Source organism: Etheostoma cragini, chromosome 4, assembly GCF_013103735.1.
Source record: "Etheostoma cragini isolate CJK2018 chromosome 4, CSU_Ecrag_1.0, whole genome shotgun sequence".
NCBI lineage: Eukaryota > Metazoa > Chordata > Actinopteri > Perciformes > Percidae > Etheostoma > Etheostoma cragini.
In genome coordinates this window covers 19,116,006-19,247,997 of record NC_048410.1, presented here as the reverse complement: position 1 = coordinate 19,247,997, position 131,992 = coordinate 19,116,006, and the positions used below count along the sequence as shown (strand labels likewise).

Here is a 131,992-nt window from a genome sequence, read left to right as displayed (position 1 = left end):
GGGGATAGACAGTCACAGTGGAGCGCTGTGAAATCCAGACTTTGGTTAATGAAGAGAGGAGCACTGCCAAGTCACTGGGCTGAGTTCACCTCGTCTCATAATTACCTCTTATTTTTCTCCAAACTAATGTCTCCGTCTATGTATTCATCTCCTTTTGGCCCTGTCCTTATGTTCCTCTATCTTCTTTTTCCTCCTTTTTGCATCTATTTGCTTACATCATGCATGCCCTGCTCATCCTCATGCCCTGTATTTTCTCTTCTTTCTTCCTCTCTTTAATCTGCATGCCCTGACTCTCCCACATTTGCAGCCTGTGGGACAAGAAGAACAACCCAGAGCCCTGGAACAGGCTCGACCCAACCTACCAGTACAAGGTTACTATTCCCTCGTCACACACTGTATGACCACATGCCTGCTCACACCAATCAGAACTGCCAGGAAACTAATCTAGAGAAGAATGGCATTGTTCCTTGAGTCACCGTTAATCTCAAATTCATCATCAACAGCCAAAAAACTTACCAAAATAGATCTGGACTAACCAATGCTGGCAAAATAATGTCAGATCAACATGTCTGCTCATGACTACTCTATGCATGGCTTTCTTAACATTTGTTCAAACAAAGTGGCTTTCAAAAACAAATTAAGGCAGATGGAACCGGGAGCTTTAAGTGGTCGGTAATAATTTGCCTTACCTCTTTAACAAGGCCAGAGTCTCAGACAAACTAATGAAAATATGATTAACGCTGACCCAAAATAGAGCAGAAAAACAACAAACTGACAAGTCCCAGAAGAGGAACTCTGGCTGATGTGTTTTTCAAAGAAAAGAGTGTTTTCGGAGTGTTTCAAGGCTGCGCTGCTTGCCAGCGGAATGAAAGTCACTGCAGACAAAAGGTCAGGACATGGCATGTTTAATTCTAGATAGCAAGGCAAAGGTCTCCCATCGAAATTCCAGTGACGTCCAAACAATGATCGTAATGAGGAGGGGGATGTGGTAAAGAGGGGAAGATGGAGTGGGTGCAAAAATGTGATGTACACATGCAGTCACACACACATGTATGTATGTATGTATGTATGTATGTATGTATGTATGTATGTATGTATGCATGTATGGGTTCAGAAATATGCAAACTGTTGTCCTAAAAAGGTTTAGTATGACAAAATTCTGGAAAATAAATGATTTAGAAAGCATCCTGGTAAATAAGTGAGTGTACTGCTGTCTATATTTGCAGTAGAAAAATGTTCACCCCTGCCTCTTCCTCCCGCCCGAGTGCCCCTAAAGACAGCACTGATGAATTTAATTTAAGCAAAACAGATTTTAATGTATTCCTCCTGCCGTACACAGTTTGTGGCGGTCAACACGGACTACAAGAACCTGAAGAAAGATGGCCCTGACTTCTAAAGGTCCTCCAGGCAACTCCAGGGGCACCAAGTTTGGCAGGACCTCCTGCTGTCGCCTCAGTGGTGTGAAACGTCATCCTGAATATTTCCTCAGTCTCACCTCCACGGCAACAGCTCTGAATTAACACTGTAACCCTGTGGGTAAACTATTAAAGATAACATGAGACAGAGGTGCGTTCTTCAGTGTGTGACATGGTTGTATGCTAGTATTTGCATTATTTGTATACATGTATTCATCAAAAAATTGTTAACTTTGGGTGGATATTGAAGATTATCAACTGCTGAATAGCAAGTTTAAAACTGTTAAAGCTGTTTTGATCAAACTTATTGGCAGAGTTTCACATGACTATGTTTATGTGAAAGGGGTTGCTCGTAGTGATGAACCCTGCAAGAAGGCATGTTCTTGTAAAGCAAAACAACAGCAACCAGCAGCTAGTACTGTTTAAACGCTGTGCCATTTACATTGTTAAAAAGACCCAAGACATTTTTTTTTGTAGAAAAGCAGTTTGGGGTATATCTTGACAAATAAGTCACACATTCTGGATATAAACTTGCAGATGAAAAGGACCAAAATAGAAATCAATCATAAGAGACAAGTATCCGTGTGGGTCAAAGAGCTCCTTCAAACCAGTTTTTAGTCCCAGGCAGATGCAGTCCAAGGAGATTCATCACTGAACTGTTTGATCACTGCTCCTCAAAAACCAAAACATTGGTTTCACTTACGTATGGTGCAGAAAAATGACAGTCTCAGAATCAGCAGTTTCTCAAAACATTCCTCCAGCTGGCATAATTGTCCCACATTGGAGAGTTAATTGAATGAGTCATTTTTGTGTCTGTGTACAGTCTTTTATATATATATATATATATATATATATATATATATATATATATATATATATATATATATATTTACACACACACACACACACACACACACATACACATACATATACATACATACATATATACAAATACATACATACATACACATATATATACATACATATATATATATATATATATATATATATACTGCTCTGCCTTTGAGAAAATGAAAGGTCAGACGGGCCGCACTGGAATCTTGCCCCTTATGACCGTTACCTCCCCTTTTTCTGCTTTGCCCCCCCACAGAATTTGGCCCACCCATGAGAGAGACATATCTTTCAAACGAGCAAAGTGGCATTTGTTCAAGGCCACACCCCCAGCCTCCTTCCCCCCATGATAATGATGATAATGTACGTTACTCACATAGACTGTTTACATAATGATTAATAATAACGGTCTGTGGTTACTCAGCAACAGGTGAAAATAGGGGCATACTATATGATTTTAAAAAATGGTAGGGAAAACACTCAAACCAATTTCTATTTCCACAAAATTTGCATGACTAATAGTAATGGTATACTGTACATGCCCCGTGTGTGTGTGTGTGTGTGTGTGTGTGTGTTCAGACACAAATGAATGTGTGGAACAAGTAGGCTTGTGTAATTTAGAAAAAACAGCAGCAAAAGGCTTTTTTTCTAATATAGTTGAAGGGCAGATTTTGATATTTCATCATGGAAAAAATGGTTGACTTGAAACTCCAGAAGAACAGCATGAAGAGAGGCAGAAAAACCAAAAGGGTTGGCAAAAAGAGGATGTATATTTGATCATTTATCCGAATCAGATCATTCATTATATAAAATGTCTTCATAACGTTAAGATATAATAGATTATCAGAGTGTTTTTTGCATGGTTGGCTTGTGCCTCTCGGAAATAATCTGCACAATTGCTCAACATAGGCGCGAGATATCGCTTCAGCGGCCTGGTGAAAGATTAACTACTCGGGTAACAAAAAGAAGTAGGCCTACACGTTATGAAGAAAGAGAGAAATAATCTTTAAAACCAAACCATCTGAAAGTATTGCTAGGAAACAAGGCCAGTAAGACTTGTATTTCTAAGGCACTTTCTGTTTCCAGAGGAAACTAATTGTTTGTAGAGCAGCAACAGTAATGTACTGACAACAGCCTACTCACTATAAAAACTCACACAGGGAAGTTAAGAAGGAATGAAGATTTAAGAGATTTATTTGTCACAGACATCAGTCAGCGTTAGTCATTCATCCTGTCCATCTGTTGAGGTCTGATGACATCACTGATGTGCTAAATGATTAGCCATGTGGATTTACCGCTGAAAGAGGTAGGAGGGGCTGGTTCGTCACATTTTGCGACCATTCTTAGAGACCGTGCGAGTACTCGTTACAACAGCTTGCACATGTGCAACCTGCAAATTTGATGCAATTATTTTTCTCTATTTTTTCATGTTGAAAAAGGAGGAGAGCCCTTTGTGAGAGGAAGAAGGTCAGTGAGTGAGCTTAGCATCACACATAAACAGTTAAAGAAATGGACTAACCGACCTCTTAGCTCCGGACAGAGACAAGTGAAGGATATTAGAAGCACTTTCCGATGAGTGCTGAGCGTTACTGCGCAGCCTCCAACTGAGCGTGACGACGTAGATGTGACGTGGGCAACCTGTCAGAAAGCTGTAAGTCTTCTGAAAGCTGTGCCAAGAGAAATCTCAATCATTCCTGATCTTGCAGAGACGAAGGGTGTAGTTATAGGTAAAGAGATAACATTGGCACAGACTAATTATTGCTAACTAAAATGCTTGTAAAACATAGGTAATTAAACCTAAACCGCTAATGTAAGTCAAAAATGTCTGCCAGCTTCTCCTAACAATAAGGTGATTTGTTGACTATGCAACATCAAGTCGCTCGGTTATGACACAACCATTATACGAGGTAATGGAGCCTCTTATACATTGCCGTGTTTCTTTAAAAAACAATGGACAACTAAAGTTTTTAAATGCATCAGATGTAAAAGTTATTTGCTGTCAAAGTGGCACCAAAATGAATTTCACTCTAAAGGCAGGTGAGGGCTTGGTAGCATTAAAACGGCGCCACATGAGCTACTGTGTTGATTGACCTCCACAGTGCTGTAGTTTTCGGTCTTGTCACAAAGTCAACCTCCTTTTTACTTCACGTTGTCTCAGTTCCAGACAGGAGTTCATTTCACATGGGTGAGAGAAGTACAAATGTGAAAGCGGAGACCATCTCTTTAAAAAAAAGAAAAATACATACAGGCCGCTAAATATATGACTATTTGCCTTGTAACTTTTAAATAGTGCTTGTGTGAGTGTTGTGAGCTCCACTCTCTCTGGCCCCCTCATAACTCAATATTTCCCACACAGGGTGTTATATACTTTTTTTTTTATATACTTATTTCTTGGTTAGATACTCCCCTTTCCTTAGAAGTTTAATCACTGAAAATATGATTGTTGTTTTATAGTAAACAAAAAAAAGAGTAGGGAGGGAGAGCCTGTATGAGGGAGAGGCAATAATACAGTACATTGACAATAATACTTTGTTTACATTTCATAAGGGAAAATGTTTTTGAACATTAAACTATGTTCTTGTAGGAAACCAAAATTCAGATATGTACCTGAAAATAAGGCAATGCAAATGCAACACTGCAACGCTGTGCAAAGCTGCTTAGGTTGTATAACAACTGTCCCCTCTCTTTCTGCTTTCTGTGTGTGTGTGTGTGTGTGTGTGTGTGTGTGTGTGTGTGTGTGTGTGTGTGTGTGTGTGTGTGTGCGTGTGTTTGAGACCTTGTGATTATGTCCCAGTGTGATTCTTTAGCCTGGCTGATTACCTGTCAGCAGGTTTTGTGCAACACACACATACTGTACACACACTGATCACCACCCAACAACAGACAATACCCACTGGGCAGGTCAACACACTGTTGCAGGAAGCATATTGCTGTTTAAAAGGCGCACACACACACACACACGGACCCATGCGGGGTCTGGAACATAGATTGTCTATTAAGGAGTGTATTAGGAAAACCCAGGGATCTGGCATTGACACAGTTTGTGTGCCATTAGAGAGGGATTCTATGTTGTTTTGTGTCTAGACCTCAGACATTTTTTCTCCCCCCACTTAAAATCAATCTGCAGATGACAAAGAAATCTTTAACTTTATCTCTCACACACACACACACACACACACACACACACACACACACACACACACATTGATTCAAGCTCTACCGATTCAAAATCGATCAACAGAATTCCAAAAATGTATTCCTGTTTTCTTTTACTTATTTATTATAAACTTATTTTTGTATTGAAAGTTTTGTAATAACGTGTTTACTATCACATGGGAAAAGTAATTACATTCACATACTGTAAATTGTTTTATTAAATTAAGAATAATCTTATAATCATAAAAAAAAAGATTTCTAAATCGAATCTTGAGCCTAAAAATCGATGTTGAATTGTGACATTTTCTTACGTAGAATATAGTGAGATTAAATTTATGATGCAGATTTTTTTTTTGCCATTTACATTCTCCTAAAATATTTTTCAAGTCTCTAATATGACTGTTTTCTAAAATACACCCCATCACTTCTCGTCTGTTTCAAGCCTTTTATGTAAAAGCATGCTTTGCTTGTCTGCCTTTTAGTCATTTTCCCAACTCATACCAACGATAAAATAGGACAATAGCGCTAAAGAACTACATTTATATGACAGTTAGCGTCTGTGTCAACAAACCCCCCACAGTCCTTTTCCAAAAACAGCAAACATTAAAGCAGACATGCAATCAGGCCTCAGTAGGAAACAAAGTATGGCAGCGTGTGATTAAGACCTCAGTTTTACAAACGCATGGTTGTTTGTCATTTACGTCAGAAGATGAAGTGAGAGCACTTTCTCAGACAACTTGAGCACTTGTCAGTGAGAAGGAGGGAGCTTGATTACGTCCTCTCTGACAAGCAAGAGTAGATATTTTTACATGACGATTAATTTTAATGGGTGAGATAATGAGTTGTGTGTTGAGGAGGGACGAATAAATAAGTAAATAGGACATGCTGCAAAACAGGAGGCAGCGGTGGCAGCATCGTGGTTGTGTGGCTGTTGTTGCGAGGCCCTGGGCAGATCTACTGATCCAGTGGAGATAGCGAGGCCTTTCATCCTCTAATGTTTTCTCCCAGAGGTGGAACATCAAAATCAAAGAGCAAACCAGTGTTTGTCCAGAACTCCAAATGGAGAGACCTCTCATGTGTAAGTTAGATTTTGTTTACTTTCCAACAAAATATTCCATCTAAGAGGACAAGGTCCTACTGATTACTAGGGAGGGCATTATCAAATAATTAACTTTAGTAGTCATCAGCTACTCCCCAGATGTTATACTGTATATATGCAACCCCGCCATAAAACATGAATGTCCACAGATTACATGCAGTCACTGTCATAATGATATAGATTAGTATAACATATTTTCCCCAGATGGTAAGTGTAAACAGCGAATAGGCTATAAACAAACTTTCAAAACTTAGCCTAGTCATCACAATGAAACGTCATAGGTCATAATGAAAGAGCAAAACTCAAAAATATCCAACATCTGTGTGGCCCTGATAAACTGACTGTTATTCACCGTGGCTACGGTCCTCATTTATTATCCTCATTTTGCACGTCTGGTTAGCGTTCAAGAAAGAAAAGATGCTACAACAGTTCTAAAAGTCATAAATAAATACTTGGTGTAGCATGTTTTGGAGTTTAAAAACCTAAAGTAAAGTAGTATTATCAAAAATGTGTATAGTATGCTGAGCTGACCAATACAGAGCACCACAACGCAAGCAAGCCACTTGTGAACACAGCTGCAGAGAGAAAACAGCACATCACTATCACTATAAATACAACAATGTACAAGGTATCATCCTGCCTATATGAATTTCTAAATGCGCCAGCGGCATGGTTATAATATACAGCATGAGAATAGCTTGCGTTGTTTGAAAAGCAGGACAGAGAATTATGCTGCATTGGCAGTCTTGTTCTTGGAATCCCTCATTGCTTCAGGAGCGAAGAGAGTTTCCATAAAGTTCGAGGTAGGAATTATTGGCTCCCTGCTGCGGGTTTACTGCAGGTGTTACAAATGTTTCTTTACTTAAAAAGGTAAAAGAAAGAAAAGAGTATAAAATGGATATAACTGGCTCTTCCAGACACACATGCACAATCTCTCTGCCAACCTAAACACGCAGAATGCCCGACCTGGTTTCCCTGAAAGTAAAAAGATGTCCTTGTCCTCCTACAGTACGTGTTATTAATCCAGCAATAGTGGGGACACACTTAACCTTTGTATCAATGATGTCAGTTTTCTGTAATTATTAATGACCAAAAATAAACCACAATATTCTACAAAGTGAAGCAAAAATGTGCAACAATTTTATTAATTTAATTTAAAAGAAGAGCAAAATGGGCTTTTTTTAACAGCAGGAATTTTGACTCTTTATAGTTAGGAAAGTACAGGGTGTCAATACTGACGGATTAACAATGGCTCCATGCTTTTCAAGTTCCCCAGTAAGCCAAGACAGTGACAGGGAGCCAGCATGCGCAACATAGGACACAAAGGGAGTTCACAGAGTTTGGCAACCGAAATTATTTGGCAGAAAACAGCACTAAGTGTAAAGGCCGAATAACTTTTTCGGAACAATGAAGTTTTCTATGACGCGGTCATGCGCATGCTTTATAAAGCAGCAATGGGAAAGCACTGTCAAAAATGGCAATGTTAAACAATTCAACAGTTAAAACAGTCTGGTAAAATCAGAAAATCACTTTACCGTAATGCAGTAATCGATTCCTTTATTTGTGGTATTTCTTACTTTGCAGCATTTGTCTGTGTTACAGTAGATACAGCAAATATGTAGATGTTTTATTGCTGTCATTAGCAGTGGTAGCAACAGCAGGTGCAGTAGTAAAGAAGGATTAGGACGGGGTTTAGGATTATTGTACAGACAACACTCGCAAACACTGAAGTGATGCCTCCAAAACTACCAGGAACACTCATGTTTCATTACGGGATAATTACAGCGCATTAGTGTAGCTTGGATGTCTAAATATGACCCCGAGAACATCATGACATCCATTCCAGACTGCTCTTTCCGTCTGTATTGATATATCTTTTTACTATCAAATCAACCTCTTCTTCTTCCAGGTTTAATTATGGAAGGACAGGTACTGAAGTGACACAGGTACAAGCATGCATACCATATATTACCCCCCCCCACACACACACACACACCTCATTAAACAGACATGATTTACTAACAGATCAGCTACCAAGAGAACTGAATTTTAGCGCAGAGGGGAGTTTTAAGGCTTTGATATATGACCAACATTATGAGGAAATGTACCAGATGGGTAATACTGTGTACAATTATGACAATTACAACTGAAGAGTACTTTTTCATCACACTTTTTCTTGCGCGTGAACCTATTCATTTTACAGAATGATTTTACGATCCGTTCTGCTGCTAAAAGATATCGCTCATCTGTATTGCTTTGATGGAATAGAGAAATGTGGTCAACTTACTCGCAGGGGAAAGTGAAGGCTCCATTATATGTTATACATAATATATAGGCCTACTGTATATATTATATAAAATTACTATCAAAGCACTGCAAGGGGTATTCAAATTCCTACACCAAAGTACATTTTAACACAGTCTGTGAATGTCGGTTGCATGGTCAATTTTTTGTATGTAGAGTAGCAAAATGTTGATACCGCCAAACCTCCTCCCCATTTTACCGCGGTGTACGGTATACATGACTAATAAAATGATGCGTGACCAAACTGTTGGCTTGTGCATACACCGTTGAGAAACTGAATACCTAACACTAATACTGAAACACCTGTCCATTCTCATTAGGTCCATGCTGTTATGTGGAATATACTACTACTACTTGTAGGCTTACTTACCTGCCGCACCAATAATACCATTCCCCAACATAGACCAGTCAAGTTGATGTGGAAATCCCTAATCACTATGCTGATTTGAATCGTACTGTTCAGTTCAAAGATTAATAAATCACTGAATATGAAATTTGTTCAAGTAAACTGGTCGTAGGTCGTTCTCCCTGTTCTGGCCGTCAGTTCAGCAGCACGTTCAGGCTCTAATCCAAGCTGTCCAATACAAAAACAAGCCTATAGTACAGCTACACACACTTTACACAAAATTACTGACAATGAATGCAGCTGCAGCAGCAATGTAAACCCACAAGTATGACACAATTAACAGTAAGCGGTCATTTAAACACACTGTTTCAACCCATACATCCATGGTTTCAGCTTTACTGTCACGTGAAGGAAAGGGCTGTGTGTAAGGCACAGCTAAGTCAAGTTTACAATTTCTTTCATTATTATACATTGAGTCAATAGTAAACAAACAATGTAAGTCAGAAGCATTCATCAAGCCAACACCAAGACATAACTTGAAGAAGGGAAACGGCATTCAGGACAGAGCCAAGACTACTTCTCCTGACATTGATTTAAAGCACAGGTTAAAAAAACACTTACTTGGTGAAGCAGTGGTCGCTGGTACTTAGCAGATGGAAAATCCTTTGAGTTGCAATGGCATCGCAACTGTAACTTTATCAAGTGTAGCTAACCTTAATATTTACTATCAATGAGTGTAACGTTAGCTTTAACCGCCTGAAGTAGCTAGGTTAGAGGTTTCGATAGTGAGTAACGGTCGTCGAACAGAGAAGCTAGCAGCAGCTAACAGTTATCTAGCATCCGTACAAACATCTCCTTCACAAAGCCATTATCTTGCTACATTAAGCTATATTATCTGTTGGTAGGTTAGCTTCATAATAAAATGCTACATGGGAAGCAAAAGCAGAAGTAGTGGTAGTTGTGGTGGTGTGTTTAGACGTGACGGCAGTTAACAGGTGGGTTATTAAGCTTCAGGTGACCAGGACCAAAAATTGGCAGGACAAATAGCCCGCCCCAGCATAAAGGGTGCGTTGGATTTGTGGTGCAGCGTGTAGAGATTGTCATGTGATGTGATTGAAGAGGCATCTACAAGAAATAGTTATGAAGAACGCAGGCTTTACCATTTGTCTTACTGACAATGTAGAGTGGTGTGTGGGGTGTGTAGAACTATCATTTACCCAATGTTCACTTGGGGAAAAAACATGACTTTTCCCTTTGAAATTGAAAGAATATAAAATTGAAAATTGTACACAACATGTATCCCACTAACAGATTTGTTTCAAGATTTGTGACAAATGTGAATTTTGTCAAATTCAAGATTACTATACATTTATTCTGGGAAGTTCAGTATGTTGTAATTCATTGTAATATAATGTAACATTGTAATTCTGGAGAAAAAAAAGAACTTCTTTCACAATGGATACCAATCCAATATCAATAACTAAATCCGAAACGTGTTCATATACTGTTGTTGATGTGCTACAAGATTTTTAGAAAACTTTAACATTGCTTACCTTTCAGTTCGGTTGCTTTTTTATTTATCATATATCATGCATTATAGGAAAGTATTGCCCTTTTGAGAGTGAATACAGGACGTTTTACAATGTTATGCTGTCCTTATTTGTTTTTGTCACAAGTTGTATAATGCAAACAACTTGTGACAAAAACATTAAGAACAGCCTAAAATTTATACAAAAAAAGTTAATAAAAATATAAACAAGTCAATTACAACAAAAAATATGTTTGCCTTATTGGATTTTATTAGGACTTATCCAATACTAAATTAATGTAATGTTAAAACTGTTCAAACGTACAAAGGCTGGCAACATATCACAGACAAACAGTAGATTTATGAGCAATGTTGTAACATACTTATTGGTTTATTTTGGCAAATCTATCGGTTGTCAAAAACTTCTGATGTAAATAATTCATTTGATTTTGTTCACTTTTAAAGCTGTGTTTTGTACAAAGTAAGAAAGTAACCACACTTTTTCTAACACTCCTTTCTGTTTTGTGCTATATGATCATTTCACAAACGGAAATCTTGCTTCCTCACTGATGCAGTGAGAATGACAGTTCCAATCTGTAAGCTCCATAAAACAAAAAACAAAAATAGTTTTATTTCTCAAATCACGCCCCTTCACAGTTTCTATCACAGAATACCATGGTGAAATAAATGAGACTGAAATCAGGCAGACTGCACTACAGCATTATCTAGTACAACAAATCGGCTGGTATTAGAAACCTTAAGATATACCTATGTTAAACAATAGCTGTTAAATAGTTAATTATTTTTTAACTAATACATAGAAAAGTATATACTCTTTGTAAACACACCTTAAGTATATAAAAAAAAAATATCCAGAATGACATTTGTTATTTTTTTCATTTGGTTATTTATCTGTCATAACAAAATATGTAGCAATTCAAATCTGACATCTGATATCAGTGATATGCTGGAAGAAAAAAACATGATGCAAGCACAACAGCGTCAAAAGAATATAAACTCTATCCTCGGATAGAGGTTGAAATCCTTTTTGCAGTGTAATCTAATACAAATTCCCATTAAATTCTACTTTGAGGCTTATATTTGATTTGTTTCAAAAAATATCACAGTGTAACATTATTTTGAACACAGGTTGTAGTGTTGCTTTAGGACTTTATTGACTATAGTATATTAAAAGATGTTAAAACTATTTAGTCCATTTCCTGTATAATCAGATTTTTAAAGTTTTACAAATCAATAAATTGAAAGGCTAACTTTCATAAATTACAATTTGACAACATTTTGGGGTTAATGTCTGATCTTCAAAACTTGCCCCACAGATATTAAAAGGCCGACAACATTGTATGACAGAACAACCCTCCACTTCATTAAGCCTCCTTGAGTACCTGATTTCATCTTATTTCAGCAGAAAATAAAGCTACCATGCACACATCTCTTTATGAATATGATCATCTTAATTAGACATTAGTTATGACTCTTACAGAATTAAGACGTCTCAGTGTATCTCATTATAAAAACATAATTATACACAAACCAAGATACAGAGTTGGACAAAGAGAGCCGTTTGAAGTTTGATTTGATATTTTTTTTCCTCCCACACACACACACACACACACACACACACCAAGAAATGGCAACTGAGAAAGATTTGTCCACATACAATAGAAAATAAGTTATTCGGCTCTACAAAATCTGTCAAATTTGAATGTTTCTTTACCTCAAGTTTTTACATGAATGGATTGATGGATTACTGCAAAGTAGTATTAAAAAAAGTGGTTTCCCATGTGTGATTGGAAAAAGGGAAGTCATGCGGATTCTCAGGCCCTAACCACATTTTACTACCGTGATATTTTCCCTCTCTTTGTACAGTTTTGCCCAACCAGCTTTCTGCCACCTGGCCGTTATTGCCCCACAAACTCTATTGCTTGGTTTAATGGTCGTGGAAGCCTGGCATGGGAAAGGGCCTGGCAAAAGCTTCAACGCGGTGGCGCAGGTTGGCCATGCGAGCCATGGTCTCTGGGTCCTGAAGAAGGAAGTTTTTGAAGTCCTGGAGTTTTCCTTAAGGAGAGAAGAATAAAAAAGGAAAAGGCTTAGCTTTCCTGTATCGGCCTTTCCTTCCTTAGTTTAATCACCACTGGGCTTTTTGTTTGCACTTATGGTTCAGTATCCAACAATTTAATATAACAGACAGCATACAGGCATTTTACTTTTGTTGCATTTCTAATAACAGTTTGATAAATCAAATAGCCCCAAAAAAAGGAGGCATACGTTTTTTGCCGAATACGAGGCTACGTTGTAATCTGTCTCGCCTCTCACAGTAGGCTAACCTGTCTTTTTCTTGACGTCCAAGGCGATCTTGAAGCCCTCGTCCATGAACTCGACAACTTGCACAAAGTCTGCTTCTTTGAACTGTCTGGATGTCAAGGCTGGAGCACCTGGGATGGAAAAGGACACAAAATGAAATTTGCTGGAAATTCAAAGTTTTGACTGGTAATCACTTCCTTTTGCTTTACAGCTCTTCCATTGCTTTTAAACTGACTAATGTCGGTTTTATTTTATAAGGCACTGTAAGGTCTTTGGGGGTTAGAAAACAGAACCGTGGAGCTTCCTGAAATGCCAGTAATGAATCTACACAGATTCAAGATGTGTCAAACCAACACTGATGCTGATGGATAATGACGCATTGACTGTCCAAGGGAAGTCAAACCCTCTTGATCACCCCCTGGTGGCTGGCTGCAGTACACATCATGAATCTTTCCTCCTGCATGTTAGCAGATGGGACATGGTCAAACTCTTGGTACACCTTTAACCATTTATTTACAAAGATTGTTTCTATCCTTTTAGGTAAATTTAAATGTGCTGTATTTATATAGCGCTTTTCTAGTCTCAACGACTACTCAGAGCGCTTTTACATCATACAGGATACATTCACCATTCCCACACATTCATACACTGTGGCCGAGGCTGCCGTACAAGGGGCCACCTGCTCATCAGATAAACATTCACAGTGTGAATGTTCAGCGTCTTGCCCAAGGACACTTTGACATGGGACTGCAGGGCCAGGGATTGAACCGCCAACCTTCCGATTGTCAGGCAACCACCCCCCCCCCCCCCCCCCCCCCCCCCCCCCCCCGGTAATTTTGATCATGCTGAGGTTTGTTCAAATGTTAATTTCTCTTCCTGATAGTTTGTTTTTAAATTACTTATTTGATGCTTTTAAATGGGGTGCAACGTTGTGAATGACAACTGTGATTGACTCGATATTGGTTGGGCAGGTATGTGGGCGGGACTTCGATACTGCAGCTCAACCGCCCGATCACTACAGTGCAGACTGACTCCAAAAATTACAATATGGTGGTGCCCGTATCTGGGATGTTTTGGCTTTACTTTTGTACAGTGGAAGGAAGCGGAGACGCCTTGTTTTTTAGAGTCTATAGTTGGTTGCTACGGTGCAGTCCAAATTTCAATCAAGTAAACAACTGAGAAGGCAAAAAGTGCAGTGCATTGTGCTGTAGGTGAAGTTTCTCGCCTTAAGACAATGCTGAGAATGTGGCAGTGTAGATGTGGAGCTCTTGAACTTCCTGGCAGATGATTAAACACCCAAACATACTTAATTAATCATGATGTGCTCAGTGCATGCGGCTTAATTGGTGGCTGACTAATTTCCATATGCAAAAGTCCTTTTTGAAAACGTGAATGAAACAGATTAAGTGAGGAGGATGATAAGTGCAGAGTAAATTTGACCAACAATAAAATCCTCACCTTGTAATTAAATATGGAACACAAAATGCTGAACAGCTGACCAGCATATCAAGACTTTGTCTTGACAAAGTTAAAAAGGTGTTTTAAGGTTTTAAAGTTTTTGAATAGACAAATCAGCACCATTTTCTTTATGTGGTTAGGGATAATATCCTTAATAAGTATCACAAAACCTTGTCTGAGTCAAGCTAAATGTAGTGCAACGTGAAGCGGTTCCTTACCTAGCCTGAGGCCACCAGGAGTCAGGGCGCTCTTGTCCCCGGGGCAGGTGTTCTTATTGGCAGTAATTGACACGAGCTCCAGCACCCTCTCGGCCCGAGCCCCGTCAATGCCCTTAGGCCGCAAGTCAACCAGGACCAGGTGGTTGTCAGTCCCGCCTGAAATACAAAGCATTCTTAGCAAAAACCTTTGAAGGCGAGTAAAGTCGTAGGCTCACTTTTAAGCCTTTGATCAGACCACCTCAACTTTAGTTTAGCATGGATGAGGTCATTTGTTAGCTGTAGGATATGAAACTGAATGCGGTTAATGATGAAGCTAAATTACTGGTGTGTATAGCTTTGTCAGGGCCTACCAATGCTTCATGTCTTCACTTTTCTCTTGCGGTTGTCTGCATATCTGCTTTGTTTATCTGAGCACGGCATTTATGTTATATGTACTTATACAGAATATGTACAAGTTTTACTTCTTTCTGAGACCATGAGCTGAAGGGGCCTGCTCCTCTTGCTCAATAATCTCTCTGTGAAGGTGACAAGTGTACCTAGCATTAAATCTATATAGGAAACAATGTTATCACTAAAATTGACTACCATCATGGTTCATCATTACCCTAGGCAACTAAAGAAGGATATTCACTAACAGGATTTTTTTTTAAAGTTAAAACTATGCTCATTTGTATTTTTATAATGTATGCTTAGTAACAGCTCTAAATAAAAACTCAGTTTTCAGTTTATTAGGTTCACCTAGCTAAAAGTAAAGCAGTCTAACATTTGAGGCTGCAGTTTACGGTGATTTTGAACTGCGTTGCATTTTACAGAGAGGTGTTTCTGTTATTTTGTCCACCCTTTTATGTCAATAGAGTAGGCTACATCAAACAGAAACCACATCTTCCAAAATGATCACACAGATAATCAACCCCTCTCTAAGATGAACACTTCAACCTTCATGAAGGTGGGGTTTATTGCACGAGTGTTGTATTAGACTACATTAGTTATTGCTAGATGTAATAAACTGGAAACTGAGTGCATATTATAACGCTATACATTTTTCCTTTAGCTAATATAGGCAACTTACTAAGTACTCACTCCTTTTAACAAGTTTCCTATTGGCTGTTAAGGCCAGTCCACACCAAGAACAATAATAACTATAAAGATGGGAGCATCCACACTGCTGAACGATGATGTTTTGCAAACATTGGTGTTGAGCACGCACTGCACGCACCGGCAGCTAAAAATACATGCAGCAGTTGTTGCAACGTACGATTACCAAAATGTCTGTAAGAATATGTACAAATCTCTGCGTACGGTCTCTCCGTCATGTCATGTTGTAAATTCAGATGGATTTTGGATTGACTGTTAGTGCTTCGATTGTTATTCAAAATCGCTCTGAAAGCATCCCAACAATATTGTTCATTATAGTTGTGATGTGGACTTCACCACCCAGTTAAGTTAGAACAATTTTAAAAACTATCGTTCTTGGGGTAGACAGCCCTTTACAATATCTTTTTCCTTTTTTACATCTAGAAATAGGATTTAAAAAACAGAGCATGCACACAATGCAGTGTAAGCACAGAACAAGACTGTATTTTTTAGGGTATCAATTGAAGGCTATACATCAAAATAAAGCTGAGGCCAGCAAATTAAATGCAGGACAAAATTCAAGCATTCACTCACCACAAGAAAGTGACCCCTTTCATCTGGTGGTATTTCCTTGACTGACAGTACAGCTACACTGACATTAGCCTATTAACACATCATGAATTAAAATGCCTTTCTACGTTTTTTTCTGCCGCGCAATTTGCATTTTGTGACAGGACATTTCTCTTTATTGACTGCGTTGTGTGTTTTTCTATGTTTCTTTCTTCTTTTTTGCTGAGACAGAATCTCACTGTGAAATTACAAAAAAAAAATTGCTTAAAGTCCCAGTGAAACAGAAGTTGGAGCGTATAGCTTGTGTAGTGTGTTACATTTTGTAGTTGGCCACCAGTTGGCTGGCTGGCTCGTTTTCTGTGTCCAGTGTAGCATTAAAGCATGGTGGAATTAGCAAACTAGCTAGCTTACTAGCCACCAGTCCCTGAAAAACTGTAAATTGAATTAAAAACTGGGATGCCCACTCCAAATTGATCAATTAGAGTGGTCAATCTCAAAATCGATTGACAGGTGGCTGTCATGACATAATTTTGATGTTATCTGAAAGGGTTAAGAAGCATTTTTCATTTCATCTTGACTTTAAACACAATAAAGATTACCTGATACAAGGGTGTAGCCTTTGTTGAGAAGAGCTGTAGCCATAGACTTGGCATTTCTTAGTACCTGGTCGATATACTCCTTAAACATAGGAGACTGAGCCTGGGCACGCACAACAACACACGCACACACACAAACACAATAACAAAGGGTTGAGCTAGATAGAAGTACTGAAGTTAGAGTTGGTTCTTTTCAGTTGGATGTCAAAAAATGATTCATGAGATATCGAGAAGACAATTTTTTACTATATAAAAACATGTTGGTACAAGTAAGAGATATCACCATTCCATTCTCTTTAATAGAGATTAGGGCTGTGAACGAATTTCCGACAGTTGAATATAATTCGATATATAAAACGTTAGCAAATCTCCCCCTTCTCATGTCACGCCTGATGAACAAAAAGTTACGGGAGTGAGAAACCAGGCTAACGGTACGTATCGAGTAACGTAGGGGGAGTGACAGCAGTGGTGGTGATGGCGCAGTGGACATGACACATGCCTTTGGTGTGGGAGTTCTGGGTTTGATTCCAACTGCAATACATCAACCAATGTGTTCCTGAGCAACTTAACCCTAGTTGCTTTTAGAGGTTCCAATTGTAAGTCGAATTGGATAAAAGCGACAGCTAAATGACACGTAATTTAAATGTAAAATGTAATGACAGGCTGCGGCTGAAAAATGAGTTTAGCTCGTTCTGGTTTCCTAACTGCGTTGCGAGTTTTAAGAGATTTGCTGGGAGCTTAATGGAGACAGCTAAAGTTAATGTTAGCTATCCTACAGCTGTCAAAATTAGCTTTGACTTTATATATACTGTACATTAACTTTTTACAGCTGTATTCTCAGTAACGAGACAATCTGCAAGAAACAGGTTGCTTTTAAATCACTATAATAGTAGTAACAGCACTACTATTCAAATATTGAAAAAAATAAATGAAATTAAAATATTATTATAGAAGAAGGGTGACAGCTCTAATAGAGATTAATAGAGTCTAATAGCTGTCTAGCACAGCATTAAGTTTAGCTTAGGGAACAAGTTTCTGAGTCAACTTTCACCAACTTAGGCATCTCAGTGTTAAGATTGTTTTTCACTGTAAAATGTGATTCACCAGTTATAAACTTCTTATGAGAAAAAAGCAGACCAAGGCAATACAGCGTTACGTCAATACAAATAAAGTTACTTTTGCATTGAAATTGTGTGGTTGTGTGTTGTGCTGACCTGTCTGAGTGCCACAGCCACACCAGCAATGGCATGGTTATGAGGTCCGCCCTGCAGGGAGGGGAACACGGAGAAGTTCACCTTGTCCTCCAGGTCATACAGGATCTCTTTCCCCTTCTTGTCCACTGAGCGAACACCTTTACGATAGAAGATGAGGCCAGCCCTGGACAAAATAGACTAATTGACTGACAAAGCCTTTTTACAATTATATTTTTCTCTAAAACCACACAAGGTTTCATCTTTGGTATGATTTGATTTTTCACACCCATGGAACAAAGTACTGCCATTAATAAAAATAACTCCCAATTTTCATGATGCTAGGTGACATTTCTCCTGTTCTTACCTGGCTCCTCGGAGGGATTTGTGTGTGGTGGACGTGACCAGATCAGCATGTTCAAAGGGAGAGGGGATGGCTTTAGCAGCCACCAGTCCACTGATATGGGCCATGTCTGCTAGCATGTAGGCCTTAATGTCGGTACACAGCTGAGGGTGACAAGGGTGGAAAAGAGGGAACAAACACAAAATTAGGACTGAAAGTTATTCATGGAGCAGTACATTTGAGATAAAATTATGTTTAAATTTCTAAAATTTTAGGTACAAGACCACAAAACATGTCATGAAACCATTGCATTCAATAAGTCTACAACCTCACACCAACTGTGGCGTGCATTTTATTTGACTGTGCTTTGGACATTTTGAAATGTGAGATTAAAAAAAAATGAAGAGATACAGATACCAACCCATATCTTTTGGCAAAAATAAATTTACATTTTCACCTACAGTTAAGAATTGACTAACTCTACATCTGTAAGCAGTACCTATCTTCTCAAAGGGCAGATATATCAAATCGAAGGTGGTATTATTAAATTCCTTGGCAGTCTTCAGAGGCCCGAAATATTACAACATAATTCTATAAATCCTTGCTGTCTCTTGCCAGCATTTATTGAAAAAGGCACAAACAATAAATAGCTTGCTAACATGCAAATAACTTGCTGGCAAATGATCAGAGCAGTAAACAATCTTTTTAGTGCTCCTATTAATATTCATTATCATGACAATCTCCCTTCCTCTCATATCTAAACTGGATCAGCACATGTTTATTAGATTAAAAGGCAGGAAAGAAGGCAGGGTTACTGGAGGGGAGAAAGAACAAGAGGGTGATGCTGATGAACACCGATAGTGAAAGATTTGAGATTTTAAAAAAGCAGAAGCTTGCGCCAATCTAGGTAACAACACTGAAAATCCGGAGAGGAGCTCAGCGGATTCTGCCATAAAACAGTTCCAGTTCCACAGAAACATTCCAGGGGGAAATATGGCCCCACTTCAGGCCTAGTGGCAAAGTAGTTATGGTGCTTAATAAAAACACAGCTCTGTAATGGTGGGGCACTCCATCTGATGGTACTAGCTAAAGTGGGGCTCTGCAACAAAGGGAAGCAGTCATGGAGTGAATGAAGTGAATCAGCGGGGGGGTATAACAAAGCGGATAAAGGGGCCCCTTGTGCACTGCCAAAGAGAGCAGTGAAGTGTGCAGTTAAAAGTTGCTGCGGAGCATGTGCGAGACAGTGTAGTATCCATGTTCAGTTTGGATGAGTAGGCAAGAGAAAGCATCTATATTGTTGAGTGTAAGAGTGAAAGACCCTAAACATTGATTTGCACGTGGATATGTTAAGTCTGGAAGCGAATGCTCAGTATTTAGAGCAGACAGTGGAATAGAAATTAGTGACGATATGGTCGGTAGTGATTCTGGATGGGTCTAACCTATCAGAGAGAGAGAGAGAGAGAGAGAGAGAGAGAGAGAGAGAGAGAGAGAGAGAGAGAGAGAGAGAGAGAGAGAGAGAGAGAGAGAGAGAGAGAGAGTCACACACACGATGGGTGAGTTTTGAATAAAGTGAGTTCTCCATGCACCTTCTTGATTCGGGCGTAGTCAATGAGGCGGGCATAGGCACTGGTGCCAGCGATGATGAGCTTGGGCCGGAACAGCTTGGCCGTCATCTCCATCTGGTCATAGTCTATGAGTCCTGTTGCAGTCTGCAAGTTGAGGTTGAGGAGAGAAAAAAAGAGGCAGAGGGGAAGGAAGGAAGGAAGGAAGGAAGGAAGGAAGGAAGGAAAGGAAAAAAAAGTTACATTAGAGGATGAAAAAAAAAAGTCCTATATCTTGAGGATCAAGAGCAAGCAAACATCGAAAAGAGGTTTATTCCACTTGAAGCTCATTTGAAGCACTTTTGCTACCTTAAAAAAAGGGAAGGAATTTATCAAAGAGAGACATTTCACCTAAAATCATGTCAACGAAGAAGATGGAGCAATTGCAGTAATGCACCCCTACTTATCCTAATTCAACCTTTCAGGGATCTACTCAACTGGTATGATGAGGCAGAACAGATCAGAGGTTGGTTTGGAGACTTTAGCAGCTCTTTTCATTGACATCAGCAATTTTGAGATGTATGAGATATATAGAGTTTGGACACGCTTTTCCATTCAAGGGAATGAGAAAATGTGTCTAAACTTTTGACTGATTATTCAAGTTGTGTGTTAGACAATCCATTGTTCAGGGGATGTCATTCTGAGTCACATGAAATGGAGTCAGACTGCAACAGTCAATAACCAGTGTGTCTTGTGCCTTAACCTCCAGTTTCACCCCTGTATCCCAAAGCATCAGAGAAGAGAGACAATACAGGAGAAAGAAAGAGAGCAGGATGGAGCAGAAAAAACAAAGTGAGAGACAGAAAGGATGGAAAATAAAGGGAGACACAGACAAGAAAAAGAATAGAGAAAAGGAGAAGGGAAAGCTTTATTTAGACAACCTGATAATCTCTCCCATCTCCAGAGCACATCTATGGATGCCCCCTCACTCCATCACGCTGCTGATTGTGAAGACAGAGCCAGTGGTGCTGGCCAGCCTGTCGATTTCCCATTATCTCTCTCGCAGAGGGGTCCTGCCTACCCATACATCAGCAGGTCTGGACATGCAGACTCTCATGGCCATCCATCAGCTGCTACCAACACCAGCACACAACTATGACCCCAGGAATAAAATGCTATACACTAATATACAATGCACCCACATATGAGGGACCCTGGTTTCACAGAACTGAAATGCTGGTAGAAAAAAAAAAGCACATTAAATGTAGGGCCGGCGATATAGAGAAAATCAAATACCACGATATTCTTGACCAAATATCTCAATGTCCATATAGCGACGACATTGTACGGTTGACTATTGGTGCTTTAACAAAATGTTAGTTACATAATGACATTTTTGATAAATATTCTTCAGAAATGATTAAATGACATAGTGGGTAATGGTAAAAAATAGAACAGCTAGAACAGTTTGGTGAGAAAAGGACATCACTTTACTGTGATGCAGCCTGTAAAACCAGATACCATATTACAATTTATCCAAAATCTATGACATTATCTAGTCTCATATTGCAATATCGATACAACATCAATACATTGCCCAGCCCTAATTAAATGTTTTACGCATTATACTTAACAAATAGGACTGTATGGTTGCATTGTGAGTGAAGAGGCCATATATCAACACATGCCGGCAAGCAATTGTTGGGCTGAAGTTTCTTGAGCTAGATACTGATTCCCTACCCATACTGCCCTGTGTCATCCCGGTGTGGGCACGTAAGCAAACAAGATTTCCCTAAAAACACAGCTTTTCCATAAATGTTCCCCTTCTTACAGTATATATCTTTTTTTTTTTTTAAAGAAAAGCAAAACCTAAAATATCTAGCATACAATTAGATATTTGTGCTTGCAATTTCTTGTTCTTTCTTCTTATTCTTGTCATTTAAGTCAATGTTGTTTTTAACAGAAGTAGTTTAAAAAAAATGCACTAACAATGTGGCTCATACTCATGCCATTTTGGGAATGTCAAGCAACTGAAGTAATGTGTTGTGCAATATTTAGGTAAACTAACACAGGAAAATATAGCAACACCAAGACTGATTTGTCATCAAAGTTCCATTAGCACCAATCACACGGAAATGGTGCAAAGAGGACCCCCCTACTCTAAGACACTGACTGGACATTGTTGACGAGTTATATTTCACCGAAGAAATACAGCAATTCATGAAAAATGGGAAAAGTCATGACTAAGACTATATAAAGGTAAGTTGCACCAAATGTTATGCAATTGAATAACATGCATCTATATGCTTGTTCTGCATTAACAAAATGAAAAGCAGTAAAAGTAATTAAGGTGCTTATAGTATGCTTTTTGGCTTTTTGTTTATGTTGTAGGTTTACAAAGTTAAAAAAGCCCCAAGTCCACCTCAAAAGGGACTTATCAACAGAGAAACACCGTTTTCACAAACCGCTCCAAACAGCTCTATTATAATATTATTATAATATGATCACTTAAAAAAAAAGAGAAACCTCTCATAATGTGCTTGGTTTGTGTGTTTCTCCAAGTTTCACATTTGATAACTGCTGATGAGGCGCACTAAAATCCTTGGGTAATATATTGCCAACCTAATAACGAGATAAAAAAAAAAGGGGTATGGTTTATTGTTAGCAGCACAATTGCCACATGTACTGGTGGTATAGCTTCACATAGTGGTCATAGTGCAATACATTCTACGGCCTTTACACTCAGTCACTATTGGAGTCAATTGCAAGGAAAATGCTTTAGACCTTATAAACAACATACTGTACAACATGTTCAGTGGACAACATTTACACAAAGTCTTAGTGTAGTTTGTCTATAAATAATTTACTGGTAAAACTCTTCCTCATCATTACCAAAGTAATGAAATGTCATTCACTAGTTTAAGACAGTCCACAACTGTTGTTGTTGATAAACAGTTTTTAGATGATATAAGTGGAAGGCGTCTCTACTTACATTTAGCTTGTAAGGCATGGACTCAAAATAGATTGAGGTTGCGGAGATCCTCTTCACATCGGACATGTAGCCATGGGTCAGACTGGGGGGGAAAAGAGGAACATGTAAACAGCAGCAAAAAACATTTATGTTAATTTACATCGTACAACAACGTGATTTTTCAAGTGCAAATGACACACTTGTAAAGACAACAAAAGAAACTTACTTACTACCTCAGAGAAGAGTAAGGGTAAAAAATAAATAAATAAGGTCAAGTTAGGGGAAAAAAAGCAGTGAATACTCACTGTCCTCCATCGGGCAGGTCCAGGCCCATAATGCGGTCATGGGGGTTGAGCACGGCGGTGTAGACAGCAAAGTTAGCGGGTGAGCCAGAGTACGGCTGGACGTTAACACCCCACAGAGCTGGGTCCAAGTCAAAGGCCTCCAAGGCTCGTTTCTGACACAGAAGCTCAATTTGGTCGACCACTTCTGCTCCACCATAGTATCTGAGAGCGTGGACGAAAGAAAAAAACAGAAATCAGTGCATTTCATAAATTATGGATTCCCGTCTGAGAAAAGCCAAACTAGCTAGCATCACATAACTGTAGAAGTAACATAAGTTTTAGATGTAAAGTTAGGAGGATGTACTTTTTCTTGAAATGATGAGCAGCTTTTGGTGAGTTTAATGGGTATTTCTGCATTCTAGTGAAATTGTTTTACTAGCTATTACTGCATGCTTTAGATGTTTGCTGCTGGTGTTTGGTTTGAGCAGTGTCAGTGGCTGCTGTACCTTTGTGTGTGCGTGTTGTCGAGCCCCAGAAGCTTGGCTGGGATTTTTGGAGAAGCCTGTTGACCGCTGATTGTGTTAATTTTGTTCTGATTGCTTTGTGGTTGTCGTATGAGTAGATGTGATCGGTTTTTTTTTCTTTGGTAAATACATTAGTTTGGATTATTTTTGATGCAGCATCCTGCCATACTGCGTAAAAGTGATAGCTTCAGTCACGGTGTATTCATGTCTCTGCAATAGTGTATTGAAACTCTCTAGGTGTTGAGCCTTGTGTTAAATCACTTTATTCCACACGATAATGTCCTAGTGTCATGATGAGGTTATTGAAAAGTGGTTTAGTTGCTCTAGGATAGTACTGAAGGCCCAGGTGTAAAATATACGGCCCACCGCTGCTGTTACCAGTCATACAATTGCCACAAATGGCGCTGTTGGTCACAAACATATAGAGCAACATAGACCAGCGTTAACCCCAAACTCCCCCAGCAGATCTAGGACATATCAGGTAAAAATGCTCATCAAACCTTTTCAGTAGAATTACAGATGAAGGAGCAACAGATGGCTACTGTACTAAACCCTCACTCAATGAGATCATCCCTTTGTTTCATTACATTAAAGTGCAAACAGCAGATGAGTAGGATGCGGGGTAAAAATGTTTTAAATTAAAAACACATTCAGTGGGAGGGAGCTTTATGGTAGGCTTGTATTCCAGGAATCAAAAGGTATCAAATAAGAAGTATTTCAAAACAGGTCAGCTCTCTGTTTGCTGCTGATAAATGTGAATCATCTAAGGGAATAATAGAAAAAAAATGGAAATCAAAAACATTCAACTAACAGCATGGGCACTGATTTCTTCCAGTGTATTCCCCCAGGTATCCTTACAGCAAAAGCTGTGGATTAATTGCTGTGTGGTTGACATGTACTATTACAGGGCAAGCTATAGAACAGAGTATACATCAGTGTGTCTGTGTGTTTATGTGTGCATGTCTTAATAAATATCCTAAAGCGGAGAATATCAACAGTATTAATAAGCTGGGGTGTGGCTGAATAAACACACTCACCTTCTCCCTGGGTAGCCTTCAGAGTATTTGTTGTTCAGACAGGAGCCCTGAGCTTCCAGAGCTGCTCGACTGCAGAAATTCTATGGTGAGAACACACACAAGCAAACACACACTCAGATCAATGGTGCGAGTGGACAGAAGGGACAAGGACGGCAAATTAAAGTCTGTTAAGTGATAGTGAGAAATCCCCCTCCAGCTAAAGGCAATCATTAAATTATTGAGCATCTGGACTTCCATTGACTAACATTCTGCACTTCACAATGCTCATCGCCTCGCCGCTGAAAAAGAAAGGTTTATTACATTATCTTGTATCCCCTACAAGATAATGTAATAAACTTTTCTGCACGTGCTGAGATACATTGGTGTGGCCTTTAATTAAAAAAATCATTTTGCAATGCATTTTCCAAGAAAAACAAATTTTGGTGAGTATGAATTGCTGCATAGGAGTATAATTATCCCCCAAAAGTTTTACTTTATATCTTCTCTGTGTGCTGGAAGTTAAGACAGACGTGTTAAATATACAATCTCAGTAACTGATATTGGACTCATTCACTGACACACTAATAATCTGTAGATTGATCAATGATGAAAATAATCGTATGTTGCAGCCCAAATTCCTACTAACTGTTACAACTTCCTGTTAATCTTATAACTGACATTTCCCACCAAAGCTTTACATAACTCTTTGAATTTCTTCTCTATTTCTTTTTTGAGTGTTGCTGGTGGGTACCTAAGTATTTTGTTCATGCTGCATTCTCTCTGCAAACCTTCCCGCCACAAGAGATCCACGCACCACTTCTCTTCTCACCCCAGAGATATTATACAAACATTTACAATACGGCACATTTTAAAACATTAAGGAAAAGCATAAACAATTCCATCCAATCATTCCATAGTAATCCTACTGTATGCAGCTATTTTACGTGAAAACAGTTCATTAAAATAGGATTTGAAAAAAAATAAGAGTACCATGTTAAATAAATGAGACTGAAATTGAGCGCACACAAAAGAAAAATGGTATTGAGACATGCGTATTTGCTTTGTAAATTCCATTGAAACATTGTACATGATACTTAACTATAAGCATAAGCTACAAGTGATTACCTGTTACGTATACTTCCCAAATGCATCCCTGAATGTGTAACTAACTATAGATACTGTACTGCCTTTGGTATGGCCTGTAACAATACTACATTGTACACCATGTATAGTATCACATTGGGCAGAAATAAACAAAAAACATATACAAAAAACAGAAGTACAGTTATTCTCCACACTCTCTCCCTAGTTGAGGTGTGCGTGTGTGTGTGTGTGTGTGTGTGTGGTTATGCTAATGCTTCACCTAGAAGCCAAGAGGAGATCAAGGGAGATAACAGCTCCAGTGAAAGCTGTCTCCTCTTTCATTACGACAACGTGCATATATTACAAAAGCAAATTCATTTGCTTCAGTGTTAGTGTAGTGTGTGTGTGTGTGTTAAAATGTATGTCTTTTATTCAAGGAATGCCAGTGCTGTGATGTGGCTTGCAGAGTGAGAGGGAGGAGGCGGAATGAAGACATCAGCTTCATCTCACACTAGAGCGGTCAGGCTTTGTGTGCAGAGGGGGCCGATATACTCTACTGAACAACTACTAAGGCGAAAAAGAGGAGAAAGAACAATACAAGATAAAACCTCTTTGGCTTTTTGAATAGTAAAAGTTTCCATTACACACCATTCAGCCTTGGAATGAAAACAGAGAAAGACAAATGTTTCTGTAACAACTGAGCTATTCTTGCTTAAGGAAAATACTGTTTTCTGTGAACGTTTTCATGTTTAGCCAAGTTTGAATAGCTTAATATGAATTTGTTGTCAGAGTTCATGATATCGGTTTTAGTATTTGTAAGTTTGAGCCAGAAGGTCACAGTTTCGTTGGCCTAGCAAGCAACTAAAAACTGAAAATTTGGAAGCCAGTTTTTAACTGAACATTCAAGAGGCTGCACACCAAGTTATCCTGACATCCTACAAAGGTTTATAAATAGGTTTCAGAACTTTTTATGTCGACCCCCTTCCTTTGCAACCCATTCTTCCCATCCCTCTGTAAATCGTTAAATTAAGTAAAATAAGACTTGGTATACTTAAACAGTCAAAAACCAAAAAAAAAAAAAAAAAAAACATCAATGAAAGATATTTTACCTCAGATGCAATGAGCTCCAAGCCGCGGCACTGCCTGTCCTTCTCCTTTAGCAGCAGATCCCACATCTCAGGGTCGTCCTGAGCCAGGCTCTCCTGGCCCGTCCACGGACGATCTTCATCCACTGTCTGGTTGGCAGCGTGGGACTGCTGGCCACGTACACCGAGACGAACTGAGGCTCGCTGGCACAGTGGCTGTGAGCAGAAAAGAAGTTGCCGTGTTGGAGGGTATGATAAGGGGGAGGAAAACAGGATTGTTTAGTTTTGTACAGATATAGTTTGCCTAAACCCATTTTCTAATACTGGATCAGGGCACTAAAATGGATCTCGTGAGGACTGAGTGACATAAAGTTCTTGGTTTGGGCAGATTTTATTTTTCATCCTACAGATTTAGCTATTTGGCAAAAATCTTAGTAATGCACTGCAATTTGCCATAGCTTTGATTTAAGTACCAGTTAAAGAATAGAACTACAGTATATGTTGCGGCTGCAAGATTTTTGATTGGATTTTAGCAAGAGGAAAAATATTAAGTGTGGGTGTGTAGAAGACGAAAAACATGGGATATGGGAAAAATGGGACATTTCAAGTCCCCTCCTCTGTTCCTCATGCACTCTAATTCGTAGCCCAGAATAATTAGAAGCTAGTGTGTTTGCACGATATCAATAATCGGCATGGTTGTTCAATTATGCCTCTATCAGCACTTCTACAAACTGAGGGACTGACTTTTACAGCCTCAGTGTACCAAAGCAGGCATATAGAGAACAGATTCAGCACTTCCTGCTTATCTAATCTTGACTGGGGGAATAGCGAGTTCTACGGCTGCTGCAATGCGTGATCATGCGAGTGTGCAGAGTGCATACAATTCTCACTGTCTCAGTCTGTTTTTAAGTTAAATATGAATCCTAGACTGGCTTAAATCTTTGTACTATGCACTATGCTTTCCCTTTTTAATCCCCAATCAACAGGGAGGGCACTGTGTGGAAGAACCCTCAGAAAATAAAAGATAAAAATCCCTGACAGGCTGATTGCATTCGGAACAAATTGGCTCTCTCCCATCATTTAATCAACAATATGATGATGACTCGGTGTTGAGATCAATCCCACCACTGCCAACCTATAGTTATAATTTGTACAGGTGTGCTGGGCTATTAGGGACAACCCTCTTTAATAGCGCCATTAAAAAGTAATTAACACAGTGCTCAGGACTCGTTAAGGACACCCATATGAAGAAAAAAAACAATTTATGCCTTTTCCATGTGGTGTAAAAAATATTTGTATAGTTCATCTTTTGCAATCTTTATTTCACTATAAATCTAGCAAAGAAACTGAACTCTGAGAAGCTTTTGACACATTTTAGGTTAAAATTTAATGATGTTAATGTTGGGCAGAAATATTTTTTTATAGTTTTGTAATTAAACATCCTTTGTAAAATCAAATAAAATGTTAATAAGAGCACTTCATCCTGAGGAACAGCTTGCAGATAAGTTTATCTACTCCATCGCTCTTAGGCCCCGCTCTACTCCGCCTCTTCATCTGCTCCCCAGGGCGGCAGAGGGGGCAGTGGTGACACACCAGGGGAGCCAACTGGCACATTAATGGCTGATTTCCAACAGTCTCTACTTTGGCCTTCTGTCACCGATGGCAGTGCTGGTGGTGAAAAAAAAAGCGCTTTGGAGAAGCTTAGAGCCTGGGGAGACAGGTCGGACTGCCCCTGAGGACAAGTTTCTCACTGAAAAATCACATGGGTCATTAAATCTTGACGGGAACTGTCCTTCGCTGTCTGCGCTTTTGCTGGGACACACCAAGGCCAAGGAAAGCAGTGGCAGGAAAAACCTAACACAAGCCATGTTTATAGCACTACTGACGACTGCAAAAAAGACAAGAGTGCCTCCCCCATTGCTGCTTTGCTTTTCCCACCCTCGTCCTGTACCTGTCTTGTCACCTTACGCTGATAAGCACGCTCCCCCAAGTAGCACTCATGGGGCGTTTTTATTAGTTCAGCTTGTCATCTATGTCCCTTCCATGGCATCCAAACAGGCCAGCACTGGCCTTAAACAAACCACACAGGCCAGTCCCTGTGGTCTGCCCCTGCGCTTTCCTGCTTCATTTCCCAGTCCTGGTCATTATGGGAGATTAATTAATAAAGACAAGATAAACTGATCCAAGAAAAATGTGAGCCAAGATGCAAGCACCGAATATGTCACAGTGGGACTATTTTTAGGTGACAGATGATGGTGTTGTTTGAAGGTGAACTTAATGAAAACTGTGCTGTAAGGAAAAGGGCGGGATAGGCCACACCAACCTCGGTGCCAAGCATGAGAGGGATTACATTACACAAATAAAAATTGATTGATTGAGATAATGGCAGAATCACAGATGCACTGCATGAAAATGATAAGGTAACTGTTGGCAGATGAACCTTTCCTGTCAAACATCTGTGCCCAAAGACGAATGGCAGACAAGAAAAAGGGAGGAAGAAAATCATTTCATTAATCAAAGTTCTGTATTATTTTTGCCCATTTCCTGAAGCAGCTCCTGAGGCGAGCCAATTTTACAGATGACTGCTGTCCCTCAGTGGCTATACCAAACAACAATCAGCCAGGTAACAGAAGCAAAACAGATGGGACAACAGAGGAGGAACAGTGAAGAAAGAAAAAAAAAAGAAGATATGTAAGGTTAGAGAGAAGTGTCAACAGGGCAGCAGCATCCGTCAGTCTGACACATAGTTGCCTCTTTCCCTGTCACTAACTAATAGCAGGGCTGTCCGTTACAAATTGCCCTGTGATTCAGTCTAGATAACACTAGACTGAGAAATTTGGATGGGGTGAAGAGGCGTGAAGAGACGGAGGCTGAGTCCAGGGCGACTCCACTCTATTTGGGTCAAAGGAGTTTTCAGGGTGGCAATCAGAGGCTTAAGCGATGTCACCAACAAAGCCAATCTTCAGGAGGTGTAGGCGGTGAAACGATACATTTATGCTGTAATCTTTCCACAACACTTCTTATGGTGATAGTGACGATAGTGAAAGAGTTCTACACTGGGCTTCCTGGTGCCTCAGAGAGTCTAGATGCATGCTGTGGATTGTAGTCTTGTTATAGTCCTGGTATTATTTCCCATAGCCAAATGTGACCTTTCCCATAGTTAAATATTCGATTTAAGATATGATGAATCATTTTAGTTTGGTTTAGTTTGGTTAACATACATGAAAGAAACTCCCCCCACTCCCCCCCCCGCAATTTCCCACCATAGCTGAAAAAGGAATAGGCTGATGCCAAGGCTTATTTTTGCCTATCCTATAATCCCCATAGAATCACCAGAAATCCCAATATGAAAAGCTGCACATCCTTAACATTTAGGAAGTCTGTACCAGAATGTGTTAGGAATTGTTTTAAGTACAATTATGGTTTATTTAATGCAGTTATCCTTTGAAAAACTTACTACACAACTGTACACACTGTATTTGGATGCAGAAGATTTGTGGTTTTTGTATTCATTAAGATGAAAGCAAACAAAATCAAAAAGGCTTAAAACACGCACGACGTCCTTGCACAAGTGTAAGGTATCCCCAAGACACGGACCGATGTTCATTTGTTCGATGTGTGTTTTACATGAGTAACACTTGATTTTCTTTAGGGAAGTGGCAGTCATCTTTAATTGAATCAGAGTAGCTCCAGGAAACTTATAAACATTGCTGTTGAAACATATTGATGAAGCCATGAAACTGGGCAGAAGAATATGTGCTTCTGTTAAAATAATAAAATAAATCCAAAGAGATAAAGAAAAACTAAGCCGGGTCAGTGTTGTCAAAATCTGATTTGTATAAAAGCATTATATTGGACTTGTAGTGGTTTTGGTGTGGGGGGTGATGAAGCCAGACAGGCTGTGTTTAAGGTGTCACTGCAAACTATTTCGGAGCCAATTTAAAAAAAAGTTTAAAAAAAAAACATCCATGTGTATTGTTGGGTAAAACTGAAGGAACCAATACTACTCTAATTGTTCATGTTAGCAACGGATAAAAAAAATGTTTTTGCCCCTTTTCCAACTGAGTCAACCTCTGTTGACTCTAACTTTTAAGAAAAGTTGGAAAAGCAGCAGTAAATCTTTTCCTCAGAACTCCAAACAAAAGCATGATAAGTAGGAGTTATGAACCAAAGGGCTGCAGGACTTCTCATCAACAAAAGAAAAAACCTGCAAAACAAAGCTGCAACTTTCCAAATCAGCCTAACATTGTAAATTGATCCAAGTTTCTTAGTTACATCATAGGCATGGGAACTTACCTACCTGTCTAGTTGCAGCAGGCCTAGATTTAGGTCAAACCAGTAAATCATTATCAAGCAGTAGCAGCAGACTAACAAAGAGCAACAAGAAATATCTACACTGGGACTGGTCTTTCTTTCACATACACATATCATGTGAGGACACTGCACGCCTAAACCAAAAAGAAATTAAAGTCTTGTGAGTCCTTTGGAAACTCAATAAAGATACACACTTAACCAATTACCACCAATAGAAATAGCATGAAGGCATGTGAATCAGTCAAGTTTAATAGGTAACTTCAAAACACACCGACAGTGACTAATAAAACTAGGTCTGAATACATGCCACAAGATTTTGGCACAAAGTTGCCATAGCCTAGTTGTTTCTGAGAAACTACATGAAATCAACACCATCTCAAAATGGGTCATTTCATAAAGTTCAAAATCAGGATATTAATAGTCCTCAACCAACTTTTTCGTTTCCCCCCATAACACCGCTGTCGTCCCAATTTCTCAACTAATCAAACAACTTATTTGAATAAAAAAGCTGTCAAATAACAAAACGTTGTCTCTTAAAATTAAATCACTGGGCAACAATTAACAGGAAGAAAATAATAATAAGTTACCAAAATAATAGAATCCACTATACATTGTAATGTAGTCCTGTACTTAAGCATGTCTTTGTGAAGCATACAGCCTAAGGTTAAATTAAAAATGATTAACACTACATATTAAAACAAAAGGAAATATTTATAAACCTGCAATAAATACATCTGAGATTATAAAGTTCAGATTTAGTTGGATCTGTTTAGAGAAGAGTTCTTTTAACTTGGTCATTTTGCTAGCTGCTGTTGAATTGTAATGGATTATACTGAAAGGTGTCTCAAATGCTATTCCCAAACCCATTGGTATGAATGAAAGTAGATTGAGCATTAGAGTTTGATCATTAGTTTAAGATAAACTGTACTTGACTTAGAGTAAAAGGTGAGGGGACCTTTGAGCTTTGATTCTCCATATCAAATAATATTAAATCCATATCAGGAAAATTAAGCTTACATTATCCTTGTTGCTACCCTAAAGTAATAAATACTAATTTATACTTAACATTCAAGAATCTGCTGACAATGCTGAAACAATGACTTGTTTTGAATAAATCAGTTACATAATTATCTCAAGGCAGAAAGTTAATATTTTCTCTGTACTGCTGCAGTATTTATCCAGCCTGCCTACCAGACTCTGGTATAGTTCATTTGTACAAAGAGTCTGGCCACTCTCCATTGACAGGTGTTAACTTCCTTAAAGGCGGGTACTGTTGGTTTAAAACTATTGGATCTGCCATAACCAATCATAAATGTTTGGTCGTGACGTTGGCTTTGCATCACCAACGTTAGCCTTCGCTAACTCCTCCACCACCGACGGAGCAAGCTAGAAAATCTAACTTTTCCCGACCTTGGTGGGGAGGAGGGCCACAACCTCATGGCCACAAACAAAACTTAAGAAAGATTGTTCTTGGCTAGGGCTTTAACTTCTGGATATTCTGCAGCGTTGTCACGACGGACCGCATGGCTTTGCTCGCATCTTTCTCCGCCACTATTAGTACAAAACTCACTGAAAGTTACCAAACCTCAACGTCATAGTTCCTCTGTTTGATGATTGGACCGGTAAATATGTGGCCAGAGAAAACCCGCGAATATACCGCAAACCCAGACAGAGTACTGAAGGAAAATTAAAATTGAGAGGAAGTACGTAGGAAGGGTCAGGGGGCAGCAGCTCCAGTAGGGGACCCCAACTTCCCTTTCCCGAGCCACATCAACCAGCTCCGACTGGGGGATCCCGAGGCGTTCCCAGGCCAGGTTGGAGATTTAACCTCTCCACCTTGTCCTGGGTCTTCCCCGAGGCCTCCTCCCAGCTGGACGTGCCTGGAACACCTCCCTAGGGATAAGCGGTCAAAGATGGATGGAGTGCGTAGGAAGGCGGAGCCATGCTAGTATAAATCAGCCTCAATATATTAACTTAAAAAACAAAAATGATTTTAAGGTCCATTTATTGGTATATAAAGCTCTTATGGTCATGTCTATGCTAAAGATTTTTCAAATTTGCTTTTAGCCTGTGAACACTCTTGAACCCTCAGGTTGTGTGGTGGTGGCCTTTCAATTATCCCTAAAGTTAAAACAAAAACCTACGGCAAGCCATCTTTTTGTTACTGTAGCTAGTCTTTCTGAGGAGCTTTAAAAGGAAACTAAATCCCTATTTTATACTCTGACTGTAAATTGAGCTTTATTTATCCATCTATTTATTTATTTATATGTCCATGTATCTACCGGTATGCATTTAAGACTGATGGACTTCCCGGTGTATGTTAGTGTCATAGAAATGGTATACCAAGTTGGAAGTTGTATCTATTTCTCATCCTGCCTCTGATGTTAAATGTTTGACAGCGTTTTCTCAGCTCCTGTTTTTATTGTGTGAATAATGTTACTTTTGAGGTTTTTTTTTTCTTATTATTATTATTATTACAAAGCCACTTATTTCTTTGTGTGGATTCTGTGAAGAACTTTGTTTAACATTTTATATGTAGACTACTGTGTGTAAAGTGCTTTTCACTTGACTTCATAAATACCCTTTTTAGGTAAAAAACTAAAAAGCGTGTGTACTGTTAAATAACAATGAAATATTACAATTAGATGAATGTACTGTAGCGAGCTACGTGGAAGAAGTCAGAGAGCCAGAGATACTAAATCCAAGTTCATTCACGTTCAACGCACACTCGATACACAGAGGTAATTAATCAACCAATCCCATAACCGTTATATCCCCATAATGACTAAAAACCAGGGTACATTTGCATAACGACAACACTAACAGAACATCGTTTTCACACTTAAACTAGGACAGGAACCGTTAATAACATCCCATGATACTTTGCCCTCCAGCGCAAAACAGTCGACACAACGGCATCCTGTCGGTCAATGCCTTAACCAAACAGTCAAAGACAGGTTACATTGAAAGTTTCCATTCTTTGTGGTTGATGATGAAACAGAGCAGTCGCTGTTGCATCATTACGTGGGCACAGTTGCAGCCATGTAACCTGCACTGAGCCTGCTAGCTTATCAGCTAACTAACAACCACCGAGATGTGAAAAAAGCAATATGAACAGGACAGAAAAATATAGTTAGCGGTTAAACTGCCGGAAATATTCTTCAACTTGATGATAATTTCTCAAGCACACGTGTGCAATATAGCTAATCCTCACGACTTTTGGTAACGTCACTGACGTTAAGCTAGCTAACAGTTTGGCCGTACAGATGCGCTAACTCATACCGTCACGGAATTAATGACATATTAATTGTACTTTATAACTCACGTACCCGTGTGAGTTGTCTCAGGGCGAAGGACAGCATGTTTCCAGTTCTCAGGCCAAAGGAAGATGCACTACCTGGCGACACACCGCTGACAGGCTCCGAATGTGCTGTTTGAAGTTGTTGGCAACGGCTGGTTACGACATTCCTGCCGAAAGGGTTGAAGGGAATTGTAGGCCGTTGTGAGGAACTATCAAGATTTACTTTAGTGGTGGAAGGAGGCTAGTCCACTCAAATTATTACTTAGCTAAGTAAATACCTCAGTGTAGAAAATGCATTCAAAATTTAGTACTAGGCTACTTTAGTATGAAAATATACTTAATTTAATCGAAAGCAAGTAGGCCTAGGCCTACTCATTATGAAGAATGGCCAAATTCAGAATAATGTAGACTTATATTATTTATTTGATTCTAATTCTTGATGCTTTAATGTGTACATCACTTTAATGTTGTAGCTGATGAAGTTAGGGATAATTTAAACTACTTTATACAATGTTGTGTAGCTTGTTAAAAATATGACTTTGACTCAAGTCTGAGTCTCAAGTTTGTCAAGTCTCTTCTGAGATTAGTTTCAAGTGCATGGCGTTTTATGTCGTCTTCCTAACTAATGCTGAGAAAGGCACCACGTCCTCTTGCCCCACAATAGAAAAACGCGGAATACCTCAGTGACCTTGGGGTTAAGGTGTCATGCCAACCATGAATGGCAATGTCCCAGGTTTGACTCCAGCTGGGGACCTTTGTTACATGTTTCTCACCTCTCTCCTCCCCTAATTTCCTGTCCTTCACCTACTGTCAACCCTCCAATTATGGCTTTAAAACATAGCAAATTAAAACTAAAAATGAATAATATGGCAGAGACAATTGATTAATTAAACATTAGAACATTTTGGGGAAGCATGAAACATTTAGCAACATAGTATTTGCATGAAAGGTTTCTGTAATTAACATTTTATTTATGTTTGGTGTAGATACTCTCCCATAAAAGAAGTTACACGTTTTATTTGTATCACCATGGACGTGTCAACTATTGTGTGCTATTAGTGTCCAAAATCTCAGTGAATTTACATGTTGGGGTTTGAAAAAAATCATGCAGCAATCAGACGTCATCGTCACATGTCCAGACTATCCAGAGCAATGTGTGTAAGATTGATGGACCACCATGGACCTCCATCTCAATGTCATTGATCAAAAGCAGAATAGGGTATTGAGTGAGAGTGAGATGAGGATTCAATTAGCACAGACTGCGTTTTCTAATGAAATTCTGAGTACCCTTATCACATCAGAAGTGTCGAGAGCAAAGAACCAACTGCGTGTTTGTTTAATTTAATCAAGGATGAAGTGGGTGAGTAGATTTATGCTTTTAGTTTTATCCTCTAATTTTGGTATTATAATATATATATACTGTATACATAACTATTTTGGCAATGGTGGTACTATCCTGCTTAATTTTTCCATAATCTTATATTTTTAGCCAAAAGAAAATTATTGTGAAGTAAGGATTTTTAAGTAGCTAAGATTATGACATTGGCACCAGTGATACAATAAATTGTGAGGAAGCCACCTGGAGATTTAGGTGCAACTGAAAAAGGCTTCCTAAAATATACTTCCTTTGGTTGCACGATCAAACAAACAATCTGTCAGTCATATTACCTCCAATACAATATTACAATATTTTACTTTTCAGTTTCTGGGGAAATGTAATTAAAAATTATATCAGATACCTCCCTCGGATTCAATTACTGTATACCAACTCCCTCAAAAGGAGTCAAACATTATCATCATCTTAAGAATGTTTCACGGTTGGTTTTCATGTTGAAATGTAATCCTTCCCTTCAATATGTTTCAGAAAATTAAAAATTACGTATCTTCACAGAAAGCTTGAGCATAAATTCCCAATCAGAGTGAAATGTAACTTCATTCATAATAGTGTCCTTGCTGAGATAGATAACATGAATATACTGTGCCCTGCAAATGTGCTTGTAGCACTGAACAGAGACCCAGTAAAAGACAGACAGTTTAAGAGATTTTAATGTGCTTATTCATACAGTATATTGTATGCATATCCAGCATAGCATTTCTCATACATATAACTTTCTTACATCCAGGGAAACGTGGAGCTGAGAGGATGATTAACAGTCAGTCTACCATAACATTACGTCCGCCATACTGTGATGGCACAGCACAGCCGCCTCAGAGGCTCCCTTGGTACTTGGAGGGCATACTACTGATTCCAGCTGTTTTTACCGAATTCTCCAACTGCAAAAAGTAATAACACTGAGAAACAAATTTCTAAAAACAATAATTGTGCTGAGTTTGAGTACATTATTTACAGAAAAAAGCTAATATAACAGAAAAACAAATACTAAGTTGGAAAATATTCAGAGAAATCAGCCATATCCTAACCATCCATACCTCTGATTATACTTGATTTTAACCCCCATTCAAGTTTAAGAGGCAAAAAACTGTCCCCTGCTTCTTCATCGTAATCAATATGACTATGATTTCCATCATTATCATTATAGTTATCATTGTTGTCATTAACATTGTCTTTTTTTCTCTCTCTTTGCACTTCAGTCTCACTTACTTAACCCAAGTAAGGGTGCTCACTTTGGAAGTTGTAGTCCGGACACACTTTTTGAACGAGCTTGTAATCAATGCTGAAGAACGAGATGAAGATGCAGATCACCTTGAAGGGCTTGGCACAGAGCCAGGCAGCGTGAGACTGGGTGTGCTCTGTGAAGCAGGTCTGAGAAGGATCGTACAGGCAGGGTTTGGGCTTCTTGGATCTGTTGGTTTTCTCATACTCCACCCGACAGTTAAAGGTCTTTGTCTCTTTAGGGTCCATGGTGGACTGCTGGGTCTCCTGGATCTGGACATCCTGCTGAGTGTGAGGGTGCAGATGCTGCTGCTGGAGGACCTCAAACTCCACCACTTTGGTCGGCGGCACGATACTGACCGACACGTTCCCCAGGCTGGACGAGTTGTGGCGGAAGTACACAGTGAACGTCCCATTGATGTGGTCCACAATCTTCCCTGTCACCAACAAGCTGAACTTAAGGGTCTTGACGTTGAAGTAGAAGTCTCCCCAGCCAAAGATCTTCTTGGTCTTCATGGCTGTCTTTAGTGAGGGTTTGCGCTTAGAGCGGTATCCTGTCTGGTCAAGGAGCAGGGACTGGTTCCGGGCCGAGTCGTATGGGTTGAAGAAACTGTAGGTGGGTGGCTTGGATTTCATGGGTGTCTGGTCGATGGAAGTGGAGAAGATACGTGTTTGGTACGGAGGCTTAACAACCCCCCCTGTTGTTCCTCCCACTGTGCCTCCACCCATGCCATATGGTAGAGTCTTCATCACAGACCCCACTGGGCGCAGGTCTGAGAACTCCACCTGCTTCTCCAACCCTTGGACCTGAAGAAGAAAAAAACAGAGAAGAAGAAAACTTTATTTAAAGGCCAAAGGCTGTTGAATGAGAATGTTTACATATCCTCCATACAACTCTTATACTGTTAGCAAGCTGTCTATAGATTTTAAATGGATATTTGACAGAAGCCATGTAGGAAATCAAATTGGAGACGTGGTCAAACTGTAAAACAGCTGACCAAAATCAGATGTTCAAAAGCCAGATCGGTGAATGTTTGGGAAATTGATCAGCTGTCGGGACGAAAAAATTAACGTCAAACAACAACTGACCTGGCTGGAATTTAGTCCGGTTGGTTACCCGGTTGAGGGTAACCAATTTGGGATTCAAATCTGTCTTAATTGTTACAATGTCTACCCAGCATTAGCCACAGTGCAGTAAGAGAGCAGTTAAAGGGTTCTGCGCCTTGCTCAACGGCTATTTACATAAAATAGTGGGAATCATACAGTAGATGCTCTCAGTCCTGGGAGTTGAACCAGCAACCTGCAACCTCTTAGCCACGCTGACGAGGTCACAGAAGCTGAATTATTCAGGAATTTTACATTCCATTATCATAAAAGATTCCATTATGTCCCATTTCATTTTTCACACATTATCATAATCTGAAGTGTTGTATAGGTCACTTCTCTGCAGAGATCTTTTTACCTCACATGATTTTATATTTCCTCGAGCATCCAAGTTGCTAGATGTTGCTTTGTTTCATCTCATGAATTCAAGAAAACAAAAACATCTATTTTTGTTAACACACTTCAATTTTGTTGTCATTGTTGCTACGGAGAGAAAAACAACTCTGCACGTGAGGTAATGGATGTGAGCCTTTGTTAGTTCAGACAGCTTTCTGCCTTTAATCCACAGCCTAGGTGGTTATTTACTGAGCTGATTGACTGGAAATCTTCCACTGCTCTCTTTCATGTCTCATCAATCACATCACTGCCACGCTCCACATCCATATATGCATATATGTGCACACTTTAAAACACACACACTGGAGCACACAGACACATTCGCACGCATGCAAACTTCAAGCTCAGAGCTGTCATGAAGTGACAGCGAGAAGTACTACAACTATTTGGAGGGGTTACATGTGCTTCCCCTGGGGATGCATTTGGATAGAGTTTTAAAATGTTGTAGTGGATAAACAAACCAAAGCATTAATAAAAAAAAAAAAACAGCATTTTAAAAGACATACAGCGTAGTTATGTCTTCTCATGCAAGGGCAGTTTCCCTCTTCCTTCATTTCTATCCAGCGCAGTGGAGCCGACAGGTTTGTGCCAAAACGCTCCTCATTTTTCATCAATCACTGAACCTAATAATAACTCCATATTGCTAGTCACTGAGGCAACAGTGCAGCACTCAATACAGCCCCTAATGTATTCAGTCATTCAATTAATGTATCTATGTCTGTTGGCCATTTATTAACATGCCCGCAGAGCTGATTTCTAAGTAGATTGATTGAGGGGGAAATTACTGAAAGTTTATTGACCACTGCAGGAATGAATATCCAAAAACAGACAGGTGTTGATAAATGACCAGTGACTGGGATAATAGTCTTGCATTGCCAGATCTCCACAGCGCTGCGGAGGAGGGTCCGGCTAGTTTACACAGCATTCTGGGATGGGAGAAAAACATGCTCTGGTTTATCGGCATTTGTTTAAACCAATCACATATGTAATGGGCGGCGCTAAACGCCGGAAAATGGCCTCAAGAAGGAACTTTTTTTGGTGGAACGTGTACGTTCAAAAGTTGTTTTAGTTGTGCAACAGAAAACTCAGATTGGACAGATAGTCTAGCTAGCTGTCCGGATTTACCCTGCAGAGATCTAAGGAGCTTAAAATTCCACCACATAGAAAGTGGAAGGTAACGGACAGATGGACATCCAGCGGAGTTTCCCGGCAGCACCGGAGCAATCCTGTAAGTGGAGCGTTGTGTATATAGACTAATGGGATAATGACCCAGTGAAGATTTTTAACAGACCCCAACTATCTTTGGTGCCATCACAGGAGGCCTATGCAGTAGTCTTGAAATTTTAAGCCGGTGAATTGGCGATGTGAGCCAACTTTTACCCTGACAGGTAGGAATAAGTTACAGTTGATGGCAGAAAAACACCAGCATACATACAGCAACAAACAGTGTGTACAGTGCATGCGAGATGGGGACTTCCTGTGAATGCGCTGTCAGCAGTGCTGTCAGCTAGCTCCATGTGTTGCCATCTGTCAGGCTAACGCTCTGCTGGTGCAGGCCTAATAATTTCTCTTGCTGATGGCACCAACCTTGAACTAGCATCATCATCATAATCCTTAACCATCTTCAGCCGCAACCTCACGCTAGGAACCTGAACCTAACCTTCAGTGTCAACTGTATAAAGCTCAAAAATGATTTTATGATGGGGAGGTCGGTGCGGGTCTTTCTGAGGAGGGGAAAGAAACTGTACACGGTCAGCAACTTTACCAAACATCGATTGAGCGGAAGAAGATGAGTGTAGAGAGAGGCCTTTTTCGTCTGTGGCACGAAAAAGTAATACAATTCCAACAGAAACCAATGAATGGATGGACTTTGTATTAGCATAAATATGATTTTTTTTGTGTTGGACAGTAAATCTATTTAAAGGGTGAGGATTTGTTAGAAGAAATATCAGATATTTTCTCTTGACATGAAATCCATAAACTATAGACTTTTTGCAAAACCGCGTATGTTTGCTATAAGGTCACATCATGCTGCGGCAACCAGAGAGAGATTGACGGTTTGAAAATGCAGCTTTACGCTTTCCTTTCTCCTCAGCCTCTTTTCAGTTGGGTTACAATGACTGAGAAGTAACTTTTAGAATAATAAGGATGCTGCTGGGATGATGAAGAGATGTTGAAGCTAAATACACACAGACAGACAGAAATTACAGACAGACTGTGTAATTTCAGGGTTAGTGCCAGAGTCCCAAAGGTCACTGTTACATATAGAGGCTTGTAAACACAGGGTTTGCAATGATAACCATATGGGAGATGTGTATCACGTTTTTTTCAATTGTAAGTATGCAATAATAATATGTATTAGGAAAAAAGTATATCTTTCCGACTATAGTAAAGTATATTTTGTAATTACAGTGATATGAACCCAAATGTATGTGTTTTTTAAGAATGTTTTGCCTAGGCTAAGGTCAGCATGCTAACAGGCTCACAATGACAATGTTAAAATCCTTATGTCTAGCAGGTACGATGTTTACCATGTTTATCATCTTTGTTTTGCATGTTAGCAACCCCAGTATTTGCTAAGTGGCACTAAACACAAGTACAGCTGAGGCTGATAACAATGTCGTTAGGTTTGCAGGTTATAAACCAAATTATTGGGTGAAAAGAAGATCATGATGACTCTATATAAAAAGTCAGGGGGTCACAGAAGTTATTACAACTCATACCAAGGGAAACTAAAATGTTCGTAACAAATACCATAGTATTGTTTTTGACACTTTACTCAAAACCACAAAGGTGACCTCATGGTTTTGCTAGAGGAAGGGTCAGGGGATCATGAAAGTAATTAGGATTCATCCTCTGAATTCATCCATGAATGACATTGCCATCACTAGGCTAATCTTAAAGCATGCAAAATGCAACCTAGGGTATTTTTTTTAATGTACCTGAGTCAAACCTTCGTTTAAAAGCATACTTAGGACGGAAGCCCCACTTTAAGATTAACCGTATTCTCGTTTTTTGGTCAAATGGCCTTTTGAATGTGAGAGCTAGGGGCACTTTTATAATAGCCTCAAAATCTCTATTTTTATAACACTAAGAAGGCAAGACACAACATGAAACTTTGCTCAAAGTATCACCAGGGGCTCTACACATGAACTTGAGCATTAGGAACATTGTTTGTGTTCATAGAGTTTACTAAAGAGAAAGGTTTTGAACAACTCACTGTGGCTGTTGTATTTCCGGTCAACGTTCATCTCGCCAGTCAAAAATAGTGGCGGAAGGAGAGTAAAGATGGAAAGCTCCTAAAGCTTAGTTTCATATCAATGCACGGATAATCTGTTGTGTTGTTGTTAGTGAAACACAACTTGTAGTTGAAAAAGGAGCCTCATGTAAGAATGACATTTTCTCCTATGGCGTCCGTTCATCCGCATTCAGAGATCACCTATTTTTGACCGGGAGAATGTCGGATAGCGTAAACAACTGCTGACTTGAGCTTCTTTCTTTCTTTTTAGTAAACCCTGTGTACACAAACAATGTTCTCAATGCTCGAGTTCATGTGTAGAGCCCCTGGTGATACTTTGAGCAAAGTTTCATGTTGTGTTGAGCCTTCTTAGTGTTTTAAAAAATAGTTATTTTGAGGCTAGCATAAAAGCTAGCTCTCCCATTTAAAAGGCCATTTGACTGAAAAAAAAAGAATACGGGAAATCCTAAAAGTGGCGCTTCCGACCTAAATATCATTTTGAACAAAAGTTTTACTCGGGTACATTCACATAAAGACCCTAGGTTGCATTTATGCTCTAATATAATAGGGAAAATGTGCTCTAAGAATGAGAAGTTGATGGTTAAAATGAGCTTCATAGTGTACTTTACAGCAAACGTACATGTAACTGTCATGCTCCACAAAAGAAGCTACACAATGTGAGGCTTTCCTTTCCCACCATGGGAATTGTGTGTGAATGTCTAACTTTTAACCTATTCAGCCCACTAGAAATTATTTTAAAGTAATGAGCTGAGAAAGCTAGACTTAGGTGTGATGTTATGGGTTCCCTGCAAAGTTCCCCATATAGTGAAGCTTTACACACGTCAACATGGCATTAGTGTTTCCTCCATTTAGGAATGAGATTCCTGTTTGGTAGGATGCTGGGGGAAACCATAGCAGAAGATGGAATAAGTATTGTGGTAGACTTATACATATGTATGATACAGGCAACTCAATAACAGCACAATCATAGGAAGAACAATCAAATTACAGAGCTTGGGGGATAGAGGGAGATAGTGAAGAAAATGATATTAGCGGAGAAGTGAGATGAGGAGAGGAGAGAGTAAGGAGATCTTTTACATTTTCTAAGAATGGGGAACATTAATCATCTATAACTTCATTTGGAGGTTCATATAAGCAAAAAAAAGCCAGTTTAGTTGTGACTTACACAAGAGGCCTATAACCTACCTGCAAGTAATGTACATGCAAGAATGAAATGTAGGAATTGTTCAATAAGGAGATTATGAGTGTAGCTCACATTGAGTGACAGAAAAAAAGACACACATGCTGGCAGATAGAGAAGGGATTTAAAAGAGAATGTGAAGGATAGACTGCGCAGTAAAGGGCTTCACACTAAGTTATTATGTAAGGAATAGGTGAGATGAGCTGATATATCACAAGCCACCACAATTAAGATCTCTTTTCTTCATTAAGAAAGGATCAATGGTATCATATCTGCTCTCCCCTTCTTTCCCACTCTCTCTGTCGGGTATCTGATCCTCTGCAGGCAGTTCGTTCTCTCTCGCTTCATCCATAACTTCCACACCTCCTTGATAGTGAGAGTATTCAGAGGAAATGGACCTCGCTCACCAGCTCCCCAAGCCCACATCTGACTCCCTCTCCTGCCTCCCACCCTTCCCCCAAAGGACAGATGAGAAAATGAGAGCTGCTTGTCTCTGAGCTCTCTCCCGGGCTTGTTCCTTTTGTTTAATTGGAGTTTTATTGGTGACAATCAATTCATTTCTATACGTGCTCCAGGCTGCATTGATCTGCTGTCACAGAGAAAAGTCTAATGTACAGCTCCACTCCCACCACACTACAAACCACAGGCTCTCATGCCAGCTACATTTAGGTTTTTTTACCTTTCTTTTTCTACCATTTACTGTTTCTTGGGATTTAAAGTTGTGATTTGTTTTCTCTCACATTTTTGTACCTCATAGTTCCCCTAGAGGAGGAAGAGAGGCCGCAAACTATTTATGAGCAGCAAGAGGACTCCAGGATGAGATGTTGAATATAAATCAGTGTTTACTTTGAAGTCAGTGTTTACCTTAAGTGCTCCTAAATGCCATGAATCTGTTCATGCTGCTGGTGGAAAGCTAAATATCCTTTAGTAAAAAAGTGTTCTTACTGTTGTTCTGAACTTAAAAGAATATGACATGTTTACACCAGTGAGGTATGAGTTGTGCTGTAAGACCCTTAACATTCAAGGACTTTCATTTCAGCTATCCCGTTTCGGGTATTTAGATAATCAGTGGTGGAAATTAACTAAGTACATTTACCTAAGTACTATACTGTACTTAAATACACTTTTTAGGTACTTTTTGTTTACTTTAGTATTTCCATTTTATGCTAATTCTTTCTTGTTACTCCACTGTATAATTTGACATTTGTTACTAGCTTTTTCATATATCATATTCTTATATTATCAGTCAATTATATCATATTATCGTTAAAAAATATAATCAACTAATAAATGATGATGTATTATAATAAAATAAACTAGCCAGCATTATATAAAGTAATTAAATTAGCTCCATCTTACCAAAGGCAACATTAAAGTGATTAACATGACAATGCACCAATAATGAGAATCTATAAATATATATATAATATAATAAATATTGTTCTAAAATGGATTACTTGGAGTACTTTTAGTACTTTAAAGCTGTAGTATGGTACGTTTGTCTCACGCCTTTGGCATTGAGAGTAATTACACAAACACTGTTGACATGCTCAAGAAAATAAGTGTCATTCACAATAATGCTACGTCACTGTGACCTCTCCCCACTTCCTGCCTAACAAGGTATTGGGTAATACAGGTAGACCAACCAATCAGAAAGCCAAAATAAAAATAAAAATAATAACACTGTGAAGAGCTGTAAGTGAGTGAGCAAGAATGGTTGATAGCACTTCCCTTAATCAAAAGTATGTCTTTGGCAAGGGCTTGAATGCAACAGATGTTTATTTAAGCTTAAAAGTTGCACTGTAGCTTTAATGTGTATTTTAATGTTATTACTTTTGTACTTTGCAACATTTTGAATGCAGAACGTTTTCTTGTAACTGAGTATTTCTACACCGTGGTAATGTATTACTACTTTTACTCAAGTAAAATATCTGAGTACTTCTTCAACCACAGTAGATAATACTGAGATCCAGAAGGCCTTACAGTGACTGCACAGGGGAAGGAGTCCTTATTTAGGGAAATGTCCATAGGACATAAGCGTTGCTTTTTCTTCATGATGTAGTTCTGTTAGATTCATTGGTCTCTCGCGGCCGGTGCATGCTGGAGCAGTTTCTTGCAGCTAAGTGTAAAGTTAATGAGGTGAGGGTCAGCACCAGTGTACTGCTGTCCCCAAGTGAAGGAGTTTCAAGTATTTTGCAGTCTTGGTGACAATTGAAGGTAAGATAGGTTGTAAGATAGGTTGTAAGATCAACAGGTAGATTGGTGCACCATCCACAGGAAGCGGCATGCCTGAAAGCCTGTAATGATGAAAAAGCTTCTGTCTGCAGCACATATTCCTTAAATGTGATTCACCTGTGTCTTTAAGTTTGTTGATGGACAGCTGTTGCAAGAGCTAACTGATTATTGTTTTGTTGTTATAACTAGTTTTCTTCTAAGTCTTCATTCTCACAAAGTTTTTGGCAGTTACCAAACAGCTTCAGAAGGATTACGACCACAGCCTCTGGGCTGGAGAAGGGCCAACCTCGATTTGCATGTAGTCCGTGAAAACCAGGACAGATTGCAATCAGATCTGTGATCTTGCCAATGGCGACGCATAAATGTCGCAAAGTGCAAAATAAAATTGTTTTAAATAGCAAATACATGTGGCTGACATTGCAATACATGGTAAAGTGGGTTCCAGCTTTGTGAAAGCATTCAGTTGGCAACATACTAAAACAGGTGAACAAACAGAATCAAGCAGCAGGACATCTGCAACAGTTAGTCAAATAAAGAAAACATATTTCAATGTTGGAGTTAGCAGAACATCGCACGGTGTCTAGACTCACCTTTGGGGTGAGGGGTAATGACCTAAGACCTCCAGAAGGAGCATGGAGCACATGTGCTGCTACCTGCATTGAAAGAGGCCACTTAAGGTGCTTTGGGGATTTTCGATTGTAAAATCCAACACCATTGATGCTTTCCTGTAGCAGCTCGGGGCAGACCCGTTGGTCTCATCCCAGGGGTTATAAATCCCATCTGCCTTATGAACATGGCAGGATCCTAGAAATGTTATAGAACCATAGAGTGTCTGGGCCACCACAACTGGGAGCTGAACTGGATCTTGGGACAGAGCTAAAACAGACATGTTAGATATAGAAGTTCAACTTTGTCTGTTTGGTTTAAGGACATTTTATAATTTTACAAAGCGCTTTAACTGCTGTAAAAATTGAACTAATTGGTGGGGCCAAAAAGACAGAGAAAGCTGTTTTAAACATATTTAGGTGTTGGTTGTGTGGTACTGTGGCTCACACATGTTCAATACCAGTAGTGACTCCGCTCTGTTTTAACAACGTTCATCTAATAATAAAAGAGAACCTTTGCTTCCTTCTTCCCCCAAAAATGGGAGAACGGAAAATGAGATTTAATTACAAAAAAGCAAAATAAAGCCGAGAGGGAAAAAGATAAACCAGTAAGAAGAAAATGGAGAGAGCGAGAGAGAGAGAGAGAGAGAGAGAGAGAGAAAGAGAGACAGAGAAAGGAAAAAAGAAGAAAAAGAAAAGGCACTAAAAGTGATTTTGCAGTCCAGTGATGTCGCTGGATTATCAAGAAAATGAAAGCTACTGAGTCAGGGAGTATCGGGAGCAAGAAAATGGAGCCGAGACAGATAACATAGTAAGGGAGAAGAAAAAAAACGAATAAGAGAACGAGTGTAGAGAAACCAGAGAGGTCTGCAAGACAATGTGAGGGGAAAGTGCAAAGAAAGAGAAAAAAGGTAAAAAGACTATATATATACAACACAGTGAGATTATGAGTGCAATAAGACAAAAATGAGAATCACTTCACCCCATAGAGAATAATCAGAGGTTTCTTGAGAAGTAATATCTGTAATATTGTTTCGAAAAGTTACCAGCTCAGCTCAGAAATACTTTTTTAGTTAAAGAAGGGATGAAGTACTTTTTCCACATATCGGGGGAAATGTAAAAAGCATTCTGGTTGATCATGAACAAAGGTTTCATAAAGAAAAAACAGTACTTTCCGTTTGGCCAAGGTTTAGCATATGCAGAAAATAAAGCTATGTACCAGTGTTGTTTGGATCAGGAAAGAAAGAAAGAAAGTGATATAGTACTCTCCGCCATCTCATGTCTACATAAGAGGATTTATGAAGGTATTGTGTGCCAGCTTAAGTGTTATATGCTGACAATATTACAAAATATTGCAGATGCCACTATGATTGGACTGAGAAGGAAATGTATAAATCCCCGGTTCTGGTGTGCAGTAAGAAATTCAATATATGTCGCAATACAAACCCATCCATTCCATCTCTGTTGCATTGCTTCAGCACTTTTAAGGCTCTTTAAGGTTTTGTCATTTACTGTTTTTGTCTTTACAGAGTTTCACTTTTAATCAATTGACATCTTTAATTAAATTAGAGCATTAAGGAAATTTGTTTTGAAAACTATTGCAATTTTATATACAAGGTCCTTAAATTCTGTCAACTATAACACACAGCCGTAAACTACTCAAGTTTAAATGTGGATCGTAGAGCAGTGAATCACTAACTTAAAAGGAACAGCCACAACCAAAAACTGAAAGTATGGAGGAGGAAATGCTAACTGCCTCTATAGCACAACGTAATAAAATAAGGTTAAAATCTCATGCAGATTAACCGCCTTATACAGACTACACCGCTCATGTTAACACCACCTTTTGTAAAACGTGGTGGGATTATGGAGCTTTGAAGGATATTACCCCAGGGACTGTACTTTCTCCCAGTGAATATGAATCAGTGCCAAATAAGCATTCAGTGCTTCCAACACATTGGGCCTTGTGTTGTAAGTGGGAGTATTCATTCATGTACGTTCAAGCAATGCTGCCAAACAGTGACAACATGATGTCTTTTGTATGACATACTGGAGCACATCAAGTCATTTTATCAGTATTAATGACAAAACAAAGACACAATTAAAAATAAAAATGAATAAAAATGGAACATTTATGAATCTCAAATTGTGTCCTGGTGAACTACTTGATTCTCACCAATTGCAGTCTCGCAACTTTAATGAAAATTATTGTAATCTCACCCTTACCCTATAATCACTTTTCAAAATCAGTCACAAAACAGGACTGTGAAAACACAGCTAACGTCTATTATGTCTTCCTTCACATCAGTCTACGACGTCTGCTGAAAGGTAGACAAGGGAAGGAGTGAATGCAAACGGCAGTATGCTTTATCTGAAAAGTCATTAGAAGATTTTGTTCTCCGGAGCCAGACTTCAGTGACCATTGATCAACTGTGTGCAGGAGTCTTCCCTTGTTCCTCCTATCTTACTGATCATATCAGATCAGCATGCTGTGAGTGTTTTTTGCCTGGCTTGCTGGGTGGGTGGGCAGACTTCCCTCATCCAGTGATGCCATGGCACCTGATCAATCACCTTAGGCAACTCTTTGGGGACCTGTCGGAGAGGACGTGAGGGACGTAGGAAGGCATTTGTGGATTGAGGGTGTCTCGTTTGCATGCGGAATGGCAAGCAATGCATCAAAAGATGACAGCTATCCCATTCTTCCTTAAATAAGAGTGGTGAGACTCTTGCTAGCTGCGCCTTAACTTTAATCATTCATCTAAATAACTGTTGCAGAAGTCTGCTAGCGGAGGGGGCCGCTGCCAAGCAGGCTGCCATGGAGCTGGGGAATATGAAAACTGACGTCGCGCTACTGGATTTCTCATTTGTAAACGTGTAAACATATATCTGACTCAGATTGCAAAAAGCACAAAAGCGCTAGTCTTGATCACCCACAACCCTCACCCCTCCTTCTCTCTCATAGATTTATGTATTGAACAAGCTTGAAATTCATCAAAGTTAGAATGAGCAGGTTAGGAGGAGGTGCAGGGTACTCGGGCGCTGGCAGCATGAGCGACGCGTTGAGAAGCTAAGTGACAGTGATTGATGCCCTCTGTGTTTTGCAACTTATCAAGCGCATATACACGCTCTGCAACCAGATAAACAGCGAAAACATTTGAGATAAATAAAGAATCAAATAAACACATGGGACTTGCAAAAAAGAAGAAGGAAAAAAAAACAACTATCTGCATAGTGAATAGGCGAGATGGAAAGAAGGAGGGAGAAGAGAGGCAGAAATTCCCAGCGGGTGCAATTGAGCCTGGGAGACGTCAGTTGGTAAGGGATACAGGGACACATGGGACGACTCCGACAAGTCACCCAGGCGGCAAAATAAAGCCGGCTTCCTCAGATTTGTTTCCAGAGCTCATCGGTAGGATAGCTGGATGACGGATGGACTGGCGCTGTGCACAACGTGAGCGTGTCAAAGTTACTCACCATAATAAAGACCTGCTCTTTTTCCTTCCATTCGCTTCCTTTTTTTTCCAGCCACCTGCGGTCCCACTGCCTACAACCCATTTCCTTTAACTTTAATCTGCCTTTGTTTTTCTTCCTTTACCCCTCAACTCCTTCATCCTTCCTTTATTCAATCTCTGATCTGTCTTCCATCACTTCTTTGGTCCCTTTTTATTATTCATCATTCCTTATTTACTGCATCTTTCCGGTTCTCTATCCTTTGATCCTTCCAACACCTCATTTATAACATAACTGTTATTATGAGTTCATCCTGACACTTCTTTCCTTTCCAAATTTTCTAACTATCATCTTCAGTTCGGGCAGAATAGACAGGCATCGACTGAGTCAACTGTGCCGGCCCTGGACGACTAACTAAATGTAATGTCTATTACACGCACAAACAGCGCAGCCAAGACTTTAAACACCCTTTTTAAGTTTGCTGCAGCTCCTCTGGCAGCAGCACATCGTCTCTCCCTCTCATCTCATTTCTCGCCGTGTGCACGGCTGACATGAGTGAGAGACTATAGTAATGGGCAGCGGTGTCGTCAGGTCATTTTGTCAGGGCACCTCTTTCTAACTGGAAGCGATGCAAACAAGTGATTATCAGAATGTTTTGGTGTTTCTTAATGAATATATCCTAACCTGCTCTGTGTTAGCGAGCAGACTGAGCAGCGTGTGGCTTGTTTGACAAACTTCTGGCTCTATTTTTTTAAGGTTTTGCACACGTCCTCCATCTTATTGATCAAAAAAAGAACTGAAACTGCACACCAACTATATAGAAACAAGGCTGACAAAAGGTAACTTACCTTAGCAACTATTAGCTCTTTAGTGACAGAACCAAAGTAAAATGCCAACCTGGCTGAGTTTCAGAGGAACACACACCAGTAAAAGGCAATGTAGCCTTTAGATTATTATAATAAGAGAAAAACAATGTTATGTTGACCTTCACTCCTTCACATAGGCAACTGGGACTGTTGGTTTGTATCCTATCTGCTGGCTTGACCTCTGTGAGTCTAAAAGCAGTTGCGAGATCTTGGAGAACAAAGTGACACAAGGCAGGTTTCAGTTCACAATGTTCTAAAGGTTAAATGAGACACACAAGGATATATGCATTTTCTAATGATGTGAGGGTAAATAGATAAGTGAGAGGCTCCATGGAAAAGGAGGAGTGCTTCAAGGCAGGTTCACACAGATACATCTTCAGAAAGGATTCACAACAGTGACCCTCACTGTGACCGTAATTGACTGAAAAAAGCAGTGTTGGCTAAATATCACAACAACAACCGATCTCATCTCTCCTTGCTGTGTGCAATCATGCCACAGTACGCTGCTCGATGTATGTTAGGGAGAGGGTTTTGACTGCTAAAAAAGCATTAAGTTGTATTCAAAAAATTACCATTAGCTAAGCCTGTTTATGACATGTTTACTTGTACCACTCTGGTCAGTGGTGAAGGAAGAACTGAATCTCAGTACCTAAGTAAAAGTACAATTAACCAGTGACATATTCACTTTATTAAAGGTAGAAGTACCACAATAACAACCCTACTTAAGTAAAAGTAAAAAGTACCTGATTTTAAATGTACTTTAATTATTAAAAGTAAAAACATTTGCATAACTATTTATGAATTTATTATGTCTATATTCTAATAATAGAAAAAACAGTATGGGCTGTGGCATTTTAATTAAGTTAGTTTAAGGTTAATGTAAACATCTGTGGCCCAGTTTACATTCTGACTTACAATTCTGGTTATCTATTGGGGTGATCTCCATGAAGCTCTACTTTACATTTTTTCCCACATGACAGTGAATGCTGCACACATTCATAGAGTGAGAACTCATGGGCTTGGAGAACAAGTATGGGGCTTCACATCTGAAGAGGACCAGGAGTTACCCTAATTTGGGAGTCAGCGGCCGTTTGGGATGTAATAGGATGATTAGACAAAGATAAAAAGACTAAGCGTCTCCATGTCTGCTTCTTTCCTGCTGCGTTTGGGGCCAAAGCTGAGTGGGGCTGATCGGAGGCCAAGCTCAAACCTGTGAGGGGATACATGGCTCTCCGGTTTTGGGGCACACTGTCTTCCCCAGGGGCATATGGAGTTAATTGGAGAGAAAACAGTGGGAGGTGCCAATGAATAAAAACCCTCAGAGACACGAGGACACAACGGCATTCACCTTTCACTTCAAGGTTAGGCACACACACAAAATCACAAAAATGCTACTGAAGCGACAAGGTTCCTGCAGTATCATTTGCATAGAAAGCATAAGATTAGCTCCACTTTATTCCGTGATTGTATTTTGATTAAAAGGAGCTGGAAACATCACGATGGATAAGACAGATAAATATAAGACAACACATACACATTCAAGCGCACAATTCATAGCAAGTTTTCTCCTCTCCTGCCTTTTGGATGCCTTTGCCAGTGTATAAATCACCCTGCTTCAAGGACGCAGCATTGGGACCCCTAACTGGGATCTTTCACATCCACCATCTGGACGCAAAAAAACAGAGTGCTGACCAGCGGCCCTGCTCTCATTCTGTTACTCAGGACAGGCTGCAAGATGGGGGTTGGGTGTATACTGTAGATAGCGACCTAAATGATCCAATGACTGCTTAGTGTGTCCTGGACTTCATAAAAAAAATACTCTCTGCAGATGGAAATTAGTCAAATAGAGCAGTAATGAAAATGTTTGAGAGAGCGACATTGGCCAGAACAGACATAAAGAAGAGAGAGAAGCCGTCAGTGTTGCTGCTCATCCAGAACTGTTCCAAGTATTCATTCACCCCCCTCTCTCTTTCCTCTTCACTCACCCTCCTCCAGAGATGTGTCCTTCTATTATTCGACTTGGTTTCACACTCCGAGACCCAATATCAAAGTAGATATGAATGAAATGAACACAGGATTGTCTTTCAACAGACAATTGTGTCCACCGTGGTTATTTGTGTCATGCTATCCACTGATGTTAGTGGGCCTATATCTCTCTGGGCCTCTCGCTCGTCTACCTGCCTGCTGTCTTTCCATCAGACCAAAAACATTACTGAGAGCAGCAATATTCCTCTTTCTCTCCCTGTCTACCTGTTGGGAAAGTCCCACGCATGCGCACGTGCACATGCATACACACACGTGCATGCACACACAAAAAATTCTTAATCGCAGATGCCCATGTGCAAAATACACATATCTAGTGTTAATGCTGAAGCCTACATATATCTTGAAAATGTGTTTACTTTATCCAGTGATGCAAATAGGACTGCAACTTTTTACGACTTTTTTGAAAAATTACTTTTCCACTGCTTTTTAATCTGCAGATTATTTTCAGGATTTATCATTTGTCTATAAAATGTCACAAAATAGTGAAAATGCCCACACAAGGGGGTGCCTACAGAAATTGCTTGTTTAGTCTGATCAACAGTCCAAAATCAAAAGATAGTCAATTTATAACACATAAAACAGTATATTCTGCAAATTTTCACAGTTGAGAAACTGGAATTAGAAAAAGATCTCCCCTACTAACAATCAATTGATTATCATTCAAAATTATTTATCTGTCAATCAACTTATTGTTACAGCTCAAGATGCATAAATCCCCCAAAAATCCAATAATGACATAACACCATCCTGCTAACTGATTTGCAACATGGCATGCAATCGGAAAACACAACCAGAAATATACAGTATAAGATAATTTGTATTCGTTACGTTTTCTTTGTAGCTTCAGTTATTGTTTCCGTCAGTTAGCTGCAGAGAACAACCAACACTGCAATATTGAGGTCAATATGATATTGATATTTTTAGTTTAACAAATCCTGCAAATTACTGCTATATTTCTTTTTTTACATTAACACAAACATTTTGATAAGGATCCCTTGAATTGAGTTATAATACAATTGTGATCAAGTGATGTACTGAGCAGGAAAGTTTGCAGTTGTCCTTGCTCCTTGTTGGACAAACTATGCAACTAAATCACCTCAAACACATCTTTGACATATTCAAACATCTTTTTTTTTCTTATCAGCTGACACATATACAATACAGATACAATGGGCAAATATTGGCTATTGCAGCTCTGCTGCTGAGGTCTGGGAAAACGGTGACAAGACAATAGATTAACCAGATAATCTAAACCAGTATATTTGGAAGCAAAAGTGAGTCATTTTAATCATAATCCCTTGTTACACATTAAAACAGTGTGTGTGCACAGCTAAAGAAAGCAAGGTTAAAAAAAGTTTGACCAAGAAGTTGATCTGTGAACTGTAATGGGACTCTACAATAGACAATTTAAGTAGGGCTGAAACAATTCCTCCAGTAACTTGAATAATTGGATTACTAAATTTCCTCGATGCAAAATGATTTTCCTCAAAGCTTCGTTTAATTAATGTTACCAACGTTGTATCGCTCACTGTGTTTCCGCCATAAGGTAATGTTTATGTATGTTTAAAGTGTGCTTTAGTTTGAGGTTGGTATTGCATTTCACAAAACTGTTTTTTGTAAAACAATGTAATATGGCTCCTAAATTCACTCAATATGTTTAGTTTTAGGAGTTAATATTGTAAGCAATAATTTTTCTTCTAATAAACCAAACTATTGATGGAATAACCGGTAGAATAGTTGTTTACTAAAATAGACTTTAGCTGTAGCCCTAAATTTGAATAATATATTTTCTGTTCACCTTCCTTTTAAGTAAATATGAGTTTAAAACCAGTCTAATCATCTGGTTGAGTGTTTCTTGCCCCGTCTTCAACTTCTTTTATAGCAAAGTTTCTGTGTACCCAGGTCTTAGCAATTAACTTGATAAGTAGAATTGCAGTTATCCTTGATATTAACAATGTCTCATTGACACATTAGTCGACCCTTCCTTCGAAGGACTTCTGCAAAAAGAACATTTTTTTTCACCGGTACAAAAAACTTGTAGCAGGAAATTTGTATAGAAAGTTAAATTGTGGCACTGCTATGATAGCTACATTTGTATTAGTGACTTGCACTCATTCACACTGCTTGTGTTGTTTCAACAGCGATAAAAGGCTCCGGACAGACCAAGACATGTGACTGATAGTCCAGCAGGATCTGTGGTTCAATTACTGGCTAGGGCAGCTCTCCTCTGCCCCTTGGCTAGATGCTTTACTGGAATAGCTTCAGTAAACAAACACAGACACACACACACACACACACACACACACACACACACACACACACAAAAACACACACGCCAAAGCCCACGCACACACAGAGCCTTTATAAATGTGATGTCACTGACCAACGGATATCACCACTGATACATTTCTCTCCCTCGTTTTTTCCTTTAAGATATGTCCAGAAGAAACACATTGGAAGATTGGATATTGGCACTATCTAAATGAATGTTTTCAGGCCCTGGGGAGGCAATGGCTGACTGCACCGTCTGGGTCTTTAAAAATCAGGTGACAGCCGATGAAAAGCTTGGCTGAAACAGCTTATCCACAATGAGTGAGAAAACTCAGGAAATGAATACTGACCTATGAGGTCTTTTGACAGTTAGTGGGTGGGAAACCAGTTTCAGCTGGATTCCTAATTTCACTCAACTGGCAACTGGTCTCTTGTAAGTTTGAATCCAAGGACTCGTAAAGTACATCTTGGGAAAATAAGCTTGATTTACTGAAAGATATCAATCCCATTATGTTCCGTGTAGCTCAGCCTCAGTTTTGGACTCTATGTGTTTAAAAACAAAAGCGGCTCTGCCTTGACATTCACAGAAAGAAAAAAATGATGAATGACAAAGCATGAGTAGAATCTTCTTTAGCTCCCCCACTGGTCCAACCCGACCTACAGTGACAAAACTGAACTGACTGACACACGCGCACACCAACGCCCACATGGCGTAAACACAAGGCGGCTTTAAGGATCTGGCATGCTTCCAGAGCAGATGGGTGGGTGGGTGGGGTAGGGGAGTGGGGTGGGCCTGGTAGGTGGGGGGAGCAGGAGAGCGCCAATCTGTCATTTCTTACAAGCCAGGAGACTTGCAGCCAGGGCAGGTCACAGTAACACACACACACCATACACACACACACACTCGCATGCACTCCTCGTCCTTACGCAGGCGTCACATTCCAACTGTGGCACTCCTGCTAATTAGAACACAAATTAATGATCCAAGCAAGTAAGACAGGCTGACTTTCCCTCTACCTAGTCAACATTTAGCCTTTCAGGTTGCATCTTTCGCATTGGCTTCTCAGTCGTATTCCTCTTCTCTTTGTTTCACCTTTTTTAGTACTATCTTCTTTTGTCTTTTTGTGTCTTCTCCTCCAAGACCGGTGAGAAAAACACTCAAGGAATGATGTGCAAACACAACCTGTTTCTAATTTATCAATCAAGAAAGAAAAGGCATCATTTGCATACTGAAATCCCGCTTGTAGTCAGAGGCAAATATGCTGAGAAATCTGTCCAAAGGGTTGTGTAAAACCTTTTTCTTTTTTAAATATAGTCATTAACTGTCATTAAAACAAAAGTTATAATTGTATTGAAAAAAAAGAAATTGAATCCACTTTCAACAGATGGATGAACTTTCCTGTGCTGTTTTCAGCTGCTCTAACAAAAACAAGCTGAGACTTTGGTAAAAAACAGAAAGTAAAAGCCACAAGCCTTTCCATCATAAAATCAATTCTACTTTTATAGATCCCTATTAAATGACAAGGAACAATGACCGACATGGAGTCTTCGACGAGCCACATCCACATGTCGCTTACCTCTTTTAATTAAGCCATACAGCATGCTGACATCCAGACTGGGAAGGTCTGAGAGAAGCTGTAACATTATGTGAATGTTATTTTGTCACAATTAATTTCAGAATAGTGCTTCAAGACTGAATAATGCCACATTTGCATATACTACATTTAACTAGACCGTGAATAATCATATCTTCTTCTGTCGTTAATGGTTTTAAAATCGTTGCGGTTTTAGCAAGCATCTGGAAAGTGTACCTCCTATGGGGAGAGTCTAAGGGCAACAAGCCATCACCTTCCGCTAGCATTCCACTGACTGCATTTCCTTTTGGCGTCACTTTGAAAGCGAATAACTTTACACATGAAGCGTTTAAAGACTATTTGTCCATTGTTTATTTCTAAAGACACACGACAATGTATAAAAGGCTCCAGTTCTTTGTACCTCACATTATGGCCCCGTAGCAGCCGTTTCTGTAAAAATAGGCTACGAGCGACTTTCTGTCACACAGTATAGAAATTACGGGATGGTCAAGAGAAGCTCGCAGGCAATCGGGGGGGACGTGATCGAGGCATACAGTCAAGGGAGAAGCTCATAGAGAGTCAATTTCCTTTTGGCTACTAGATGGCGCAGTCACGATAAACGTAAACATGACCTGTATTTGCTGCATGATTCACTTACAATAGGAGCCTTTTTTGAGGGAAAACAGTCTGTATGAAAAAACTGTAAATAAAGGTAGCCATATAGTTATATCCTAACTTCTTCTGTCTCTTTGAAGATCCTGCATTTTTATGCCTTTCTTACATTAATTTTCCATTGGCGTGAAATCATCGGTGCATAACTTTGAGAAACTGGGAGAAATGGGGTGTGTAACTCACAGAACAAGTGCTGGTAGTTCTCCCTTCAGAGCTGCACTGCTGAATAAATTGCTTGTTCTGTGATTGTATCTGTTATTTTTTTCAGGAAGAACAGTGATGAATTCTGGGCCAAAGTCACAGAAAACAACAACAACAAACTCAGCCTGGCAGTGCTCCTCAGCGGTCCAGGACACCATGCCCACAATGCATCAGTGGAGGGCTGACCTTGAGTGCTAGGCATTAAGTTCAGGAAGCATCATTATTCCTGCTTCCCCGCTGCATGGCTAAGAATAGAAACACAATCACTCACTCATCATCTCCATGTTTCTTTTCTTTCTAGTTTTTTTTTTTACCTTTCTGCAATTCATTATTTTTAATCCGGACAAAAAAAAAGGAAAAAAGAAGGAAAAGGAAAGAAGTACATAACATACTGTAGTACATGTGGGCCTCAGTAAGTAGGACTAAATGAGTGGTAGAACATTTATGAAGGCCAAATTAATATGGAACGTGTGTCTAATGTCTTGCTTTACTTAAAACACAAATCAACTAAAACAAAAGAATGATGTCCTTGTTTTGTCTTTCGTTTGAATAAACTGGAAAAATGACACCATACAGACGGGGAAAGAACAAGTTTTTTTTAAACACATACAAATCACCTACTGGTAACAGTACAGAACCTCTATCATTGTTTCCTTCCCTTCAGCCCCAGTTGGGGCTCTGGCTTACAATCAATACCTTTCACCGCTAAGCTAATCTGCAATAATAAAGGCATTACAGATGGGGAAAAATAACACCAAATCGCATTAATATGGGAGATGGTCTCTTCTCTTCTATGTCTCCCTGTCTCTTGTTGCCTAGGTGAGCAGGAAACTGCTCCATTGGACAAATCACAGCGGTTGTCTGATCTGTTAATGTTCTAGGATGATCAACAGGCTCAGGATCAGTGTGGTTATTGTGGGTTACAGGTAGAGTTTGGAACTTAGCATTCTGCTCAACTCTCATACCGGCCATGTATATTTCACAGGTTTGTCTTTTATATTCAGTGTGTGGCTCAGTGGAGCACTCATCTTTATTTCATTTTGTGGCATTTTTTAAATTTTAGCTGAGACCTTTTTTTTCTTTTTTTTTGCACCCTCATCCTCTTCCTCCTCCACCCCCTCCATCCTTCCTGACAACCCCCTCTGCTGACTGAATCAGTAATGACATTATGCATCTTGCACTCTGAAGCTTTCAGCAAAGCAAACACCAACTTCTAGCAATCTGATTTATGCCCTTACTGCACCCTGGGAAAAAAGAAAGATATTCACACCTATGCCCTATGTTTATCTTACACAATGAGCAAAGATCAGCCATTCAGCATCTCACCACTTTGATTTAGAGTCACAAATGCAATTTGAAAATTACACTTAAAATGTGATATTTCATTTCACCTCCCAAATCACAAAAAAAAAAAAAATTCCGTTTTGCTCCAGATGGGATGTAACCATGCAAATGCTTTGGGTTTTATTTGCCCAGGTATTTGATTTCTGCTGCTGAGACATCTCACTTAACCACCGTAGTAATAGTAATAAAGCTATTACTTTTTTTTTGGTAAACACCAACAGTACTAACAACAGATTTATATATATATATATATATATATATATATATATATATATATATAAACACACACACACACACACACACATTTTGTTGCATGGCTTCATACCACCATTGATAACTCCAAAAATATTCTACATACATGATATATGTTTTTGTGAGGAATAAACTGACCCTTTAAAGGGGAAAATCTGGGGTGTTAAGACCAGTGGTGGAAAAAGTACAGATCCTTTACCTTATTAAATGATAAAAATACACTTAATAACATAAAAGATAAAATACTCTGTATTACCAAGTAAAAATCCTGCATTTAAAACTGTAATAATTGTACATAAAAGTATGAGTAATATTGACAGCATAAAGTACCAAATGCAGGCGGTCAGTCCCTGTTCATAGTGGTAAGACTGGATGATTATTTCTGATGCATTACCATTTGCACAACATTTATATGTTGGCTGAGGTGAAGCTAATTTAGTTATTATATCCAGTGCTGTTGGCTACTTGGACTGTTTAATCTGTCATATTTAGTTTGGAATCTGCATTATAACAAGTAAGCGGACAGATAAATGTAGTGGAGTGGAAAGTACAATATTTATTTGTGAACTTAAATGTGAAGGAAATGAAGATGTGTAAAACAAAATATATAAGTGAAGTACAAGTAACTCTGAATTGTTCACTACTTAAGTGAATGTTACTTTCTGTTGTCTGTAAAGAGTCATCACGTCTTCTTGACAGTGTCTACAGCAACTTTCCTTTCCCATTTCTAAACTATCACCTATCCCAGAGACCTCACATGTGACAAGGAAGGACGACGGAGCTTTTCAGATCGACTCATTACAGTTGGGTTGGTCTCAAAGGGCAAATTAACCCACAAACACAACAATCTTAACACACTTGATTAGCTTTGCCAATAAACCCTCAAGTCAATACAGCCGGGAGCCCACTCTTTATTTACACTTTAGATCATGGTCTTGTAAAAGCTGTTCACAGGCCCCCCTGCAATTAGCTGGTGATTGAAATTGAGCTTTCATGATAGTGCTGGAATTATAACAAATCCACACAAAGTCAATTTAAAAATTAATTCACGCTACTGTGTGTTCAACATGCTTGATGATTGATCATCCCAAAAACGTGTTAGGAGAATTCTGCAAAATAAAATGAAGCATGGATCTTGAGAATATGAATGAAAGAATGGTAGCTGGAGAGGCGCCAGTTTACCCCCCTGGGCGCTGCCAAGGTGCTCTTGAGCAAGACACCAAACCCCCAACTGCTTGGGGCGCCTTTCCATGGGCAGCCCCCTCACTCTGGCACCTGTACAGGTACTGAGCATGTGTGTGTAATTCAGGCCTGTGTGTAATAACAACAGAATGTAAATTGTAAATTGTAATTTCCCCTTGTGGGACTAATAAAAGGATACATTATTACATTATTATTATTATTATTATTAAATTGATACATCCAAAAGTTATCACGCTCTATTCTTAAACAACAGTTTGGTTCTGAGGGCTGGTTGGGCAAATTATCTTTCTAAGCTACTAAATACTAAATAAGACACATTAAATGCCCTATGAACACATGACAAATAACCCTAAATATGTCCTAGTACTAAATCTGTATTGCTGGGGGCTGGACTGTTATCTTTATTGGTTATATACTGTATGTTCCTCCACTGTTGTATAGGAACACACGTTTTGTAAAAGTTAATCACAGCCTCTTCTGCCAAACTGCATTTAGCTATTTTGCATTTTAGAAATTAACAACAAACAAACAAAACACGCAGAGTTCCTCTACCAATAAAGGCTTTGACTTAAAATACTGTATTTTAGTAACTATTATAGATTTAGCATGCACTTGTTTGAACAGCATGCAATGACTAAAAAAATGCTCACCCACACCCAACATAACAAAACTAACTGAGAAAAAAAAAAGACAGAATTTAAATGAACTGTCAGCAGAGCCAGTCGCTGCATAATATTATTGAAACCACTCATGAGGACAAGCTCATTTAACACAACTTTACAGAACTCTACAAAACATTTTCTCTCATGTCTCCTTTCAATAAAAGAAATAGTGAGTTTGTTATAAAATAACTAGAATTAACACCTCGCAGTTGTATGCCTTCGCCAAGCAGTCAAGTCACAGTACATCTATGTCTGGCTAGACCCATATAAATAATTTAAAGGAATTTCAGTAAAGATATAATATGTATATATATATATATATATATATATATATATATATATATATATACATACACACACACACACACACACACACACACACACACATACACCTCAGTATATATATTGTATTTTATCATAATTTATTCTTGAATTAAGGCCAAATACAGATCTTGTGGGATCAGCTTCACAATCGGTTCATCCTTAAGTCAAAGTGGACGTTTATCCAGATTTAAAGAAATTCCCTCAGTGTTCCTGAGATTTCGCATTCAAAACAATGGGATGGATGAACAACCAGAAAACATAATGCCCTGCTCATGGTTGATGGAAATGCATAAAAACTGATTGAAAAAAGTATCAATAATTGAGTCCAAAAGTGTCATAGAGAGTTTACACAAAACACTGCTTTTTGACTGTAACTATATATTGCGTATTTGCAAAGCCTAAGCATAATTGGCGATTTTCAATAAAAATGATTTCAATCAATTTACATTTTATTTATGACAATTATTAATAACAGACACTACCGGTCAAAAGTTTGCGGTCACTTACAAATTTCAATTTCACTCCATTATAGACAGGATACCAGCTGATCTGGGTGGGTGGCTGACTTAAATGCAATATCTACATTTCCCATTATTAGCAACCATTCATCCAATGTTCCAAATGCTTATTTTGTTAACTAATATGATATTATTTTAAAAAACTAACTAAGAAAATATTAAACAACCCTTTTGCAATTATGTAAGAACATAATGTAATCTGGAAACTGCTGCCCTGCTTAAAAAAAACAAGGCAACTGATCTCAGCTGGGATTCTGTCTATAATGGAGTCCAATGGAAATTTGTGAGTGACCCCAAACTTTTGACCGGTAGTGTACATTCTATATCAATTATTATGTTAATTAATTATTATATTAGTATAAAATAATTAGCATTACATCCTACAAAATGAGTAAATCCTACAAATGATGCTGTTTTCAAATACTGAGACTGACATTCCCATGGCTGATGCTCATCTCAAACATCCACTCCCGCTGACTTAATAAAGAGCTTGTATTGCATATTTTGCTACCTGCCTTGCATTGTAAAGTTATGCCATTCAATTATCTGCCTGCAAAATCATTTTCCAGATCTTTCTGATGCTGTTACAATGAAAGAAAATGTAGATTTCAAGCAAAAGTGTTGCACTATTCTACAAATACTGCATGTGCATGTAGAAAACCTCTGCGACTTAAAGGATTAACACCTCTTTATCTAACATGACATTCAGTGGGATCCACACAACAAGTCCGAAATTATTTGGTAACAGATTGCAATCTCCTTTTCTACGATGAAAAAGGAGACATAAGGGTTTGAAATGTCAATGAAGAACGAGAATGAAATCATTAACTAAACCATTTGGCAACAGAATCTAATCTTTGCTACATCAGACATTGCAAATAAAAAAATGGGTGGGTTGGTATCTCAACAAAGAACATTTGTTATCACAGATTAAAATCAATTCCTTCATAAATAAAAATCATTGCTGAGGCAATGTGCATACAGGTGTTTAGTGTAGCTGGTGGGAGGGGTACACAAAACATGGTTTAAAACCGAACTATTTAAGACCACACATTAAATCTCAAAGCCTTATGTGATCTAAGTCATGTAAAAGATAATAACTGGAGCAAAAAGTGTATCTAATACAAATGTGAAAAAATGGTGGGGGAGGAATATGAATTACAGAATTGATATGGGTGACGCGGGGGGGCTTCTGGAAAGCACTGACCTTCCGGATTAAACATCCAAGAAAATTACAAAAAACATTTATCAGCAACATTCATTTGTAAATCTCATTTTAATCTCTATTTAGTGGATGTGGCAATCTCCAAATAATGTACATCCAGTTAAATTGCTTTGCCTGATGAGATTTTGTAAGACGTGATAAACCTTGAGGCACACAATAAAGTGGGAGCAAAATTTGTGGACGCATCATTTTTAATATTACTCTAAGGTTAAGTCATCAAGTCCATCTCAAGAATGATGTTCAGACAGTAAACTATGCCATAAATTCTGTGTGTTTGTCGCTCTCGAAGCAAGTGTTTACTCATTCAAGGTCTACACAGGGATTTTTGATCCCAGACTACAGCACAGGTACGTGTATCTACAATAGTATGCTTTTTTTTTTTAGCCTTTTGGTAGTTCTATTTTACAAGGCAACAAGGTAGTAAATCTTTCACAGATATCTTTTTAATCTCTCTCTTTCTGTCCTTGTGTGTGCATGTGTTTGATTTATGTGGCTTAGCAGGCCACCAGGACACGAAGCTGGTCCCTCAATCCTCTGCCGTCTGATGTAGCAAGACATGAGATCATGCTGGCCCCCTTATCTCAACTGCAAGAAAACATACAACCACATCAAGTGACAGAGAAAAATATAAAGGAATGAGTACCTGGAAAACAAGAGTAGTCGGGGTAACACTAAGGAGTAGAGGAGAAGGTAGTAGGAGTGGTACAGAAAGGAGAACTAAACAAGACGCTAGCAGCTCTGTAGCCCTACTTTGACAATGCTAGCATGCTCACATTGACAAAGCTAACCTACTGATATTCAATAGGCATAATGTTTACCATTGTCACGGTCTTAGTTTTGCATGTTAGAATACTATAACTTACTGATAAGATAGAAAGTTAAGGGAATACCAACACCATTACAACCGAGGGGAACATGAAAGTGTGTACTAAGTTCTATTGCAATAAATCCAAGAGTTGTTGAAAAAAACACAAATGTCGGCCTCATGTTGAAGTAAGCCATTCCGACTAATAAGTCATTAGGATTAATCATCTGGGCTTCATGAATATCTGCACAGGATGTCATGGGGATCAATCCTGTTATTGTCCAGACATTCAGTCTGAACCAAAGTGGTGGACCAAGCAACATGCTATCCACCTCGCACCCTAGGGAAGTTGACATGAGGCCAAATTAAAATTAAAAAAGTCATTCCTTTTTGCATTCAAAAATCAATATCACCGTAATTTTCAAATGTATTGGTTTTTATTAGCAAAAGAAAGATATAGACCCCAGAAGGACTAGACACCAAGTTGTGGAAGCTAATGAGAATGTAAGTAAAGAATAAAGAATAGTTAAAGGAATGAAACGCTATTAAAGAGAACATCTGAAATGCTCCTCTAGTCATCAAACCTCTAAGTGGGCAGGCCAATGTCCGTGTTTGATTGACAGTTGAGCCAGCAGGGAAATGGGGAGACAATAAACAAACAAACAACCATATTCAAATCACGTCTGTCCCGCAGACAAAGCACTAGCAGTCAAAACAGACTGGGCATACCACCATGAAACTAAAAATATGAAATATAAATGGGTCCCTTTCGGCTATTTTTTCTTAAAAAACCATAAAAGACGTAATTGTGACAGTGGATCTGTATCCTGTAGCAGAAAAAAAAAACACAGTTTGATTTCAAACTTTATATTCAGTAAACGGAGAAAATAAATCATTGTTTTATAGCTGAAAAGTGTGTTACAAATGAAAACAATGAAAGACATATAGACTTCTAAAGTCCTGCAGTGTGTACAGGATGAGTTGAATGCATCACAGAGCTCGCAAAGTAACCAGATTCATTCAAGCAATCACTGCTCTTCATCCCTAAACTGTAGTTAGTTGAACTTCACACAGTCACTCAAGCAACATAGGTCACTACAGCAGACATGCACTAAGCGTTTAAAGTTATATTGTTGAACACTTTTCTGCCCAAAGTCATAAGGAGATGAAGAAGAATTTGATGAGTGTTCCCACCGGTTGGTCCATAAGGGGGTTATACTGATTCTGTAGATGCCCTTTTTGTTCAAGTGTCTATATATGTAACTTTTTTATGTTTCTGAAGCTCTGTCAATTTATATACAATGGTCTTAAATAACCTGTAACAGCAAATGACAGTAAAAAGTTATAGTAAGCGGGGTCCAATTTTTGCCGCAAAGTCCCAGAAGGATATGCAGCAGGTAGACGGCGCTACAGAGCACACATTCTGACGGGTCACAAATTTCTTTGCAACGCCGGAAAAGCCTGTGTTAGCGTATCCAGCCAGCAGAGCCAGGTAATAGGAGATTTCTTTGTATAGGCCAAATTGCATTTTTATTTTTTTTTAGAAGTTATCTGCTGTAGTTATGGCTGATCCCGGGGCAGGGTCATCATGGAAAAGAAGGAAATTAAACAAAGAAACACTAAAGGCTAAAAAAGACAGAGAAAGTGAAAGACAACGGGCGATAACGTGAACGTCAACTTTGGTCGGGCTTTCAACAGATGGAGACAATTACGGGATTATAAATGATTCAAAACCGACCCTGAATTGGCCCTCAGGAATATAATATGTCTATTTCATTAATAAAATAACTTTACAATGTGCCGTGTGGTTGTGCAGCCAACATTAAATTACGTCCCTCTTTACACGTTTTATTCCTTTTATTTTGTGTTTGTGTTGGCCTACCATTTTCTTTTCCCTTGTCCCCTTGTAACATTACTTCTATAAAGCGTCCGTGGGCTTCATGAAATATGCTATGTAAGGTATTATTACTACAAAATCTTAATGTTGTGGCTTGTGACACAGTGATACCAGGTTTAGCTCATGATACATCTACTGCATGTGTATTTGTTGAACGGAGTCAAATTCCTTGTTTGTGTGTAAGTACTCTTGGCCAATAAAACCGATTGTGATCCAGAAACACTTGAAATGCAAAGATGCACCTGTTACTTATTCTATTAGTGTAAATGAATGACTTTCTGTCTGAGAAAAACATTCATCGCAACAATGTGAGTTTCAAGTAATGCTAACTCAGTAATCTACAGTGGGTGACACAGTACCATAAAGAAAATACTTTTACGACAGCAACTGTGGTAAAAATACTGCCGCTTTTGTCCAAAGGAGAACGGGAATCAACACAAACTGAAAGTTACATATAGTCACTTTAATGCTTCATTACATTGTTCAGACTCTCCTCTGCTGAACACACAGACAGCCTCTTGCTAGTGCAGCATTTGTGTGTCTCCATCTGTCTGTCACTTCCCAGCCCTCATTCTCTGTCTGTCTGTAAGGTGCATTTAGGTACATTACAGTGTGTCACTGTCACTGACTGGTCATGTTGCTACATGAAGGTTGGGGTCTAGTCCAAGTGTCGGCCGAGGGAAGGGGGACATCTGGTGAGGGAAGTGAACCTGGGCTTCAGGGAACTGGTTCCATCTGCGCTTTTCTGACCAGGACGCACAGAGAGGAATTACCTTGTCATCATAAAGTAGTTTGTCCAGTTGTCAGGGACTTGTAGATGTTCAAATTTCCATATTTTGGAGCACTTTAAGGACTTTACTTCAATGTTGACTTTAAAGTTAAAATAAAGAGCTGATTCATCTCCTTGAAAACAGTAATAGAAAAAACAATCTCACCACTAGGTCATTGGTTAGGATTATGGACAGCTAGTGATCATGCAGACAGGATGCAAGCCAAAGTTTCTTCATTGGACTCCTTCAGAAGTTTAGCGGCATTAAAGCAACATCCAATTCTTTAGTCACTGATTCCAAAAGAGAAACAGTAAATACTTGCATGACCACAAAAGGACTAAAGGACTAAAGACTCACAGATTTAATTGATCTCAGGTGCTAAGTGAGTAAGTGTGTGAGGCCACATGGGCTCAGATAGGTATAAACGGGATTGGGACAGCACTTCACTTCACGTTACCTTTGCGACGTTTAGTAACAAAGATGTTGATGACACTTTTCATTTTAAGTTTGTTGCTTTCCACATGGCCCTGGCACAGGAGACGGCTGCCTGATTCCAAGTTTTTTTTACAAGCTGGACAACAGGTCCGTTCCGTTCCGTGGTCGTGTGGCGTGCTATTGTTTATCTTTGTAATTTCCCTATGGTCTCAGTGGTAAACGTTTTGAACTGTGGGTAATTCCCTTGGTGAAGTCTACATCGATGCAGACTCACGGAAAGGGCTTGGTGAGTGTGTACTCACACCCTCACGCCCTTTGAAATTCGATATTGGGACAACCCTAAGCCCTTACGAATTTTGCGACAGCGCGCACCAAGTCTGTGTTTTACTTGACAGAGAAAGGGGCAGATTCAGAATGTAATCACAAAATATCCCAATGAAAATGTAGAGTAATCAGACAATAGCCTCATGAAATCATGGCAGTTTGCTACCCACTGGCCTTTAATGAGAGCTAATCAGCGAATATGTGTGCGTTAATCAACCACCAGCGTTATACAGTGCCTTTTTTCCAGTTGCAATGTTCCTTTTAGCTATCTGCTGGTGTTTGAGTAGAGTGAAGAAAAGTTAGTTTGGTATATCCAGCAACCATATCACACTGAAAACAGGAAAAAGTGTACAGTTCCCCCCCTGCTTTTTCAACACTCTCTGTCTCACACACAGGCACACAAACAGACAGAAAGACAGACAGATGTTCCCTTTAATTTATAGATCTAGATAGAATCTCTTATGGAAAGCCCTTTAAAAATTTTAATGATTGACGTAATTACATTAAAGATATCCCCAATGCATTTATCATATCTATAATCACATTCTGTAAAATTCTGCATGAGGAGTAACGTAATGAAATTTGCCAAGGTGAGGGGCAGTTAAGATGTGAGATGATTTTCTGAAGTTCCTTTTTCTTCCCACACGGTCTCAAGTTCAGTTTGCTCTGCAATCCTCTCCTCCTCTCCATGACCTAGACTCCCTCCCCAGCAACCTCCTTTGGGCCAACTTGGATCAAGTTAAAGGAGGGAAAGTCTACTCTCGCCGCTTGCACTCACACCACACCTTCCCACTTGCCATCAATCTCCCCACCCACCGTGCTTCTTTCGTTGCTTGGGCTAATTAACTAAAAAACCGAGCAGAGATTTTATATTATTCAGCAGCGAGAACTGCCATGTCTTGATCCAGAATCACCCAGAGATAAACATGGTGACTGGAGCCAGAAAAAAACCACAAGAGAAAAAAAAAATGATGAAAAATAAAAACACACAAATCTTGTCTCCACCATCAGAGCACAAGGAGCTGGAAGCTGAAACTATGAAGTTGTCATATATTTCAGTTTTTCCAAGGCTACATTTTAATCAGACACAAAAGCAGTTGCAGGCTGGACTTGACCAGTATCAAGGCGAGGGGAGCGGTAGAGAGGAGGAAGTGGAAATAGCATGCAAGAGAAGAAATGGGGTGACGGAGTAAAAGATAGAGGCTCGATTGTGAAGGTTTTGACAGGCAGGTGGCAGGTGAGAGAGGTGTAAGATGAAAGACAGTGAGAAAGCCAGAGAAATAGACAGAGTGGGGCGAGGGATCTGTGACCAAATGGTTCTGTGGTGTACTCGCTTCTCCCCTGAAATCTCCTGACCACTCTCCATTAGTCTTGAGTCCAGAAAACAATATATATAAAGAAAGTTTCGACATGGGAAAACAGTCCCCAAAAAAAATCACAGCTTGCACAAGCGTATTGTCTTGCTTTCATCTCAATAATGCATCCCATGTAGCTCCTGAAATCCTAAAAGGACAAACAAGAATGCAAGACTCCATTATTACATGTCTTCTTTAAAAAAACATCCAATCCCTGAGATTCTTGTATATGCAGCAGATTTCCGCAGGATCTTTTATTTATTAAGATGCTGAGGTTCAGTGCATATTGAGGCTTACCAGAGGGGTCACCATTCTAGCTGGGTTACCTATGTTTTTTATTTTACTCTCACCCTACCTCAGTTCTCCAATAAATCTAATGCATGTCTGAATTAATACATTACAAGCAATGCTGGAGATATTAAAAAATGATAAAAACTAATCCCTCTTCCACAGTCCCATCTGTGACGGGGTCCTCACACTGAGCTGACCCTGCGCATTCTCTGCTGTCTGCACCATGAGTTATGATATTTGGTGCCGCTCGGATTACACTTTAATATTTCATTACCTGCACAAAATCCTATAAGACGTTGTGAATACCCAAGGCCGTCTAATACCTTTTAACTATGTGCACTACACTCATTTACAAATATTGTGGGCAATTATGTGAAAATAAAAATAAATCAAACACGTACATCTACAGAAAATATAGAGGTAATTACAAATTGTGCATGTAAACAGCCACCAACATACACAACCTGTTGTTTTCTTTTTTTATGCAACAATTCAGCACTCTGTGTGAGTCCGTGTCTCGTTCATGCTTGTCTCTTGCACCAGTAAACACACGTGACCGCGTCAGAATACACACTGCTATATCAAATAGCAAAAGTATGAATCACAGCATGTGTTTTCTCCAAGGGGGAGCAGAGACTAGGCAACACATTGACCAGAGGCAGCGGCGTGATGCCAAAACTGACGGTCCCCGCCGAGAGCAGAGATACTCATCATGCATGTATGAAAAAAACACAGTGCCCATCATCAGGAGCCAAGCGTCCATTCTGATGTGATTTATTTCCAAAGCTCAACTCTGCTCCTTGCAGCCAGGAAAGAGAGGGAGGGGGAGAGAGAGAGAGAGAGAGACAGAGAGACAGAGAGAGAAACAGAGAGAGAGATATTAGCACACTGCTCACAGCACAGATGACTGGGGATCTCTCAAAGTGGAGCAATATCAGTATCCAAAGTAGGGCTGACCACTTTACACCCAGAATCTGCCCCTGCTGCTTTATTTATTAAGTCATGCAAAAGAGGACGACAACAACAACAACAAAATCCCAATGAAAAATCAGGCAAACTAAACAAATTACTAAACAAAACTTAAAAAAACTGTGTCTCTAAAAAAGCAGCAGCGTTTTAATTCATCTGAATCAACTGAAATCCATTCCAAAAATAATTGCCTGACTGTTAAAACAATAAAAAAATAACATTTGGGTGAAACGTCATCTACCACTTGTCAGTTAGGCTTAAATTAATTCTGCATTAGGTAAATACTGGTCTGGATCAACAGAACTACGTTCTCAAAAACCCTTTGCTTTGGGAAACAACAAACGTTGAGCTAGCAAGCTACACTGAAAGTGGCAAGTTTTGAAGAAAATGTGGTTGCGCATCAAGGCTTGGTTCTTTTGGTGAATCATTGTTTAGAATTACAAAGAAAATGTTTACAGCATTTGCTATCTGTGACGATTTGGGACAGATTTTGGAGGATTGCTATAGATGAAGTAAACATGGTGATACACTGTTTTTTTGCAAAAATTTTGCAAAGGCATCGTCGCTTTGTCTGGAGCAAAGCGGCACCAAAGACAATTGTGATTAGTTTAAATGTAGATGTATAGATGATAGTTTAGATGTATTGCTGTTGTTTTGTATAACCTGTGTGTTAAATGTTGCTGCACAACAAATTGCCCCTCGGGGATAATAATAAAGACTCTTGAACTTGAACACAGCGTTTTATTCTCCTATCCCAGAATGTATCTGTGGTGTAGGTCTGGCAATGTGAGACTAGTTTTGTTGGACAACAACTTTTCAAAAGTAGTATATGCTACCTTTGTTTCAGTACAATATATAAACAATATATTTATACTTCCAATGCCATACTTTGAGAAATATGAACTCCAAGGTTCTCAAAAATGTATACTAACAGTGGTGCTATGAGATAAATGCTAATGCCAACATGCTAACAATGACAATGCTAACATGTTGATATAATGTTTACCGTGTTCACCATCTTAGTTCACAATATATATCTTCTGTCTAGCTATAAATTGCAGGAACGTCTGTCTGTCAGTGTGGGTGTGTGTGTGTGTGTTGTGCGCATATCTCTCAAACCTTTAGTCCGATGGATCTCAAATTTGACAGGTGTCTACTACAGGCACAAGTGTGGTGCCAAGTTACACATGGTTTGGATTAGAAATGCAAAGGTTATTGTTAAATATATATCTGTAAAGGAGGCACACGTTTGCTTCTGCCGCTCTAGCCGCTGGCCACTCCTCCTCTCACCCTAAGGACCGGAGACAGAGAGCCACGGAGCTTTGGCAGCTTAAATGTGACATACACTTCAGACCCACAAAAATGTGCAAAGTAGCACTACTTTGGGCTGTCTTTGACTTTGAATAAACAAACGACAATACCCAAATTTCAGAACTTTTCAGAATCTCCACACGTGCATAGCAAAACTAAGTGCAGACAGAGCGTGATGCCACTTACAGTTAGGCTATTTATCTTATAAAGCGAGACGTATCTGTATATATGTGTGTCCATGTCTGGGGGCAAGGTAACCTGCTCGTCAGCAGACGCCGCATGCAGAACGCTTTAGAACAGCGGGGGAATCTTTTCCTGCAATTGTACTAAATTGCCGTGAGCTGGGAGAACATAAAGTAGCCTAATCTCTGAGATTATTCCTTCAGAGCGCTGTGCAATGCCAGAAAATCTCAGAGTTGAACCGTAGATACATCAGTTTTCCTCAGACTCCCACTGGGTCGGGTTAATTACGTTGCCAAAATATCCCCGCGAATCAAACCTGTGTGGAAATGAACACCTCTGATGAAATGTTAAATTTGTTAACAATCTTACACAAGACAACATTGTCCCTCTCTCTCACCGCGCACACGGTCCGGTTCTGATGGTTAATGAACGCAGATATGTGCGGTTTAGCTCTCATAAAGGGCCAGGTGAGTAGCGCACTGCCATGAGTCCATGACGCTAATGTCTGATTACTCTACATTGTCATTGTGATATTTTGTGATTACCAACTGAATCTGGAGTGTTTTATGTCAGGTAAATACAGTAGCACAATGTCTTCCTCTGATGTAGTAGCCTACAGTGGAGTTGTATATGAAGTGGTTTGGGGTAAATCTGTCAGCCATTTTGGGGTACAATTTGGTTTTGATGAATTCTACAAGCAGCAATACCACAGGCCAAGTAAGAACCCGTTCCAGACAGGAACATTTTCAATGGGCTCTGCTGTAATGAGCATGAATTGCACTTCTTTGGCACTTCTGCATATTTAAGCACCGAAGGTTGCCGCTTAGTTGAACGGCACTCCAGAAACACAAATGTATGCGCACAAGCACTGAAAGAGTTTTTATGATATGTCCCCTTTACGTTTTGGCAACCCTGCCCTCCGTTCAGGAGGACACATTGCAGTGATGGATGTGTGCCCTCTTAGCAGACAGAGTTACAGGGCCATGACACACCCAGCTGTCCCTTCATCGTCTGCAGCTAAGTGTTCATTTTCTGCTGTCTACCATCATGGCCGTAGTACTTCAGCGGTAATTTCTGTGTAATAGATAAGCTCTTTGTCTATCACACCTTGGTCATGACAACATGAACAATCAGACTTGTGTACCCTGCATTTCTGAATTTTACCTCTTGGTTGTATATGTGTTTATGCCTGTGCTTTGGAATTATTCATTTTATCACAGCTCCATTCTATACATGCACGTCTGTCCCACATATATTTTCGGCAAACAGATTATAAGTAATATTTTCAAATTGATTCCTTTTCAGGCGTTATCGTCTCCTTGTGCATTCCCTTTTTTCGCCCCCCACAACTCCTCTCAGGAAGCAATTTTCCACAGTCCCTCCATAAGGGTTGGTGAGTCATACTCAGTACTATAGTAATAATAGTAGCCCATCCATTGAGGCAGACAAGGATGCATTAAAATGCTATGCGAGTGTGTGTTCTGCGGAATGGGTAGAGCTCAGTTCAAGACAGATCAGGTTTGGTTATCTTGACCTGAACCTCCATATGTGCTTTGCCCGCTCTGCCCTCATCCTCCTTCCCTTTACATGGGTAGAGAGGAGAGACAAAAAGAGGGAGAGAGCAAACAGAGGATATAGAAGAAACAGAAGTCGAAAAATTATCAAAACGTGAGTAGTAGTACGTACGTAGTAGTACCATTGTTTTGGGAGCTGCTGTTTTGAAGCCTTGAGTTTTACCTTGGTTTTATTTAAATTGTTACGTGACGATTTTCGACAAGAGGGTGGAGTTGGGGAGGTTGATTTGGCCAAGCCCGTGCTGCTTATTGTTGCAATGGCGCTGCGCTAAGCTTAACGCTAAAGAAGTATCATAGAGAGCAATGTTGAAGGCTGGGCGGTGGCTGCTGCCATGAGATGCGAGACCAACCATGGTTGAGGCAGCAGCTGTCCACAGGCCTTATTTCCACATTATCCTGGCAGTGAAAAAACCTGACCTGGTTCAGCTTCTTTCTCTGTCTGGCCATGTTTTCACTTACGCTCAAGAGCAAATTTTTTCTACAACTTGTCAAGCATATTTTATGTTATTAAGTAAAGATTTGTTGAGTCAAGCTTTGTTAAGTCGAGCTTTCTGAAGTTAAGCTTTGATAAGTTGAGCTTTGTTAAGTTGAGCTTTCTGAAGTTAAGCTTTGATAACTTGAGCTTTGTTAAGTCGATCTTTCAAATGTCAAAACTGTGTGTCTGGTCTATAACAACATCACAACTTTAAGGTCAGCCCTCTTGAAATATATTCACCCCTGATAGGGAGAAATATACGGCTGTCAAACGGACAACATATTGGATTGGTTATAGGTTTGTAAACTTGTGAGGACCATTTTTACCTACATCTATCGTCACTTCTAAGGTTTTCTTGAATTAAGATAAAGCTTGTGCTGTGCAGTTGGAACACTTATCCTCTTACTGTTTGTTTCCACTGGGTTCGAATGAATTAAGGAACAGAACCATTTTTAGAATTTACAAGCCTGTATTTCTAATTCCATCTGTTTGATAAGTTTAATTGTTTTAAATATATACATTTACAAAATTATCACCATACAACAACAGCCGGAAGGGCGACAGAGAAATTTGGGTCAGAAATAATCAAACACCACCACTGTGCCAGTTTGAAGCCTGTAAACGTACCAGGTATTTATTTCAAGTATAGGTAATACAGTATTGCTGGTAAATTACGATAAGTGCATACAGTAGTTGCTGTTTTGCAGCACACTAGTATCTGATTCACGTTACAGACGGTAGCTAGCTAGCTTTGTTTCTAGCTCCAGGCTAACTTGTTTCCTCCCACCTCCAGCTAGCTAGCTGTGCTCTGCTCGGCTAATCTCGTCGGCTCGTTCTTCTGTTTGTTTTTAGTCTGGGATTCTCCTGGGGTCAATGTTGAAATGTCTTGCAGCTTTCTTGCCCAAGTTTTCTCTGCATACTTTAAAACTCTTTGTTTTGTTGATGAAAAGTCCGTCATTCTCTGGTGTCACTAAATGAGAGCTGTGTTACATCCAATGTAGCTACTGCCATCCGTTGGCATCTGTACGGTACTACACACTACAAGTGGCTTAGTTACACATACAGCCGCACTGACCAAAAGACCGGCCGGACAATACTTTACATGAGTACTGTAATCCAGAAAAAAACTGTGGAAAAAAGCATGAATATATTTCTGAATTTGTTAAATTAAATTGAAGGACATGTACATTACGATAAACTTGAATGTGCATTGTTTGAAAGGCATTTAGGAGATTATCCACACTAATTTTTTGGCCTTAATTTGAGGCCTGCCTTTAGTTGTCCGTGTTCACCACGCCCCCGGCCACTATCAGAGGCCCAGCTTTTAATTGACTGCCGGTCTTTATTTTACGGTAGATGCATAAACATCAAAAAGATTACTTTCTTTATCACGTTGCCATAATGCAAAAAAGCGATTTATGTAACTCAATTATGTTGTTTTTAATTCTGATGGACAATCCAACAGACCAACCTCATACTTATACTGAGCTTTGTGTGCGCCCACTTCACTCATTTAGTGGCAAGCAATTATATTTGTAGTTCTTTATTCAAAAATAGAGTAGTGGGAATTATGTTTGCCATAGACTTGCAAGAAGTTGCCACTTCAATTCACTAATTAGGGCAAATTACTGTTTAATTAAGATATAAATGTTTGAAGTGCACTACACCATCTTACGCTCTTCATCTCTTTTAGCAGTTGTGGAAAGAAACAATTAATCAAGTGCTGTAGTCAAGTGCAATTTTGATAAACTTGCACTCCACATTACTTTATATGCTGCTTTATTCAATTCAATTCAAACGGCTTCATTTATTCCAAAGAGGCAATTCAATTTTGCAGTCAACCAGTTACATAAAAAGCAGACAAGACTAAACACCATCACAAAAATTCAATTAACCAACGCGTCAGTAGCAGCAGGTCAACAAATGGGTAAACCAGGAAAGAGCAGCCCTAATGGCATTAAAGGAAATACACAAGAAAGAACATGGCCAGAATTACCAATCATTCTCTTACTTCTCTGCACTACAATAATAGTTGGCTGATGAAGCTTATATACATTAACTTAAGTTTAGATTTTGAATGCATGACTTTTTACTTGTGTTTTATACTGTTGTATTACTGTTTTTACTAAAGTTAAGGATCTACAACTATTCCGCCACTGTCTGCTGTTGCCAATGTTCAAATGAGTTGACCAAAATGCTGTTTACACATTTGGAGGGTGTGGCAGATCTTTTCTATGTCAAGGGTTTTAAGAAAACATTAACAACCCTACAGATTTATATAGTAGTAAACCTACAAGGTACAGACTCCCTCCCCGCTTTAATGTAAGTTTATTCGCAACCAAGCTCTTCAAAATATTAGCCTTCACATAAGTTTTCCAAAAAAAATGGAAAACATTGACTTTGCAATAGTTGATTAGGCTTTGTATACCTAGAAAGGAGTTTACTAACTATGCAAACACAATCTGTGCAGCCATTTGTTTTTAGCATAATTTCAGTTCATTTCCATCCCCTTAGTTACTGTACATGTCACAAGTTTTAGATAAAGGCACCATGAATGAAGCATTTTTAATTTGTTCATTCTCTAATTTGGTTCAGCTGATTTCTAAATGACACAGAACACAAATTTAAAGACTTTTAATTCAGTCAGTAAAGACAGTAAATCACTAAACAAGTAACAAACGCAAACAAGTTTTGTTGTATTTGATCACTGTTATCATGCCATAAACTGTTAAACATTTTTGTACCATTTTATATTAACTTGAGCTTTCTGGAAGACCACAAGAGCCCAGACGAGACACAAGGAGGAATTTTATTCCTAATTGTCGGCTTCTGCTTCTCTGATTTTCATGTTTTCCTCACCAAAATAAAAGCTTTAACCAATTGCCAATGGTATTTGCAGTTATGTTAAAGCCCACCATCTGGCTTTTGATAACCAAGTAAATCCAAATCAAAGCAAGACTCTTATGAAAGCTGGAGGCTAGTTTGTACAATTAAACTGAATCCTGTATTTCCTGCATAATAAGAGATGGTACCAGGATTCAGAGCACAACTAACTTCACCACATCAATATGTTTTGGCCTTATGATGCAGCTGATCCTTCTCTCCTTCTGCTTTCATCACACCACTGTTTTCAAAGGAGACAATACACAGTAAATGCCGTAAACATATTCTTGGTAAATATTTACAATAATTTACCTAAAGAACCAACCAGGCCTTTCCTATTGCACGATCCAAATATTCTCAAAACCTGGAGCTTTCAGCGCGTGGCTTGCTAGCTCAAAGCTTGTTTTTTCCCCAAAGTGAAGGGATTTCCAGAATCATCTTCCGTTAATCCAGACAACATATATAATGCAAAATGAATTTAAGTGTCAAGTAATAAATTACTTTTCACACAAAAAAGTTTTCTGACATGCAAAAAATTGTAAATCCACCTTTAACTTGGCAGATTATTGGTCGATATTTAGTATTAGCCTACAGCTATCCTTGTTTTTGTAATTTTTAAAGACAAAGGACAAAATGATCTCAGAAGGAAAAGCTCCCATGTATACAGTATATATTTTGGGTTGGCAGTAGCTCAGTCCATAGGCAGTCTGGTTGGGAACTAGAGATAGTTCAAGTCCTAGTAGGGACCACAGTACGGAGTGTGGAATGGGGGCTGGAGAAAGGCCAGTTAAGACGTTTAAGGATCCATCCCTCAAATTAATTCCAAAGCCAGTTGCATGTGTGGCAGTGGAAACACCACAGCCCCTCTTTCCAGCTGTTTCCTGTCTTCCCAAGGAAGTATGCTCTGCCTCTGCATTTTAACCTGTGACAACTGGTCTGATTCAGACTGGCAAGGAAAGAGCCGGTTAGAGACGTTGAAATGTGAAGAAGCGCTGGACTTTAGTAAACGTGGTGGCCTGCCATCCGGTGCGTGAGAGATGCACTGAATGGTGGGCGTTGTACTATACCCACACTGTACATCCGGTAAGCCATGCTACTCCTTTCTTGTCTTTCTTGCAGCAACAACACAAATAAAACAAACAACAGGACTTTAAAAAAAACTACTGTGGTACACATTTGAGGTACTTTACTTTGATATTTCCATTTCATGCTGATTTATACTTTTACTTTTGTTTTGCTTTTTATCAACAACATAACAGTTTCAGGTTTTACACACAAAATATACTGTATGTTTACAAAATATGATGCAAATTACTGGCACCTGTCATTTTTGTCCACATGACAAGCCTTACATTCAATTTATTTATCTATTATGAATAATGGTATTGTTAATAGACTGATATTCATACCAAAATAGGCTTTATGTCATGATTTATTGGGAGAAACCAAGCAATATGTGAAATCAGACATTTAGCAACCCCATTTAGTCTGATTGGAATGATCCTGTTTCTTTAACACATTTACAGAAACTGTGACAATGACTTTGAGCTTGATAGTCGATTCAGGCTCCTTTGATCGAATCATTGACTAGTTGACTATACTCGACTATCATGTCATGCAATTGCTGAGTTAGGGTACTGGCAGCTTTTTTGGTCCAATTCAGGCACTGATGCAGTTATAGATACACATTTGCTATTGTACCTATTGGTTATCTTAACCAACCACAGTAAGACAGTAAAATGCAACTTACACACTAATGTATCAAGTAACAATAATCCAATCAGAGTCAAACTTCAGATGGAGTTTATTTTTTTTTTCAGTGCACTGCTGCTTTTAAGTAAATGATCCAAATACTTCCACACTACTGGTGAGGATTCATTTTGAAATCACTACTGAGATTGATTTAAAAATTGTTAAAGGCCTTTTCTATGAATTAAGAGAAACAAATACCCACAACTGACCTGTTCAGCTAAGAGAGCAGCAGCAGCAGCTGTGAATATGTTCTGGGTTTCTCCTCCCTTGTGCCTTAAAAATAATACCATCACCTTATCAATAATTTCAGACATAATGCTCCTTTCTTGGATCCTCGAGCTGTCAGTCACAGGGTGCACACATTGTTTGTAATTGAATTTTGGCACCATAGCATTTGTTCTTGAGCCTGCTGTTTGTCTCCATTATTATAAGAGGAAATAGCATAATAGTAGTAGGATTATGATGCAGTTATTATTGTACATACTCAACTTTTTCTTTAAATTAAAAAAAAATGTTAGGTTAATCACCTAAAGTGCAATTATGTTTGGGTTGACAGTCTTAAATGAGCTCCACAACCTGAATAGTGGTGACAGATGCTTGTGCAAAGCCGTATATACACACGTTTATAACAATGTTTTTTTTTTACATTAGTCCAAAATATATGACATCTTCACACATTTAAATTAAATCCCCCTCTCCTTAAGGCTAATATAAGGCCTGAGGTGGAACTGTTCACTGCACCAAGCAAGTGATAACTCATTTTAAAACTAATGGGTTGTCAGAAATGGGGCACAGAGCTGTTGAAAGCGGAGACAACAAATTAAATAAAAATGGATCATTGCTTAACCTTAAGCAAACCATGTTAGAATCCATTAAACACTGGATGAATCTGTGCCGTTTATTTTTTAAAGTTAAAGAATGCTTTGATCTCTGGGAACAATTTTAGAGACAATAGATAGAGCAGTGATTGGGATTGCTTCAGTCATCATGTTTCAACAGATTACATGTCTAATCGTTCATGAATAGAAAATATCATTTGCACAGATTACAGACCAGTGGTGCTTAGCTCTTGTTGAAACTGGGCCGTTTGACAGTTCAGATGATCCACACACAGACAGATCGATTGACAAAAACACAGCAAGTGGAAGGAAAACCACCAACCACCTGATTTAATCCGTGGTGGTAAAACAACATGTCCTGCTGTTTTTACGGCTCAAAAAACAATTCTCCCATGCAATGTTGTGAGTATAAGTGCATAAGATGGGGGCACGAACACGAGGCATGGAAACACACTCAGTTATATCGCTAATGCAGACTTTAGAGGGACAGAGACTAAAATGCAATGCTATGCAGAATATATGTGACTGCTAAAGAAGTAGGATATACAGTATAATGAAATTAAAGTGACTCAGTTGCTATAATATCCCTGGGGTATGTACAGTAGCTAGTTGTTTTATGGGGGGAGATAAGAGGATTCTGGCAGGTTGAGATGCCAGCTAATGCTATTATTCCAACTGGGGGCAACAAACAGCAAAGAAGCTTTTCACACATCTTTTCTTCTTTTGTAGTACTGTTACTGTAGATATTATTTCAAAGCACGAGTTGAAAAAAATGTGAATATTTCAGAGTTGGACATCATATGTAGGATTTACAATTGTATATATATATATATATATATATATATATATATATATATATATATATATATACACACACACATAAAATGTGACACTTACTCCTATCAGAGTATAGGAGTAAGTTCCTATTAAAACAATTCATTTTCCAAAACACATCCCCCCAAAAAATCCCCAAAATAAGTTCAAACTTTTAATGCAGTCAAAAATAATTATAAATGATAAAGTTTGACTGTATCATGATGATTCTCGTCCTCTCTCACTTTAGCTACACGTCTCCTCTTCTTCTTGCAAATGCATGCACTTGTTCTTAAACAGACCTCTACGTTACTGTAAATGGCCGCTAAGGCTGGGGCTTGTTTAAAGACACCATTAAATTAAATTAAAGAGATGGTTAATGTTACCTTTTCTTCCTTCACCTCTGCTGATTTCTTTTTCTCTGACTCCTCTGTCCTCACCTCTCTGTGTACCAAATGTTTCACCTGTCTTCACTTCTTCACTGCCTTCTTTACCTCTTCACTTATTAATTCCTCAAGCTACTACTTCTCCCAAGGATGTAACATGTCATATTATGTCAGCCGAATCCCTGTCATCAACACAGCGTACAAAACAAACAAGACTCTCATCCCTCCCGACTTTTCAAAAAAAACTAAAAAACAACAACAACGATCCAACACAATTTCAAATGGCACATTACTGAAAAGTATGGCTGATATAATCTAATACCAAGTCGATCCTAATACTTGAACCGGCGTCCACTCGCATGCGTTAGAGGCACAGCACTTTGCAGAAGAAATGATTTGCATTCAATCTCCAAAAAAAGCGTAGGTGTTATTACCTGTCATAATACAACCTAGCCCCAATCTGCCAGCAGCCAACAGGGTGTTTAAAAAAAACATCCAACACTCAACACGCCGGAACAGTGAAGGTTCCCCATTCATCCGCCCCCCCCAGCTCTTTACAGGTCTAACACTAAACAAGTGATGCTCCTCTGCAATTAAGACTCGTTCTACATTATCAGGGCCTTGTAAAAAAAGAAAATAGCAGATTAAAATGTCTTGTCAAACCACAATAAGGTTTGACAGTCTCATTTATTTAATGTTTGAAACTTTATATGAAGACACGGCAAGTGGTTTTTAATGGAAATCAGTGTGGGGGAGATGATCCATAATGGAACAGGAAGGAGGAGAAAAATTAAGGAGACAGAGGTGAAGAAGAGGAAAAAGAGGAGGGTCATGGTGAAAGGTCATGTTTTTATTCTCTTTCATTTTCTTGCCGAGGCCAAAGACATGCTGAGTAGAGATGGTGTGTATCAAACATCCTTCTAATGTACTCTGTTGTATTGTGTTACATGTTAATATGTATATAGTTATTATATATAATAGTTATTATATAATAACTAACTACATTATTACTGTCAGTGTAAAGCAATCAGTAAAATCTATTGCGCAAACAGCCAAAGATGAGTGTGTGCGCGCGCACACATACACGCACGCACGCACGAACGCATTTAACCACACACAATTAGCAGCTTCAGCAGCATCAGAGCCAACTAGGCGTACACACTATTTGCCACAGCGATGATGAGATAATAAAACAAGCCACGGGCGTGTTTCAACTTCTGAAGAAAAAAAATTAGAGGAAGTTGCTGGCAGCGCAAATAGATAAATAGATAAGTGGGGCTGCTTAAGTGGGAGTAAAGGGGAAACGCTCAAACAGCAGAAATCTGCGCGTTTGAAGATCGGGGCAAAGTCCCACACCTGTTTATTCAAACTAACAAAACACAAGTAAGACGAAGAAATACGCTTGTTGCGGGTCGTTTGTAGTCTAAACAGCTGTCATGCAGATATAACAACTTCATATCAAGATCCAGATAACAAAAATGTTATGGAGATTCCGAAAATAAGTAAACTATAAAATCTCCCGGTCCTGCTGCGTCTGATACCGTTATAAAAACATTATGCATGAATCATTTTCATTTTCTTCCTAGCGGAGTGATTTCTAGGAAACTGACCCTCTAAAGGAGAAGGCAGGTGTTTCTCTCCAAACGCAGCACCCCATCTCTGTGGTTGGAGATATGAAAGAGTTTTTTTGTTTTAGTTTTTTTTTTCTGTCCCTCTCAGGATGATAGTAAACTCACCTTCCGTAGGATCCACTGGCACAGGAGAACTATGGTCCAACCGAGAACCTGCATGTCACCTTCCTTGTCGCGGACCTCCCCGAAAAACTACACGTCTCCGCGGCTGAACATATAAAAGAAACACCGCGGAATCCAAGCAATCCCAACAGACAAGCGAAAAGTATTAGGAAAGCAGAAAAAAACACGCGTAAAGTTGTGTGTGTAGTCAGGGGGTCTCTACAGGCAAACTTTGAGCGGTGGCTTCAGTGGGTCTGGTCCGCCTCATGTGGCACATCCATGGTGGACGTTTCCGCTCATGCTGGACGTTTGCTGGAAGTTTGCGCGGAGACCAAGTCAGTTTGGAGAGCGGAAGCAAAAAGGGGATTTCATTGAAGATCGCCGGAGCTTCTTGTGTTTTTGGGAAACTGAGTGGTTGCTTCTCTCTCTTTCCCTCTTCCCCCCTCTCTCGATTTCTCTCTCTCTCTCTCTCTCTCTTTCTACGCGCGCGTCACGGCGCACAGCATCTCTTGTCTATTCGCAACCACACTGACCAAAACTGCATGCATGATATTTTGTCCTGTCAATGCTTGGATGATGAGGCGTCTATACTCGTCTTAATCTGAAAGGATGAGATTATGTTTTAGTCTCCTTGAAGTTAGTGTATAACTTTCATTCATTGTTTTCTACTAGAGCTGAAACGAGCAATCAATTAAACTACTAATGGATCGACTATACGTTTGATAATTGATCATTAAACAAGTCATGTTTGTCATAGTAAATTGAATTTATTTGGGTTTTTACTGATGGTTGGCCCCATTGATCTCTGTGGAAATGTCACTATTTTTTAAACTATCGTAATGTGTTAGGAAGCTACATACATTGTTTGTGTAAGCTGGTCAAAATTGACCTGTGATGTAACTCAGCCCAAAATACTCATAAAACAATGATTATTTTTCAATAGTTTTTGGATTCAATTTGTATTGGTAGCTGACCAGTCAGCTAGCTTATGAGCCAGCTAAAACCACACTATCACACGTCAATGTCACCGGGGCGAACCAGGTTTGTTGTATCGTTAGGTAGCGAAGATGTTCGAACGCTCCGATGGCCAATGTTGTGCAGCAGCAGAAAAACTCCCAGCTTCCCGGGATCATCTGCCCTTCCCTTTTTGTAATCTTAACTAGTCGTTATGGTGCCTAACTCCCATTTTGTGGGGTTAATTTAGCTGTAAAGACAGTTAAATGCGTTGAGGGGTGAAATTGGGCAGGGAGGAGATTTGGACACCAGTAACACTAATGGAGACATAATGTTACGGATGGCATTGCTCTTGAATGTATCATCTTGGTGCCTTTGTTGTGACGGAAGATAGAGCACCAGAGGGGTCAAAGGTTAAGTGACCCCACTGACGGGCGACTAAAGGAAACGTCCCGTGTCTCAAATATAATTGGAGATTTCTCTGGGTTTGAAAATTGTCGGAAACACTTGTAATAGTGTAAGTACACAACTCGACAAAATGTATAAATGTTTTCATGCAGAAATGTAACATATTGTACCTTTACCTTGATGTGTATTTATGTTATTCTGATGTTTGTGCATTTTTCTTTTGGGCTGCTGTAGCACAGGAATTTCCCCAGTGTGGGATTAATAAAGTCAGTCTTATCTTATCCTATCTTATTTTTAACCACTGTTAGAATAGCTGTTTATGAGGATATCATGAAGCCTTGTTCCAACATGTCTGAACTTGAAAACAGGTCAAATTTGACCCTAACACCATATGAGCGTTTTAAACTTCATGTATCTATATGCATCCTATTTTAAACCAACTCTCATAACATTTTATTTGAAGTTTACATTTCATTTTCTGTATATTTATATAAAGACACCACAGATACCAGCTTTGGGATTCAATAGTAGGCCATGTCTCTACACCAACAACAGTAACTTGTGACTTTCTTTGTGGCAGTTTAAACTCTAAAATCCACCAACAAATGGAGAACAATCCTTATTTCAAACAAAGACATGAACCCTTACTGCTTCATTTACATGACTGTGTGCGATGGAGGCCAACAGCACATGATAGCCAGACTATAAATTCCCAGAAAAACAGTTTTGAAATATTAATGTTGCATGGATATATTGGGGCAGCATGGCCCCACATCTCTCCCTGACGGCCAGTCCCAGCTGCTGCCTGCCTGATTGTGGAGCTTTAAAATAAACTGATCTGGGATGCACAGCGTTTGCTCGCCTGTCTTGCGAGTTTATCTGTGTGGAGATCAGCATGTCTGTATGCTGGATTGTTAATGTGTCTGCCCATGTAGCGTTATATAATGCTGTCAATCAGTCATACGTGTCTGACTGAGTGACTGGCGGATGTCTCTTCAATAGTAGCGGAATGTCTCTCTCGACTTTCTGTCTCTGTGTGATGAAGTGTGTCCCTTCTTGATAACTGTCTGTCTAAATGACTTACTGACCAGCTAACTGTCTATTTGTTTTTTCCAATTCCCCTTTATCTACCTGTCTGACTTATGGTATTTTCATCCGTCTTTATGTCTGTGTCATATCCAAATATTTATCATGCACATAGTGTGTATTCAGTACACTATATTATCTTTTATCTTTTTCTTAAGTAGTTTTTACTGTCTCACTTTCAAGAAGAATTTGGCCCTAAACCCAAAGACAAAAGTCTGCAGATCAAACATAGATATCCCAACGCTTCCTCTTTCAGACATCAGACATTTTAGCTCACCTGTGGCATGTCTCCATGTTTCTAGTCTCACATTAACCAGGCCAGTTCCTTGAACTGCTGGCCAAAGTGCACATTATGTTGATGGAACTGTTCTGTGAGAACCTGTCACAGATGGAGAGGAGTGTCTGTGTAAAAAAGCTGCTTTGCTGTTATGTGAGACTTTATGTACTGTATATTAGCAATCTGTTATCACTCTTTGAAATGCAGGCTTTTTGCTGACTGTATGCGGCTCTCATCAGTATGAGAATAACACAGCACTGCCTCCCTGCGAGGGAAAGAGTAATTGCATGCAGAGGCAAACTTTAATGCCACTGTAAAAATACTTTATCACTGGGAACTTTGGTAAAATGGAGGGAATGGAGTGTGGCAACAAGATAAAAAAAAGTTCTGGAATGGATTCTGATAATTGCAGTATGATGTACAGTAAGTCTGCCATTTGCTGGATGATTAAAATTCTAAACTAAGAAGAGCAGATAATAACACACCTGTCGAAGCAAAATGTCAAGTATTCAACCATCTTGCTGAATGTATTGTTTGGCAAATGTAATCATTTACATAATCTGGCAAGAAACCGGGAAAGCCTTAACTACCAGGGTTAACTAATTTCAGAAATATACCCGAGCATTCTGAACACATCTACAAGCAGTCACTGGCAACATATTTCATTTGTTTATCCTACAATATCCTAGCCTGGTCCAACCAGACTCTCATACATTTCATTTGTACAGAGAGGCTGGCCACTCTCCATTGACAAGTGTTAACTTCCTCAAAGGCGGATACTCTGTTGAAGTTTAAAACTATTCGATCTGCCCAGAGTCACTCTGGATTTGCCATAACTGCTAGCGTTCGCCTTAGCCACCCCTTCACCACTATCAGAGCGAGCTGGAAAATCTAACTTTTCCCAAACCTGGTAAGGAGGAGGGCCACAACATCTTGGCAGCAAGCAAAACTCAGCAAAGTTTGTTCTTGGCTAGGGCTTTAACTTCTGGATGTTCTGCAGCATTGCCACAACGGACCAAATGGCTTTGCTCGCATCTTTGTCCACCGCCGTTACAAAATTACAACTCAAGTGCACAACGTCATCGTTCTCAGCCACTCCCTCTGCTCGCTGATTGGACCGGTAAAGATTTGACTGGATAACATCCAAGAATATTCTGCAAACCCAGACGTAGTACTGAAGGAAAATGAAAATTGAGACGAAGTACGTGAGATGGGGGAGCCAGGCTAACAATAGCCACTTGTTCAATACAAAATCCTCATCCTTAAGGTTAGGGAAAAGCTCACAGTCTTGGTTAAATATTGAAAAAGTCAAAGAGTGACTTATAGCATGGAGTGTTTACTGTATTAGTATCTAATCAAAACTACAAACTTTCCCTAACCTTAAGTGTTTTAAAACACGGGGCGACCTCTAGCTCACCTGGTACAGAGTTCTGGGCAGCGCTCAGATTTGAATCTCTCTCTACCCCCTTTCCTATCAATCTCAAGCTATTATAAAGGCAATAAAAGCACATAAAATAATATTTAAATCTTAAAAAAGAAACCTAACTTCACACAGGAATCAGGATACAAATCCTCAAATCTGGTGTCAAAGGCTTGCGATTTTATGCCTATACAGCACATACACCTTGGGTGTGGTACAAAACCACAGCACTTTTCTTTATATAAGAAACATGTGCCTCTGAAATGTAATTCAGGTGGAAATTCAATTTCCCTCAAAACTAATTCTGGCTATTTTGAGACACACAAAATCTTTCCTCTGTATATATTCTGATAAAAAAAAGGATACGACTTAATGTTTCCTTAATTATAAAGAATAAAATAGTTTACTGTGGCCATTAAAGACCACCGGAGTTCGTTACTTTTTGGGTTTCTGTCAGTCTTACAGCAGCTATAAATCAGTGTGTTACACCAATTGCTTCATCTTCAGTGGAGCATGAAACCTTGTCTATCAAACACAGCAGGTCTCAAAGAATGCGACAATTTCCCATTTCCATCACTGCCCTCCATTCAATTTAATGTCTGTGATTTGTATGGCCACAGCACACTCTGTTCTCCTGTTTCCCCTAATTTTTTTTTCAACCACTGTCAGACAGGGGCTGCTGGTGTGAGTGCAATTTCTGATCCACATTGTAAGTGGCAGGTAAATTTCGCCCAGCTGCTCTACTTCTCTGTTCCACTTAGCAGCGACGCTCCTGTTCTGAGTCATTCGGTCGCCCCATGGTTATAGTAAATGAATGAATATGCTCTGAGCGAGAGCCGGGTGCCTTCTTTCACAAATATCATCCTAAAATCATTATTCCTCTTTTTCCACCCCATATGTCAGGAGAAAGTTTGTATCATTTCCAAAACTGCACACTTTAAGGCTGCTCGTGTTTATCATCTTCATTTTTGCAAATGAGAAGTAGTATGTAGCATTGAAGACATCAATTACAATTACAGTCAAGACTAAGTGTATCTAGAAGGCTACACAGGTTTAATCATTAACCAGCCTTAAAGCACTTGATATATTAAGAAAAAGCACAAGTAGGTGTAGGTGGTAAAGAAGGATAAGTAAGGTGGACAACATTGTGAGTATGATGGAGAAGGATAAAGCAGCAAGTGGAAACAAGAGTAAAAGCAAGTGAGAACAAAAGGAGGGAGAAAAAGGAAGTAGTTCAGGGGATTCAAAGAAACACTAAGTTAATACTTGATGGCAGACGCACTGTAGATAATCTGCAGCATATAGGTTTTGATTTAACTTTAAACACTTCAGTAGTTTACATTGATGGATACAACAATGACAGTGATGCTAGCTAGCTAATAATTATCTATAACTGTATGTATGGTTGGATTATATTTATGGACTGCAAGTAGGACAGAAGCTCTTGCTCCCACTGCTCCATCACCTACACAGATCCATGCCTTAAGTGAGTGAACTGATCAGGGATCAGACGCACCCGCTTTCTGCATATTCGTGTGTGTTGAAATCAAGCTTTAATGAGATGGGAAGAAAAACGGCTAATGTAGGTTTAATTTTAGTGTCTTCTCAGGGACAGACCCAGTAGAGATTGTTTCCACAGACTTACTAACGTAGATGTGTGTAACTGAAAAGGAGACAATCACTGAGTTTTTCTTAAACTTGCTTCATGTTGTCCTAATCGTAAACATTGTCCACTGGATTTAAAAACTGGTGGCTGAAAACCTTACTTTTACAGTCTATTGTTAAAAGAGAAGCAGTCCTAGCAGACCTTCATAGTTGTTATGGTCTCCACATGGTAACTCTGTAGCTGCCTTAGCCCTGATGTGTTTCATTTATTAAGGGAAGTACACATCAGCTACCCCTTAACGCACATTATGAATCCACTTGAACTAGCGGAACAGTAGGATGATTGAGGAAAAGCAGAGGAAGTGGAGTAAAAAATGGAGGGACGAGGGAGAGAGGTGGTAGACAGATGTGGGGAGAGGTGGAGATGAAGAAGGCAGAGGAGGATGATATATGACACAAAATCAACCCGACAAGGTCCACCTGAAACACTACTTCTTACAGTACATCAACCCAATCTCAGTGTCCACTCAAACATACTCACACATGCCAAAAAATCATTCTGTCTGTAGTCTTGTGCACACATACTATGTTAACGTAAACACACTCAGGCAGCGTTTTTTTTTTAAGTGCTCATATTCTGCTTTTCCCTTTCCTTTATTGTGTTATATATTTTTTGGTGCATGTTATAGGTTTACAAAGTGAATAAGCCCAAAATCCACCCCAAAGAGACTTACCATCTTCCAGAGAAAACACTGTTCACAAACTGCTCTAATGTAGTCCAGCCTTTCATTCCGTGACAAACGTGCGTCACTTTGTAACACACGTTAAAATGTTTGCCTAGCTGCTAGCATGGCACTCCCTCATGCTCGGCGACAAGCTAGCAGTACTTTGTGCTGTGCATGTGCGACTCCCAATAAAGAACGTACAGAAGTGAGATGTCTCAGTCTGTAGCTAAAACAGAGAGCTCAAGACATGGCGTGAAAAGAGGAGCTGCGGCAATGTGCAGTACAACAAAGATATGATGTATTCTGAAAATGATACCAAATGAACCTATTCCGGTACAACCTCTAAATACAATTATGAACCTGAAAATTAGCATTATATGAGAACTTTAAAGCTGAAATGTTTAATGCTAAAAATGTGAGTTGTGCAGTCGTTGCAAAAATGACAGAAGAAAGAGAGTGAGAAAAAAAGTTGATATAAATGATTCCTTGTCGTGGCGTTGGGGGCTCTGGTACATACACAATCACAAACACACACACACACACACACACACACACACAGCTAATACGTGCATTGAAGCGCCGATCCTGGGGTGTCTAACTCAGGGGTTAAGGAAGACAATGACAAGAGGTCACCTGGCAGTAATGGAGCCTTTTGTGTGTGGAAATAGTCATTTCCCTGTGAAGTCTCGGGGTATCACAGCAGCGATATGAAACCCTGTCATTTTGTTTTCCTTTCTATCGATTTCAGAAAGAAAAACGTGTGGAAAGGAGAGAGGGTGAGATAGGCACAGGAGAAGAGCATGAGCGGTGTGCCTGTTGCGGGTGTTAGGACTATGCCATTGTCATTCAAATGTTTTGTTGCAGGAAGGGAATTTGAGAGGAGAATGGAAGATGAGTACAAATAGGGAGCAAAGGGAGAAGTGGTATAATTGGATTTGATTACGTCTGTCTGTCAGAACAGGACAGGACATAATATGCGACTGGAATTATTTTGACAGTATCACAATGTGGAAGACTCTTTGTGAAGTTGGTCCGATGTGAAGAATGAAAATTGTGTCGAGTGAGATTTGTAGCCCTGCTTTCAGCATGGCTACGGGTAGCAATGTCTATCAGTCAGTAGATCAGTCCATCACTCACACACACACACACACACACACATACATACATACATACATATATACAGTATATATATATATATATATATATATATATATATATATATGTATATGTATACACACACACATATATACATATCATATTAGGGCTGGCAACAGTTAAAAGTTTTAATAGCAATTAATTGCATGATTTTCCTGTTATACACAGAATCCAATAATGAATTCAAAAGTAGTGTATAGCACAATTTTATTTTGAAGGTTCTGCCAGAACATTTGTTCTGCAAACATTTAACATCAGCATTTTGTTTATACAGTTGCATTTAAATAAATCTGAACTTAAACAATGTAATCAGAGGAAGTACAGAATTAAAGCTTATTGCCACTGCCATGGCATTAAGTTGATCCTGTTTGTTATATATACATATATGTATATGCAGTGAGGAAAATAAGTATTTGAACACCCTGCTATTTTGCAAGTTCTTCCACTTAGAAATCAAGGAGGGGTCCAAAATTGTCATCGTAGGTGCATGTCCCCTTTGAGAGACATAATCTAAAAAACAAAATCCAGAAATCACAATGTATGATTTTTTAACTATTTATTTGTATGGTACAGCTGCAAATAAGTATTTGAACACATGTCTATCAGCTAGAATTCTGGCCCTCAAAGACCTGTTAGTCTGCCTTCAAAATGTCCACCTCCACTCCATTTATTATCCTAAATTAGATGCACCTGTTTAAGGTCTTCAGCTGCATAAAGACACCTGTCCACCCCATGCAATCAGTAAGAATCCAACTAGACGTCATGGTTTGAAATCATGCATGGCACGGAAGGTTCCCCTGGTTTAACCAGCACATGTCAAGGCCGGTCTTAAGTTTGCCAATGACCATTTGGATGATCCAGAGGAGTCATAGGGGAAAGTCATGTGGTCAGATGAGACCAAAATAGAACTTTTTGGTCATAATTTCACTAACCGTGTTTGGAGGAAGAAGAATGATGAGTACCATCCCAAAAACACCATCCCTACTGTGAAGCATGAGAGTGGTACCATCATGCTTTGGGGGTGTTTTTCTGCACATGGGACAGGGCAATTGCACTGTATTAAGGAGAGGATGACCGGGGCCATGTATTACGAGATTTAGGGGAACAACCTCCTTCCATCAGTTAGAGCATTGAAGAATGGTCGAGGCTGGGTCTTCCAACATGACAATGACCCAAAGCACACAGCCAGGATAACCAAGGAGTGGCTCTGTAAGAAGCATATCAAGGTTCTGACGTTTCCTAGCCAGACCTAAACCCAATAGAATTTTTTTTGGAGGGAGGTCAAATTCCTTGTTTCTCAGCATTAGCCCAGAAACCTGACTAATCTAGAGAAGATCTGTGTGGAGGAGTTGGCCAAAATCCCTTCCGCAATGTGTGCAAACCGGATGAAAAACTACAGGAAACGTTAGACCTTTGGAATTGCAAACAAAGGCTACTGTACCAAATATTAACATTGATTTTCTCAGGTGTTTAAATACTTATTTGCAGCTGTATCATACAAAGAAATAGTTAAAAAAATCATACATTGTGATTTCTGGATTTTGTTTTTAGATTATGTCTCGCACAGTGGACATGCACCTACGATGACAATTTCAGACCCCTCCATGATTTCTAAGTGGGAGAATTTGCAAAATAGCAGTTCAAACACTTATTTTCCTTACTATATATATATATATATATATATATATATATATATATATATATATATATATATATATATATATATATAAACTTCTTGTATACCATACCCGGCATACCTGCCGTCATTTGTTTCGATTCTCCGAATGTTCCTCAGACCGACGCCCTCCACAACACTACTCGACCTGCAGTCAGCAGCTATCCACTTTGCTATGGCATTTGTTTGCTTCTCTTGCCTTTGTTTATCTATACTTCTCCCACACACTGCATGTGACGTGGACTCATGATTAACTTTATTGTCATTCATACTATTTATAGAGCAAATACACAGCCAAATGGTATTACGTCGCAATGCTAACAAGAGTAAAAATAATAATTCATGTAAACGTACATCTATTGTATATTGCACACATGGTAAATGCTAACATAGACAGATTAAAATAGAATGGAATTGAATTGCGCATGATGCCCAAAATGCCTGATTTTGCAGGTATTGTAAAAAATTGATGAATTTGATGTCTTTTGTATTTTTGTTGCAATTAAGTTGTGAGTGACAGTAAAAATTGAAAAAAAAAATCGGATTTTTGTTGTTGGTATAATTCTTTAAAAATCAAACAGAAACTTTTTGGGGGAGAATAAAATTACTCTTAGCTGAGTTTTTCTAGTAACCTTACCAAAAAGGCTCAGGATACTTAAAATATTGGTATAACATGAGAATGGCTGATAGATTGAAGACAGAAAATTAAAATTTAATGAATTAATCAAATTTAAAGATTTCCTTCAGTGGCTTGTTGATCTTTACATGGTTAGTTAATTTCCTATCCTGGGCAGGGGCACTAATACGGCTTTATAAAGTATTTACTGGATTTGCACTTACAATAAGGAGTGTAGCTGTCCTCAATTTAGGTCATCCTGTACGTCTCATCTCCATTTTTTCCTGCATCTGCCTTGTGTTTGTGTGTATGCGCACGGAGCAATTCCGAAAGTGGAACGTTGAGGATATGGACAACACAATACAGTAACGTGAGCTATTTAAATTAGCTGGACACATTTGCTCTTATCTTGGTATCACTGTGTGTACTTTGTCCATAACAATCCCACCAATTGGTCCCGAAATTTCCCAGTTAGATAGTCAATGCCGTAAACATATTCTTTGTGCATTTCATAATCATTCACCAAGCCGGCCTGCCCATTTTAAGGACCAAGTTTTCTTCAAAACTTGCCATTTTGAGATGGCAACACAGAGAGCAGAAGCTAAGGGGCAAGGGGATGGCAGGCTTTATACTGGAAATGTAATTCTGTAGATCCTGACTACCATAACCCTAACCCTATGATTGTACAGTCGTTTTGAAGCATTCACACTAAAGGAACTCAAAGGGCTGCGATGGTAGGGGCGTGTTGTTACAATCACAAAAGTCAAGTTGGAATAACAGATCCATGGGTTTGAAGGCTTATCAGACAACAAAACACCTTTACACAACGTAATCTACCAGGAATGTGAGCTTGCAGGTGTTTAATCAGCCATCACAGCTTCTTGCTGGATGTTGTGTCCAACAAATGTTGAGTATAGTTCAACCTTTTTTTGCTGTAAAACCCTTTATCTTAGCAGGCCCCTCCACCGGCACCCCTGCTGGATCACCAGGCTGGCCGCTTTGAAATGAATGACAGGGCAGTGTCCTTTCACGCAGAGCTAAATCTGGTCTAAATGTGGCTTTTAGTCTTCTTGAATTTGAGTTAATGAGACACATCTGTGCAGTACATCTAGCTGTAAAAAAGTATTTTAAATGTACTTTTTTTTTTTAATGTTGCTGTGAAGAACTACCATTTTTTCTAACATAAAGACAGAAAGGTCAGTAACAGAACTTGTCTTTTAAATCTACCTTATTTACCACTTACAGTATATAGTCAGAGTTTATATAAAAGGTTTTAGGATGGCCATGAATAACGAAGAGTGATGTGTTGACTACAGATAAGACTTGGATACAAGCTGGAATCTGATCGATTCTAGCCTGGAGACATGGCTGAGTGTGTCTAATGTTAAAAAGAGCCTAAACACTCTGTGACCTAAGGTTACATTGCTGATGTGTCCAAATGCATCAGATGATGTACAACATCAAACTCACCTGACTACATGCACTTAATCCATCTAATCACACTGAGGCTGTAGACAAAACATCTTAAAAGGACACTGATCAAACGGAATCCGATTCCCTTGGCTGACTGAAAAAACACTCCAGTTTCTACATATCCTAGATTTGCACGGTTTGAGATGGATGTTGTAATTTTGCTCAATATAAATGAATGACTCTATGAGTGTCTAGTACTACAGGCTCTCTCTTTGCAAGCTGCAATTTATAACATAAGATAATTTGTGTAAGACTCTTAGGTGTAGGATTTGCGATTTCCAAGCAACAATCATGTGCTAACCCGGCGCTGCCATCTGCCTGCATAGATGTCACATATAAACTGTTCACTTAACTATTCACAAGTCAAGAGAGCTAACAGCCAGCCAGTGCCTATGTTAGCTTTTGACTGAAAAAAATATTTTATAATAAGTTAACTACTGCAGATATCTGGCAAACTGCTCTCTTATGTATGAGTTTTCAAGCAAATATTAGGTACAGCTCTGTTATGATGACAAGTGCCAAACACAGACATAATTTAGTCTGAGACCTGTCTGATAAGAAATTGACCATTCATATCAAATAATTAGACTCTCCTCTCAATATGAATAGATGTTACTAGTCAGCCGGCAGCAAAGCTAAAACTAAGCTCCATACAATAAGCAACAGACAGACAAATGTTTTTTTTTGCCGCTACGTTCTATTTTGACATAAAGAATATAACATTTTCAGCTACTTTGTTTATTTGCACACCTTCTCATTTCTATGAGTGAGACTAACCACTACCATCAGTGTTCTACCAAAAAGCAAATACAAACACACCATCTCAAAAACGCACAAAACAGTGAGAGCATAAATACACAAATAATTTGAGACACAGTCTATACTGGAGTCAGCTGCATCACTGTTGTTGGAGTGGTAAAGATAAAAGCCACTTTAAGCAACAATGGTTATAAATTACCAAAATGGCACCCAGGAAGCATAGAGGGCCTGTCAGCACTCTGCAACTCCCCATCTGTCACAAACACACACACACACACACACACACACACACACACACACACACACACACACACACACACACACACACACACACACACGGAGGCATGCATCTGCTCCCACCTCCACTAGCCCCCCACCCACCCTCATCCCCACCTTATTGAGATTCATATCCCGAAAAGGTGACTTCTTAGTTGGGCACAGTGACAACCCCCAACCCTCAGCACCCTGCTCCACAAGCTGCCTGGAGGTATAGGCACAGTGACAGGTAGCTCTTCATTCCCCTGGGCCTAGGGCAGGGATGCAGAGGTGGCAGCATGTGTGTGTGTGGGGTAGGGCTGGGGGGGTAGGGTGGTGACAAGAAGCAGGATTATCAAGTCAAAAATGCCCCCTGTAGATAAGAAGTCTCAGGGGAAGAGTGCCTGTCTGAGCGCTGGGAATTGAAGCCTCTCTTTCCCTCTCTCTTGTCCTCTCGCTACCTGTGGTTGCCCCTGCTCTCTTTCTGTCTGTCTATCTCTTGTCTCTTTAGGCTTATCTACTTCTCACGTCCTACGGCTTGCCATTCTCTTTATCCTCTAACACTCATTCCCCCTCCTCCTCTCTCTCTGGCACTGCCAACTCTGAGCCCTCCCTCTGCACTCAAACAAATGAATCCAGCCACTTGACTCCTGATCCACGGTGCGGTTAAAGCAAATACTCAGCTCCCCAAAACAGCCATATGGAGGGGCAATGATTGCATTTATTCTTGTTCCCCTTAAATTGTACCATTTTGTAACAGGTTGAAAGTTCCGTCTTTGTTGCTCTTGTACAGTAGTATGTCTGTCATTGTGTTTGCTCTATTCCACCATATTTACAGTAAAGCCTTTAATCATAAAGATTGACGCACTTTTCAATGGCCTGAAGATTTTGCCTTACATGTAGCTTTCCATAACTACAACAGAAAAGGTAATGAAGGTACAAAGGTTATGATAACATTGTACTACTTCATGGCAAGCAATGAGCAGTCAACAATCAGACAGGTTGTAGACACGCCAACAGTTATATAAACCACTTAGTTTCTAGGTTAAATTGAAAGGGCTCACACTCAAAATGTCTTTCATAATCCCTTATTTCACCGGAAAACATTGTTCACTTGGTACAGTAGGTACAGGAAGTTGGTCTGTAAACTGTGGGGAATGTTTACCAAACAGACAGTTTGGATACAATAACAGTTCTTTAATTGTTTTATTTCAACTAAGTTTGATTAATGAAGATTTCCAATTTTAAACTTGTCTCATCTGACTTCTCACCCTGTCTGCAATTTCACTGAGTTTCCAGATCTCTGCAATTATCTCACTGAGTATAATGTTATTACTAATAGGAATGAAAGACAAAACTACAAAAACAATTAACAGGTTGTATGAAATAAAAATTTCCCTTGAACATGAAATCGGCAAAGACTTGATTTATGATCTATTAATATCTCTTCAGAAACTCATAAAGCCACTAATGCAAACTTCTGGAGAGAGTTCCAGTGGAAAACAATAAACAGATTATTTAGAACCCCTGACATTAGTTCCAAAATAGACCCCAGTCAACTGAGTGCATGTTGGAAGGAGTGTGGGCATGAATCTCTTAACCATACACATATATGTTGGAAGTGCCCTCACTCGGGTACTTGTTGGCAGGAGATATTTGTGGGGGGTGAAGGTAGAAATGAAGGTGGCATGCAAACAAGGAGAGGGACAGGAATGTAAAGGAAATCTATACCGATATTTGGATGTCAGCAGAATCTCTAAGAAAAAAATGATGTAATAACTCAATAGCGTTTGTCTGTCCAATAAACAGGTTGGTCGAAAAAGTTCAAATACATCACTGATTACTTTTATTTCTAACAAGATTTTAAACAGGAGAAGAACACCAGTCTCCAGGATGAAAGTCCTTTGTTTGACTGACCAACTTCTTGGGTCTAAATACCACGTTACATGACTCGCTGCTTTGCTCCTGTCATTAGTACGGCCAGTAGAGGGCGCTGCCTAAGATACAACGTCAATATGGGTTGTAATAAGAGGGCCTCCAGGGCCGATGTAAAAAAATGTATAACATTGTGGTTAAAATCCTGATTCTGGTGAGCAAATTAATGAACTTGGCTTTCAGTCTGGGGTTTATTTTCGTAACGTAAACTTATTACACCAACTCTGCTCCGGTCGCATCTACCACACATCAGCTTCCTCTTTCACTATTTCTCTTCTGCCCACTTTCCACACACACAGACCCACACGTGAGCTCTCTTAAAGGAACTGCAGCATCGTTTTACAACAACTGCCTTATCACGCTGATGTGACCAAGCCCGACCCAAACCCAAACATAATTTCTAAATATCTGTCCAAACCTGGCCCGGGCCAACGGGTCCCGTTGGACTCGGTTTGGGTATCAATCCTCTAGCCGTAATTGCTGCTTGTACAAACAACCTATAGGGTCAGGTTTTTTTGGTGGGTGGGGGGGAGTCTCCTTTCACGGTCTGCATGATGTCATTAAGAAGGCGGTGCTAGGAACTATGTAAATGTAAACAAACAATACATCCAAAGTGGTTGTGCGAGATACTGGCTGTCTTGTGTTCAGAAAAAAAGTAAAAGAAAAAACAACTGTGACCTTTCTTCTGTTTCACAAGTACACAAAGAAGCACCAACAACATCATTCCTCTTTTGCTTCGACATCTTTACAGTTATAAGCAGAAGTGTGCTCTGTGCTCTTATTGGTCAACGCTACGGAGCATGTTGTGGAATTTGTCATAATTGCAGAGAGGACATGTCTGACATGCAACTCTTCTTGTTGGGACGTTGTGAGGCTTGTTCTCTTTCCTGATGCCTTACATCTTTCGGGTTTGGCCAAATTTCGGGCTGATATTGTGCAGTCTGAACCCGGCATTAGACACTACAAAAAAAACCTGGGCAATATTTGAACTTATGGAAATGGTGCATCTAAAAACAAGAGACAATTGTAAAAAAGTGAGCTATATAGCACTACACAAGAACACTTTGGAAGAATGTATTTTTCCATTGTAGGCACCAGTTCCCTGGGACTTGAAAGCATGTGAATAATTCTCAGGAAGCCGATGTCTCCAGTCAGAGAAGACAGACAGAGAAGGAGCGGGCCAAGTTGAGGGACTTAAGGTAAGGTTCTGTTTGGTGGCACCCATCAGGTGAGGTGTTTAATGAGGCGGTCCAAGCAGACAGGCAGGGCTAATACCTTTACACCAGGCTGATTAGTGTGAACCTCCCCTAGGCTGTCTGCTAGAAGCGGATCTAGGTGCCAGCCTAGCCCTCATTATTACTCTTCAAGAACGGAGGAAAGAGGCTGTTTTTTTTCGCACAATCTAAATGTTCTACTTATACATTGCAGCTCTTAAGTCCTTTCAGTTCACTTTGGTAGTTTGAAACTGATGACACATCTTTGCTGAGATATTAAAAATACACTGTGTACTTTATTACTTTGAAATACAGTGATGTCTGAACAGTAAATTTACTTCATATCTGATGGGGCGGCTGTGGCTCAGTGGTAGAGCGGTTCTTGTCCTTGGTCAAGACCCTGAACCCTGAGTTGCCCCTGATGCTGAGCATTGGAGTGTAAATGTGTGTGAGTGTTTATCTGATGAGCAGGTGGCATTTTGTATGGCAGCCTCGGCCACAGTGTGTGAATGGTGAATGGTTCCTGTGCTATGTAAAAGCGTTTTGAGTAGTTTAGAAAAAGAAAAGCGCTATATAACTACAGTCCATTTACATTTGTTTTTTCCCTCCCTTGAAGTTCCGAGCATGTAAGCGATAAAAAGTAATAGACAAAGGTAGACTTTTGCTGTTCCAATTCAAACTAGCCAACATGGTAATCATCATTTTTTTACTTCTACACATTTTTTTACATCATTTTACTTACTAACCATACCATCATCAATTATAATAAGACTAAAAAAAGGAAAGTGTTCATGAAACAGTAGTTTGTTACACTTCTTCTGGTAGAACTAATCAACAGCTTCAGAAAAACAGCCTTGACCTCTGCATGACAGCGTAATGGCTAAAAGGGCATAGTAATAACAATTTCTGTATAAAATGGCTTTGGCTGCCTGATTGTGGTGGAAAAATTCACCAACTGCACCTTTACAACAGAAAATGCAGCTAACGATGGTCCAGTGTTCTTCTCTTTGCCATTTACAACTAAGGCTAATCATATGGCACTCGCAATTAAATGTGTTTGCAAGCCACAAGTGGAAAGAAGCCTTTGACCGGACATATTTTACACCACGAACTCTAAAGTGTACAGAAAGACCAAAGAAAGAAAAAGGGAAACCAAAGAGAAAGTAGAAAGATGATAAAAGGGGGAAAAAATCAGCTGTTCTATGTATTTATCTGAAGTTATGAATTACTTCTACTTGTGTTCCTATTTTAAAGCTGATAGCTACAGTCCACCTGAAACAGTATAGTCAATGCAGTATTCATACAGTAAGCATGTCCCTGCCGAGCGTTACACTGCAAGGACTCTGAATTTATCATGATGGACATGAGATGGAAGCACACTCACAATGTCAAGCATTTGGTGCTAACAACCAACAGTGTGTCCGTTCTACAGAGTGAGCAATTACAAACAAAGACACCACCTACCTACCAACAACCCAAACACTCTGCTGCAGCATGCGTGCAGTTCATTAGCATGCATTGTCCAAAGTGGGATACAACGCACAGGTCCTGTCCTTCATTTTGAGATGTGGAGGGAGCAGGATAGAGGGCAGGAGATGGCAGGTTAGCAGGAATGGGTTGTGGCTCTTAATGAGCTCCTTGGTGTCTTCCCATCAGCACAGAGCTGGGTTCCATTTACAAGGCACCCGGGGAGCTTGTTAAGAAGCATTCCCTTTAAAACAATCATCTGCCAGCAATCATCGCCTCCCTGCTTTTTGTCTGTATTTCCACAGTTATTTTATGTCACACCTTCTGTTTCTCTCTGCCCAAACTTGGGTTTCTCTCACCCCCCTCACATGAGCTTCTTTCCCACTTGTTTAACCATCTCCTACCTACCTCCACATCCCCTGTTATTATGTCATTTTGCTCAGTATCAGATTGGTAGCGGTGGCTTTCCCTGGGGAGCCGATCCAGAGGCTGACATGTTTAAGAGGGATCAGAATGACAGGAAGTTGAGAAGGGAAGAGACTCGGTTGAAATGCAGCAGGAGGAATATTCATAATGCATCTCTACTGCTGAGAGGTGATAAGATATGGAGATAAAGGAGAAGAAATAAAGTAGTTAGCCATAATGTACTGTGTTTTTAAATGAGAGTATAGCAGAGAATTGGGAGAGAGAGCTTTATCCAGCAATGTTGTCTCTAACAAATGACAGTAATATGCCAGTATTCTGCATTAGGGATTTATATTTAGGAGCAAACATCTGTTTAAATGTAGGAAGTATGTTGTATAAGAACATCAGGGTGATGGACAGTTGTACAAAAAAAAAAAAAAAAAAAAAAAGTTTCCATACTGGCAATCTGGCTGTCACATCCTGTCCATTGAACAGAATCACATTATTGAGTAGCTATGGAATTGTATATAATTTTAAATGATGTGCTTTAAAATGAAGTACTGTACCAGTGATCTTTTTTGTTTTTGTAAATTTGTACATAGCTGTAAACTCTAACTCTTTAAATCTGTGTGTGGGGGGAGCACCAAGGGCAGGGGGAGGGGCTAGCTGGAGCCCAGAGGAGACACTACTTTCAAATCTGGCTAGCTTCTCAACCTTACCACCCCTTCCTCTAAATACAGAGGACATAATGTTTGGGTGTTGCGGTAAAGTCATGATGGTATCATTCACTAATGACTAATTGGTTAAATTTTTTTACTTACCCAGCACTGGTTGTGTCTTAGGCTTAGTAGCAGTCTTCTAAAAAAAGACTGTGCTCTATTCCTTTTATTACATTTGCAGATACATTCAGTATTAATATTCTTTTAGCTGCAGAAATCTGAGAGAAAGTAAGTGTGAGAGAGAGGTAAAACAAGTGAGGGGAGGTTGAAGAGGATGTGATATGAGAAATATGTTGTTAAATTAAGTTTAATAAAAATCTGTGAGAATACAGAAGTGCAGGTGCCACATACTGTGAAACACACCAATGTGTCATGTACTCTCATCACACCTTCTCAAACACCTATTCAAAACCAGCACACTCACAAGGGAGGTACACTTTCCGAAAACAAGGTGTAAAGGTTTGTAATTTTTCATTAAATTTGACCTTAACTAAGATTTGAAGCTAGGTCAAGGTTGATGCTGTGGAAAACAAAGTCTGTTACTTTGCCTCTTTGCCACAAAAGCATCTTTTTTTCAAGTTGTGTTTTTTGGATGTATGCTGGCTATTAAAGCTTTGTGAGGATGTTTCATGGAGGGCCAAGGGGGTGACCATTAACACGTTTTGGGATGAAAAGTGTTGATGCAGCCTAGCTTTTCTGTTTGACATTAAAGAACATCTCAACACCATTAATGCGAAACTGTCTGAACAAAACCAGATGATCATAAAATTGCCTGACAGTATATAGATTTCCAAATAAAACTCTCCTCTCTGATTTGTGTTATTAAGTCGGTGAATTAGTTAGGATGACATTAATCTATACCAACAACGTTTCAGTCCTGGGATTGTTCAGGTGCCGGGTGTCCCTCATTTAAGCCGGATGTCCGTTACCTTCCGCTTTATTACTCTGGTGGATTTATGAGGACTATGATTAACTGCTCCTCAGATCTCTGCAGGGTAAATCCAGACAGCTAGCTAGACTATCTGTCCAATCTGAGTTTTCTGTTAGACAACTAAAACAACTTTAGAATGTACACGTTCCACCAAAACAAGGTCTTTCCTGAGGCTATTTTGCAGAGACACTGTTGCTCGGTCCAGCGCATAGCACCTTCCAAGACGACTGTAATTGATTTTGAGCAATGCCAATTAACCAGAGGTCCTTTTTCTCCCATCACGGAATGCTATGTGGACTCGCCAGACGTAAGGTCTGGCACTGCAAGACTAGGGTGACATAGGCTCACTCTGAACCCGCCTACACAAGATCCGCGGTAAAATCGTTCTGCAAAGGCTGTGTAATGGATTCTTTTTAAGGGAGAGCTGTTGAGACAACTTGGAGGATGTGCTTCCCTGGCGTGGCGCTTTTTCTTCAGCTTCTCGTTTGAGTGAAGTCAGAGTCATGTAACTGCAACTTCATGACATGAAAAAACACGGCAGGCCATATGAAAACTAAGAAAACATGGTTTTCTGTAATATTGTCAAAACACATTGATTTTTTTTTTTTAAATGTCATGGAATCTGAATTTATCCATTTGACCTTTTCCATCGGCCCATAAGACATCTTTTATTGGATGTACTTCATAATAAATTACTATTGGATTTATAATAACTCCATTGTTGAATCCCTTGCGTATTGAATTGCTACTGTACTGACTGTTAAAAGTAACAAGTGTCCCACCTACAGCTTCAACTGAGCAACCAGCCATCAGAGCAGGGGGGATTTTTCTTCACCTCTCCCACGATTTTTTCTATTTTTACCTTGTGTGCTCCTGAGTGCTGTGCTATTTTTCGGGGACTTTTTTCTTGTCTTTTTCTCTCTCGCTCTTGCCAAAAGAGCTTGGGCTGGTCTGGAGGCGGTTAATCCTGTTGGCCTGTGACTGAGTCATTGTGACCGTGTCATTGTATTGTGGCAGTACAGTACAAGTGCCACACTGAAAATTTGGTACGTGACAGTACTTAATTCAAATACAACACATTAGGTTTGGAACTATTATAGTTGTGCTTAGCCTCAACTTGTGGCAACAAATACAAAATTGCATAACAATTTTACAGTACGTTTTTTGCAGACATTTCATTCCATCAAGCCAGTTAAGGATGTTTAATGCACCGGTTTAATGTGAAATAAATGTCATCAAGCAAAATTCAGGCAAACCAATGAGGTAAGGTGGTCTGAAAAAGTCTGACGGGATAATCTAAAGATCACAACCAATAACAAGCCGACTCCTTTTGTATTACTGTATATTTTAGAGAGACATTTTTCTTGAACAACCATTATGTACTGTAGTACAACAGGCATTAATTTGTTTATTGAACATTCTTGACTTTAAAAAAAGTCTCTTAATTTGATTAAGAATTCCTAATGTGGCTGCATTCTTGTTATCTCTATTAGAGGAAGAGAGACAAAAAACAAGAGAGAAAGAAGCAGAAAAACAGAGGGGACAGAAGGGTCTCCACCATGCACAGAACTAATGTGTCTGTATACATTGTGACATTTCCAAGTGGTCTCTGATGTAGGGATGGCACACCTGTTTAATGAGCCACTAATGGTGGCACTAATTGAGGTGGGCTAATTTCATGTCATCATGAGCTCGTCATATATGGCACCAAAGGAATTTTCTGTGATAGCCGCCGGGTTAAACCGAGGCAAGCCTGATTGCTAATAACCTCGCTGAATCTCAGCTCTGTGGATGTGAAATGCAGAATTATTTTGGTTGCCATCAAATAACTTATCATTTTATTAAAATATATATTCAGCATTAGAAGACTCTGCTTAACGTGATCACATCAATACTCGACGGAGCAGCCACTCCTTAGATACAAGACAGATTAAAAAAATAGTTTATCTAAGATGCAAGTTTTTTTTCCCTCTTTTTTGCAGCAACACTGCAGTAATGAGCAGCGTTTTAAAGCTTGGCTGAAGGTTTCAGTGGAGTGATCTGACGGATTGTAAGGCAGCGGACAGTGGAGAGTTGTAGTTAGGGAGAAAACACAATCCCCTCACACCCCCAGGGCTTTTCCATTATCCTGCTCTTTCTGGATCATATAACACAGGGCTGTGTGTGTGTGTGTTTGTGTGGTGAACTTATGTTTGGCTGTGATTGTGTGCATGTGTGTCTATGGATGTGTGCATGTTCACATCCATTTCACCAAGTCGATGTTCATTTCTTGCTCTTCACTCCTCTTCTTTTCTGTCCCATTTTTTCTTTTTATTACTGTTAATATCTGGTTTGTTCTACCAACTGGGGCCACGGACAGGCGCGTGATATTAATTTGCTGAGTGCCCCCTGGTCTTGAGAACTTTGTGGGAGGAGAGAAGAGGAGCAGGAGAGGAACACAAGAAAAGGAGTAAAGTGAAAGAAGCAAGATAAAGAAGAAGCTTTTCATTCACCGTCTGACACCACATTGTCACACCACAGTTGTTCCCCTCTTTACTCTGCACACAGACAGTCACACACTGTGAGGTAAGATAGATAGATAGATAGATAGATAGATATTTATTGATCCCAAAAAAATGGGAAATTACAGTGTTACAGCAGCACACAAAATATACATACATACAATATACATGAAATAATAATTATTATAACAAAATATAAGAATAAAATATAAGAATGTAAGAACAAATATTTAAGTATATACAAGATCGGAAAAAACTAAATGTGCAACTGTTTAAATATAAGTATGCTAAAAAAAATGTAAATGAACCAATCGTTCCGGTTGCCCTTATTGCAATATTGTGGTGATGATTGAGTGTCATCTAGCAACCAAGGAGGAAGGCACAAAAAGGTTCACTTACAGACCTGCATGTAAACACACTTAAAGCATAGGTTTACGATTGTTCAAGTCTCATTTACAATTGTAGGAGTTAATGGTGGCTGTAATTATTACTTTTGTACAAACTATCCATGTATGACCGATTGAGAAAAAAAAGGAAGTAGCATTGGGTTATTATACAGTCATAAGTTTTGCAGAGGAAACGCCATACTTAAACACGGTAGATCACTATTAGTTTTCTGTTTCCTATTGACAGTCAGCGCTGGTTTCATTTAACCATGACCTCGGCCATTGCCCAACCTTAACCAAATGGTTATTATTGTAATTATGAAATCGAAGGTCCCCTAAACTTAATGAAGTTGTGTTTTTAACCCAAACCATGGTCTTTCCCCAAAACCTACCTGAGTTCTATTAGGCCTTAACCATTGTCGGATCAAAAAACAGTGATTTGTAACAATTGGAAGGCACAGACACACTATGTTGTCCTGATAGTGGCGTCAGATCAGAAAATGCTGTGTATGTGTTTTTCTAAATGTGTCAACTTATTGGATGCACAATTAATTAGACTAACTCCAAACTGTGTTTTAGCACGAAATTAGTACGAAGACTAGCCAGAACTAACTAGGTCAGAATATGAGTCTGACACTGCTCCATTAGGCTGTGATTATGGGGTGTGTTTCAACCAAACCAGGAAAGAAAATTCTCCAGCTGCAGCCATCTTTGGTGTAAACAAATTCAACCAAAGCGCTCTTTGGTGATGTGGTTAATTACATTACTGTTGATCATCTGTCCATCATAGTATAAAGCCCACCCTGACAATTGTATTGGTCAGAACAGCTCTGGTTTGACCATAGTTACTCCACAATGGATCAAGTCCAGGCAAAACTTCCCAACCTAAAATGTTGTGGGCAGGGCTAAGTTCAGCTGGATTCCAAGCTCTATGAAGACAGTATTCTGTACTAAATTACATCATATTGTAATAAGGTAGATTTGAAAAAATCTGAATCTGTCCTTTAATATTGTCTCCCTCCCAGTACACATTAGAAGAAGCATCTGCATTTGCTCTTATCAATGCTGCTTCAATCAACTCCACGTCCATGGAGCTTGCATGGACTCCAGAAGGGCCCTAAGCAGTTGGTGGACTGTTGGTGGCACTATTCTACCTCTACAGTAAACTTTCCTCAGTGTGGTCAAACCCTGTGTACTCTCCATGTGCGTTAGGACACACCATGTCAGAATGTGCCCTGGGTCAGCGTACGCCTTCTCTCGCTTACACACCGCACAGCCGCACTACTGTCTGCAGCCTCACAAAGCAATGGAGTAATGAGTCCCATGACAGTCCGGGGGAATAGGCTCTGAATAGGTAATGATGGAGTCTGAAGGGGCTGGAAACATTGGCTGTGTCTGATCGGGGGGTTAATGTAGTCCTGGAGCATTCTTTCCTCTTCTTGTCAGTGAGAGTTGTGCTGACACAATACCTGTTATTGTATAACACTGCATGCCTGCGTTGAGTCAAGTTTACCCACACTCTGCCCATTGAATGATATTCTGATCCCTGTCCCTGGTTAATGGTCTATACATATTGCACCTCTCCCATATGTATGCTATACATTCTGCTAGGCTTGTAATAGGGAAGTGTACAGCAAAGACACTATGACGTTTTGTATTCAGAGGCGGTGGAGCCCAGACAATGACTAACTGACTGGCTGGACTGAGGAAGCTTGGGACTTCAGCTGAAAGTTCCTGTGTTACATTCCAATGACTTGTGTTAATGTGCAATTCTTTGCAGCTCCAGTGATTGCATCGTATTGTGTCTATATATATATATATATATATATATGTGTGTGTGTGTGTGTGTGTCTGTGTGTGTGTGTTCCACATGTCTTTGTGTGCCTTGCTGTCCACCTGTCTGTATATTTTTCTAACTGTACTCATGTATTTATGTATTTATGCTCAGAGAGAGGCCTTGTAGTGCAGAGGAAAAGAGAAACCTTTGGGAGGTGAATCAGAAAGAGCAGCGCCTGGCAGACGCTGATAGACAGGAGTGGACGGTCATCTCTGTACCTCCCAGCTCCGGGTGGTGTGTGTGTGTGTGTGTGTGTGTGTGTGTGTGTGTGGGGTGGACACATAATGCTCTATTCCTCCATCTCATCTGCGGGCACTAGACAGAAAGATAGGCCACATATTCCAATTTATGGCTCATCTCATCATCATCGTTCTCCAGTCTCGTTTTACTGCCCTTGAGATTTCACCCTTGTCATCCAACTGGTAATCAGAGTTTGGAGAGTTACATTTATGACTGTACAATCACGTATCTGTGATTAGCTGCTCTGTGGCTTGCTCTTTCTTGCACTTTAGGAAGTCTATTCTGTTACCTTTGGATTACAATGCCTCCACATCTATAAGCAATTTCCGTCCCTATTGATTAAGTGAAAGTAACAATGTACTTCATTATTACATGAAATCCTAGACAAAATGTCACCCTAGTGATACATTCAGCGACCTGGAAAGTAAATACAATTTTTGGATACATAACTGTACATTCTTACTTAAGGCCATGTAGCTGCACTCTTAAAAATGTATTTTTTAAGGAAGATTTTGACCATTTTTGTGATCTGACATTTATGTATTATGTATGTAATCACAGCTATAGGCTTTTTTATTGAATCACATTTCTCACACACAGTAGCATGCTGCTCTTTATTGCTCATCAAGCGTATGAACACCTGCTGTACTGTAGCAGCTGAGGTGCTGAGCAGATGAATAAAATGGTTGTTCATCATCAGAAAATATCTCCAGCCATGTGCCTCCTCCTTAAACCACTATGTCTCATTTTTATTTCCTCAAATATTAAATACATTATTAAAACATTTCCTGGATGCACCTAGCCTCTTTGTACATTAGTTCTAGAGGTCACAAGCTTCTCATGAAGGGAGTTTAATCAGGACAACAACGTAGACCTTCGAAAAACCTGAACACCACAATGAGGTTTTTCAGCTTATGTCAGCATTATCAACAAAAGGTATGGCAAGTGAGGAAAAGGAGAAGAGGAGATGGTGAAGGAATGCATAAAAAACTACTAAGAGCCTGTCAGCCATAAATCTTATGACTTGTTACCAATTGAGTAGCCGCAGAATGCTTTACCCCTTCCTCCCCATCTGTTAAAAGTCTGTCTGGTATGGTGGGATAGGTTGGCATTGTGGTTGGTGTGTGTGTGTGTGTGTGTGTGTGTGTGTGTGTGTGTGTGTGTGTGTGTGTGTGTGTGAGCAGGTCAACACAAACATGCATGTTTAATTTTTCTATGTGTCTTAAGTGGGGTTGCAAGGGCCAGCTGGTTATAGGGATGAAGATTGGCCCCCCAACACAGTCCAGAGACCCAGGCTGTCACCTAGTGCTATTGATCAAGGATAACAGAAGCAAGGAGCTCAAAAACTGGGCAAATTTACTGTGCAAGGTCTTTACACCACAGTAAGCAGCAGTACACAGCAGCATAGGCTAATGCATGCAGTCTAAAGCTCTTTATCCACTGCACCCAGTCTCTCTGTAACGTCTCTCTCTTTCTCTCTCTCTCACACACACGCACACGCACACACACAAACACACACACACACACACACACACACACACACACAGTCAGTCTGAACCTGAGAATACGGACATTTTTCATTGTCAGGAACCTGCTTGAGGAAAAACACCAGTGGTGAGGTCTGCTGATTTCAGCAGGATAGGGATTTAAACATCATACCTGCATGGCATTGTTAATGTGAGAGCCTCTTTACTCTGCTCAATAAAGACATCCATAAAAATGTAAATATTCTTTTTTTGGGTTCTGGCAGCTTATGCTAGGCTCTAGTAGGAAAGAGATCAAAAGGGCAGTAGAGCTCAAATCCCTGCAGATAAGACTTGGGTCAAATACAAGCAGTAACTACTATGGCTGAGTGGAGAAGTCAATGTGAACCTGAGTTAAGATACACCTCGTCTGTGGCCGCCTGATGCTAGCCACTAACAAAACGGAGATGATTCTTTTGTGGCCATATGAAAATTGTCTATTTGTCGGATGTAATTTTTAAAAGTAATAAACAAACTGCATTCAACACAAGTTTCTTTTAAATTTTCTTTTTGCGTATATATTCACCATCTATTGATTTGTATATGTTGTGTATAACAATATATCACATTAATTATATAATGCATTCAAATAATATAATTCATATGAAATGACCTGATGATATAATTTTTTCAAACACTGCCTCCTACTTGGCCTACCTAAAGTTGCACTGTGGAGTGCGTGTGCATCTTTGTGCACAAGATAAAGAAAACAGGGACCCACTGATGGAAGACCAACTCCACAACACTACTAGAGGTCAAAAACTCCACAGGAATCCTTTTAAAAGTTCCCTTTATTCATCTATGGGCAGAAACTGCTCTATATAACTACGATCCATAATCAAAAATCACATTGAAAACATTTAAGAAATATAAAAATACTTTGTTTTGTATAATACTTTGTGTGTGTGATTACATAGTTTAAAAAAAAATTACATTTCTTCCCTCACTAAGACATCCAGAATATATCAATATTCAAATATAAGTAGGTGACTCCTATTTCACCTAAAAGTCCATGAGGTTTCTAGTTTCCACATCACAATTCAGTAAGTTGCATATTGAACCTTGACTTCAAACAAGTTGTGATGCCACAAATACATGCTTGCGCGAACAAGTTTTAAAATTGTAGGTGAGTACAGATGCTTATTCCCCATTTTGCAGAGGAATCTAAAAACTAGACAAACTCTGCAGTGAAGGTCAAACATCCAATTAAGCTAACAATAAGCAGGACACATCTATGAATGGAGGGGGACTTGGAAAAAAAGTAATGTCAACTTGTTAGAGACAAATGTTAAACTGTCTTTCAAATAATCTCTGCTCTCTGCTGGTATTGCATTTCATTTTACAAATTGTAAGCATTATCTATCTAGTAGCATTTAGAAAAGAAAACTCAATAACAACTCTTGTTAGCTGAACCTTTATGCATGAGTGCTGACCTTCTTATGAGGATATGTGGGAAAGAGGGACCAGAGAAATGATTCTGGTGTCTCCTCTGTATTTTCACCGTCATAACATGTCTTAATCAACCTGTTGGGCTCAGGTAGAAGTACTTGCAAAGTTGATATCCCTATGTGAGTTAATGCTCCACAGCAAAGTTTGAATACTTGATTTAAACCTCTTCATTGTGAGAAGAAAAACCTAAACCTGCACAATTACTTACATGTGCCCTTTCCTGGGCCCATTGTCTGAGGAGAGTTCTGTTCCTTAACCTTTATCCAGTGATGTATGAGCTTAGAGAAGTGGCTGCAGGCCTGTGCATCTATAAAGTCAGAGTGGAAAGGAGCACGGCACAGGAGGACTGAGAATGCCATAAACAGGAATGTTATCTTTTTAATTGGCTTTAAATAATTCAGAACAATTTCTAAATGTGCAGTATTGAAGACTTATCTGTCTAACTTCTCTGATTAAAGCTTTTTCAATGTGAGAATTGTCTGCTTTTTTGTTTTATATCATTTTACATTAAATATATTTGGTTTTTAGACAGTTGGTCGGACAAAACAGGTAATTTGTAAATGTCACCATCTGCCTGATGGAAGCAGTGCATATTTATTGAAGTGTATGTGTGAAGGATCTTTCAGGATTCGGTGTGTCTGATTACAATTGACTCAAAGGGGATTTGAAGGGATGGGTATGATTTCTTCCATATCCCTTTCATTCATGTTTTGATCATGTTTGTTATTTTTGCTGATGTTAATCCGGATAGGATATATAACAAAAAACATTTTTCATGCGATACAGTACTACAGTATCACAAATAAATCCACCAGAAAGACCATACAGTTGAATCAACACCTCTATAAAACAGTTTCAACAAAAACTGAACATGAAGCAAGGATTTATCACAGGACTGCATTGGTTTTAGCTAGCTGTACCTAATGAACTAGATAGTTTTCATGACATGGAGGACGGGAAGTTTTGTACCCTCATACGTTACAAGTGCTTCTGCCAAAAGCTCCTCTAACTTAAAAATGTCAATATTTTCCACATTCCATATCTATGTTTGTCATAATCATAAAGATGCATGAGCAAATTCTGTCTTTTTTTCTTTCTAAGATACATAACCGCTCACCTACCAAGCAAGTATACAGCCACAGCTATAATAGAGGCTCATCATTTGGAAGCAATTTCACACCATTCCGCCCCTAATTGAACAATCTGTTTGTTACACTTCCATTTTCCCCTCTCCACCCTCTCAGCGAGCACGTGGGACAGGCCTGAGAAATGACACTCTCTGCGTCTCATTGAGCATCCTCAAGCTCAAACAAAGCTCACAGAGACGCACACAGGAGCCACGCACGGCTGCCTTGACTCATTGCTTCTACTTTGTCTGCTTGTGAAGGAACGACGCAGACAAAAGGAGGGACAGAAAAAAGGAGGACTTCGGCTGGCATTGACTTGGAAGAGAATCTTTTTATGTTGGTCGTCGAGGCCATTTTGCAACATGGTGACAAAAAAAACAGACTGAGTAATATAATTGATGACGTGTACATCCACCCACTCTCTGTCCTTCTTGCTAAATGTAAACAGCTTTGTGTATTTCATAAGAAAGACGCTCCCAATTGTTTCATTGCAGAGACTGACCCCTTATCTGCTAATCCTAATAAACAGCCCTCTAATTGGCCGATGGCTGAATGTTCATCAGCTTGAGAGGAGAGAGGCAGAAAGTCACAAAAATACGTAATTGGGATACTTATTGGCTAGTGCTAATTGAAGCGAGCACACAGAGTAGAGAAGTGAGAAAAAGCAGAGCACAGGAAGTCATGAAGGGAATGTTGATGATGGGAACGGTAAGACACTTCTGTATATGTGTGAGATGTTGTTCCAATTAAAGCCACAGAGGATCTGTCTTTCTTTTTGCCTCTCGCTCTCCCTGTGTCTCTCTGCTTGTTAATTACTGGTGGGAGTTTTGAACAATCTGCTTTTGAAAACAAAATGTCAGCTTTTTTCTTAGAAAAAAAATAAATAATTATAAGACTTATTAGAGATATGCTGAAAGATCACGATGCTGATTATGATGATGACAATGAGAGGGAGGAGGTGGCTGATGAGGAGAGGGTTAACATTGTCAGATAACCCTGTGTCTTTGTTCACAGTTGCAACAAGTTGTCCGTCTACAGATTACTTTGACTCACTACAGAGAGTTCATTCCTGTCAAAATTTCTCACAGGGCGTCCATCGTCTCTGGGAAAAAGCAGCCTAGCCTGTAATTATATTCTAAAACAGTTGGACAGGAAACACTTCAACTAAATCCCTGGAATGTGTTTAAGTTTCTTATTAGGAACTAGAATTAAAGTTTTCAGTCACTTCAAAGTTACTTAAAATAATAAACAAAAGCCACCTTTAGTTCTATTCATCTCTATTGTTGCTGTCCAGTTAAAATTTTATCAAATGAACTGAAGAATTCAATGCTGATATTTTGGCCACCAGGGGGGCGGAGGAAACATGCTGTAAACACAACAGGGACATAATATCAACAGTAAAATTGTGGCCAGAACAACAAAACAATGAGCTGAAAGTCGCAATAAAGCACCCTATTTCCTAGTGGAGCTGCGGAGTCATATTCTCTGTAGGTTTGTCACTACAAGCAACCCTTTCAGAAAAGTAGTCAAATGATCCACTGTCAATATTAAAATATTGATCACACCTTTAAGGGATGAGACAATTCTCCTTAGTTCTTATGAAATCTTTTAAAAAACCTACTGGATCTCAAAACTCAATTGCCATGAGGATTAAAACAACACTGATATGTTTAGCTTGGGAATGAAGTGATGCTATGTGACAATACAAACAATTTAAAGTTTTAAATAAGAAACACAGAAGCACACTGCCAAAGTTATGAATTTATTATTCTGTGTAAATGAGAAATACAGTTGGTATAAATGACCACTCATGTCTCTAGAAGGAAAAACAGCCCCCACTCTATTTTTATGCCTGCTCGCAGTATATCATCATTAATCTTTACCACCATGGTTTGACAGTATGAAGACAGTGCCAATTATACATAAGTCACCATGGCTAATGTCACTATAAGATGATAAAGATTTGATGATTAAAAGAAAACACTAGTTAGATGAAAAGGTGCAAGAAACAATAAGTGTGTGTACTTTATCCCTGCCGCGTTTTCTAATTCTACTGCCTTTCCAGTTGTATCTACTGCATGTTCAATGCAAACCATAAGAAACTTTTATTGGTCTATTTCCTGCTGCTCTGGATCGCATGGCAGATCATCTTTAATCAAATGACACCTACACAGGACGTTTCCAACAACCTACCATTCCTGATAATAATCCTGTCAAACTCTTTACCCTTTAACTTGTCCCAAACCTCCCTTCTTCCTTGCAGCCAACCTTACCCCTTTACCTTCATCTCACTGTCTCTCCATTTCCTTCAACAACCCCCTCTTCTTTCTTCCCTAATCCGTTGCATCCCCCTCCCCGTGTTTCAGAAGCTGTCTGGTATATGATAAAGTGCACATATTGAGAGACTCTGGTTCCCATCTTCATTTCCCTTTATCTCCCTCGTTTGGAGTGTCAGTGTTATTAATGCAGGCCCAGCGTCCGCAAAAGGGAGAGAGAGCCACAGACAGAGAATAAGAGAAAAAGAGAGAGAAAGAGAGAAGAAGGACTGGAGCGAGACAGAGAGGTGGCACCTGGACTTCCAGCAGCATTAAATACACAAGAAGGAGTAGGAGAGAAGGAAAAGGTGTGTCACGGTGTGATTTATTACACAAATTTCCTTAGGCAGCAAACAAAAGGTCAGGGAACCTTAAGGTGGGCCTTGGCAACTGATGGAAAATGCAAACAGTCGTAAGTATTCTTAGATACAATTAACCTTTTCCTTCTCTCAGTGCTCCTTTCTCTTTTCCTTTCTCTCACTTTTCAGACTGGTGCAGCACATTTTAGTGACTGGAGCTGTCAGCAGCTGCTGTTCTCTGAGACTTATTAGGCTTTAATCTTACAGTTTTACATTTGTCTCCTTTTCTTTCTTTTTAGTCTTTCTCTGAACAACTTGGCTTGGAACTTTAAAGTGACCTGTGCCTTGGTGTGAAATATTTTCTCATGCTAATTTGCAGACAAATGTGAAGCTGTCTATTCTTTCAACACAACAAGACCAATTTCAAAACTCCCACAGTCGTCACATCCAGGCGCTACTGTGCTGTGTTCTCGTGTGAATTTGTATTTCCATTCAAATGTCAAAGGCTCAATTAAATAAAATAAAAAAATGTAGCCCATTGGCATGCTGCTGCAGTGATTATATCACTTTTTGGGGGGGAAAACTCAACATGAAAGTGTTCTTTTTGAAAACATTGCTATAAAATTGGAAGGTACTGTTCAACCCTCATTACTTTAAGAACAGTAGTGAGTACAAATTATTTTGGTAAAAAGGAAGTACAACTTTACCAACACTACAATTATTTTAAATGGCAACTCATATCTTTGGTGAGTGGCTGTTCACCTTTAGTCCTTTTCAAGACAGGTGCATGCACTCTTTATCATATCTTAACTAAAGGAATTTACCCGAAGGACTTCTATTGAAACAACATTCTGTTAAAACATTATTCTATAACATCATTCCTCCTTTCCTTATGCAAAAGAAAAGGTTTTGAAAATGTATTTCATTTGATGTTTAATTATATAAAAAGTCTACTTAATGAGCAACGAATAATTTGCCTTTGCTCTGACTTAGCTTTCAAACTATTCTACCAAAGTTCTCAGGCAAGCTTCCAAATCTTTAAAGTTTGGGATGCAAGATGGAGTCTTGCTCGCAATCTCATCTTCCCCCGAGACAGAGTAACAAGTTAAAGGCCTCACAATACACCACCTGGAGAAGACACACGCCTGGACAAACATTTACAGGATGAACCACAGTAAACCGACTGGAGGATACGTATTGGTGCCATTCAGAAGTAATATATTAAATTCTGTAAAACCTCTATATATTGGCACACGCTATACCAACTGAGCTATCCGGGCGCCAATATATAAAGGTTGACTCCTCGACACGGTGGGCCGAGGTTTGACACTGACCTGCGGCCCTTCGCTGCATGTCATTCCCCCTCTCTCTCCCCTTTCAATTCTTCAGCTGTCCTGTTGTTAAAGGCCTATAATGCCCAAAAAATTATCTTGACAAGTTTTCAAGGTTATCATCATTTCAGGGCCGGTAAGTGCACTTGGAATTTTATGTTGACAAAACAGTTGATGAGGACAGGATGGTTTATGGTGGTTATGATCGAGAGATACAGTTAAGTGGTTTTGGCAAAGCAGTGAGAATGGTGGTGATGGCAACAGACATCCAAGAGGCACGGGAGAGAATTTAAAGCTTTAGTGTGTAACTTTTTGATATGAATGAACGTCTGTTACATTCAAGCCTTTGCCAAATGAGTTGCTACAAAGCTAATTAAGACTATCCGCTCCACAAAACTCTCAAGGGCTCAACGCTAACTTTTTAAAGTAGTTGCCGTCTTGGCAATCAGGCATCAGTTTTTGGTATAAGATTTTCCAGTTTTGGTTAGTTTTTATTTATTAAAAAAAAAAACGTCGCCAATTGACTCAATCTGGTTGCCAAGGGCAACAGCAACTGTCGAGCCCTGCTTTCTCTGTATTTCTTATTATGGCTATATTCAGAAGATTGTGTTGTCCGGCAACTTTCCAGCACAGAAACTAAAGCGAAGATAAGAACCTCTGCTGAAGAGTCCATCATGTTTTTTTAATCCTCCGTGTCCTCCTTGACCAATTAGCAACTGCCCAGAGGAGGAGTGGAGGTGGTGCGTAGTCCCACAAGACTTGTATCATATGGACACGCCAACATTGTTGTTGTCATTACTTAAAATTACTCATGGGGGCGACAGAAACTACACACTATAGCTTTAATGCCGACCAAATGTTGGAATTTGTAGTAAAATCTTAAATGACTAAATGTGATGCTACTGTTGTTCTCTTTAATGACAAAAGCAATGATTTATTTGTTCATTAGTTGCTATATGTAAGTCTTGTGTTTATCATGGAGCTTATTAATGTTGTGTTTTCAAAGCTACCTTTGAATGAAGCTGTAACTGTTAAAAGCTATAATACTCTTGCATTTAATTTTATCGTTGATATAAAGGATTAACTGTATGCACTTTAATTCAATTCAATTCAATTCTATTTATAGTATCAATTCATAACAAGAGTTATCTCAAGACACTATACAGATAGACCACACTCCAGAATTTACAAGAACCCAACAGTTCTAGTAGTTTCCTCCAGAGCAAGCAACAGTGCGACAGTGGCGAGGAAAAACTTCCTTTTAGGCAGAAACCTCGGTCAGACCCAGGCTCTTGTTAGGTGGTGTCTGACAGGCCGGTTGGGGTTAGAATGAAGAGTGGCAATAACAAAAATAGATTTTTATTTAACCAGGTTCAATTTTGAGAACAGGTTCTCATTTGTAATGGCACCCTGGCATTGAGGGTATTATGATGCAAGTTACCATAGAGGTTTGATTTGAATCATATCAGAGGAAATAGAGATATCTGTGATGGAAATGTGTCAAGCTAAACCGAGGATTACTGTGGGACATCGTGGATTTTTTTTAAATGTAGTCAGCAAACATTATTCCTACTTTTACTACATACAATGTTATGAGGCATTATAGCAAAGAAGCAATAGCTACAAAAACTGCAACATGAACCTCAAATGAATGGTGACATGCTTAAAAACATCTGAAACAGTAAAAAAACAAAACAAAAAACAGATGACCTTAAACAAGTAAAAAAAAAACAAATGCAAAAGGTATAAGCTACCAAACTGTTGTAGTTTTACCATTATTCATGTAAGGAGTAGTGGTTGTGTACTGGTACTCACACTGATCTAGGACCCACCACCACTGAAATGCAGTCTGTTGAACTCCACACTGCAGTGATCCTGCAGGTTTACTGGGTTATTAATGGGCTTAAATGTCCTGCTATGAGGCTCTTCTCTGCAAGCAGATGCTGAGGTAACCGCTAACTGGCCGCTTAGATGAACATTTGTGCTAAGCAGCCTCTAAAGAACCACCCTGATATCATACCACCACCTGTTCTCTCCAGATCTTAAAGAAGCAGAGTGAGTCTGACTCTCTTAACCTCTTCCGACTCTCTTTCTCCAACCTTTGCAACCCTCTACTCCCCTCTCTTAATTCTTAATTTCTAAGTTTTATTTCATACACTTTCCTTTACAGGAAACTAAGCAAACATAAAGGTCATATATAAGAGCTCAGGGAAATACATGCTATGATCTGTCCTCTGAAAGGGGCAAAAAAGATTGTTGTCAGCATTGGTTCAATGAATTATCTATAATAAAAACACACGTCACACTGCACAGAGTTACTGTAGCAGTGGTTCTGACGTTACAAGTTGTTTTGGCCATCCAGTCAGCTAGTAAGGAGCACCAATGTTGTTACCAGCAGCTGTGTTTCAGAGGGGACACAAATCAATATCGTTAAGTTATAACATTTATAAACACACTGTTGCATATAGTTTCATGTTACATTGGATGTAGTTTCCAGAATTCTATATGTTGACTAAGATGGCCATCTTTGTGGCTGTGCAAAATAAAAAGGTGACAGTTGTCAGGTTTTAGACAATGTCAATAGTTTGTTTAGATTCATTTGGTATTATTTTGATTTGGGACTGAGAAACAGATTTTCATCATTATTTAGCTGCATTACTTTTGACCTTTCTGGAATAAATTTGGGATATCCGTTCATTTATTTCCAGAACAGACACTATCCAGACAAAATCTAAACAATATTATATATATATATATATATATATAGCCTCATGTCAGTATTTCTTTGATGCAGCACGATTCTTTAAGCTGAATGCAAAACCGCACAAAACCTTTCCCAACCAGGTTAGATTAAAGTAAATAAGGTGGCACTATAAAAAAAGAGCTGATACAGGGAGGAAGGTAAGGTTTTGTAGATAAACTATGAATATATTTTCAAACTCTAGATCCACAAAAGAGTAGTCCCATGCAAAATGGCATTATCAGTTTATGTTTAAAAGTGACTGGTGGTACATTATCTTCCTTTCACACATACACTGGCAGTATGCATGTGTGTGTTTATTTGTGTCTGTGTGGCAGCGGGCCTATCACTTGTCAGCGACAGATGGGAGTGTGCCCATCTGTGTTTTTGTAAATGCACAAATGGGGTGTGTGTGTGTATTTTGTGTTTGAAGCAGTGCAGTGAAGTGTGAGGTGACCTTTAGGGTGGTGTGGAGGTGGCATCACTGTGACAGTGTGACAGAGTGAGCCTCAGCCTTCCTGTAATGGATGAGCACTCTCAAGGTGAACACCTCTCCTTCCTCCCTTTTCTCTTCTCCCTTCATCCCACGTGTCCTCTTTTCCACTGAGCCTTGCTGCGTGTGGCCCGTCTCCTTTGGTGGTTTTTGACCAGTGTGTGTGAGTAATGATTTCCTGTGTCTTGGTTTTTGCATTTATTAGGGTTCAAACCGCAAAGCGGAAGAACCCTTCTGCTTTTGTCTTTTTTAGTTATTATTATTATTTGTTTTCTGCCATGCCGGCTCAAATTCCTGTAAGATGGAATGAGCTAGAAACATGAAACTTGTGGGAATAACTGGTGTTCATGTGGTTCTATAGAAATATGTACCCAATCGGCCACATGGTGACCCTGTAATTAAAGATAAACTGAACTGGAATTTGAACAATGGTGATATAACAGATGTATTTTATTTATTCTCATTGGTACAATTATTCAAATGGGTGAATTTGTTAAAAGGGATAAACTGGTAAGTTGAAAGTGTTGTTGTTAAACGGGCGCTGCCATGTTGGAATTCTACAATCTACTACTTTTTTTTTAGACCAACAGACTAACAGACTGAAACCTGAGGCCTTCAGGCTCCAGTACAGGGCAGACCAACAGACCAACAGACTGAAACCTGAGGCCTTCAGGCTCCACTACAGGGCAGACCAACAGACCAACAGACTGAAACCTGAGGCCTTCAGGCTCCAGTACAGGGTAGACCGACAGACCACCGGCAAGTAACACCACCGATGCTACTTGCCGCAGAAACCGGGCGCTGAAACGCTCACGGCAGGCGGAAGACAGAGAAGTAGATATGTTTACATGTTATCCAGCATACTATCAAGTCTACTAGGCAAAGGGCTGGATGTAACGTTGTTGTCACATACACAAAACATGAAAATATTCACTTACAAAAAAAAAAAAACCCAACGTATAAGCTTTATAGCGTTCAACAAAACTGAGACTGACACACTGGGCATTAATTGAAATTGAGGCACAACACCAAGCTAGATACCAAAGGGCTAGCAACTAAATACGTTGGAGGCACTCTTATGACAAACTGCACAAGCTAGCACTCCAACGGTAGACTGTGTAAATAAACCAAGACTCCGACGATATCACAGATTGATAATAATGCGTTTACTAGCTGCTAACCTAACAACTGAATCCAACCCTCTAATACAGTCCCTCTACTCACCCTGAAACTAACTGTTCACCGTCTCAGGGTACATTGTTGATGCAGAAACAGCTGCTAGTTCCATAGTAAAAATCTGCCAACTCTCCACCTGCCTCAAGTAAAGTAAATGGCAAAACTTGTGAATCCTCTGTGCATCTGTGGTCAAACTGGGGTAACTCTCCTATGTGCAGCTAACAAGCGAACCCAGTGGATTAACTTGTTTTTCTGTTTTCTCTAAATGCACACAATATATAAGCAGTCTATTTCCTAAAATGCATAATGTGCTTGGATACAATAAATGAGAGAGCATGACAGTAGGCTGCGCCCCCCCCCCCCCCCCCCCCCCCCCCCCCCCCCCCCCCCCCCCCCCCCCCCCCCCCTCCACACACACACACACACACACACACAGGTCACTGTCCCTCCCCCCAAACGATCCTGTTTTTTGAAAAACCCATGTTTGAGACCTCCTCCTACACTGTAAGTTGTATAAAGCATGTCCATATCTCAATTACTTTTTAAGTTATTGACCAATGAACTTTGAAAGGGGCATGAACACAAATCAGCAACCGTAAGACCAATCAACACAAAACTCACAAGGTATGTTTAGATAAGTGCCTCAGATATACCCAGACAGTTTTATATACAGATGCAACTAGGGGGCACGACAAGCGCAAGATAGATGAGTGGCATTACACACATTTTACTATAAATCACATATTTATAATCCAATTATTACAAATCTCTCAGGGTATGTCCTCATAAGTATCTGAACCACGCCCCGGAAAGTTTCATTCAAATGGAACACCAGGGGGCGCTATAAATGTAAAACAAACTGCAGGTGATATAGCACAAATAAGGATATAAATGACTAAATGTTTGTCCAATCAACAAAAAACTTCCAGGAAATGTCTACATAATGACCTCACACATAAACTGCTAATCTCATTCAAATAGACCACTAGGGGGCCCTTTAAATGCACAATAACTGGACGTGGAATGACGCAAATCAAGGTTTGAGCTTGGAATCACAGCTTGCGGCTTTATTAGCAATTTTTTGTGCGTTGGTCATCTTCTTTTCTCAAATTGCCGTGAGCTGGATTGAGCTACATATCCCACTGAATTAAAAATAAATGTTTTTGACAAATCAGTTGTAGCCATTTTAAACAAAGTGCACTGTTTGTCCAATCGTTACAAAGCTTGCAGGATATGTGTGAAATTACTTTGAAGTCGCTTCTGAAAAAAAAGGTTTGAAACTGCAAATTGTCGGTTGCAGCAATATTTTTTTCTGTTTTGTAATGTTGCTGTGCAAGACAAGAGCCTGTCTTATCCCATAAATGTATCACAACAGTATCAGGTAACTTTTCAAATGAACAAGTTAGTCTGTAGTAAAAAAATAAAAAAATAAAAAGTTAAAAGAAAATTCACTCAGACGTATCATGTGATTGTTTCATTATGAGTTACATTAAACTACTATCTATCCTGTTGTATCTCATAAAGCTTATTCTGTCAATTGAATTTCTGTAGTTCTGTAGTGTAGCTGACACTGCCCTTTCAAAGAGGGGATATATGATGATGATGTTGAAAAGGCATACTAATCCCTCAGAGAGTGAAGGTGTGGATCAGGTTTTATAGGAGGGGGTGCAATCTGTTCATGTTATTGATCTAAGCTGAGGGGACACGCATGGCAGGTCACAGCAACATACTTGCATGATATTGATGAGTGAGCAAGCAGCTGGCCACCCACATCTCTGAGAAATGGACCCTGCTGTTCGTCCTTCAGAACGAGCAGACTGTGGGAGACTGTATTCCTCTAGCCTGGACACATAGGCAGCGGCAGTAGGCAGTTCCAATGAATTTATGACGACCAACAGCATTCCTTAACATTAGCTCACATATGCAAAGAAACCTTTTTATTGTTCAACTGTACAATAACATTCACACTTGTTTACGAGTCAAGACCTCGGTGAACTCCAAGTCAATTGCCAAAATGTATATTCAAATTTCAAGACTGGGTCAAAAGTATCGTAGGTTGAATTGTAGTCAAGAGTAAATCAAGTCCATCTAAGGCCAAAACTAATTTGCATACTGTATGTATTTTGACTCATCAGCGCATAAAAATTTGTGAGCTATTATGGATGTCTATTTAAGATTCAACTAGGAACGCAGCATCTCTTGGCACTGATTCCAATACCTCAACTCCTTTTCCCAAATTACAAAATCTGTATACCTATAGCTACAGATGGGTTGTTGTGAAGCTTTACATTTGCTCCAAGATTTGCCTTAAAACTTACCTTAAAAAAATATCATCCATCACACTTTTAAACTTATTTCCTATTTGTGTGCTGGAAATGTTAGCACACTCAAACACACATAAACACACATATTCACACACAAAGGAAGGAGAGGGGCATGAACAAGGGATTTTTGACTGTACCCACCTGAGTACTGACAAAACACAGTGAGCTCACTGCTGTGTGGTTTAGCACAAAATGACCATCCTGCTGTATACACTTTACGTCACATTAGCTGTACAGCTACAACACATCACTCAAAGCTAATTGAATATAGCGTGGCTTTGCCTTAATTGTGCAATATGTTACTGTAAACAAGTCTAACGAGATTAACATTTACACACACTGATATGAGATATTTGTCATATGTATGTGCTCTGTAGTCGTTGATTTAATTGTCAGATCATTAAACGTTAATGACATGATTAGGGCAACACTCTAGCTGGTTTAGCACAGCACACAAGGCCTTGCCCTGAGCTGGGAAACAGCAGAGCGATTCAAAGAAGATTGCATTTGTGACAAACACCATTCCCGACTCATCCATCATGCTTGCCAAACTTAGACATTCATTATAAAGTTTGCCGATGGATGCAGCCCGTTCTGCTCGGCCATTCATTTTTTACACCCTCTCTCTCTTTCTCTCTTTTCATCTCCATCTTTTTACCTCTCACTCTCTTTTGCTTTTGTGTACAGCACGGTGTGAATGAGTTTCTCTGGTTCCTTCTCTCCTACTGTGGACTGAAAGATGCTGAGCAGTAGTGTAACAATGGAGGCAGTACATTAATTAAATACAGCAATTTGCTTTCCTCTCCTTTTTGTTGTGGGGACAGCACCACTAAGATTGATGAGGCACTGTCTGATACACAAGAAGCCCACTACATCTATAGCTGATGCTGATTGTGATGGAACACCCATTGAATGGCCAGTCTGTATTAAGATGTCAACTTTTATATTATAAACTGTGTCGGTCTCTTTATTCACATTTTATTTCATTTATTATTATTTTTCCCCTCTCTTTTGCATGCAAGCATATTTGTTTGCCAAGCAGCAGTCGCGCTAATAGCAGCTTTGCAAGCAGTGCTGTAGTGCGTGTGTTTTAGAAGTCAAATCAAAAGGGAGGTTAAGGAAAAACTGGAGAAAAAAGAAATCCGTTGAATGAATTTGATTATGCTGCCTTGTGCAGTGTGTCAGCAAACATTAATGTAAATGTCTCTGCATGATTTCCACGCATGTTTGCAGAGATGACCTATAGTTTGTTTTAACTTTATGCATGGAGGAAAAAGAGTCAAGCATTAGCCGGGCTGAAGGAGAATAAGGGGAGGAGAAAATAGTACTAAAAACTGCCATGGAAGAGCAAAAAGAGCCCTTGAGGGCCGTCTCATAATCATACAGGTTGGTATGGATGTCACATTTCGGGGCCGTAATGGCCATTTAATGAAGGTTTTCATCAGCCAAATTCACATCAATTACAGCATATTATTAAATTTGTCTGTGTTGATATATGAATCCTACTGGGATTTGCCTGAAGGCACAGAAACAATGTCCTACTGTAAGTGAAGAAGCTCCACTTGGTGTGCAGGATAGCCCAACCAACGTTGGATTTTAAAGCCTTACAGTATTTACTGCTACTATATTTGATAATTTAAAGTTAACTCCAGGGTAAAAAGCTGTTTCACTGCCTTCTGTGATTGAGTTTCTCACCCAACATTGAGTGTGGTCAGAAGTAGGCCTGTAACAAATATTATAAAATTGTCCAATTGCAATTTTACATAATTGCGAATTATTTGTTTAACCGCAATTAATTGCATAACATAAACTAAGGTCCGGAAAACTGTATAATACTTTTTTGTCAATTTTATGTTCATTTAAGAAACAATTACAATATTGTTATGATAATAAAAAGCTGTGGTTTATTTCAGAGACTGTTTACTAACCTGTACTAGTGTGTTATTATATTATCTGGGTCACGTGACAGTGATATGATTGAAAGATGTATCCTTGAATTCCTTCAAAACTTTAATTTGTTTGGAAAAGTAATAAATTAATTATTAATAAATTACTTGGAAAAATTTGACTGAAAGAGACGATTAAATTGTTAATTGCAATTATTTCTGCGACAATTCATTACATACAGCAATTAATACAGCAAATCTGGAATTGTTACAGGCCAGAAGAAGGCCAGGTCAGAAGTGCACTCTTTCACACCAAACAGTGACGTCACAGTGTACCGACAACAGCTGGAGGACACTTTTACTTTGACTTAAAGGTCCCATGGCGTGAAACTGTCAGTTTATGAGGTTTTTTGACATTAATTTGCGTTCCCCCAGCCTGCCTATGGTCCCCCAGTGGCTATAAATGGCGATAGGTGTAAACCAAGCCCTGGGTATCCTGCTCTGCCTTTGAGAAAATGAAAGGTCAGATGGGCTGAGCTGGAATCTTGCCCCTTATGAGGTCATAAGGGGAAAGTGTCCTGATTGCCCAATTTGACCTATTAGGTTACTTCCCCTTTCTCTTCTTTGCCCGCTCAGAGAATTTGACCCACCCCTGAGAGAGAAAGAGACATCATGGCTTTCAAACAAGCAATGTGGCATTTGGTCAAGGCCACACCCCCAGCCTCCACATCCTAAGGAAAGCTCATTGTGGGACTGGCTCTAGTGGCTGTAATTCTGGACCGAGGCTTAATTTTGGGAAAGAGACTTCCGATACAGTATTAGGGGACTTAACACTTTTCTGCCTCGGCCACTTTTCTTCTCTCTGCTGCAAGTGTAGATGGCTGCGGTGATGTGAGAGATGTGTTGATTGGTATGCAAATGTGGTAACATTTTCATTGGGCTGACACTCTTACAGGGCAAAACAAAGCTAAAGTTAGCTCACTATGGGCAAGCCAATATCACTATAGCTAAGTAAAAGAGAAATATTTCATATTTTTATGTTATCTACAATTTGAATAATGTTGAGAAGTGAATGTAGTACAGTTTCAGGATTATTTGTACAGCCACACACCATTTTCTACCACCCTCCAAAACACCTAAGTAACTTTAATTCCAATGTAGTCTCAGAGCTTCAGTGAACACCCACCTCTGTCTCAGCAGCGCTGTGCCTTGCCATTTTATGTCTTTGTTGCATTTCTCTTCCTCCCTCTCTCACCTCTCGCCTCCCCTTGGTGCTGCAGCCTCTTGCCTCTTCACTCTAATTGATAGGAACAGACTTAGTTAAGATGTCACCCTAACACATCCACAAGCCCTCAGACATGGCGACAGCCAACCATTGACAGGCAACTCCATGCCACACATGGACTAACCGATGGTTAAATTGGTGTTGTAGGAGGGTCAGGAGTGCCAGTAGCCCTCAGGGAACATTTGACCCTTCCTGTCACAAACTTGCAAACCCCTACACACTTTTTACACTTCAGCAGGCAAAGCCGAAGCCCCACAATCCATTTAATCCCACAACAGCTTAGTTAGAAAATACAGCAAGTTGTGCACTACAGGCTTTTAAGTATGCACATAATAACACAAATGCACACACCACTCACAAGCAGCATAGTGTGATTGGTAATTGCTTCCCTAGTTCTGACCCAGCTATCATGATCAATGGGTGTGACCAGGTGATTAGACAAGAGAAGCACCCAAAGCCATTGATTAGAGACATCCATTCCATAGGATATAGATTTATGAGCCCATCCACTGCACAATGAGTCAACCCAATGGGATTTCTTGTGTAAAGGTTACAAAAGGGTAGAGAATTTTCATTTCTAACAGGATAGAAGCGACCTTTTTAAGAAACTTTGTCAGAATAGTGAGGGGTGCAGTAATTGCAGAGCATGCATCTTTAAAATTCAGAGTATGGACTCCTTTGTTAGACAGAAGTGTTAGGGGTCTTGATTGAAAATCAACTAATTATTTCTACTTTTATGGTGAAAAATTGTCTTAAAATTAGCACTGGGACTTCTCATGTTTACCAATAGATGCAGGGAAACTAACCATCACTGTTTTCACTTTACTTAACACTGGTATAAAAAGACAACAAAAGGCAGACAACATTGTCTATTCTTTAAACATTTTACAAATGAATTGAAAGTCATTGTAGAATAAAAAAAATTGAATTACTGTAAATGTTTATGTTATGCATTAATATAACTAACCATTAGGTGGGATCAATACTCTACAGTTGTTATTGTTGCTAGGAGCAAATCAATAGACTGTAATGGAATTGTTTTTGGTGTGTGGTTAGTTGATACTGCTGGAGGTTCATTAAAATCGGTGTGTGTGTGTGTGTGTGTGTGTGTGTGTGTGTGTGTGCACGTGTGTGTATACAGTAGGTACAGTAGGTGGGACAGACTCAACAGGACCAAATGGATGCAACTTTATTAGTTTTTGCAGTAGCCAGAGGACAAATCCATAAAAAAAATGCAAGGTCGTGTTTTGAGTAAGTAAGTCTAGTCTTCCAATTACATGATATCCATAACTTAAAATAAATGTACTGTATATGAAACTTCCAAGTATATTCTTTTTTCATTATCTAATGTTGTCCTGTACTGTATGTAACTGCATTAATTAATCATAATTTCATTACAATATAACAATAAATGTTATATTCTTAACAATTACCTTGGCTGTTTTGTTCACTGCTCTGATTGGACTTGATGTACCAGATTGGGATAAATGAACACCTTCAACTTGCACCTTAAAAATAAAGGACTGCTCCCAGTGCGCCTTGTGCACCCTGGAGGATCTCACATGTGAAATAACTTGGATGGGACATGTGGTGGAAATTACATCTTAATAACTCATGCTATGTGAGTTGACACAGTGGTACCCAAGTCCAAATCAGCTCAGTGTACAATGTGACAGCAGTCGGTCATACCCTGGTAGAGGAGTAGTTCAACATGTCTCCATAAAGACATAGAGTAACAGCTGTACAATAAGACAGTGTTGCCTCAAGCAGTCCCATCCCACCGTCACGTGAGGAAGTTAACACACATACTCACATTCATACGCACACATCTAAGGATAGCACTACTGCAGTATGGTCTAGCCAACATAATTTTAACCCTGTGGTGAGGTGTTTGGGTTCCTGATTTTTTTAAGCATCTGTGTTTACAGTGCCTGCAATATCTTTGTTTACATTAAAGGTTCAGCTGAACCTAACACCTCCAGCATGAGTTTAAATACACCTTCAGGAAGACAGAAACGCCAAGGTTGGGATGGCACTACATGATAACACTTTTACTGCTTTCCTAAATTCTCCTCGACCAAGTTCAGTATTTCTGTGCAAGTCACCAAAGCCTACTGAGCCCTCTTCACATATGTTAATTTGAGTTGTGCTGCTCCTGAGTTTATCAATAATTGGAGACATTAAGCATAAACCTTAGTCATTGGGGATAGGGAAAATTAAGAACGCTAAGAGTGAACAAGGCATTACAATCTATTCAATAATTCTAGTGGAAGGGGAGGATGGGGTTTCATTTATCTGAAAATACACAACCAACAATATTTCTGTGGATGAAAGCTGGCCACTTGCCTGGCTTGTTTTTACGGTCTAAACAAAAAAGCAAAACTTAGCATCTTCCCCCCTGCTGTTCACATGGTGATCAGCAAAAGTGTATCTCAAGAAACTCGCTGTCAAGTAGAATGGATTGTACTTAATTTCCAATAAGGTGCTTAAGAACGATCCCTAATCACGCCTTTAATTAGAATCCCTCGGTCATTAAGGGGAGATAATTCAGTGAAAAATAACTCGGCTCTCTGTGGGAGCAGCAAAGCGGCAGACGGACCAACAGTCTGTTCTGTACATAGGTCAATTCCTCTCCTTGGTGCAGAATATGTCACAGAAGGCCTAACTACGCAGGTAAAAATTAAGCCCTATGCATCTGACCGTCCTCCTATTGAAGTAGCGGCAAAGACTGTAAACCTTTGACCCAAAAGAGACAATAAACCATATAAACCAAATCAAAAGGGCAATAAACCATATAAACATATCTCATGACCTTGTGTAGACTTAAGGGACATGAAAAAACTTTTTCTCAATCACCTTCTAATGAGCAATTGAATCTTACATCAACATGCAATTTGCCAAGGTTGGAAGACTTGATTTATGTTAAGACAGATTTACATATTTTATTGTTTTGTTATATCTGTGTTCTTCTCACTGATGTAAAGTAGGCAGAAATCAGTACGAAAAAAGTAATTTCATTTGGGCCTATTTTTGTGCACTCATAACGATTTAGCAATATTTGGATCAAAATTTGACAATGATTGAGGGTTCGTCAATCAAATCTTACCAAGGCCATTTGTGTAACTAAAACAACTCTTTGATAGTATCACTCTGCAGTGTGGACATGTGTATGCAATTATAGTTTGGCTAGCTGTTTGGGGCTTACCTCTCGTTAGCATTTGTGTATAAAAAAAATGATAAGTATAAAAACAGGCCTGGGTTCTCTCTCTCAGACACAACTCCAGTGCTGCTACACATGAGCACAGAATACACCTAGGTCTCTGAGGTAACTGAAAAGCCTCTACCAGCAAGGCAAAACTCAAGAGGAAAGTTTATATTGTAAACCTACAGCTCAAGCACTGCTGATTATACAAAACATGCCATTTGGGAGATAACATGGTTGTATCTTTTTTTAAAAGAAGGTTTGACTATACAAAATTATTTTACTTTGTCAAAAGGAAAAGTGGAAAAGTATACTTTATTTTTTTTTTATGGTCCACATTACCCAATTATATACTGTAAACCAAGGACACTCAACTTTTGCAAAATGACAGGCAGCCAGGGGCCAGTCAACAGGGGTGTCTGACGAGAAATAGAGAACGAATGCCTTCTACGGTGCCCTGAATTTTGTGCTGCACCTCGGCCAGTTTATAAAACAAATAAAGGGAAATTTGTCTGTCCATTTTTCATTGAACTACCTGTTTTTAAACCTTTTAATGTTAGCTATCCTAACTCATCTTTGCAAAGAGGTAAATCCAGTCGCAGCAGCCCCACGCAGGTCAGTACAAAGTAAAAAGGGATTTGAGGACCTCTGACCGGGTTGGGATCCTCCCCCGGAACCTTTTTCTTTCACTTTCTCTTTTAAAATTTCACTGTGGCACATTATTTACACAACATTTTTAACAAAAATATGTTCCAGTGTGAATCAATTTATTTTCAGTGTCTATTTTCAGCAAAGGGTTGGCAGGTCACCCAGCATTTGGCCTGAGGGCAGTAAGTTCAGTGTCACTACTGTAGACCACGACTTGGGAACAAAAGTCACATGAGCACAAAAATACTTTTTTTAGTGCATTTGATTTTAGTAACCTGTTAAACCACCAGCCCCGGGACTTCTGCAGCATGGGAATCCCGACTACAGTGGGAGGTTGTGTAGTATTCCAACAATTTCCTGGACGCCATAAAAATAAATGTCATAGCCTAGTGGATTTACTAGGGGTAATCCGCCTAGAAGAATGTGTAGAACAATCCATTGATGTGTGTGTGTGTGCGTCTCCTTAGTGTTATTTTTTTGTTACTTATGATCTTTATCACTCGTGTGTCACTTATTTTCTTTATTCAATTGTACGTTTGTCTTGTTTGTGTGTGCCCGAGATTCAATCTGTGCATTGTGCATGTGTGCGTGTGTGTGTACACAGAATGTGGATATATAGTGGTGTTTGATTAATAATCTCCTGACCATTTAATTACAGTAATCAGGTCTGGGATCGGTAGTGGTGGCAGGATGACTGAGAACTCAGGGCCTCGCCTCATTAACTCCCTGTGACCAACGAACGACACCCTCGCGACAAATTGGAATTGCCTCAGCACCCTGACTCAAACTCTTCTGCAGTGGGTCCAGTAAAAACAAAAATAATATCCCTTTTCCCTCTAATCTTCTGTCTCACGTTCATACCTGAGACCAAGTAATGAAGTCTCCTTTTCCCTGGAAAGCTTTATGTTTATTTTCAACATTAACATCACTGATGTACTATTAAAAATATTCAGAAATATATTTATCAAAACTCAATCCCAGCACAGGTAAAATGATTTGCAGTCTCTCTCTAGCACGACACATTTTATTAGCGATTAGTAGCATTGTAAAATGACCTTTTAACCTTTATCTTCCATCCTTTTCCACACTATTAAAGCTATAGTGCGTAGTTTCTGTCTTCCCCATGAGGAGCATTAGGGCTGCACAATTAATCAAATTTTAACTGTTAGCTGTTAGCTCCTCTAAGACACACCGGTGCTAATGTCCTCGCATCCGCTGCAATGTTGTTTATATGGATATGGTTTAATTTCGCGTTACATGACACATTTCTTCTGCAAAGCCGTGCCTGTGTTGGATCTCTCCTCTACTCTATCTCCTCTTACTCTCCGCGCCCGGCCACACAGCGCCGGTCCACACTTCTGACATTTGTCTACAGTTTTAATTTTTTATGAACACAGCTGTATATTGTTAAGTATGAGTGGCAAACCTGTATTTGTACCAGTGTTGCCGTGTGTAACTCTGCTATCGCGGCCGCCACGGCAAAGAACACAGAAGAAGTTTTGAATGCAACTAACTTCAGTAGAGTAATAGCGTGTGATATAGAGCTGCTGGACCTGGTAAAGAGATGTGACCCATGGCCAGTATATTATAGTTCATAAAAATGCAGTGCAGTGACGATACAGACATTTCATACACATAATGTGTGTATCCACCATTCGACCCGTGCTGGACCCATTCATAATGATCAGCCGTCGCTCTGTGAGTAGTGTCCATCACACCCCTTCTCGCAGTTATAAATAGCCTATGTGACGATAAAATTTGTTTTGGTTAAAATCAACGAATAATTGTTATCAACATTTTTATCAAAAATATTGTGATTATCATTTTGGCCCAAATTGTGCAGCCCTAAGGAGCATGCACATAATACAAGCCTTCCATGATCGCGTACCCACCCCCCACCCTTCCTCTATGCAGTTGCTTGTGACCAAGTAAGACACAAAGGATTAAAAAAGCATGGACTCTTCAGAAGAGGTAATTATCTTTCTAATCATAGCCATACTGAAAATATAAAGAGAGTTGTGTGGGGCTGATAGTCTTAATTAGCCTGGTCTTAGCTTGTTTAGCAATGGCTTAAATGTAACAGACGTTCAACAATAATATAATATGTTTAGTATATTATTTTCTATAGCGTGAATGGTCTCCTGCCTTAAATAATCCAGTGACAGTTAATTTGACTAGAAAGTATGAAAATAAATACTCTGTAAAATACACTGCATACTGTAACTGCTATTGGTCAACAACTGCTTGAACATGTGGTTTTAAACTCACATGGCACAGGCATCACTAACTCCCACTTGTACACTTGATGTCAGATACTTTCCTAAAGCTTGCACCCGTTTACTGCAATTTGCATTTTAAGACATCTAGCCAGTGCCCACGCTTAAATAATGACCGGCTGTCATCTCCATGCCCTCTGTATCCCCCTCCCCGCGCAGTCATACAATTTAATTAGCCGCCCACCAATGTTATTATTAAAACTAATCACGAACATCCCAACCAGACTGATCACATCCTGATGCTCAATATATTTTTGCTTTGGTGAAACTGATAGCTTTACAGTCAATAGATTTTCAAAATTAATATTTTGCTGTAATGTATTGTGAAGCCAGATCACTCAGTGCTGGTTTGAGGAGATCTAGGGGATTTTTTTAACATTATATAAACTGGACATTTTTAATGCAACAATAATTAAATGCAAAAAAAAAACCACACATTTAGGAGTCAACTCATCATCATAACTACATTCACGAAAGCATCCAGAGTCGACGGAGCAGGGAGCCTCTTAACCACGACAGTTCAATGTTAAGATCCTGGCTCTCCGCCCCTCTGTTGGAGCTAAATGACCTCCATATTTCCCTGTGTAGCTGACACTAATGGAAAACACGCTGTGTCACACAACTCACCGCCCTGCCTGCCTGAGTTTACTGATGCTCAACCTACTGGATTTGTAAGTGAGGTTGTCTTTTTCAGCACTGACCACAAGTTGTGGAGCAAAACTTCAATAACCTGCTGGGCTAATGCAATTAGTAGCCAACAACCACATCACTTACACAAGCAATGAGTGCTGCCCAGAGGGACTGAACGCTGTTCGGCTCTGTGCGTGATAAACAATGAAGTCTTCACTAAAGGGGCGTAGGAAAGGAGGGGTGGAAGGAGTAGCGCCCTTGTATGATGCAGCCTTGGTGTTATCAAGTCATCAGTGTGAGGTTGAGGGTGAGAAGGAGAGAGAAAGAAAGGCAAACAGTGTGCTATCATGGGATAGGATGTTATCTCAGAGGAATTTTGTCAGTTTTGCCCTCTCTACTGTATCACCGCTCTATATCTGATGAACACTCCATAGTTGCAGCGTTCACACTGCGAGAGAGATGGCACCTTTAAAAAGTGTTTTTTTTCCTGTAGCGCAAACATAACCGCTAGATAAAGAGCTCAGAAATCTAATGGCTTTCCCAACGTTTCAGAAAGAATTACGGCCATTTTTGTTTTGCATATACTTTAGAATTACCAATGGCTAAACTGTATTTTTTTGCATATTTAATTGGTTATGGAGCTGTGGAAATAAGTAAACATTTGTTTGTTTTTAAGTCAGTCATCATAAAACAAAAAGGTTTCTGCATTTTATGTTTTCAAGGATTGCAAAGCAATTTGTGTTCCTTAGACCAGTACATTTTATACAATGATTACAATATACATATATGTGTACATTTCTGCAATACTTGAAATACTTGAGATGTTATTCAGGTCATGTGTTTATCAGCACCCAAAATGTACATTTTGGAATATGTTGGTAAAGGTCATGTCTAATTAAACTATTACATGAACATACAGGGTTGTTTATTTTTGGTGACTGACACAGGCTGGGTATCCAGGGGCCCGTTTCAGGAAGGAGGTTTAACAAACTGAGTCTGACCCTGAACTTTGAGTTAATTTACCCTGAGATGGGAAACTGAGTTTTGGGTTCCAGAACAGTTGATTTGAGTAGGTTTAATTAACTCAAAGCGAGAATAAAAAAGAAGCATAGCCGGATATTACTGGTGAATTGGTATTGAACCTAAGATCTATTTCATCAAAAACCTTTAAAAAACATCTCAGAGTGAGTTACACTCTTCTGACGGCCCTGCATGCAGTGGCTTTACTAATATACTCTGCATTCCCAATGTTTCCAGCAACATCACCAATGCGACAAAGAATCAGCTGGGATCTGCTGGGAGGTACGCGCATGTCGTCAATGGGTGACGTTAGTAATTTGAAGATGGATAAGGTTATGTAGGCTACATAACTGATAGACTGGGAAGAGACACAATACCACTTAAGTAGGTAGTTATCTAGAAATTAAAATGCATCTATAGTCGGGCCTCAATATCATCTCCCAACATAAAACATCTTGCAAAGTAATACAGCTTCTTCATCGACGGGATTTTCCACAAAAGGAAATGACATGTTTTGAGAAGAAAAAAAATGTTTATAGTCTGCCTATCATAGACAATAAACCAACCCCGTTTTTTCATTCATGCAGATAACAAACTGCACTAAGATGCGCCTGAATGAATGAATGAGGAAATGAAAGAGCGTTGTGTCAGAGGGAGGAGACTCTATTGAAGAAAACCTGCTCCCAACCAGGTTAGGTTTACAGGCTCAGTTACCATAGTAACTGACTCTGATGAAAAGTTACCTCTATTTCTGAAACAGGCTGGAGTTACCCTTCTCAGGTTTTATTAGACTCCCTTTCTGAAACAGAAAACCCAGTTTCCCTTATCTCAGGGTTAAC

At 39.4% G+C, this 131,992-nt stretch overlaps 3 protein-coding genes and 1 long non-coding RNA gene across 4 annotated transcripts in view; 1 reads left to right on the top strand and 3 right to left on the bottom strand.

Annotated features, from left to right (window-relative positions):
- Nucleotides 1–1,565, top strand: part of LOC117943397 (cytochrome c oxidase subunit NDUFA4) — a 7,556-nt gene extending 5,991 nt beyond the window's left edge. Inside the window, exons 3-4 of the mRNA XM_034869497.1 lie at nucleotides 308–371; nucleotides 1,340–1,565. Coding sequence (XP_034725388.1) covers nucleotides 308–371; nucleotides 1,340–1,396 — 121 coding nt within the window. The 3' untranslated portion in view covers nucleotides 1,397–1,565. The remainder of the gene's footprint in view (nucleotides 1–307; nucleotides 372–1,339) is intronic.
- Nucleotides 1,566–11,336: 9,771 nt separating this feature from the next.
- Nucleotides 11,337–34,781, bottom strand: shmt2 (serine hydroxymethyltransferase 2 (mitochondrial)). Its single transcript, XM_034869496.1, has 12 exons — nucleotides 34,619–34,781; nucleotides 27,000–27,191; nucleotides 24,829–24,908; nucleotides 23,289–23,489; nucleotides 23,005–23,086; nucleotides 20,058–20,180; nucleotides 18,496–18,635; nucleotides 18,153–18,315; nucleotides 16,942–17,041; nucleotides 14,699–14,854; nucleotides 13,046–13,153; nucleotides 11,337–12,776 (listed from the first exon to the last, which is right to left on the bottom strand). Exons 1-12 carry the CDS (start codon nucleotides 34,649–34,651, stop codon nucleotides 12,649–12,651), a joined length of 1,506 nt encoding a protein of 501 aa, XP_034725387.1. The 5' UTR covers nucleotides 34,652–34,781; the 3' UTR covers nucleotides 11,337–12,648.
- Nucleotides 34,782–36,618: 1,837 nt separating this feature from the next.
- On the bottom strand, nucleotides 36,619–81,960 carry LOC117943902 (neurexophilin-2). Its single transcript, XM_034870332.1, has 2 exons — nucleotides 81,390–81,960; nucleotides 36,619–38,011 (listed from the first exon to the last, which is right to left on the bottom strand). The coding sequence occupies exons 1-2, from the start codon at nucleotides 81,441–81,443 to the stop codon at nucleotides 37,193–37,195; spliced, it is 873 nt and encodes a 290-aa protein (XP_034726223.1). The 5' UTR covers nucleotides 81,444–81,960; the 3' UTR covers nucleotides 36,619–37,192.
- A 40,976-nt stretch (nucleotides 81,961–122,936) lies between these two features.
- Nucleotides 122,937–131,992, bottom strand: part of LOC117944066 — a 30,051-nt gene continuing 20,995 nt past the window's right edge. The window contains exon 4 of the long non-coding RNA XR_004656489.1: nucleotides 122,937–123,389. This is a non-coding gene — a long non-coding RNA (uncharacterized LOC117944066). The remainder of the gene's footprint in view (nucleotides 123,390–131,992) is intronic.

What these genes read in the sequence shown, in the direction of transcription:
- shmt2 (XM_034869496.1), bottom strand. Translation starts at nt 34,651, where the DNA reads ATGCTGTCCTTCGCCCTGAGACAACTCACACGG. An exon ending in CCATGCCTTACAAGCTAAAT is followed by an intron (nt 20,181 to 23,004) that starts GTAAGTAGAGAC and finishes CTCAACTTGCAG; the next exon opens with ACTGCAACAGGACTCATAGA. An exon ending in TGGCTGTGGCACTCAGACAG is followed by an intron (nt 17,042 to 18,152) that starts GTCAGCACAACA and finishes GTGCGTGCCCAG; the next exon opens with GCTCAGTCTCCTATGTTTAA.
- LOC117943902 (XM_034870332.1), bottom strand. Translation starts at nt 81,443, where the DNA reads ATGCAGGTTCTCGGTTGGACCATAGTTCTCCTGTGCCAGTGGATCCTA. An exon ending in GCCAGTGGATCCTACGGAAG is followed by an intron (nt 38,012 to 81,389) that starts GTGAGTTTACTA and finishes TTTCTTCTTCAG; the next exon opens with GTCCAAGGGTTGGAGAAGCA.